The sequence below is a fragment of the Diadema antillarum genome, unplaced genomic scaffold, assembly GCF_040938485.1.
Source record: "Diadema antillarum isolate AM-2024a unplaced genomic scaffold, OU_Dant_1.0 seq00002075_RagTag, whole genome shotgun sequence".
Classification (NCBI taxonomy): domain Eukaryota; kingdom Metazoa; phylum Echinodermata; class Echinoidea; order Diadematoida; family Diadematidae; genus Diadema; species Diadema antillarum.
The window spans coordinates 6,981-151,159 of record NW_027272722.1 but is presented as its reverse complement, the minus strand read 5'-3'; the positions used below and the strand labels follow the sequence as shown (position 1 = coordinate 151,159).

The 144,179-nt window shown below is 39.1% G+C and overlaps 2 protein-coding genes and 1 pseudogene across 2 annotated transcripts; 1 reads left to right on the top strand and 2 right to left on the bottom strand.

Moving 5' to 3' along the window:
• Positions 1 to 32,068: 32,068 nt before the first annotated feature.
• Positions 32,069 to 37,297, bottom strand: LOC139713845 (uncharacterized). The gene is made up of 2 exons (XM_071625550.1): positions 35,699 to 37,297; positions 32,069 to 35,662 (listed from the first exon to the last, which is right to left on the bottom strand). Exons 1-2 carry the CDS (start codon positions 37,295 to 37,297, stop codon positions 32,069 to 32,071), a joined length of 5,193 nt encoding a protein of 1,730 aa, XP_071481651.1.
• A 15,544-nt stretch (positions 37,298 to 52,841) lies between these two features.
• Positions 52,842 to 54,091, bottom strand: LOC139713844 (uncharacterized; annotated as a pseudogene).
• Positions 54,092 to 59,531: 5,440 nt separating this feature from the next.
• On the top strand, positions 59,532 to 127,063 carry LOC139713843 (probable serine/threonine-protein kinase pats1; the record flags this gene model as incomplete). Its single annotated transcript, XM_071625549.1, has 10 exons — positions 59,532 to 59,633; positions 64,826 to 64,890; positions 65,818 to 65,881; positions 70,577 to 70,782; positions 76,396 to 76,497; positions 101,712 to 101,909; positions 106,363 to 106,476; positions 107,666 to 107,800; positions 108,764 to 109,033; positions 126,869 to 127,063. Coding segments are annotated over exons 2-10 (1,329 nt in total), but the record flags the coding sequence as incomplete, so codon positions are not given.
• Positions 127,064 to 144,179: the final 17,116 nt, after the last annotated feature.

Below are 144,179 nucleotides of genomic sequence, written 5' to 3'. Positions count from 1 at the left end.
CTTCTCAGGATGTCCACACAGTCTTCGCTAGTTTTCGCGTCTTCCTCATCCACCACGCTCACATTGTCGTTTCGGCGACTACGGCACTCTTGTGCGATGTGGCCTGTCTTCCCGCAATTAAAACATTTGTTGTTTCTGAACCTGCAAGTGTCAGGAGAGTGAGTAGCACCACATCGGTAACATGCCTTTCGGGGCTGTTGCGCCGGGGCACGCCCAGTACTGGACTTCGACGAGCTCGATGTCAATTGGAATTTGTGTACTTCCCCCTGCCCAGCTGCCGAAGACGCCTGCGCACGCTTCAAGTCTTTGACTTTGGCGTTGGCCGTTTCAATTCCCTGGGCGATGTCGATCGCTCCCTTGAGATCCAACTTCTGTTCGGAGAGGAGGCGACGCTGAATATTGTCATCATTTATGCTGCAAACGAGGCGATCCCTTAGCATCATGTCGAGCTGCTGGCCATAACTGCAGTGCTTGGCTAACGAACGGAGGATTGCCACGAACTCAGCCACAGACTCCCCCTCGCTCCAAATCGGCTGTTGAACTTACAGCGTTGAACAATTTCCATCGGGACCAGGTTATACTGTAGTGCCTTTTCATAAGGGCACATAGTTCGGGAAACTATTTATCTCCTGGTTTCGCGGGAGACACTAGATTCCTTAAAAGGCTGTAGGCCTTTGCGCCGATGACGGTAAGCAGGATGGCCCGCTGCTAACCGGAGTCTGTAATACCGTTCGCACCAAAATAGTGCTCAAGTCTCTCAGGATATTGGTCCCACCTCTCCTAGACGGGACGAAATTCATCCACTTTCCCGATCAAAGCCATAGTCACGCGTATTTCCGAATAACCCTCGTCGCCAGTGTAGAAAATACCGAAGAACTCAATAAACACTAATGTGGAGTGGAAACAACCTTCCTGTTTGGAATACAAACACAGACTGAATGTTCTTCTGACCTCATGAATGCCAGGAGTGCATGGTCCCTGGCAGAATGAAATATGGGTATAGGTGCTGTCTGGCAGTGGTCAGCCCCGTCCAGTCTTCCCAGGGTTATACACAGAGGCAATACACTACATCTATTACATAACATGCTTGAGATAAGAGCTCTCTATAAAAGCATAAACAGAGCTCATATTGCCAGAACGGGATCGAAAATTCAGTAAACAGGAATTTGGCAACTTGTTTCGCAGATGTTGACAACGTCACACCTACACATATCAAGAGACTGGCCCGTCTTGTAACGCCTGGAAAATACGCAGACCTATGCTCCATATTTGGGGTTGGATATAGCCAGGCACAGCAGATACTGGCGAGTTTAGCAATGATACGCCCAGGCCCTCTGCGATGTCTCCGATGGGTAGATGCAAAAGTGAGAAGCAAAACTAACCTCACGGTACCTATATAGGGGGCAGAACTGGGCAAATTGAACCATGCATAGGGTCTCCCTCAACTTACCCGTGCTTGACTTTTATGAGACGTCTCGCATGAATATACGAATCATTTATATCAATTGTGTAAAAGCTTTGGTAAGATTAAAGACAGGGACAAGGACTACCAATTGTCATCTAATGTCCACATTATCTATATGATGCGTAAGGAAAACGAGGGTACTTACCTGGTTTACACGTTTTTACTTTTATTGCTGAAAATCGCATTTTCCCCTCTGACCCACTAGCTTGTGTTTCAATTTGTGACCCTGCACCTCAAAACAAACAAGAAGTCGCCAGACATGAAATTTTAATTAAGAGCATATTCTGAAAGAGCAGACTTTAAGCTTTAAAATGATGTATAACTCAAATCAAATGGACTCTCCTAACCTATCTAAATATTGGAAAGAAATCACAAACTTAGGAAAAGTGTGAACTGAGAAAAGAGGCTCTGAAGTACAGTGTCTATTCAAGCGCTTAATCTTTACCAAACCATGCTGGCTGTGCGATGAACGGGACAAAAAACAGGAAGTAAACCACCAGAGTAACAACAATGAAGGGATTATCAGATTAAACTGAAATTAAGCGTGCCTCATTAACACATTCTGTCCATAATTAATGCCAACTTTCAAAGCAGTAACACTATCCTTTTAAAAGTTATTAGAGTTGAAAGTGAAGAGTGTGGACAAGGTTTTTCAGAAATGAAAAAAGGATTCTAAAGACACACCTAATCACACTATTCTACCAAAAATGTTTGAGATAAACTGCTAAAAAAACACACTTTCCTGCCCGTTTTATGATACCAAATTTTAGCACAATGTAAAAGAAGACCCGCTCTTTCAGAAAATATGAAAAAGTCAAGTTCGGCTAGGTTGACCCATTTCACTTATTTTCAGTCCTCACGCAAAATCATTGTGTGCGACTTTATGTTCGTTTTGAGGTGCACGGTCACATTTAGAAAGTAAAATGACTGGGTGAGGGGTTATGATACATGCCATCATTAGATGGGGCCAGTTTAATGTCTGACTCATTCATAATTTGCCTAGGGGCGGTGGCTCAACTTACCCATATGCTCAACTAACCCGCCCTCCCCTACAGATCTTATGGTGTAGACTGGTTGTATGCTAGTGACGTACTGGGGATTCCCCGTGTGATAAATCCGCCTTTTTTGTCAAACATGACATTAAAGATTGGTATAGATAGGACCGGCTCTTTCCCTCTTATATTGCGATCTTCGTTCTGCGTTTGAAGTAAGTTATACCCACTCGACATGTGAACCTTGTAACTCTGCACTGATTTGCAAATCAGTTACAGGTAAAGTACACTTATTGCTGTGCCATTTTGAACCCTCATTCGAGTGTTTAGATTGTGAAGTGCAGTCAGCCAATTAAGTACGAGACGCACTTATTCACAGTTATTGTTCATCATAATCGTGTCAACCCAAGTGCCCCCAGTGTTGTTTAGTGTACTCATTTGTTCCGTGTTGATTTTATTACCGTCAGATTATCGCAATGAGTGGCCCCGCGAATTTGCCTTTCTTTGTGTTATTTGAATAAACTATATTGTGGAGCATATCGGGAATTGAAACGTCCATTCAGAAAACCTTCAAGCTGTAACCTAAGCGAATCGGCGTTCTTATTGATACTCACACACGGGGTGAATAACTCGGAGAAACGGGTAAAATATCAACAACCTCAACAGTTATTGATGTCCCATGGAGGTGTTGGGTAGAGACCGTAGGCCTAAACTTATGATCTCTTACTCTTAGATCTGGCATTCCAGAGTGGTTGGTAAATGCATAACACAGAAAACACCACAAATAATAGGGCAAGACCAATCTCTTTGATGACGCATGGCTGAAAATTCAAAAAAACATTCAAATAAGACGAACCTGGTGTCATTGTAAAGCCAATTTATCAAAATACATGCGTTTTGATACAAAAAAAAAATTCTTGCGTGTGACCAGGAATTAATGAATACATTGAAAATCAAAAATTAGAAATTAAGGTAAAGCGTGGGTTATCAATTTTTTTTTGCATTTTTAAAGATATCTTAACAGTTCTCAACTTTTCTAGCCTAATACTAGTGGGAACACAAAGTCTGAATGGGAAGCTATGATGACTATTAATTCCAGTTTCTCAATGAATCAAATATGCAAATGAGGGACTTGCCAAAATTGGCATTCCCACGCGTTTCAATTTTAGGTCGTTATTTGTCATTTGCATAAAACTAATAATTGAATTTTCCTGAAACTTTCAAAAGAGGAAATCTACATTAATCTACATCATTACCAGGAGAAGAAAAGTTAGTCTGATCAACATAATTAGCGCGATTTTTAATCAGATTTGGTAACGCGTGAAACATGATAGGTAACGTGGCACAGCATGTGTATTACAATGGGAGTATATTGAAATTTTGACATAAATAAGTAGAATTTCCCCAAGAACCTTGTAGAACAATGAAAGCTCTATACAGTACTAAAAATATTAATTATTTTGACCTTGTATATTCCTTACATTCTTTTACTGGGCTGGAAGAAAATTATGAAAAGTTTTGTAAAAGCAAAAAACAAAAAACAAAAAGAAAACAGCAAACAAACAAACAAATCGAAATGAAACGAAACGAACAGAATTAACATACAGTTATGTGACCCTGCACCACAAAATCAACAAAGAGTCGCCAGACATGAATTTTTAGTTAAGAGCAGATTCTGAAAGATCAGTTTTTAAGCCTAAATCAATACAAATGGACTTTCCTAACCTATACTAATATTGAAAAAAGAAAACACACACTCTGGGAAATGTGAACTGAGAAAAGAGGCTCTGAAGTACAAGGTCTATTAAAGCGCTTAATCTTTACAAAGCAGTGCTATCTGTGCAGTGAATGGAGCAAAAACATAATGTTAACTACTTGAGCAGCAACAATGAAGGAATGATTAGATTAAGCTGAAGTTAAGCGTGCTTCATAAACACATTATGTAGATGATTAATGCCGACTTTCAAAGCGGTAGCATGATTGTTTACAAAGTTACACCTTTCAGAATGACATTATTCTACCAAAAAGTGTGCAAGAAAAACTGCTCAAAAATAAGTATTATGATTTCCTACTCGTTTCATTATCCCGAATTTGAGAATAATGTAGAAGAATACTTGTTCCTTCAGAAAATATAAAATGAAAACTCAAGATTGGGTTGTACCATTTCATCCATTTTCAGTCCTAACAGAAAATCAGTGTGTGCGACTTTTTGCTGGTTTTGTGAGCACGGTCACATGAATCCTGTCCGTCAGGAATTTGGTCCCCAAACATCTATTCCTGGCGGACTTGTGACATCGGACCCACCGTACAGTGCCGTAAATGCAGAGCTTTGTCTAACCATTGCACGCGTTTAACACGAAATACTTTAACACTCCCTCACTCACTCTTGATGACCAGTTAGAAGTGTTCTCGGTTTATTTTCATACTGTTGAAAGAATATCACATTTCTTAACGATTCAATATCGCAACTTTGCTGTTGTTCTGAGAAATGATTAGACATTATGGATTCAAATGATTAATCATTATGGATTCAAAATTGCAATTTTGCTGTTGTTCTGATAAATGATTAAACATTATGGATCACCTGCTTATACGTTTCTACTTTTCTAGATAAGATTTATTCAGAGCATGTCTAGACTTGCAAAATGATAGAATGTTTACACTGTCGGCAACTAGCATCACTATATGAACAACTGTTGCTGGTCTACCTTCCAATGTCCATGTTCAATTTTATGCTGCCAAATTAATCCAATGACGTGATTCGGTGCGGTCTTATCAGAACAAAATATTTACAAAGATATAAGTGTAATTTTCTGGGAGAGATATAAAGTAATTAATAATGTTCATGTCTGGACATGTAGTATTCAGTCGACAGAATTCAGCTGGGTGCAGGGAATTGTAGTCCATGTCAAAAATCAGTTTTACTCTCAGGGGCTGACGGATTAACTCCGAGCATTTCCGTATCAATATAGGAATATATCTTTCTTAAACAGGTGAGTTTATGGGATATCTGACGTTAGATTGCCTTTTTTTGAAATTTGATTTCGATCTTGCGCTTCACTATTCTTTTGCACGTGTTCCGATTATGAGCAAAAGAAGTGGACAATACAATTTGACGGTTGTGAAATCGCCTTTAAATTAAGCTTTATTCTTCACAGGTTTATTCGGCATGTGGAAATTTGAATGACAACAGATGTACTATATACGTGTCACAAAAACATCCCACTTTTGATCATAAATATTTCAAAAACTGTAAATGAGAAAGCACTGATATTTATATGAGCAATATCTGAATATTGTAGAATTTAGTTTGAAGTAATTTTCTACTGGTAGCATAAGTCGCTTTTATTAAATTCAAGTTTTTTTTTTAACTTAGGTTTCAAATTTTGCTCTGTTTGCAACCCTCTGTACTGGTACAAAACTTTGATTTTGCACAGGGGTCAACTGGGGTGCACACCCAGACAATGGTCCTGAACAAGGACAAGGATTGGACTGCTCTATTACATTTTCATAAGAAATTCCACTATCACAGCTAGTCTTTATTCATCCTGAAATGTGGCGTATGCAAATATACGAAACATGTGCTTATCTTTTTTTATGTGCATGTATCTTACCCTTTACTATGAATTCAGACTAGCAGTGGCCAGGGAAATACATCATGAATAATTAATAAAGCATTCATGTTCCTTGGAAAAAGAGTCCAGAAGCTATAGTCAGCAAGAGCTCTGAAAAGATGAAATTCGTGGTGATCATGTCTAAATGTTCAGGGTCATTGTAAGCATACACTCACATACACATCATTGGTTCTTTGGTAAAGGAGAGTCAAATTTGGCCAAAATCTGGAACTTAACTTTTAAATTAATAATGTATTTAACAAAACTGATGCATGTTTTCATATTCAAACTACCTTGAACTAAACTGAACACTATTCACCTATAACTCATGTCAATAACAGTGATGTATAGTTCTCGAAGTATAAAGGATCAAAAGTGTGATTTTTTGTAACAGCTAGTATATATATTCACAGAAAAGCATTCATAATATTCTTGCACTAACAAATATATTTGAGTGTCCAAGATGCTCAACGACGTTTGATTGACAAGATCTTGTATCTAAAATGTGCTGAAGATTACTATTTTTTTTTTTAAATCTATGGTTTGGTCCTGCCCAAATCGTAGCTGTATTATTTTACGATACCACCACGTCACGTCAAAGGAAAGAAAAATTCCATTTGCTATACTGCTTTGGCTGTTTTTTTTTCCCTCTCGCTCTTTCCTGATCATTGGACACTCTGCACGTCGCTTCAGTGACGATGTGCATCACCATCATACTAAAAACGCAATTACCCTGCCCATGCTCCATTAAAATGTTTACTGCAATGAATTGACGTACAATTGTTATCAAATTCCTTATGATTCATGATCAAATTAACGGAAAGAAGCTTTGGTGAGATGTATATCGATTATGTATGAAAATACGAATCGATTTCTTCCTTGTTATTTTGGATTGTAAACAACTTCAATACATTTAAGCTTACAAAATAATACTACCCTGTATGATTTACTTCATAGGTTTTTATGTAGTGTATGAGAACTCAGCATATTTTGCATAATTGTGATGTATTTTGCCACATTCACTGAAGAGATGACTTAATTTTTCCTTCAATATACAACTGACAGAGTCTTTTTTTTTTTTTTACAAATTAAACATCCGTTAAAGGGATCGTACAGTTTTGGTTGAGACCTGATTTCAGGTTTCTAACATTTTTTGGTAGGATAATGAGAAACCTTTTATGAAATATGAAAGAGCATGTACTGCTATGGGGAATTCAACGTTTATTTGATGAAAATTGGTTTTGAAATGGCTGAGATATCCAAAAAAGTGCGATTCTAATAAAGTGTGGGACCCATACTTTATTACGATCACTTGTTTTACTTTGTTTTTGGATGTGTCGGTCATTCCAAACCCGATTTTCATCAGATAAACTTTGAATTCCTCTTAAAACGGTATGCTCTGTACTACTAATTATATTAAGTGTTTTCTCGGTATCTCGCAAAAAGTTAAAAGCCCAATTCTCATCTCCACCAATACTGTACCATCCCTTTAATACTGCAATATTGCCCCAAGTTTGTTTTTAACGTCACAAAATAAAATAAATGTATTGTACGTGTTGTGTATGTTAAGTATGTGATTGATGTTGTATAACTACTCATGCAAGATTTATTGTCACAATATCTTGGTTGATAAAGAAGTTGTTCAAAGTTTGTGTTTGATCTTATCGTGCGACTATGAGTGTTGTGTCTTACACTAAACCAACGATCACGATCACTCAACAATGATAGATAGGTCACAATTTATCAAACAGACTTTCACCATAGTATATAATAAATGAACAACTTTGCATTAAGCCTGGGCATGATTCAACGCTATAGGCCTCCAAGTACAGTTATATTTGTAAATCTACAACACTGTTCTGTAAAATGTAAGTGCATTCTTAATCCCTTAGCAGCTGGAGATTTCCTGTTCAATGGCCCGTGGCTTCATAGAAGATGTAACAATGTTACCTTAATTTCGACAAGTTTCTAAATTATACAAAATAGTTTACTGCATGTTTGTTTTTGTCTGTTATATTAAAGTTATGTTTATTTGAAAGTCTATTATGATTTTACGAAGAGAAGGGTGTGTCAGAGAAATAACCATGGCAATCTTTTGTTGACTTTTACCTCTTTCAAAATATGTAATTACACATTTATATGAAAACAATAAAAATTAAAAAGCATTGAATTATTTAAAAAATACGGGACTGGCGGTTTCGGCCGTTTTAGGAAGAAATACGACAGGTAGTTTCAAGCAGTTGAATTACTAATGGTTAACAGCCTACTTGTAATGTATCCATTTTGATCAGACGATTTGCATAGTGTCCGTAAAATGATGTACTAAAATTAATGAATCACTTCAATTGTGACAATTAATTTATGAAGTGGTAAATAAAGCCTTTTTCCAAGCAAATGGAGTCAAGCATTATAAAATAAATACCAAACTAAGAACAATTATTCTCAAATAGATGTGCCATTTTAAAGATATTACCCATAGTGACAAAGATGTCCCACGCGTTACTTATCGCACGGGTTACTACCCATCTTTGTAAAATTAGCCGTAAGAGGAAACAGAAAGATGAATATTTATGAAACATGCTGTTTTATCTTAAGTAATAGATGTCTAACAAGTTGTTTACAAATTATTTTTTTCTTCAGTGTGACAAATATTTTTACAATATTTGGGTCACAAAGCAAAAGAAAAAAGGAGCCAGCTTTCTGGATCCACGCGTTAAGCAACGTACTGGAGAATAAATGAGTGTAGATTAGCCACTGAATGAGTAATTCTCATTATTTCTGTTGTTTTGTGCGTAGATACTGTCTACCAGAAACAACCAAATAATTAAGCTTTCATAACTAACTGTGAAATATAGGGCTTAGTTTGTTTGTGAACAATTTGACGTTTTCATTTTTCGTGTGTGAATTTGGTTCTTTGTTCTTGAAAACCTCAAGAAAACTAAATACTGTTGACACCGTCGAGTAAACACCAATGTATATACACACTCACGAAGACTGTTCCCTAAACTCATGCCTGTTATTTTACAATTGTACTTTTCCGTACATAATGTATGTGTATATGTTTATTGTTTAATTATACACTGTAGGTATATAGGTATATCATATGTATATATATATATATATATATATATATATATATCAGCATATACATGTATATATTATGCTTATATTGTAATTGTATTTATAAGCACAGGAAATCTTGCAAACATAGTAAATGAATGTCTTTTAGATGAGATAAAGAAGTAGACATATCTATTTGTATACAATGTATATATGATACTGACACAGAGTACATAATGTACTGCATAGTATGGAGCGTTTTCCCTAACAATTAGGTTTCCAAGGTGATGGAAAGAGATCATCTTCGCACTGTTAAATTCGAGCGTTTCCACATAGTCGACTATGTGGACATATTGTGAGCACACTGTGAGACACTGTTCTTTCCAGCACGGCGTTTAGGAATAAAGGAAAGGGATCAAGGAAGAAAAAAAAATCAATTACTGGCAATTTTAAAAAAAAAAAAAAAAGGTCACCTAATTCCTTTGAGAGTCCCTGCTATGTAAATGTTTGTTGACCTCATGCCTTTTGATCTGTATATGTGACCGTGCATCACAAAACGAACACAAAGTCGGAGCCCTTGATTTTGCATGAGGACCTCAAACAGGTGAAACAGGTCAACCAAGTCAATCCTGAGTTTTTCATACTTTCTGAAAGAGCTATTCTTTGTCTACATTATTGGAAAGTGTGTTGTTACCAGTTTTCATACAACCCTTTCATTTTAGAGTAGTGCGATTAGGTACGTCTTTAGAGGACCCTTTTCATTTCTTTAAAATCCTTTGCACACCCTTCACTTTCAACTCTAATAACTTTTGAATAGATAGTGCCACCACCTTGAAAGTTGGCATTTATTATGGACAGCATTTGTTAATTGAGCGTGCTTAATTTAAGCGTAATCTAATAATCCCTTCATTGTTGTTGCCGTTGTTTACACCCTGTTTTTTGTCCCATTCATAGCGCAGCCAGCACGGTTTCTAAAGATTAAGCACTTGAATAGACCCTTAACTTCAGAGCCTCTTTTTTCAGTTCACACCTTTCCAGAGTGTGTGCTTTCTTTCCAATATTAAGATAGGTTAAGAGAGTCCAATTGAATTGAATATACATCATTTTAAAGCTTAGAATCTGCTCTTTCAATATCTGCTCTTAACTAAAAATCCATATCTGGCGACTTTTTGTTGGTTTTGTGATGCAGGGTCACATAATATCCAGATCACCAAATAATTCATGGAAAGATTGATTAACATCTTTCATATTTTTTCTTAGGACTTTTTGTGCATCCTACTAGCGCTTCCTCTTAAACAAGTCCTGCAGATCATTTTTTTTTAAACCTCCGCCAGGGGTGGGGGGGGGGGGGGGGATTGTTCTCGTTACCATTGTTTGTCCGTGTGCAAAATAACTAAAAAAAGTAGTTAACGGATTTTGATGAAACTTACAGGATAGATTCAGAATGACACAAGCAACAAGTGAGAAATTGTAGCAGTGATCCGAGACTTTTTTTTTTTTTGGGGGGGGGATTATGATAGATTTTTGGTAATTTGACAGATCGGGTCATGAACTTGGGAGTTCAAGCTGCGCATTTTTGAGGTTTTTAAACGCGCACTAAAGTGCGTGCTCTAGATAGTTTCTGCTGGGGCGAAGCGCGCGCCGTGCAACTGAAGATGTATGACGTAACAACGGCTTCTATATTGGGAAATCGGGAGACTTTTCAGCATCTATTCATATGAGTGGAAATCACTAATCTGTATGGAAGAGCCCAAAGAGCTTTTCCCCAGTGATAGAGAGGAGAAACAACTCTTTGGGAAGAGCAAGATCATGGGTAGAAAGCAACTGCTTTGCGGAAGTCTGCGCTTGCAGAGTGCTTTTCTACTTTTTGACGTTTTAGATTAGACATCAATCTCCTGAAATACTCGACCCGCTGATTAATAGACACAGTTTTTTGTGCCTGCACTTGAATTACTCACCGCAATATTACATGTTCTTTTGTTATGCAAATTACTGTGTCAATAATATTTCAGATTATCAAAGTGTTACAGAATGATGATGTCACAGGTTGAATATGAATAAAGATGATTTTTTTTTTTTTAGAGAGAGGTGCGGCTTAACAGAGTGAATAAAATATTAAGAAAATGTTTAAAAAACATAATGCATATTATTTTCATGAATTTAAAAAGCATCAGCAGATGTCTACATATATTTGTAATACGGGAACCTTTGAACGATTTATTGCAGGATGGCTTCGGGACAATCAGGTGATGTGGATGATCTTCTGCAACGCGTTAGCAGAGATATCTCAGACATTGGCGACATCGAGAACCTTGGGAAACAGTTGGGATTCTCTCGGGGAGAAATCAACAACTTTACACAAACTAACAGTCGCTATCACGACATAACGAATAGAGGAACTCTCAACATGCTCCGTGAATGGAGTGAGCGGGTGAGCCCGTCGTCACTTCGACCGGACCTTAGAGGAGCTCTGATGAAAGCCAAGCTAGTCCGGATTGCTGAGACACATCTACCATTAGGTACGTAGGTGATGATTGCGCTGGGATCGTAAATAGACTGCTGAAGCGTTTTAAAGTGAAAAAAATGATTAAAGGCTTACGATTGTGTATTTATCTCTTACGGTTTAGAATAAATTCCAAAATACCATTTAGCCTTGCTTTGATATTTCACAACAAAAAATAGATTCCATTCTAACAATAGGATTTTATATAAGAAACAACGCATCAAATGAAAAAAAAAGTGTTTTTATGTTGTGAATAATGAGTTGTTTCCACAGTATTTTCGTAGCTCTACGCATAGACACTTGTTTTGATAAGCTTGTAGTGAGAACACATCCGATTTGGTTACAGTAAAAAAAAAAAATTGAAAAAAACGAATTACATTGTTAATACAAATTGTTATATATCTTAAAACGTCAAAGTAAAAATATCACATTAATGTAACTTGCTTGTATGTTTTCCACTCACAGCAAAATAGATTGGGGAATTCTTTCTTGCTGTTGTCTTGAGCTGATAAATTGGCCCGAAGCAGTTTATACGTTAAGATGTTATTTCTGATGTGTCAGTGCTGAGAAAGGTTTAAAGTACTAGAAAATAACAAATAGATAGAATGGTAGAAATTTCGTCAAACTTGAATATTCAAGGAAGTAGCAGCGCGTGAATTCTGCTCCATGAATATGGAACGCACCGCATGCATGACACACGGAGTCAATGAAATCACGAGTAGCGCGACTGCTGGCTTGCGTATCGATTCTGCCATGGATATTTGAAAACATTCTGCGTATGGTCAAAACAAAATGACGGGTTGAGTGAAGTCCTGTCCAAATCCCAATTGTCTTACCCAAAAAATGAAGCCACCACGGCATGCCAAAAGGAAAGGTTATCCCATTTCGCTATAGTGCTTTGGCCGCCATGTTTTTGGCTCTCCTGAACATTTGACATTTTGTAGATACGAGGTCATGTCGCCCCAGCGACAGTATTATTTATACAACACCTCAGAATGATGTCGAATTGTGATTGGCCAAGAACATGTCACATGACATTCAATAGAAAATACCTACCAAACTCATTGAGAGTGACAGCCATACAATAGGCCCCTGGCATGGGCCTATTGCACGGCTCGAAGGTACTATAGCACGGCTTCGTGGGGGGCTACTAATGCATGGCCGCTCACAGAGTTCTGTGGCTCACAGCAGCAAAGCGCCAGCAAACTACATTGTACGTGCTGGCCGGCTGCGCTACGATGCGCTGCCGGTAAACAGACCAGTCGCGGCGGAGTACTGCAACGTTAACGTGTACGCGCAGCTACTTTAGCTAGTTGCATGTATTGCGGCCTACCTACTGCTGTGTTTTTAGTTTTGACTCTGATCTGCTACGTGGACCACAGTGATCCCAAAATCAAGACTTCATTTCAAGTTGAGAACCCGTAATTTGATTATTTTTCTGTGTTTTTATACAAAATCATTTTCGGAAATAGAGAAAGTCTAGACCTACTACTAGATCTACCGACATCTCAGGTAGGCTTAACAGTCAGGCCTAACTCGATCTAACGTTAGCGTAGAATGGGTATAGACCCTGCGGAGTTTGTGATTCCTGTGACTGTGTGGTCGAATCATGACGAGTGTTTGAAAGCACTACACAGGGTGGTTTACAATTCTCGGCCTAATTGTTACATTTATTTTTGGGCCTTCCTGAGTTAGCGGTCACTAATCAAGTACTGTGATTGTGGACAAGGTGTTGTATAAAACGAATAATTTATGATTCTGTTCGTGCATTGGGGCACGTAATACCGCACTCGGCGCGAGATTCGCCACTGGTCTATTCAACGCGGCGCTACGCGCCTTGTTGAATAGACCAGTGGCTTATCTCGCGCCTCGTGCGATATTCGTGCCCTATGCACTCGCAACTCATAAATTATTCGTATAATATCTATATCTATATGAATAACAGCAATTAGTTTCTGCTCGGAGTCCTCAGAAAGTATAGATTCACAACAGTAGGTCAATATAAAAACTCCGTTAGAGACGTAGATTTGACGAATTTTCGCCCATAGGGCTTTGTCAAGACAATACATTTGACATTTTATTTTGAAGCAGATAATTATATAAATCAAAAGGGAGCACATACACAAATAGCGCACAAGGTAGGACGTCACAAAGAAAACTAGGAAGGTAAGTAAAATACAAGAAGCGTACAAAATAGGACGTCACAAAGAACAAAGAGAAAACACGTCACAAAGCAAGGAGGCAGAAAATTGCAGATGGGAGAGAGAGAGAGAGAGGGGGGGGGGGGAGAAGGAAACGAAGATAAAAAGGAAGGATTATTCCCTAACGGGGAAAGAACGGAAAGAAACATTCAGTCCATTGGGTTGAAGGCAGAAAAGGCGATGGATTAGTTGTTCTTCTCATAGTTTGCGGGCTTCGTCTGTCCCACCATGGCAGGTCGTCATAACACCTATCTTCAGGGGTGGTATTCTGAGGTCGTAATTAAGTCTGTAATTAACTTCGTGATTAAGTCGTGAAGTTAATAGGCCCTTAATCATGGGCAAAATCGGTATTCTGAGGACGTAATTAAGGTATGATTAAGTCCCCTGTAATTATCTTAGGTCCCTCCCATCTAATTGTTATTCCATCCAATCAGACGCGTTGTTAGAAGCCAAAATGATGATTACACGCGCAAATATGCCCTCAATGCGCGCTCCTCCACGCCCCCTGTAATTACAACCCAAATGCTCCGTGCGCACACTCCGGTATTTGATTACAACCCCTCATCTACGCACGCGAAGATCTCAACCTCTTTGCTCACATAAAATGACAAAATTCCTCGAAGATCGGCTACTAGTATATTTCTTTTTTTCTCTGAATTCTACGGATACCATGATAACAAGATTCAACTTGATAACAAGATTCAACTGCTCCTCGGTTACCGAAGACGGTAAGCATCCTTGTGGCAGAGAAAACACGATATAATGCGTGATATATCGGAGTAGTTAATGACACTCTTTGGTATCATTAAGTTTTCCATTAACTCTCATAACTTAATTACACTCTCAGAATACCGATTCGTAATTAACTCTGTGATTAAAGCCCAAACAAAGTTCTGGGGCCGTATTCTGAGAGCTTATTAAGTGTCTGATTAGCACTTAATTACCGAATTGGTATTCTGAGAGCATGATTAAGTAGGGGTTATATTAACTACCATAGCAACAAGCGTTTTGGCGGGAAGGACCTACGCGTTTGCGCGTATCAATGCGCGCGCACCTCTGAGAGGACTTAATCACAGAGTTAATTACGAATCGGTATTCTGAGGGTGTAATTAAGTAAGAAAGTTAATGAAAAACTTAATGATACCAAAGAGTGTCATTAACTACTCCGATATCAAGCATTACATCGCGTTTTCTCTGCCACAACGATGCTTACCGTCTTCGGTAACCGAGGAGCGGTTGAATCTTGTTATCATGGTATCCATAGAATTCAGAGAAAAAAAGAAATAAAGCCGATCTTCGAGGAATTTTGTCATTTTATGTGAGCAAAGAGGTTGAGATCTTCGCGTGCGTAGGTGAGGGGTTGTAATCAAATACCGGAGTGTGCGCACGGAGCTCTTGGTTGTAATTACAGGGGGCGTGGAGGAGCGCGCATTGAGGGCATATTTGCGCGTGTAATCATCATTTTGGCTTCTAACAACGCGTCTGATTGGATGGAATAACAATTAGATGGGAGGGACCTAAGATAATTACAGGGGACTTAATCATACCTTAATTACGTCCTCAGAATACCGATTTTGCCCATGATTAAGGGCCTATTAACTTCACGACTTAATCACGAAGTTAATTACAGACTTAATTACGACCTCAGAATACCACCCCTGGTACGCCTGCAAAAGTTGTCAAATTTCGCTCCCAAATGTGAACGTATGCTTAGTAAATGTGCAGGATAACGATGTTATTACAAGATATTCGATGGGTAACGACGAAAATGCGAAATATTAACCAAAAAGGTTCAGTCTCAGTACTTACCCGAACGGGGTCAGGCTAAACTCGGACTCGGGGATAACTCGCCTTCGCTTTGACGGCGGGATGAGTTGTAGTTGTCCCTCTGATTGTACAGTGTTGTCCTATGGGAGCGGCCTGTATAAACTATTGCTTCGTGTTCTGGCTACTCGCAGTTTGAAGTTTGAAGTTTGAAGTTTGAAGTTTGATTTATTACTCAACGACCCTCATGGGGTATGGGAGTACAATGTCAATTGAAAATACACAAAATAGAAAAATTTCAAATAAGAATTAACATACATGTATAATACAAATATATACAAGATATCAACATACTTTTCAAATATAATTTGCGTAAAAGTATGTTATAAATAATATACTATACAAATGTAAATCTATCACATGAATTACGAACGATGCAGGCACTGCCTGATGCAAATAATCATGCAAAGGGTATATAAAATAAACTAAATCAAACGAAATAATGAAGTGCAGTAACTAACTAAAAGAGGACATTATTACCTTACAAAACCTCGAAATGTTTGACAAAGTCTTTTTCTTAGTGGAATTGAACAATTGATCATATCTAAATGTGTTAGGATACTTCCTATAATATTTTTCGAGAAATCTTTTACGTTCTAACGTAAAGAAGGGACATACAAACAAATAATGAAATTCATCACCAATATCATTTTGAGAACAATAGGTACACAAACGTTCAATTCTTGGAATGTCTTTGTAACGCCCAGACACTATTGGAAGCTTATGATTAAGGCAACGAAAACGTGTTAAAGATTTCCTATCACTTTCATTAAGACGAATCAGATACTTTTCAAAGCATAATTGCTGCTTAAAAATTCTATGAACAGTGCATTGATTGTTTAACTCAACATCACTGTGCCACTCCTGTTGACTCATATCTTTAATTTTTGTATTTATTATTCTTTTGAATGAAGATAATGATAGATTACTTGCTTGCCTCTTCCACACGTCAGAAAGGCCTAAGCTATCAAGAGTATTCTTTACTTTGAAAATCCAACCCATCTGATTTTTCCCCTTCAAAAAGGAGAAAAATTCAAAGCTATAAATGATGCTTGATAATTTAGCTGATTTCCCATTTACAAGACGAAACCAGAACATTAGCATTCGACTAGTGACAATTTTTTTCTAATTTGTAGTGCCCAAGTTCACCGTAAGTCATGCAATTGGGAGTTCTCTTGTTCAGACCAAGCAATTCTTTACAGAACTTCAAATAAAACGTTTCAATTTGAATTATATTTTCAAAACCCCAAACCTCACATCCATATAACAGAATTGGTAATATCAATTGATTAAATAGCTCAAGTTGAATATCAACAGGTAGACAAAGAGATGCAATTTTGCTCTTCATGGAGTACATAGCTCTTTGTGCTTGAGTTACTTGTTTATTTATAGCTTTTTTGAAGCTATTGCTATAGTTGAAAATTGTTCCTAAATACACATACTCATCAATTACACTTAAAAGTTCATTGGCAAAATAAAACTTTGGAATATTTCTAACTTTTCCTCTAGAAAAAATAACAACCTTCGTCTTTGTGGTATTAACAGTAAGATGCCACAATTGGCAATATTCAGAAAGAGCGTTAAGAGCATCTTGTAAATCATTCGCACTTTCAGCAAGTACAATAGTATCGTCAGCGTACAAAAGAGTGAATAAGTTTATATAAACATCCATTTCATTCTCATAAAAGCAATCGTGAATTGATGTAGATAGAGAGCTCAGACCATTGTATCTCTCTTGTAAAAAAGATTCAAAATCATTCAGATACAGTGCAAATAAGATTGGAGACAAATTTTCACCTTGCCTTACTCCTACGTTACTCTGAAAAAAATCGGATTTCTTACCACCATATGAAATACAAGATTTAGCGTTGTCGTATATTTTGACTATTACACGCAATAATTTTCCATCAATCCCGTCCTTCAATAATTTAATCCAAAGCGAACTTCGATCAACTAAATCAAAAGCTTTTTTATAATCCACAAAAGCACAATACAATTTTTTCTTTTTTTGTAAATGCCAATCAATAATTGCGTGCAATGAAAAAATATGATCCATCGTAGAATAACCTGACCGGAAACCGGCTTGAACTTCACCAAGTAGATCATAAGAGTCAATGAACAAAGTAATGCGTTCATTTAGAATAGCAGTGGATAGCTTACCAACACAACTTAAGAGGGTGATACCCCTGTAGTTATCCGTAGCATCAGGTGAGCCTTTACCTTTGAACAAAGGTTTAATCAAGCCTACCACCCAGCTTGAGGGTATTATACCTGTGTCAAGCACTACATTAAACAGTTTGGTAACAAGTTTCAAAAGAGATTTAGAACTATTCTTTAACAATTCATTTAGAATCATATCATCCCCAGGAGCCTTGTCATTTTTAAGACTCTCAGAATACCGATTCGTAATTAACTCTGTGATTAAAGCCCAAACAAAGTTCTGGGGCCGTATTCTGAGAGCTTATTAAGTGTCTGATTAGCACTTAATTACCGAATTGGTATTCTGAGAGCATGATTAAGTAGGGGTTATATTAACTACCATAGCAACAAGCGTTTTGGCGGGAAGGACCTACGCGTTTGCGCGTATCAATGCGCGCGCACCTCTGAGAGGACTTAATCACAGAGTTAATTACGAATCGGTATTCTGAGGGTGTAATTAAGTAAGAAAGTTAATGAAAAACTTAATGATACCAAAGAGTGTCATTAACTACTCCGATATCAAGCATTACATCGCGTTTTCTCTGCCACAACGATGCTTACCGTCTTCGGTAACCGAGGAGCGGTTGAATCTTGTTATCATGGTATCCATAGAATTCAGAGAAAAAAAGAAATAAAGCCGATCTTCGAGGAATTTTGTCATTTTATGTGAGCAAAGAGGTTGAGATCTTCGCGTGCGTAGGTGAGGGGTTGTAATCAAATACCGGAGTGTGCGCACGGAGCTCTTGGTTGTAATTACAGGGGGCGTGGAGGAGCGCGCATTGAGGGCATATTTGCGCGTGTAATCATCATTTTGGCTTCTAACAACGCGTCTGATTGGATGGAATAACAATTAGATGGGAGGGACCTAAGATAATTACAGGGGACTTAATCATACCTTAATTACGTCCTCAGAATACCGATTTTGCCCATGATTAAGGGCCTATTAACTTCACGACTTAATCACGAAGTTAATTACAGACTTAATTACGACCTCAGAATACCACCCCTGGTACGCCTGCAAAAGTTGTCAAATTTCGCTCCCAAATGTGAACGTATGCTTAGTAAATGTGCAGGATAACGATGTTATTACAAGATATTCGATGGGTAACGACGAAAATGCGAAATATTAACCAAAAAGGTTCAGTCTCAGTACTTACCCGAACGGGGTCAGGCTAAACTCGGACTCGGGGATAACTCGCCTTCGCTTTGACGGCGGGATGAGTTGTAGTTGTCCCTCTGATTGTACAGTGTTGTCCTATGGGAGCGGCCTGTATAAACTATTGCTTCGTGTTCTGGCTACTCGCAGTTTGAAGTTTGAAGTTTGAAGTTTGAAGTTTGATTTATTACTCAACGACCCTCATGGGGTATGGGAGTACAATGTCAATTGAAAATACACAAAATAGAAAAATTTCAAATAAGAATTAACATACATGTATAATACAAATATATACAAGATATCAACATACTTTTCAAATATAATTTGCGTAAAAGTATGTTATAAATAATATACTATACAAATGTAAATCTATCACATGAATTACGAACGATGCAGGCACTGCCTGATGCAAATAATCATGCAAAGGGTATATAAAATAAACTAAATCAAACGAAATAATGAAGTGCAGTAACTAACTAAAAGAGGACATTATTACCTTACAAAACCTCGAAATGTTTGACAAAGTCTTTTTCTTAGTGGAATTGAACAATTGATCATATCTAAATGTGTTAGGATACTTCCTATAATATTTTTCGAGAAATCTTTTACGTTCTAACGTAAAGAAGGGACATACAAACAAATAATGAAATTCATCACCAATATCATTTTGAGAACAATAGGTACACAAACGTTCAATTCTTGGAATGTCTTTGTAACGCCCAGACACTATTGGAAGCTTATGATTAAGGCAACGAAAACGTGTTAAAGATTTCCTATCACTTTCATTAAGACGAATCAGATACTTTTCAAAGCATAATTGCTGCTTAAAAATTCTATGAACAGTGCATTGATTGTTTAACTCAACATCACTGTGCCACTCCTGTTGACTCATATCTTTAATTTTTGTATTTATTATTCTTTTGAATGAAGATAATGATAGATTACTTGCTTGCCTCTTCCACACGTCAGAAAGGCCTAAGCTATCAAGAGTATTCTTTACTTTGAAAATCCAACCCATCTGATTTTTCCCCTTCAAAAAGGAGAAAAATTCAAAGCTATAAATGATGCTTGATAATTTAGCTGATTTCCCATTTACAAGACGAAACCAGAACATTAGCATTCGACTAGTGACAATTTTTTCTAATTTGTAGTGCCCAAGTTCACCGTAAGTCATGCAATTGGGAGTTCTCTTGTTCAGACCAAGCAATTCTTTACAGAACTTCAAATAAAACGTTTCAATTTGAATTATATTTTCAAAACCCCAAACCTCACATCCATATAACAGAATTGGTAATATCAATTGATTAAATAGCTCAAGTTGAATATCAACAGGTAGACAAAGAGATGCAATTTTGCTCTTCATGGAGTACATAGCTCTTTGTGCTTGAGTTACTTGTTTATTTATAGCTTTTTTGAAGCTATTGCTATAGTTGAAAATTGTTCCTAAATACACATACTCATCAATTACACTTAAAAGTTCATTGGCAAAATAAAACTTTGGAATATTTCTAACTTTTCCTCTAGAAAAAATAACAACCTTCGTCTTTGTGGTATTAACAGTAAGATGCCACAATTGGCAATATTCAGAAAGAGCGTTAAGAGCATCTTGTAAATCATTCGCACTTTCAGCAAGTACAATAGTATCGTCAGCGTACAAAAGAGTGAATAAGTTTATATAAACATCCATTTCATTCTCATAAAAGCAATCGTGAATTGATGTAGATAGAGAGCTCAGACCATTGTATCTCTCTTGTAAAAAAGATTCAAAATCATTCAGATACAGTGCAAATAAGATTGGAGACAAATTTTCACCTTGCCTTACTCCTACGTTACTCTGAAAAAAATCGGATTTCTTACCACCATATGAAATACAAGATTTAGCGTTGTCGTATATTTTGACTATTACACGCAATAATTTTCCATCAATCCCGTCCTTCAATAATTTAATCCAAAGCGAACTTCGATCAACTAAATCAAAAGCTTTTTTATAATCCACAAAAGCACAATACAATTTTTTCTTTTTTTGTAAATGCCAATCAATAATTGCGTGCAATGAAAAAATATGATCCATCGTAGAATAACCTGACCGGAAACCGGCTTGAACTTCACCAAGTAGATCATAAGAGTCAATGAACAAAGTAATGCGTTCATTTAGAATAGCAGTGGATAGCTTACCAACACAACTTAAGAGGGTGATACCCCTGTAGTTATCCGTAGCATCAGGTGAGCCTTTACCTTTGAACAAAGGTTTAATCAAGCCTACCACCCAGCTTGAGGGTATTATACCTGTGTCAAGCACTACATTAAACAGTTTGGTAACAAGTTTCAAAAGAGATTTAGAACTATTCTTTAACAATTCATTTAGAATCATATCATCCCCAGGAGCCTTGTCATTTTTAAGACAATGAAAACCGACTGTTTTAAGTAATGGTCCGAGTTGTTACAACGCGCGCATCAAAAACCTCTTTTGCGCGCATGCAAAATTAGTGTGCGCCTCTCAAGCACCTCTAAAACAATCAAAGGCGCTTGATAAACAACAACAAAAACTCAAAAGACCGCGCGTCTCAGCAACTGAGGACCGCGCGCTGTCATTTTTGTTTGTTTTTTTTGTACAGGATTACGTTAGCACGCACTTTCCTGTCCATTCAGTTAGGCCTCATTTGGTATTATGCAGTGGCCAGTAGAATGTGGCGATCACTTACTGCGTGTGAATTGTCTGAAGTAGGGTCGAATTTTTCCCGAGACCGAGTTAGTCTGGGGCCTTCTGGAATAAAAGTCGGTTTTCCTACTATTATTATTTTTCTCAAAATACTCCAAACCGACTCATCATTCCGGCAAACCGCGTCAGCCAGGTAAGTTTCTTAGTGGACTCTTTCGATATATTGCCAGCAAAAATGAAATGGTGCTAGACGGGTTCTCAAGCACTTACCGAAACTTAGTTTTCACTTTAAGTCCTCTCAGAGGTGCACGCGCATTGATACGCGCAAACGCGTAGGTCCTTCCCGCCAAAACGCTTGTTGCTATGGTAGTTAATATACCCCTACTTAATCATGCTCTCAGAATACCAATTCGGTAATTAAAGGTGCATGGTCCCCGTGTTTTAGTCAAATGCGTACGCGGGCGCACGGCGCAAGTCTCCTATAGAGACCTACGCTATCGACTTCTTTTGGCGCTTACGCTTTGGCCCACTTTCCCGAGTCCGAAGAAGTCCGATTCACTGTAGTCAGTGGTCCGATCACAGTTCGGCTCATGATTCGGCTGAGGGGGATGACAGCTTTAGCAAACTTCTTTTGTGATGTCATAATAACAAGCACATATGCACGCACCCTGGCATTACTACAGACTGCGCGATGCGCAGAGAAGACAACAAAGGCAACGTTACTTAGCAACACGTACGCACTTTACTCTTGAAGACAGCTCTACTTCGGTAATCTTCGGCAGTATCATCAACAGCGCCATCTACACTACCGGGACTATGCCCCTTTAAGTGCTAATCAGACACTTAATTAGCTCTCAGAATACGGCCCCAGGAGATTAATGGTGTGCCCGGGCAGGTTGAAGTGCTGGGCCACTGGAAGTCCCGGTGTATTTAGCCTTTCACACTGATCGGAGGTGTTCGGTTGTGCGATCTGCTAGTCTCCGTTTCGTCTCCCCTATCAGTCAGACCGCAACGTCCTGAAAAGCCTTCGCATTTATCGTACGCGTATGCATGGACCTTGCGGACATGAATATGTAATGAGCTGGGAGACCACATTTTTAGAGTTTCTGTAAATCTAAACGACATAAGCAATCTACATGATTTATACATCGATAAAATGGTGAAGAGTTGTATTTTGATGCAATTCGACCACTTTAAAGTTTATGACATATGGAATATATTTAACGGGGTATTTATAAAACATAAAATTTGCATATTTTCACTTTTTTTGGTGGTATACTTGACCAATGAATCAAACGTGGACCAAAATGGAAGAGGTATGAAATGGAAGGGAATATATCATTCTACGAAAATAAAATAATTTCATGTGGACTGATTCTATGAACGGGTCAGGTTTGCGGATAAATCATTGTGTCGTACAGTTAATTTCTGACGAATATGGCAAGATTTCAGTTTGCCGCGAATGCGCGTACCTAATTGGTTAATTCCCCTGTGATGAGCGCGGAGAGTTGAACGAACTTTCGCGGAGGGAAAGTGAATGCGTCTGTAGGGCCTACTATGCAGTACTGTAAGTATAATTATTTAGGGCATACTTGTGTGTGTGTGTGTGTGTGTGTGTGTGCGTGCGTTGCGGTGTGTGTGTTTTGCACGTTAAGCAAACTTTCTAAGAATTCATTACTGGTATTAGATTTCCACTGATAGTTTTGTGAGTAGGAAAACTATCTCTAGAAGTATAGCACAATTGTCATGCTGAAATACAAGAGATAATCACTAGCTGCTCGGTTTTGAAAACAAACACACGTACACGTTTTATGCTCATTTTCCCTTTGTTTGCAACTGACATGATCTTGTGATTGCATGATGTGTCTGATTTCAGTTCTCTTGTTGCGTCTCAATTGTTGTGAATTGTGAATATGAAGTTGAAGGTAAATAGAATATCCTACCGAGAATTTTGAAGTGACCTGATACTGTAGACATTGTATACAGCCAGCCGGCAAACGTGCAACACCAACAGTTTATCAGAGAGCAAAACGTACATGTATCATCAGCAAATTAGATACAAACACACACTCGGAAACAGACTCATATCACTCAGGAGTCAGGACAAATAAGAAACGGTTTTGATCGGTAAATTTTCTACGTTGATTTATCAACCAACGGCGTAGCCAGGATTTCATCTTAGGGGGGGCGGTTAGTCTGCGAGGGAGCGAAGCGACCGAGCCCGAGCGAGCGGAGCGAGCGAGTGGGAGAGGGTGTGGGAGGGGGGTGTCCCCCCTCCCACGGTAAGAACTTTTTGCATTTTGATGTTGTAAATGGTGCAATTTGATGCATGTTTTTGCGCGTTTTATCGACGTGAAACAGTCCCACTTGTTTATGGTAGCAGTTTATTTTGATGTAGATTATTATTGAACAATTTGCCTATAAAATGGTATAATTTAGATACATTTCTTGTATAAATTCTTTTCACTGAATATCATGAACGCGACTAAACCCGAGCGAGCGGAGCGAGCGAGGGGGTAGGGGAGGGTGTGGGAGGGGGTGTCCCCCCTCCCACAGTAAGAACTTTTTGCATTTTGATCAACATTTTTGCATTTTGATGAACATTTAGGTTTATCGACGTGAAACAGTCCCACTTGTTTATGGTAGCAGTTTATTTTGATGTAGATTATTATTGAACAATTTGGCTATAATTTAGATACACTTCTTGTATTAATTCTTTTCACTGAATATTATGAACGCGACTGAACCCGAGCGAGCGGAACGAGCGAGGGGGTAGGGGAGGGTGTGGGAGGGGGGTGTCCCCCCTCCCACAGTAAGAACTTTTTGCATTTTGATGTTGCAAATGGTGCAATTTGATGCATGTTTTTGCGCGTTTTCTCGACGTGCAACAGTCCCACTTGTTTAAGGTAGCAGTATTATTTTAGTGTAGATTATTATTGAACAATTTGCCTATAAAATGGTATAATTTTAGATACACTTCTTGTATTAATTCTTTTCACTGAATATCATGAACGCGACTGAACCCGAGCGAGCAGAGCGAGCGAGGGGGTAGGGGAGGGTGTGGGAGGGGGGGGGGTGTTCCCCCTCCCACGGTAAGAACTTTTTGCATTTTGATGTTGTAAGTGGTGCAATTTGATGCATGTTTTTGCGCGTTTTCTCGACGTGAAACAGTCCCACTTGTTTATGGTAGCAGTTTATTTTGATGTAGATTATTATTGAACAATTTGGCTATAATTTAGATACACTTCTTGTATTAATTCTTTTCACTGAATATTATGAACGCGACTGAACCCGAGCGAGCGGAACGAGCGAGGGGGTAGGGGAGGGTGTGGGGGGGGGGTGTTCCCCCTCCCACGGTAAGAACTTTTTGCATTTTGATGTTGTAAATGGTGCAATTTGATGCATGTTTTTGCGCGTTTTATCGACGTGAAACAGTCCCACTTGTTTATGGTAGCAGTTTATTTTGATGTAGATTATTATTGAACAATTTGCCTATAAAAATTTATGGTATAATTTAGATACATTTCTTGTATTAATTCTTTTCACTGAATATCATGAACGCGACTGAACCCGAGCGAGCGGAGCGAGCGAGGGGGTAGGGGAGGGTGTGGGAGGGGGTGTCATCCCTCCCACAGTAAGAACTTTTTGCTTTTTGATGTTGCAAATGGTGCAATTTGATGCTTTTTTTTGGGCGTTTTATCGACGTGAAACAGTCCCACTTGTTTATGGTAGCAGTTTATTTTGATGTAGATTATTATTGAACAATTTGGCTATAATTTAGATACACTTCTTGTATTAATTCTTTTCACTGAATATTACGAACGCGACTGAACCCGAGCGAGCGGAACGAGCGAGGGGGTAGGGGAGGGTGTGGGAGGGGGGTGTCCCCCCTCCCACAGTAAGAACTTTTTGCATTTTGATGTTGCAAATGGTGCAATTTGATGCATGTTTTTACGCGTTTTCTCGACGTGAAACAGTCCCACTTGTTTAAGGTAGCAGTATTATTTTAGTGTAGATTATTATTGAACAATTTGCCTATAAAATGGTATAATTTTAGATACACTTCTTGTATTAATTCTTTTCACTGAATATCATGAACGCGACTGAACCCGAGCGAGCAGAGCGAGCGAGGGGGTAGGGGAGGGTGTGGGAGGGGGGGTGTTCCCCCTCCCACGGTAAGAACTTTTTGCATTTTGATGTTGTAAATGGTGCAATTTGATTCATGTTTTTGGGCGTTTTATCGACGTGAAACAGTCCCACTTGTTTATGGTAGCAGTTTATTTTTATGTAGATTATTGTTGAACAATTTGCCTATAAAATGGTATAATTTAGATACATTTCTTGTATTAATTCTTTTCACTGAATATCATGAACGCGACTGAACCCGAGCGAGCGGAGCGAGCGAGGGGGTAGGGGAGGGTGTGGGAAGGGGTGTCCCCCCTCCCACAGTAAGAACTTTTTGCATTTTAATGTTGCAAATGGTGCAATTTGATGCATGTTTTGGGCGTTTTATCGACGTAAAACATTCCCACTTGTTTATGGTAGCAGTTTATTTTTATGTAGATTATTGTTGAACAATTTGCCTATAAAATTGTATAATTTAGATACATATCTTGTATTAATTCTTTTCGACTGAACCCGAGCGAGCGGAGCGAGCGAGGGGGTAGGGGAGGGTGTGGGAGGGGGTGTCCCTCCTCCCACAGTAAGAACTTTTTGCATTTTGATGTTGCAAATGGTGCCATTTGATGCTTGTTTTTGGGCGTTTTATCGACGTGAAACAGTCCCAGTTGTTTATGGTAGCAGTTTATTTTGATGTAGATTATTATTGAACAATTTGCCTATAATTTAGATTCACTTCTTGCATTAATTCTTTTCACTGAATATTATGAACGCGACTGAACCCGAGCGAGCGGAACGAGCGAGGGGGTAGGGGAGGGTGTGGGAGGGGGGGGGGGGTGTCCCCCCTCCCACGGTAAGAACTTTTTGCATTTTGATGTTGTAAATGGTGCAATTTGATGCATGTTTTTTCGCGTTTTATCGACGTGAAACAGTCCCACTTGTTTATGGTAGCAGTTTATTTTGATGTAGATTATTGTTGAACAATTTGCCTATAAAATGGTATAATTTAGATACATTTCTTGTATTAATTCTTTTCACTGAATATCATGAACGCGACTGAACCCGAGCGAGCGGAGCGAGCGAGGGGGTAGGGGAGGGTGTGGGAGGGGGTGTCCCCCCTCCCACAGTAAGAACTCTTTGCATTTTGATGTTGCAAATGGTGCAATTTGATGCTTGTTTTTGGGCGTTTTATCGACGTGAACAGTCCCACTTGTTTATGGTAGCAGTTTATTTTGATGTAGATTATTATTGAACAATTTGCCTATAATTTAGATACACTTCTTGTATTAATTCTTTTCACTGAATATTATGAACGCGACTGAACCCGAGCGAGCGGAACGAGCGAGGGGGTAGGGGAGGGTGTGGGAGGGGCGGGGGGGGGGGGGGGGTGTTCCCCCTCCCACGGTAAGAACTTTTTGCATTTTGATGTTGTAAATGGTGCAATTTGATGCTTGTTTTTGGGCGTTTTATCGACGTGAAACAGTCCCACTTATATGGTAGCAGTTTATTTTGATGTACATTATTATTGAACAACTTGCCTATAATTTAGATACACTTCTTGTATTAATTCTTTTCACTGAATATTATGAACGCGACTGAACCCGGGCGAGCGGAGCGAGCGAGGGGGTAGGGGAGGGTGTGGGAGGGGGGGTCCCCCCTGCTACAGTAAGAACTTTTTGCATTTTGATGTTGCAAATGGTGCAATTTGATGCATGTTTTTGCGCGTTTTATCGACGTGAAACAGTCCCACTTGTTTAAGGTAGCAGTATATTTTAGTGTAGATTATTATTTAACAATTTGCCTATAAAATGGTATAATTTAGATACATTTGTTGTATTAATTCTTTTCACTGAATATCATGAACGCGACTGAACCCGAGCGAGCGGAACGAGCGAGGGGGTAGGGAAGGGTGTGGGAGGGGGTGTCCCTCCTCTCACAGTAAGAACTTTTTGCATTTTGATGTTGCAAATGGTGCAATTTGATGCATGTTTTTGGGCGTTTTATCGACGTGAAACAGTCCCACTTATATGGTAGCAGTTTATTTTGATGTACATTATTATTGAACAATTTGCCTATAATTTAGATACACTTCTTGTATTAATTCTTTTCACTGAATATTATGAACGCGACTGAACCCGGGCGAGCGGAGCGAGCGAGGGGGTAGGGGAGGGTGTGGGAGGGGGGGGGTCCCCCCTGCTACAGTAAGAACTTTTTGCATTTTGATGTTGCAAATGGTGCAATTTGATGCATGTTTTTGCGCGTTTTATCGACGTGAAACAGTCCCACTTGTTTAAGGTAGCAGTATATTTTAGTGTAGATTATTATTGAACAATTTGCCTATAAAATGGTATAATTTAGATACATTTGTTGTATTAATTCTTTTCACTGAATATCATGAACGCGACTGAACCTGAGCGAGCGAAACGAGCGAGGGGGTAGGGGAGGGTGTGGGAGGGGGGTGTCCCCCCTGCTACAGTAAGAACTTTTTGCATTTTGATGTTGCAAATGGTGCAATTTGATGCATGTTTTTGCGTGTTTTAACGAGTTGAAACAGTCCCACTTGTTTAAGGTTGCAGTATATTTTAGTGTAGATTATTATTGAAGAATTTGCCTATAAAATGGTATAATTTAAATACACTAGTCTTCTTGTATTAATTCTTACACTAAATATCATGAACGCTGTCTGTTCAGCAATCAAACAGAAAAAGCATGCACACGAGGGTGTAGATAGGGGCATATCCCCTCCCACACGAAGGTGATTTTGCGTTTTCAGACCTGAAATTCAGCGATCTGGTGCAAATTTTTGGTGCGATACTTTTTCGTCGAAGTGTTAAAATCACGGAATTTAGCTCTTATTCCGAATGTGCCACATCTGTGCGTATGTATAAAGTCTAGTGAGGTAGAGCTTAGGGGAAGGGGGATTCCCCCTCCCGCTCGCGGAGCTTTTGCGTTTTTAGACTTGAAATAAAGCGATCTGGGTATAGCCACAGTCTACTTCTTTGCATGGCGGGGGGGGGGGGGGGGGGCGCGAGCAGGGAGAAGGCGTGGGCGAGTGTTATCTCCACCTTTCCCGTCCGATGGAGCTTTTATCTTTTTAAGGTTGAAATTGAGGTATCTCGTATACGCATATTTGATGGAATCAACATTTGGGAAATCACCAACAAAAAAAAAAAAAAAAAACTGATGGGGGGGGGGGGGCTGAGGGAGGAAAGGGTCGATTAAAAGGGGAAATTTCCCTTAAGATACATAAGGGAACCTTCAGTTTTCGGAATATAAGTGATAAGTCTTGTGCACTCAGAATTATTCAGAATTTTTTGTAAATTAAAAAAGTGTACTTAGCTAGGGAAAGGGGCGCAGAGGGGGAGGGTTTGGGAGGGGGATACCCCCTCCCAAGCACGAGAGATTTTGCATATTTTGAATTGAAATTCAAAGATCTGGTGCACACTTTGAGTGAAATATTAAAAAATATGTATATCTTATTTGATGAAAGGTTGCAAAGGAGACCCGCTTCATGTGCATGCATACAGTATACACGCATTATTTTTTTCCGCCTTCCAAATCCCCGGTCCAAATCTTAGGGGGGGGGGGGGGGGGGGGGGGGGTGGGGGGGCGACCGCCCCCACGCCCCCCCCCCCCCCCCCCCCCCCCCCCCCCGGCTACGCCAGTGTTATCAACTAATATATTTTCGCAATTGTGCACTAGAAAGAACATGACATCATCATGATAATGTGTATGTATAATGTGTAAATTATCCATATAGCCATACACATTAAGACTCCAGTATAAAGACTAAAACTTAGCAAGGAATATAAAGAAATAAACAATCTTTTATAAGAACAGAAAAAGACAAGGTTTACATTGTGTATTGATAAGTTAATGCGGTTCTTTTTCTAGAATGTACATACACAGAAATTGCTTTATTATAGCTTGAAACTTTTTGTAGCTGATCCTGTTGATGAAATAATGTATCAGCAAAAATAAACATTTGTCATAAAGCGAGTTATTAAATCTAATTTCAGCTTTTGCTTTCTTCAATAAAAACAATACATCCATGAGTAAGATGACTGCAGCTAAAACATATATGGTGACAAGTTTTATTGATCGTAAAAGATAGATATTTATATAGAATATTAAGTACATAAATTCGAAATCGCGCATGCAGATTTCAGCAACTTCTATCGCCTCCTGGGGAAAATGCCACTATTCTAAAGCAGGAAATGTTTCAAAACATTCCGGAGGCGCAATATCTGATAAAGGAAGAAAAACTACTAGTAATACATTGTACACATCTTGTATACATACATGAAAATATCCATTAACCTCAATGTCGAGTGCAGTGCGACGCACAATGTCTAAGCGAGGTAAGTTTACTATATACGTATGCGATATGTTACAAGAATAATGTGAATGTGTAACTCATTTAATGAGGTTCGATTAATCCGCGTAAATACAATTTGTCTCATAAATTTTTGTTTTTACAATTCCAGCATTGCATGTCAAACAAAAAGTATTATACAAACACAACAATGGTTCATCTAAGACTATATTATGAATTCCATCATGTTCCAATTGCATATTAATCTGGTGGTGGGGTATCTGTGGGTATATATCATCAACGGACGACTTGATGTTTTCACAGAATAATATACCCCTTGATGTACATTTCTTTCGAGTACAAGAATATGTTTGTCTTTCATAACCAAGCTCGTCCCATTTGTTCTTTTGGATTTCTTGATCATCCATACCGCCCCCGCAAAGTCCATTTCGCAAGAAGCCTTTATATCGATTCTTAATTATCTCCACGTGTCCTCGCGGAGAGTTGTTTGGATGGAGATTTAATCTTCAATAGATACTGCACATAACCCTGAACTCTTGCTTCATTCATGGAGTTGCTGGATTTGTCTGATCTAGCAAAGACATGTCTGATCTAGCAAAGACATGTACGTCTCACATCTTTCAGTGCATCACAAACAATAATCTGCATGATATTGATAGCCCATTTCAATCTGCTTTTTGAATTATCAGTTTTGAAACAGAATTAACAAGAGTTCAATTTACAAAGTGTAATAGAAAGAAAAAAGTTTTTGCGTTCTGAGACTTTACTTGCAGCCTTGACCCTATTGATGAATACACATGGTAGAAATGTTTATTTAAAGCACCTCTATGCTCTGAATGACACTTTGAAATTGGATCACTTCTTTTTTGTTACATCGTTCAAATGTCTAGAAGGTTTACAAGATTTGTATAATCCAGACACTAACAATTTAGGAGTAACCCTTGGCCATTATTTACTAAACCGTGCAGCTCCTTGATATGTATCAAGAATTACTGCAGCAAACGAATTGGGCCCTATACATACTTTATGTTTATGACATCCAAATATTGTATAAAACGGACCTCGGCATCGATACGAATTCATAGTCTCATTGATTGTAATACGTGATGTTTCTGCTGTATAATGGGCTATGAACATGCTATAAATACCCGAAACACTGAGCTTCTGCACTTTTTATCAAGGTTCAATCCACCCACTTTGCAAAGTGCTGTAACTGCAGATGGTTTCGAGTCAGTCGAAATATACGTGGCACAAAACCTAGGTGTTTTCATGGATACTGCCTCGTATAGATCATAATTATTATTTTTTCATTCATATATTTTATCTTTAAAATGTGTTTAAATTCGCATTTTTCCTTTAAATACAAAACTAAAAAAAAAGAGAGTTCATATAACATACGTTTGTTTCATGTCGAATAGATTCCAGTAATGCTCTCCTTAATGATGTGGATGTAATCAATATCTCATTTCCCTATGATTTCAATTTTGCCTTTCGTCTATAAGTGCACATTCCTGCGCTGACTTTGCCAATGACTGTATTTATTCAATTAAAATTACATATCCCAGCCTCATTGCATACCAATAGACCTTGATAATACCACAACGCAATGCTTAAATCATGTTGCAGGGACAGTGCAACGTTTTCAAAGTGGAAATAGGGGGTTGCGGACCCGGTTTAGGGAAGGATGAATATTAGGTCTTATTTTTGTGGCAGTATGGTCAGGAAAGCATGCACTTAGTATACAAGTGAGTCATCATCTTGAAATCCTTTGAAATCAAAACAAACGCTTAGCAGCTTAAACAGTAATGATCTAAACGATAATAAACATGACGTTCAAGACCATTATTATGCATGACGCAACCAATAAGTCTTCGGTGAAATGACATTCTGTCGAATATATACAATTTTACACATAACGTTCTATAGACAAATCCCGATATTTAGAAGTCATCGTTATCTGAATCGTCAGACTCTGTTACACGTATGTCTTCTTCGATCTCTGATAGAACATCTTCGTCGTATGAATCACTCATCATCATAAAACGTTTTTCAGAATGAGCTGCTCTCTCGTTAACAGAAAACTCGATTTCACTCATCCCTGATAAAGAGTCAGCCAGAGTAACATCAGCCGTCGGCCTAGTAGCAACAGCAGCTTCCGTATTCTCACAATGTCTACATCTACAGCCTGGGCCACAGAAGTTGCTGTTCTTCCGGCATTTACACTGGCGAATTAGACATTTACTTTTGGCACATGAACAACCTCTGGTTAAGTACAGTACATTTTCTTTAATTTTGCGAACATTGTCCGCAGAATCCCATTCCATACTTACTACTGTTTCTCCTTCAACATTTGAAACTTTGAATCCATATTTCCTGACATCAGGATACATAAATTTTTCTTGTTTAACGCTATCCCACACTGAACTAACCCAACAAGATCTTAACCAATGTAGCCGCAAAGCTTCATCAGAAGGTAAAAGTTCATCTTCATAGCCCACTTTCCAAGAAGCCCTGCGTACAATGTCCAATGCCTCTGAATGTTGTTCTAAAACAGAATCAGCAACGACACTGTGAAAAAGTTCTACAGGGGAGTCATAGTCGTGCAAACAAACTCGGTTTGCCATAAAATAAACACACATGACAAGACGGTAAAACGCTAATAAACCATTATTTGAATTTTCGTTGAGAATAGTCTGAGAAAGCTGTCCTGGACTTTTAGGGGATTCTCCGCCAGTTATAAAAGTTATGTATTGGAAGAAAGTTTTGAAGAAAAGACTCTTTCCTTTGCGAACAAAGAATGACACGAAATCGCATCCAGAACAAACGTACACAACTTGTAGACACTTCTTGACATCAATGTTTTTTGCAATTAAACGTCCAAGATCAGCGTCTTTCAAACAAGCAGATTGAAAAGTACTCAGGTCGAGATATTTTTCGTCACAATTATTAGCTCTGTATTGTATAACAATTTTCTTTTTGCCAAAATCTAAGGGAAGGCCAATCATTCCAATATCTCTATCGACGGAATAAATCAAAATGTTGTAACAACTAGTATCGAAAACATGTAGCCAGATTTGAGTGTCGCTTTCTTCGTGATTATGTACAATATTGTGTTTAGAGACCCCTCGGTACGTTACCACAAACCCACTCCATTCCTGCTCTCCTGGATCACCCAGACCTACATGAAACCCTCCTGATGTTATGAAAATTTGGCTCTCATTCTGCAAATATGATCTAACACGATGTATGAATTGTTGCGACAAATATCTGCAAAGCTTATGCTTATTTGGACGATGCTTGAGAAATTTCTCCCAATTCTTAGGTAACGGTGCATTATCGTCTATTGATTCGTATGCTGGAGGTTCATTTGTATTTCCCTTTTCACGACGCATTCTCTCCAAGTATTTCGGAGAGATCCCTTGGGTATTGTATTGATCAAAAAGAACTCGTACTTCTTTGTACCCTCTACGAAAATAAAATCCAATGTATCTTCGGCATAAAAAGTCTACGTATTCTTTAAATATCTTAAACTGATGCAATGGGGAAGAATGAATGATGTTCATTCCTTCCAGGATTACACACACAGATGAATTGTCACTAAATGGTGCACAATTATCTATCAACTTGTAATCAGCTGCTGTGTACCGTTTTCCAAAGTAATCGTAAACTACAGACTTGGCACCTTTATATGGCAGACCATCGATCGTACAAATTGCACGTGGACTTTCGACACATTGACCCAACTCTGAAATAGGCCTCTTTTTTTCCAATGAAAATGCCATTGCGTGTTTGTAACACTTTGTTATCATGCGCTTTTCTTTTTCTAAGTCACTTATTTTTCTTGCCCGAACGTTTTCTTTAGCGAAGGTTTTTAATTTGAATTTGCGCATCACCGGTTTCTTTTGTGAAGTCTCTTGTAATATTTGTGCTTTATACAGTGACTCATATGCTTCTTGTCCCAACTCTCTGTAACAGAGGAGACCTCTTTGCTGGACTGGGTTTGCTTCTACCTTAGAAAATATATGATATAGTGACGAATGGCTGGGGGTGTCAGAGAAGATGGAGGTATCAAATAGAGCATTGAAATAACTTCTAACATTTAGAAATTCATTTTCGACAACTGACCGCTGTAGGTCCCTCTGATAAAGATGCTGTCTTTGAGTGTCTGTTTGCTGTTCAAAGTTAGATACTATTTTGGCTTGGAATTCAAGAGTTGCACATGTTTTTTCAACGTGTTGTGGTAAGTGTCCCGAGAAACTGTTTTTACAATCTTTGTTAATTAACATTTCGTGACCTTCATCCCATGCAACCATTGAGAAATTTGTTCCTGTCACGCTGGATACAAATGCTCCTTTTCTTAAGTGCTCAATAACATACTCTGGAAAACTGTATATTGTACTTAAATGTAATGGAATCAAAAATGAATAATTCTGTCTATCAAAGGCATGAAAAATTGGGGCCATAGATTTGAGGGCAGCAATTCTGAGATTCCAATTACCTGTTCTAATTGCTAAATGTAGATTAATGTAACATAAGCAGTCTCTCGTGAGAAATCGATGCCAAAATCGAAAAGTTTCGAGTTTAGCAGACATTTCTTTGCAGAACACTAGGAATTCATCATGAAGAGCATTTAGAATTTGTGCCTGAAAATTTCTTTGTTGTTTTAGAAATTCAGACACACCTCTATACACCCCATCTTCACGTCTTAGACACGAAACAACTTTTCCAACCTTTTGAATGAATTCTTCTTCACTGAAGCCATCACATCTCCTTCCTTTGTACGACAGAAAACAACTGAGTTGTACCATAAAAATGGCTTCAAATACTTGTAACAAAAATTGGTGTGTACGTTTGAAATTAGAACAATTCCCTAAGCTTGACAATGTAGACTGTTTGTGTGTTATCTTTGCAACATCTTTTAACCCAGCGTCCCAAAATACCTTCATTAAAACTTCCTGATAATTCTTGAGAACATGCCAATCACCCAAGTATGGGATAACCCAATCTAAAGATTCTCTAAATTCGTTCTTAAGATTAACAAGAAGTCGAATTGTTGCACCATCCCCAACTACAATTAGGTGATTAATGTCTTTTCCAACTTTAAACGAATCGTATAAAAGGCCAAGTGAACGTTTCATGGTTTCGGGAGAGTCTGCTTTTTCATTAAGTATGTACATGTAAGAAAACTTTGATTTCTCAACTTCCTTCAAATGTTGTAGGGCTAATTTACATTTAAAACTTGGAATTACACTAGAAATATTATTTCTTACGTAATAGAATCTTTCCACAACGTACGAAAATGCTTCCTTATAAACTGATAATTCAGCTTTAATTTCTGAATCAGTTAATAAAAAGTGCTGTTCATCAAGTTGTGCTTTGATAGAAGTTGAAAATACGGGAATATCAAATGTTTGATGATGTGGTGCAACGAGATCATCTAATTCGGCTAGCCTCCTTCGAACTTTTGGTTTTTTAACTGGAACGAAAGATTGTGTTTGACTCTTCTCTACGCTGGGTGTTGTAAAGGAGTTTTCCTCATCATGTGACCTGATAGAATCTTTGCACGACACACGTAGTTGCTCATGTTCGTGAAACCTTTCAGATTTGGGTTTTGGTTGCTGAGCCATTATGGACGTCCCGTGCCAACTTCGAGTTTTGTCAACCGTAACAGCAGCATATGGAGTGAGAACATCAATATTATCTATGGACACTATGGTAAATGCAGAAGGTTTAAGTTCATTTAGAGGTCCAGATTCAGTGCGCTTGTCATGAATATCCTGCAAGAATCTGTCTAAAGTGCTCTCTGAGCAAGCAAATCCGATGTGGTTTAAGATTCTCAATAATTTTGTTGAGTGGGACATTCTTTTAACGCAGTTTGCCACTATGATTTGCAAAGGATAGTTATTGTCATCATGCATGACTAACTGTAAAAGAAATATAGCTACAGCTCTCCTCTGTTTTTTTCTATGATAGGAATGTCCTTCTTCAGAAGGAAATTGGATATATTCTTTGCATATATCTATATCTGACTGCCTGAAAAATTTGGTCTCCTCCGTAGAAGCTGTTATCATACAAACAATGTTCCAAATAAGGGGGTTGAATAACTTATATGCAGTCTGAAATTCGAATTCAGCCAAGGACATTGGGTTAGAAACAAAAGCGCTGGTAATGCGCTTTCCTTGTTTGCGTAAAGAATCATTGCAGTGCGATGTTATGTTTCTAAACTGTGTGTTAACATCAGATTGTGTATCAGCGGACAACTGAAATTCTCCTTCTGTCATCTCGACATCGTCACTTCCTTCGCTTCTTTGGATCATGTGAAGTTTTGAGTGTGACAAATGCCAGGCGTTTAATATATCATCATGTGATAGATTCGAAGGATAATAAAACAGTCCGTGCTTTCGTGCAATTCGATTTGAATGCAACAGATCACCAAACTTATGAATTATTCTACCATTTACATACGATGGGCTTTTTTGTATATTGTGATGATTAACATTTTCCTTACATAGCTTCTTAATTTCAGACACATAGTAGTCGTATACTTTTACAAACAAGAAACATCCATCATCTTTGCATAATTTACATACATAAAGGAAAACAGCACACATAACTTTCAGTTGCACTGTTTCCTGGTCAGCTTCTGCATATTGTTCAGCCTCTTTTTGCAACATATCTTGCAGTTCATCAATTGAAGATGCCGGTTTATTCATGTGCTTTAAGCAGTATCTGTAACACGGGCTGCATAATATGCTATCTTCATTTAAGGTCAAATTGTCATTGATATTCAAGAGTCTGTCCATATCTATATCGATTATTGAAGAACATGAATATCTTTTGTCTTCTGATTTAAGGTTATTTTCACAAACTGAGCAGGAATCCCAGTTTCGAAAATGCGATAATTGGGATCTATGTTTCATACATAATGGTATTGCATCTGGAATGGAATTAGATTCTACAGAAAAACAAGTATTAAAAGTTTCAATGCTGCAGTGGCAGTCTCTCTGAGACGTGTTTGAACAAATGTCATAATATGACAAAAAACAATCTGTCCTTTCTTTCTTCCTATGCTTTTTTGGAGTGTAGGTGGGATTCTTAAGTTTTTTAGTGTATTTTGCCGTGCACTTTGAACAAATGTAGCCTTCTAGTTCAACAGCACATGAACGCATTATGAGTTCAACTAATTCTTTTGATTTAATAGCTGACAAACTATAATATCTAAAAGATTTACAGTTACATATCTTACACTGACCGCATTCCTGCTTTCCACAAGCAGGTATTGGTCTTTTCTTCACCCCAAGGATAGTACAGACGTCAAAGTGTGGCGGGTATGTAAATCAGGTAAAGTCTGACTGTTGCATGATTCTGGTGGTCTACCAGATGGATGTACATCGTCGCTGGACATCATGGTCGGCGGTGAAGAAGTTGTCAAGATGTAGGAGGATGATTCTGGTGGTCTACCAGATGGCTGTACATCGTCGCGGGACATCATGGTCGGCGATGGAGAAGTTGGCACTGTGTCGGAGGATGATTCTGGTGGTCTACCAGATGGATGTACATCGTCGCTGGACATCATGGTCGGCGGTGAAGAAGTTGTCAAGATGTAGGAGGATGATTCTGGTGGTTACATCGTCGCTGGACATCATGGTCGGCGATGGAGAAGTTAGCACTGTGTCGGGGGATGATTCTGGTGGTCTACCAGATGGATGTACATCGTCGCTGGACATCATGGTCGGCGATGGAGAAGTTGGCATTGTGTCGGAGGATGATTCTGGTGGTCTACCAGATGGATGTACATCGTCGCTGGACATCATGGTCGGCGATGGAGAAGTTGGCACTGTGTCGGAGGATGATTCTGGTGGTCTACCAGATGGATGTACATCGTCGCTGGACATCATGGTCGGCGATGGAGAAGTTGGCACTGTGTCGGAGGATGATTCTGGTGGTCTACCAGATGGATGTACATCGTCGCTGGACATGGTCGGCGATGGAGAAGTTGGCACTGTGTCGGAGGATGATTCTGGTGGTCTACAAGATGGATGTACATCGTCGCTGGACATCATGGTCGGCGATGGAGAAGTTGGCACTGTGTCGGAGGATGATTCTGGTGGTCTACCAGATGGATGTACATCGTCGCTGGACATCATGGTCGGCGATGAAGAAGTTGTCAAGATGTCGGAGGATGATTCTGGTGGTCTACCAGATGGATGTACATCGTCGCTGGACATCATGGTCGGCGATGGAGAAGTTAGCACTGTGTCGGAGGATGATTCTGGTGGTCTACCAGATGGCTGGACATCGTCACTAGACATCGTTGTCGGCGATGGAGAAGTTGTAAAGATGCTTGTGTCAACCAGCTGGATTTCTGAAGAATTACTGGAGTTGGGTGGATGCTATGCGCCATACACAAAGAACATAATGTACACGCATTAATTCTTCAGAATCTCTAAACACTCAGTAGTTCTTGAGAAGGCATGTATTTCAAATTAATTTGCATTGTGATGAGAATGATATCGTTCAAATACCGTGATGTAATATATTTCATTAAACTTTGTAGTCGATATTAATTGCAGAATGAATTGATGAATATTGATTGTCTATTGATTGTATGTGTTTACAGTATTTTTTTTTTGTTAAACAAAGACGTTTTTTGTAGAGTGATGTGAAGAAAAAAAAATTGGCTGTAAACTAAAAAATCTCCGTAGCATTGTCGTATCCGAACTTTTGGAGCTGGAGGAATCCATAAATGGGTCAGAAAATATTGAGTGATGGATTTGGAAATTACTCTGATTTGACATAAATGAAATATTTGCATGTAAGTCAGCAAAATAATGAACCTAAAAAATCTAAATACACTAATGTTTAAAAATTGTAACAGATGGTATAAAGTCATATTGGTGAAGGCCCTACTTATACCACCACCGTTCCTTTGAGTGTATAGGGGTTTCAAAATGTTAAAACAAGCTAACCCTACTTCTTCAGATCTGTAAGGAATAATATAATCTGGGATACATAATTTTGCTTTTATGTCAAATTTAAGAAGTCAAATGAGTCAATATCAGAAGTAGTAACGTTATTGAAAAATCAAATACCTTCCTTTTCCTGCGCCGACGTACAGTTTGCTTCCTTCGCATCGTCCGCTTTATTACCCCTTTTCTTTGGATGTAGGGAGAGCGTTTGCATGGTAGTGGTGTTTCTGAGATTTTCCTGTCATAACGTGTGACATTGATTTCACGGTAGGGGATGAAGGAAACTATCTTCCTGCCGATGTGCTGATGTGGGGGCAATGTCGGCGGATCTGGCATATTCGCATACCTGCGTGGATTGATAAATCCTGGAGATGACCATTTCTGTTGCAGTTTCTTCTTATTCCATTTTCTTTTTCTTTTTTGGCGTCTCTCAAACTGCTGCTTGCCGTATCTCTCTCTCCTCGTGTACATATACAAATCCAAATCCGTCTCTGTCCACGGCTCTTTCTTACTCTTTTGCTTCAAAGTTACACACTATTTTTTCAGTTCTTTCGGGATCCATTTCCGAAATTGAGTTTTAGCGGACGAACATACACGAAATTTATGGAAAAGGTGTAAATCTAAAGAAAACGCTAGAAACGCTTTTCCTAGTGGCAGGAGATGCAGTCCATCGTGAAAGAACATACAATCAGAATCGACAAAGTCATGAGAAAAGTCGACGTACTCACATCCTAATTTTTGACATAATATCTCAAGTCCAGAATTGAATATTAGTGAGCGTTCATACAATTCCTGGGAGTCCCAACGCGGAAGAATTCCAGAGAATACAATAGATGCAGATCTGAATAGTTCAGAAAGAGTGTGAAATAGATTGAGGTAATGCTTCTTATCTCTCTCCCATAAACCAAACTTTAAGTTGTTTGTTCCAACATGCACGTAGACGTAATCAAATTCTTCATCATATACAATATCATGGAATTTCTCTCTGATTAATGTACGAATGGTCTGTATAGTTGCTCCCGGAAAGCAGAGTAACACTGAAAATGTAGCCAACGTCAAGATGTAGGAGATATTCTTCTAAGTCTCGCAAAATAGAGTCCCCAATGATCAGAACTTTATTTGGTCTGCTGCAGGAGATGTTTGGACATCTCGCTGACAGGAGAAGCAGTCTGCCATTGTGGTCTGATGTGTCCTGTTAAAATGAAGGATAAATCAAAGAGGATAATTTATTGTGCACTTATGCATTTATCTTTGTATTAAGGCTAAAATCATTGTCATCATTATTAAAGTAGGGTCTTCTTCCAACAACAGCAACAACTAAATTGTTCATTTGACAATGTTATTTCAATAGCCCTGCAATATGCAAGCAGCACGTTTATAAATTAGCAAAGTAAAAATTCACCCATGCAATAGGCCATATTCCTTTTAAGTGTACATTGTCTAGGCCTAACATAGTGACTAACATGTACACAGTATAACCAATCAGAGAAAGATATCCATTGAGTAGAAGTTGTCTAGATCTAGAATAGTTATTAAGAAAAAAAGAGTCAAAAATGAAACGAATTTATCCACAGCAATGGATGGGCCCAGAATTATTCTCTCAAACATTGTGGCATGCATTCTCAAATCATTACGTCAACTACAAGTATGTGTAGATTATAGCGCTAAGCTACTGATTTTCAACTGAATCATCCTCACCGTAAGGGAAAAAAAAAAAACAGAACAAACATCCACCCTACGTTTGTTATGAATAGTGATGAATAGAACGATATAATCATGAGTCTTATAAAAAAAAACCCACAAGGAACTGTGAAAGGACGGAATTTGATATAGGCTCACAAAGAGAAATACCAGCCATTATATCCCTAATGGTCAAACGTTAATACACAAAAGTGCATGACACTGCATTGTAAAAAAAGACAGACATTTATATTGTTTCCATGGCAACAACAAATCTTAATCGTACGACGGGACGGATTAAAAGATCTCTATTTTTTTAAGTAAGGAGAATCATATCAGAGTTGATGAGCAAGACTTAGATGTCATGCACTATTTGCTTGCTACTGTTCCCTACATTGATTCACCAAAATGGCTATCGCTACACAATAAATACTGAATGGTCACGATGCTATGGTACAAGATTTCGCACGAGGTTCAAGATAGAGGTGCTCTATTCAATGAAGTGAAGCCGAGTTGAATAGTGCACCTCATCTTTCGTCGAGTGCGAAATCTTGTTCCATTGCACGATTAAGGACCATACACTATTTTGTTTTATGCAGCTCCTCGAACGTCAACAGATGTTTTCCTCACACAGCTAGATGATTTGGACTCCCTTCTAAGAGCAATTGCCAGAGATATCCCAGACGACGAAGCCATCGTGGACCTTGGGAAAGAGTTGGGCTTCACTGTGGGAAATATCAAGAACTTCATTCGAACTAACAGTCGGTACCATGCAGTAACTAGCGATGGAACTCTCAGCATGCTTCGTAAATGGAGTGAGAGGGTGAGCCCGTCGTCACTTCGACCGGACCTTAGAGGAGCTCTGATGAGAGCCCAGCTTGTCAGGATTGCTGAGACACATCTACCATTGGGTATGTGTAGATTATAGCGCTAAGCTACTGATTTTCAACTGAATCATCCTCACCGTAAGGAAAAAAAAAAACAGATCAAACATCCACCCTACGTTTGTTATGAATAGTGATGAATAGAACGATATAATCATGAGTCTTATAAAAAAAAACCCACAAGGAACTGTGAAAGGACGGAATTTGATATAGGCTCACAAAGAGAAATACCAGCCATTATATCCCTAATGGTCAAACGTTAATACACAAAAGTGCATGACACTGCATTGTAAAAAAAGACAGACATTTATATTGTTTCCATGGCAACAACAAATCTTAATCGTACGACGGGACGGATTAAAAGATCTCTATTTTTTTTAAGTAAGGAGAATCATATCAGAGTTGATGAGCAAGACTTAGATGTCATGCAGTATTTGCTTGCAACTGTTCCCTACATTGATTCACCAAAATGGCTATCGCTACACAATAAATACTGAATGGTCACGATGCTGTGGTACAAGATTTCGCACGAGGTTCAAGATAGAGGTGCTCTATTCAATGAAGTGAAGCCGAGTTGAATAGTGCACCTCATCTTTCGTCGAGTGCGAAATCTTGTTCCATTGCACGATTAAGGACCATACACTATTTTGTTTTATGCAGCTCCTCGAACGTCAACAGATGTTTTCCTCACACAGCTAGATGATTTGGACTCCCTTCTAAGAGCAATTGCCAGAGATATCCCAGACGACGAAGCCATCGTGGACCTTGGGAAAGAGTTGGGCTTCACTGTGGGAAATATCAAGAACTTCATTCGAACTAACAGTCGGTACCATGCAGTAACTAGCGATGGAACTCTCAGCATGCTTCGTATGTGGAGCCAATTGGTAAGCCCGTCGTCACTTCGATCAGACCTGAGAGGAGCTCTGATGAGAGCCAAGCTAGTCCGGATTGCTGAGACGTATCTACAATTGGGTATGTGTAAATTATTGCGCTAAGCAACTGATTTTTAACTGGATCATCCTCACTGTAGAGATAGTAAATCAAACATCTACCCTATTGTGATGAACAGTGACTAATTGAACGATATAATTATTGGTCTGATCCAAAAATCTACAACGGCGGGAGGACGGAATTTGATAGATTTTTTTGTTTGTTTGTTTACTTTTTGTTCGCAAAAAGAAATGTTAACATCATACCAGCCATTATATCCATACACATCAACGGCGTAAATCCGTACTAAGGAGTGGGGGGGGGGGGGGGGGGGGGATGATCGGCGATAGCCGCCATCACCACGATTCCAAGCCCATAACCGGACCGGCGCAGCCCTTGGGGGGAGGGGGGGGGGGGGAGAAGCTTGCCCCCCCCCCTCCCCACACACACACACACACTTTACAGGGATCAAAATGTCCCACTCTTTTCCATGCAAAGTGGGAGGGAAGTGGCAGCAAAAATATGAAGACTTTTTGTTCTTGTTTTGATTTTGTTTGTTTGTTTGTTTGTCAGCCGACTTTCGGTGGCAAATCAGACATTAAAAGTATGAAGACTTTTTTGTTGTTGTTTCTCTTGTCTTTTGATGTTCTTTCTTCTTGACTGACAGGCGATTTAGACACCCCCCCCCCTTTCAAAAACGTAGCGCAGCCCTGAATAATGCTCAGATAAATTCAATAAAATGCTAATATTTTATTATGGATATCCACTTTTTTTTGTATGTAATAACGTAGTAGATATTTTTCCTGTAGCTATTAATTGTGTTCTTCAATTTTCTTGATTTAAGTCAGTAAAGCAATCATCCCAGGGGCATCGTTCCGTTTTAATGATGGGGGGTAGGGGAGGGACTTGGAGTTTGAATATCTGTGCGAGGGAGCGGAGCGGCCTAGTGGGGGGAGGGTGTGGGAGGGGGGTATCCCCCTCCCACACAAGGAAAATTTGGCATTTTCAGACCTGAAATTCAGCGATCTGGTGCACACTTTTGGTGAAATTTGGGATTTTTCCTATAAAAAAGTAAGAAAAAAATATTCATAGATAAATGAATGATACATCGTGGTATTCAGCTCTTGCTCCGCCTGTGGGACATCACTGTGAAGGCCTACTAAATAGTGGGGCCTATCACCGGCGTGGCCAGGATTTGATCTTAGGGAGAGCGGTTAGATGCGAGGGAGCGATGCGAGGGAGGGGGAGGGTGTGAGAACTTTTTGCATATTGATGTTGTAAATGGTGCAATTTGATGCATTTTTTGCGTGTTTTATCGACTTGAAACAGTCCAACATGTTTAAAGGGGAAGGCTAGTAACTAATGAGTGGGAATCAGTGGAAATGCTGGGAGATGATTGTTCCAATCCTTATGGGATTCATTCAAGAGTTCATTGTATATCTATTGTTGTGTGAAAATGATTTGCTTCAGAACGGTCTTATATTCAAGTAATGTGCAGATTAATGCTCCGTCACTGACCAGGGACGCTAACCTGGAAGCATGAAACTGCACATTACTTGAATATGAGACCATTCTGAAGCAAATCATTTTCACACAACAATAGATATACAATGAACTCTTGAATGAATCCCATAAGGATTGGAACAATCATCTCCCAGCATTTCCACTGATTCCCACTGATCAGTTACTAGCCTTCCCCTTTAAGGTAGCAGTACATTTTATGTAGATTATTATTGAACAATTTTGCTTATAAAATGGTATCATTTCGAGAAACTTCTTGTATTAATTCTTACACTGAAGATCATGGACGCGATCATGAATTTTGACATTGTACAGTCCAAAAACGGCCGTTTATAGCTATATTTTTTCGCTTAGGAAATTAAGGGGGCCGCACCGGGCGCAACTGCTAGCAGTTACTGGCAGCAACATCGGGAGAATGACATAACGATTAAATGCGAGCGAGCGAAGCGAGCGAGCTTGAACATTTTGATATTGTACAGTTCAAAAATGGCCGCTTGTAGCTATATTTTTTCGCTTTGAAAATTACGGGGGGGGGGCGCACCGGGCGCAACTGCTGGCAATTGCCCGGCAGCAACATCAGGAGAATGGCATAGCGATTAAATGCGAGCGAGCGAAGCAAGCGAGCTTCAACATTTTGATATTGTATAGTCCAAAAACGGCCGCTTGTAGCTATATTTTTTCGCTTTGAAATTTAAGGGGGGGGGGGGTCGCACCGGGTACAAGATTTCGCACGAGGTTCAAGATAGAGGTGCTCTATTCAATGAAGTGAAGCCGAGTTGAATAGTGCACCTCATCTTTCGTCGAGTGCGAAATCTTGTTCCATTGCACGATTAAGGACCATACACTATTTTGTTTTATGCAGCTCCTCGAACGTCAACAGATGTTTTCCTCACACAGCTAGATGATTTGGACTCCCTTCTAAGAGCAATTGCCAGAGATATCCCAGACGACGAAGCCATCGTGGACCTTGGGAAAGAGTTGGGCTTCACTGTGGGAAATATCAAGAACTTCATTCGAACTAACAGTCGGTACCATGCAGTAACTAGCGATGGAACTCTCAGCATGCTTCGTATGTGGAGCCAATTGGTAAGCCCGTCGTCACTTCGATCAGACCTGAGAGGAGCTCTGATGAGAGCCAAGCTAGTCCGGATTGCTGAGACGTATCTACAATTGGGTATGTGTAAATTATTGCGCTAAGCAACTGATTTTTAACTGGATCATCCTCACTGTAGAGATAGTAAATCAAACATCTACCCTATTGTGATGAACAGTGACTAATTGAACGATATAATTATTGGTCTGATCCAAAAATCTACAACGGCGGGAGGACGGAATTTGATAGATTTTTTTGTTTGTTTGTTTACTTTTTGTTCGCAAAGAGAAATGTTAACATCATACCAGCCATTATATCCATACACATCAACGGCGTAAATCCGTACTAAGGAGTGGGGGGGGGGGGGGGGGGGGGGATGATCGGCGATAGCCGCCATCACCACGATTCCAAGCCCATAACCGGACCGGCGCAGCCCTTGGGGGGAGGGGGGGGGGGGGAGAAGCTTGCCCCCCCCCCTCCCCACACACACACACACACTTTACAGGGATCAAAATGTCCCACTCTTTTCCATGCAAAGTGGGAGGGAAGTGGCAGCAAAAATATGAAGACTTTTTGTTCTTGTTTTGATTTTGTTTGTTTGTTTGTTTGTCAGCCGACTTTCGGTGGCAAATCAGACATTAAAAGTATGAAGACTTTTTTGTTGTTGTTTCTCTTGTCTTTTGATGTTCTTTCTTCTTGACTGACAGGCGATTTAGACACCCCCCCCCCCTTTCAAAAACGTAGCGCAGCCCTGAATAATGCTCAGATAAATTCAATAAAATGCTAATATTTTATTATGGATATCCACTTTTTTTTGTATGTAATAACGTAGTAGATATTTTTCCTGTAGCTATTAATTGTGTTCTTCAATTTTCTTGATTTAAGTCAGTAAAGCAATCATCCCAGGGGCATCGTTCCGTTTTAATGATGGGGGGTAGGGGAGGGACTTGGAGTTTGAATATCTGTGCGAGGGAGCGGAGCGGCCTAGTGGGGGGAGGGTGTGGGAGGGGGGTATCCCCCTCCCACACAAGGAAAATTTGGCATTTTCAGACCTGAAATTCAGCGATCTGGTGCACACTTTTGGTGAAATTTGGGATTTTTCCTATAAAAAAGTAAGAAAAAAATATTCATAGATAAATGAATGATACATCGTGGTATTCAGCTCTTGCTCCGCCTGTGGGACATCACTGTGAAGGCCTACTAAATAGTGGGGCCTATCACCGGCGTGGCCAGGATTTGATCTTAGGGAGAGCGGTTAGATGCGAGGGAGCGATGCGAGGGAGGGGGAGGGTGTGAGAACTTTTTGCATATTGATGTTGTAAATGGTGCAATTTGATGCATTTTTTTGCGTGTTTTATCGACTTGAAACAGTCCAACATGTTTAAAGGGGAAGGCTAGTAACTAATGAGTGGGAATCAGTGGAAATGCTGGGAGATGATTGTTCCAATCCTTATGGGATTCATTCAAGAGTTCATTGTATATCTATTGTTGTGTGAAAATGATTTGCTTCAGAACGGTCTTATATTCAAGTAATGTGCAGATTAATGCTCCGTCACTGACCAGGGACGCTAACCTGGAAGCATGAAACTGCACATTACTTGAATATGAGACCATTCTGAAGCAAATCATTTTCACACAACAATAGATATACAATGAACTCTTGAATGAATCCCATAAGGATTGGAACAATCATCTCCAGCATTTCCACTGATTCCCACTGATCAGTTACTAGCCTTCCCCTTTAAGGTAGCAGTACATTTTATGTAGATTATTATTGAACAATTTTGCTTATAAAATGGTATCATTTCGAGAAACTTCTTGTATTAATTCTTACACTGAAGATCATGGACGCGATCATGAATTTTGACATTGTACAGTCCAAAAACGGCCGTTTATAGCTATATTTTTTCGCTTAGGAAATTAAGGGGGCCGCACCGGGCGCAACTGCTAGCAGTTACTGGCAGCAACATCGGGAGAATGACATAACGATTAAATGCGAGCGAGCGAAGCGAGCGAGCTTGAACATTTTGATATTGTACAGTTCAAAAATGGCCGCTTGTAGCTATATTTTTTCGCTTTGAAAATTACGGGGGGGGGGGGGGCGCACCGGGCGCAACTGCTGGCAATTACCCGGCAGCAACATCAGGAGAATGGCATAGCGATTAAATGCGAGCGAGCGAAGCAAGCGAGCTTCAACATTTTGATATTGTATAGTCCAAAAACGGCCGCTTGTAGCTATTTTTTTTCGCTTTGAAATTTAAGGGGGGGGGGGGGGTCGCACCGGGCGCAACTGCTGGCAATTACCCGGCAACAACATCAGGAGAATGGCATGACGATTAAATGCGAGCGAGCGAAGCGAGCGAGCTTGAAAATTTTGATATTGTACAGTTAAAAAATGGTCGCTTGTAGCTATATTTTTTCGCTTCGAAAATTACCGGGGGGGGGGGGGGCGCATCCGGCGCAACTGCTGGCAATTACCCGGCATCAACATCAGGAGAATAGCATAGCGATTAAATGCGAGCGAGCGAAGCAAGCGAGCTTGAAAATTTTGATTATTTTATATAGTCCAAAAACGGCCGCTTGTAGCTATATTTTTTCGCTTTGAAATTTAAGGGGGGGGGGGGTCGCACCGGGCGCAACTGCTGGCAATTACCCGGCAACAACATCAGGAGAATGGCATGACGATTAAATGCGAGCGAGCTTGAAAATTTTGATATTGTACAGTCCAAAAACGGCCGCTTGTAGCTATATTTTTCGCTTTGAAAATTAAGGGGGGGGGGGGTTCATACCGGGCGCAACTGCTGGCAATTACCCGACAGCAACATCAGGAGAATGGCGTGACGATTAAATGCTGGCGAGCGAAGCGAGCGAGCTTGAAAATTTTGATATTGTACAGTCCAAAAACGGCAGCTTGTAGCTATATTTTTTCGCTTTGAAAATTAAGGCGGGGGGGGGGGGGGGGTCGCACCGGGCGCAACTGCTGGCAATTACCCGGCAGCAACATCAGGAAAATGGCATAGCGATTAAATGCGAGCGAGCGAAGCAAGCGAGCTTGAAAATTTAGATATTTTACAGTCCAAAAACGGCCGCTTGTAGTTATATTTTTTTCGCTTAGGAAATCAAGTGGGTGGGGGCGCACCGGGAGCAACTGCTGGCAATTGCTGACAGCAACATCAGGAGAATGTCATAACGATTGAATGCGAGCGAGCGAGAAAATTTTGATATTTTACAGTCCAAAAACTGCCGTTTGTAGCTGTAATTTTTTCGCTTAGGAAATTAAGGGGGGTGGGCGCGCACCGGGCGCAACTGCTGGCAATTACTGGCAGAAACAAATATCTCGTAAACACATTTATGATGTAATCTGGGGAATTTTCAATCCCAGAAGTGTATACTATTTTTTTTAGGGGGGGGGGACCCTCCGTTAATTGAAAGTATCCTATATCTCCTCCCACCCAAGGAACATTTGCATTTCTTTAAACTGAAGTAACAGACCCGGTGCACACTTTTGATGAAACATTTTGAAATCTGTCGATCTAAAGTGCATTATGTAGAAATGACTGAACGGGGACGGTATGGGAGGGGTTAGGCCTATCCCCCTCTTACGCGAGGGAGATTTTGTATTTTCAAAATTGAAATTCAGCCATCTTTGGGTGAAATAGTTAGACAGTTTTCTATCAAAAAAGTAAGAGTATTTCCACATCTCGGGAGTTGCGAGCTGGAGCAAAATGATCTGATTGTCCCCAGTACTTTTATGGGGGAACCATCCCCCTCCATCGACGCCTCTGCATATGAGGGAGCTTTTGTAAGTGAAAGATCCGCTGCACACTCTTTGATAAATATAAGGAAATAAAACGTCAATCTCAAAAGTGTACAAAGTCTATCGAAAGGGACCCAGTAGCGGATCTTTTGCATATTCATGATTGCAATTCAGCGATCCGGTGCATAATTCTGGCGGTACTTGTCCAATTTTCCATAAAGAAAGTTCGAGATTTGTCCTCATCTCGGGAATTGCTTGGAGGACAAATGATATGTCTGCCCCCAACATTTCCGTAGGGGGCGGGGCAAATGCCCCTTTGCCCCTTTGCCCCTTTGCCCCCCCCCCCCCCCCCCCTCCGAGATAGATTCGACGCCCCTGATCATCCCTGGGTATGCCCATAGATGTATCAGAGTCATCATCGTTTTCAGGAATGATGCAGGAAATGGAGGGGGGGTTCAATTATGGCGGCAAATTTTTTGTTATTGTTGTTGTTTTTTCGTACATAATTTGCAGATGGTCCCGAGTTGCTCGCTTCATAGCATGTTTACATGTAAGCCTATGCTATTTGACGTTGTCAACGTCTGGACCATACCTTATGTCGATATTACTTTCTTAGCGAGCGAGCGAAGCGAGCGAGCGCTTGAGAAAATTATGTATACATTATCCTACAAGATAGAATACTGTTCAGCTCTGTTACCTGTCTGAAGGCGGGCGTACGAACGTCATGCAATATGACAGAAATGATACAATCATATTTCTGCTTCCTCCATTTTTTTCTCAAATTTCAGGGGGGGGGGGATGATTGTACAGGCCATCCCCCCTCCTCCATTTCAGGGGGGGGGATATATCCCCCCCATCCCCCCCCCCATCCCCCCCCCCGGGATTTACGCCCATGATACACATGTGTCAAACTTAGTCACACGAGAGCGCACGAAACTGCACTATAAACAGGGCAGTCATGTCTTTTGTTTCTATGGCAACAACAAATCCCATTTGTACGACGGGACGTAATGAAAAAAAAATAGCTGGGTTTTGAAAGTAAGGAGAATCATATCAGAGTAAATGAGCAAGACTTAAATGTCATGTGGTGTTTGTTTGCTACTGTTCCCTACATTACTTAAACAAAAAAGCTAGCATGCCGATCTAAAAGATCTCATTTTTTTTAGACGATAAAACTTTCTCGAAAGCTGTTGAATTCCGTCCCATATTCCTCGTGCGTTAGGCAGGAGCTTCACACAGGGTGGAAGATTCAAAGTCTATTGTCATGATAATGAGTTTGAGTCTTCGAGTGTACATAAAGGAGGTGGATATTCCTCGTCTCTCATCTTTTCGAAGTGTGAACAAAGGACATTTCCAACATCACGACTATGTGACAACAAAGACACCACAGTCATTCAATTCAACAGGCACATGCACACTGTGTATTATGTTCGGTAAACTGGCACCTCGTCTACAACCACACTGTCCGCTGTTCACCTAGTCTAATGCCATCTCGTCTAAACTCACTTCGTCTATATGTCCAACTCGTCTACCAACCATTTTGTCTAAATGCCAATTAGTCTAATTGCCATTTCGTCTACTAACCATTTAATCTAATCTCTAATTTGTCTAAGTCACATTTCGTCTAATACCCATTATGTCTATTGACCATTTCATCTATTAATCATTAGGTCTATGAATGAAATAGTCTACAACTTATTTTGTCTAATAGCCAATTGGTCTACATCCACCTTGTCTAATCTCAATTAGTCTAATAACCAGTTAGTCTACTCCCAACTGGTCTACAGCCAACTCGTCTACTCCCAACTCGTCTACTCCCAACTCGTCTACCCCCAACTGGTCTACACCCAACTCGTCTACTCCCAACTGGTCTACTCCCAACTCGTCTACCCCCAACTGGTCTACACCCAACTCGTCTACTCCCAACTGGTCTACTCCCAACTGGTCTACTCCCAACTGGTCTACTCCCAACTGGTGTACACCCAACTGGTCTACTCCCAACTGGTCTACTCCCAACTGGTCTACTTGTTATATAATATTATATATATATTTTTTTTTGTCTACTCCAAACTCCTTACCTAAGTCTACGTCATCCAGTTTCCTTTCCTATTGAAATAGGTTGAACACTCTTGGTGCCCCATTTGGTTGAAATTTTTGTTCTAATTAATTTATAACAATTTTATCACTTTTTATTAAAAAAAAATAATGTCACAGTGTGAAAAACTTGCTGTGTTACATTTGTGTACCAAACGCGATGAAATATTACTCGATAATTCCTCATTCGGGATCCCGCCAAGATCGCTGCATGCATGGACGGAGGTGAACGGGGTGGGCACTCGAAATGTAATTCTGTTTCGTATGACTGACAATTCGTTTGTGATGGAGGATTGTAACTGAGCTAGTTTATTATTATTTAGTTATTTTACGATCAGGATGTTGACTGTATAGTCGTGTCTCACCATTAATATGTCTTTATATTCAGCATGTGCTGAATAATTAACAACTTTAAAGAATAGACTATCATTGATTTTTGTACCAGGGCAGGGTTATGAATAGTTCGTGACAGTGCGACGGACTGGACACTAGACAAAGTGGTATATTCATTATTAGCATGACCAGATATGGGAATGATCAGTTTGGGTAAATTGTTGAGAGTATACCAGTTGGGAGTAGACCAATATTGGATATAGACGAGTTGGGAGTAGACCAGATGGGAGTAGATGAGTTGGGAGTAGACGAGTTGGGAGTAGACCAGATGGGAGTAGACCAGTTGGGAGTAGACCAATTGGGTATAGACCAGTTGGGTGTAGACCAGTTGGGAGTAGACCAGTTGGGTGTAGACCAGTTGGGTGTAGACCAGTTGGGTGTAGACCAGATGGGTATAGACCATGTTGGGTATAGACGAACTAAGGGTTGGACGATATAATAACTAGACAAAGTGAATGTAGACGAGATGACTTGTAGACGAGGTGGGAGTAGACAAAGTGGCAGTAGCGAAATGGATATTAGACAACATGACAAGTAGACATTGTGAGTATAGACGACTTGGCTATTAGATCAATTGCTCAGTAGATGAAGTGCTCCTTAGACGAGTTGGGTATTAGACAGTACGGGTAGTGGGCAAAGTGACTATTAGACAATATGTGTACTAGACAAAACAAGTTGTAGACCAAATGGGTATTAGACGAATCGGTACTAGACGATTTGCCAGGAGACCAATTGGAAAATAGACAGAGTGGCTGTAGACGAGGTCACTATAAACCTTATGTTCGCCCTAAAGGGGCCTTGCGTTTACCTATGCCATTATCACTCATCAATCGCAATCTCATCAGAATGATAAAATAGTTTCCGTGCGGAACAAGAGGAGGGGAGGGAATAAGACCTGTTGTTGTCAATGCTGTATGTATGCAGCGTGTGGGCGGGACCCTCCTTATCTTGTACGTCATTATTACCGATAGAATTCCAATTATACTTCAGTTATTCGCATAATTTAGGAATTCTATCACGTAATACTTCGTACAAGCTTCAGAGGGTTGCATAACAATTCAAAGATCATCACGGGAACTCTTTTGTATGTCATAATAGTACAGATGGCAACTATGAAAGAAAACACAGCTGGCAAAATAGCATTCTTGTGTATTTCTGAGCTGTTTTAATACTCGCACTTTGTTCAGTGAGAACCACGACCAAAAATAATAACATCAGCTGACAAGTTGAATGGCAAAGCGGCAATACAAGGCTGTTACGATAATCTTGGTAATAACATTAAGTCGCTGTATATATGTCAGAGGTTATACATGAAGGCACTGTTGTATACAATGTTAAACAAAACACATATCGTTACATTTAAGTTTATACACAAACATCATTCACGATTGTCTAGGTCCCAAGATTTAGAATAGTGGACGCAAAATTTTGTTCTGTAGAAGGCTTAAAGTAGAACTCTCTAAAGGTTCTGGAGTTTGACCAGTTTGTTCTAGCCATTATTTCATGGATCGAAACACCGTGGCAAAGGCAGCTAAACTGGCCGCACTACGACAGCTGTAGGCCGAGTTGATTGATGCATCTATTTTTGCTTTGACTAGAACATTCTTTAACCATCTTGCTATTGTGGCGTTCGACGCCTTATTGTGTGGCGTCCTCGTCGAAAGAAAAAGATTTGTCTCCTTATAAGCCTGACGAGCCACTTCCGCTCATTTGAGATATTCCTTTAGAGTAGACAAAACGCATTTTTTTTTTTCATTTGGAGTGTAAGCTGGTAATTCAACCGACTGGGAAGCGATATTCGCCTTGGGTGACGTTGTCTTTAGCAAACCCATAATTTGAAAACTTGCACATTCATCGTTTACAGTCATGTACGATGTATCAAGAAGACCTAACGTCTGAACTCTTTGAGCTGAAACAAGTGCAGTAAGAGAAATAAGCTTTTCACTCAACTGGAGTAAATTGAGATGTTCATTAACATCTAAGGAACGTAAATAGTCCAAAACCTTGGAAACTTCCCAAGTGCTCGTGTACCTCGGTTTCGGAGGTTTCTCATTAAATATTCCCTTCATCAATCGTATGATAAGTGGATGCTTTCCTACAGAATAACCATTGATAGGTGGTAGCGCAGATGATAGCGCTGATCGATAACAGTTCACTGTAGAATAGCTCTTCCCCAAACTTTGGGAAGACAAAAAATTAACAACATGAACTATAGTTGGGTTAAACGGATCAAACGATCGTCTATTACACCAATGTAGCCACTGGGACCAAGCAGACTCGTACTGTTTGTTGGTATTTTCCCTCCATGAGCGGGAGAGAAGACGTCTAGCGTCCTCCGAAAAGCCTTCTGCTTCCCACTGTTCGCCGAGATGGTCCAGGCGACTAGCCTGATGTCTGGCAACGTCGTGGGGAGGGGCTCTACACACCCCCGTGGGTAGTCTAGCTTCTGGACTCTTTTCACTCGTGAATGTGTGTATTGGTAGTTACATCGTAGAGCGCTTGGATTCCTCGATATACTGTGAGGAGTTCAAGCTCATTAATATGCAAAAGTGATTCGTCTTGCGACCACCTAGTTTGAACAAAGGAGCCGTCATTCTCACAAAAGGCTCCCCAGCCTTACTTTCATCAGTGCTCACTGCCATGGATATGTCGGGCAAAACTAAGCATGTCTGAAAACTTTCAATAGGCTGAGAAACCCACCAGGCTATCACCCGGAGCAGCTCCTTTTTCCCCAGCTGGACATGAGTGTTGAAATTTCCGTTTGATTTCTTAAGCTCCTTTGTCTTGAACCATTCTAATGTGCGAAAATGCAGCCGCCCCGTAGGGATCGCATCAAAAGTGGAAATAATCAAACCCATAAGCTTTGCCAGGTCCCTGATAGTAACTCGGTTTGACGATAACAGAATTTGACCGCAACTCTTTAATTTCACCACTTTTTCGAGAGGTAGACTAACTGTCATTTCAACCGAATTTAGCTGGAGACCCAAATAAATCAGAGCCGTCTTAGGTGTATATAGTACTTGATTTCTCGAAGTTGACTAGGAACCCTAAGTTTGTCAACAATTCGACGGCACATGAAGTATTTCGTGCACTCTCTTCTTAGGAACGTGCAAAAATGAGAATGTCATCCAAATAGATAACTGCACAAATTCCTTTACATCGAAGGGACGAAATGACAGGTTTCATGACTTTAGTAAAAAACTCGTGGGGCAGAGCATAGGCCGATAGGTAAACAATTAAAACAGTAGAATTTTCCATTCCACGAAAAACGTGGAAACTTTCGATGCTCATCAGCCATTGGAATTGTGAAATAAGCGTCTTTCAAATCAATTGTCGTTAAAAAATCGAATGGCGATAACAGTTGCTTAACATCTCTGAACGTTTGCATTTTAAAATGTTCATGTTCGCAAGTTTTACGGCCTCTTTTCATTTCATTAAAAAAGGAGCAATCTACATACTATTCACTTCCATCTCTAACTGATGGTCTCTGATATTACGCGGAGTAGGCCTACAGCTTGGCAAGGATTAAACACTTTGATAGACTCTTAACTGCAAAGGTTCTCCTCTGAGTACACACATTTTCCACAGTATGTTCTTTATATCCATTATCTAGATAGGTTCAATAGGTTAATTCATATGTATCGACTTATACAGCGTGTCCCAGAAAAAAACGAAACCGAGTTTCATTGGAAGTACTTGCGATCATAATCACATATTTGTTTTATGAGTTGTACATGGATTGAAAGATACACTTCTCTTCTTTCATTTGAGGCACAACTCATTGTTCAAACTTCGTGCATGACTGAGCTAGAACAATAGACAGTAGTGCTACTATATTTTTATTTGCACAAGCAAATGTCGACTTTGAATGAGTGTCTCAGACTTTTTCAGCAATCTTTTGCAAAAAAATAAAAATAAAATCATAGTCTTAATATCCATTCTCTGTCCTTTCATAATTATGATATCCCATGCGTCAGAAATGATCAACGCCTGCTCGAGAAAACTTAATTTGAAAATATGCTTCCACTTCCAGATAGATAGTAAATAGGGAGCCAGTTAGCTTTCCCGACATGCCCAACTTGGCAGATAACAATGGCCTTCATGCTTCAATGAATTTACACAAAAATTAAGGGAGGGGGTAAAAGAGATTGTTACCGACGGTTCGGTTGTGAATAGGGTCTTAAATTAGCACATGATCATGAGCCTGTCAGACCATGCAGCTAACTACAGAGCAAAGAGCGTTCATTAGCGGAATGTTTGGGACGGTGGGGCGGGAGAAAAAAAACCCTTCCAAGCCCCTGCCCTCCCCCCCCACCCCCCAAAAGAGGACTTTCTGCCCCTCACTTGCACCGTTGAAATGTTAGAAGCGCAACTTCAGTGATAGATAAAGTGATGTACGCTTTCTTTCTACTTCACCTCTCCCTTCAAAAACTTCAAACCCATGTCAGTAATAAAGAACTAACCACGCGTAAGGGAAATGAGATAGAGAGGAATGAAAACAGTGAAAATGGTTTGAGGTACAAAATCATCAAAATGTGTATCGTTGTTACAATTTTGATTTCCCAAAGCCATTGGACTGCGTGCAGCCTGAGCATACTCATGATATTAGTCTTTAATAATTTTGCTTATGTCTCATAGCTAATTCTAAATAAATGACGATAAAGGATTTTCCGTCTCATACAACATTTTCCGTAAATACCTCCCCCCCCCCGAACAACATTCACTGTAGCACTGCTGTTGTTTTGTGTGAGTTCAATGGTGCAGATGAGCCCACTGTCTTATGCTAAGTCGGAAGAGCTGAATGCTTGTTTTTCGACTTACCGTAGAATTGGTAGAAAACAAATGAAGCATGTTTTCATGCAAATTTTTCTCAAGCATGAGTTATTCGTATTTGACGCGTTAGGTCTCATACGAAAAAAAAAAATGAATATTTGGCTAATGAACTTTGTTTTTCGAAAAAGTAATAGTCTGAAAAATTTACTGAAAGTCAACATTTGCGAGTGCAAATGAAAATTTAGTAGCACCACTGTTCATTGTTCTAACTCAGTCATGCATGAACGATTATCATTAAGTTGTACATTAAATGAAAGAAGAAAAGTTTATCTTTTCATTGATGTATGTCCAATAAAGAAAATGTATAATTTCGATAGTAAAAAGTTGCATGGAAGTCGGGTTTCGTTTTTTGTGGGACACGCTGTACATCATTTTGAAGCTTAGTGTCTGCTCTTTCAAAATCTGTCCTTGACTGAAAATCCATGTATTGCGACCTTTTGTTGGTTTGGTGAGGCAGGGTCACATTTGCAAACTATCTGGATGGTATCTCATACAGAATTTTACTAATTATTACTACATGGTCTTTCAAGGAGACATAACACATTTTACAGTTTTCTAAACATGAATAAAACAACGACACATGACTTTGATTATCACGCTCAGTTTCATATAGTGCAAATAGTGCAACAAAAGTGATACCATACACTTTTAACCCGTTGAGGACGAGTCCCGAGTATACTCGGGCAGGTGTCTATGGGAAATGCGTGTTGTAGCAAAATCAAACCGTCCTCAACGGGTTAAAGCCCTCGAAACGAAATAAGTGCCCTAGTTTTGAATCTGTGATAATTTCACATCACCTTTTTCTCGCAGAATCTTCAAAAGACTATTTTGCTGTAGGTTATTCAACTATGGAATCGGATAGATCAATGAGTATATATAAATACGTTCAGGATACGTTCAATACAAGACGTTTCACATTAACTTTATGCTATATGTTATTTTACAGAATTCCGGTTTAAACAAGATCTTGTAAATGGAATAACCATTTTATTATTGCTGTTTCTATTTCTCTATATCCAACAATCTCTCTTTTTTTTCTTTTTTTCATTTTACTATTGCTGTTTCTATTTCTCTATATCCAACAATCTCTCTTTTTTCCCCTTTTTTTTTAGCAGAGTCCAGCAGCGAAACCTTTTTCACAAAATGAACTATATCGAGGAAGCCATATTTCTCGTGCGATATTGGCGTGATAACAATTATAATTTTGACATTACCAACCCCACCTCATAACAAGCGATGTGTTGGCTCAGTAGGTAGAGCGGCTGTCTCACAATCGGGAGGTCGTGGGTTCGAACCCCGGCCGCATCATACCAAAAGACGTTAAAAGATGGGAGTTGCTGCTACCTTACCTTGTTTGCCGTTCAACAGTTGTAAAGGTTAGAGCAACGTCGATCTGGCGGTGCTCAGTGGCTGCCGGGCCCACGATCAATTGGGCAAAAAGAATTTTCATTCTCGGAAAATAAGATTTGCAGTTTATGTCCAATTATTATTAACAGCTTATCGTCCCTCACTGTCGATGATTTTACTCCACAAGAAAGCGATCTCATGAATCTCATCCTTGCTCCCCTACATCACACCGAGGAAAATTAGTGTCTATACGTGAGCAATCAAAATAAATGAGGAGTCTGCAGGCAGAGATAAAGCTAACAGGCGTCTGTGTTTCTTGATTAAACCGGTACGACAGGGTAACGAGGTGAAGAAGCTAACTAACAGTACCATAAACACAGTAATATTTTCGATAGCATACACACTCGAGTCTATCCCTTGGTTCAGGGAAAACAATCATCGTTCTTACCGTTGACGATGTACTGATCATGAAAGTGCATGACGTATTCGTATTGTCTCAATCTTTAATCAACAACACCATAATAACGATGGAAGGAAAACAAAGCAAGAAATATCACTTACAAAAACAATGTATGTCTAAAAGGAAGATTCTTGAAGAGTATTTCTTCATTTCACATTTTTTACAAATGTCTTTTTTCATTTGAACTTGTCTTAAACAGTGATTATTCCCATCCGTTTCCAGATTGGAATGTGATGACCGGAAGAGGTTAATACCCGCCAAACAATTCTGAGCCTGTAATCCAATTTGTGCTCCGGAATGTCGTTAGAACACAATGTCAGAACGACTTTGTAATATAATGGACAAATATTGGAACTTATTACCCTCTCTCAACACTCTGTCAGAAAGCTAGAGTAAACATTCAAAAAAGAATCGAGAACAATATTAACGCATTTCTATTTTTTCTACGCCCTTCAACGATCGTTTGAATAAGAAATCAGTCATTATTAGGTACAGTAAAAAAGTGTCGCTATGCCACCCTAAAGGTGTAATTGCTTGCCATGCTTGACTTTTCACATTTTATTTCTTTTTGTGGTGTCGCATTCACAGATACTGGTGGAGAATGGAAGGACAACACTGAAAGGACAGACTCTGCCCGTCTAGCTGTGGAATTCTCCGAATACTATGTCGGTGTACCGCTGGAAATTCTTGCTCGTGGGCCGAGAGCACTAAAGGCCTACGCCAAAACAGCACGAGACAAAACACGCAAGGTTTACCACACGCGGTTAATGCTTGTCGGCCAAGAGCGAGTTGGGAAAACCAGCCTTAAGAAAGCGCTTACAGGCCAAGAGTAAGAAACCCTTCAATTTAGCGATGCTTTATGTGTTTATAGGTGGAAATGTTTTAGCCCGTCGAAGATGAGTCACGAAAATGCTCGGGCAGGTGTTTATGGGGAATGTGTGCTATAGCAAAATCAGTCAGTCCAAAATTCAACGAAGAACTTTTACAATAGATTCAGAAGGAAACTGACCTTTTTTTCCTCCCTCCCCCTTTCTCTCCCTCTCTCTCTCTCTCTCTCTCTTATCTTATCTCCATCCCTCTCCCTCTCTCTCATCGTCGATTAGAACAGGAGATTGGCGTTTATTAACTCTTCACTTCTGTCAGACATTTGGGGGCCGGGAGGTTATCACGTACGTCCACGTACGTCCACGTGTCATTTAGGAACCTTACATAAATTAGTATGAAATTAAATCACATAACAATCTACTTGAAATCTTCGGTAAAAAAAAATATATAATAATAAGTATGTGAGGTGACAAGATACTGATAACACATTAGTGTCATCCCCTTGAAAAGCTTTTGTTTGTCTTTGTTGACGAAATAACAAAATATAAGGTGATTTAATTTCCTTTTTGTTATTCCCTTCATCAGATTTAACAAAGATGAAAAAGTCACGGATGGAGTTGAGACCAGAAGTGGGTGTAAAATCAGTATTGACCTTGCCAAGGCTGGTGAGAAGTGGAGCATTAACCAGACAGACAAGGCGACGCGTATTAAGCCTAGTGGTGAGCAGCATTCACAGTAATTCCACTCTAGGACGGCGAAGTGGCTCAGTCGTAGCGTATATGCCTTGTAATCGAATGACTCGAATCCCAGCGAGTCTTGTTCAGCAATGTTGTGTGTTATCATGTCGTTCCCTCCAGAATAAAATGTCCTGTCCCTATAAGATAAGACGTTTCATGGAAGATCCATTTGTGAAAGAGTCAAGACATAATGTACATAGACGTGAAAGATCCTGCTGCTGCTCCATTCATTCATTCACTCTGTGTGTGCAAAGAGCAGGTTGCACAACCCAGTGGTCCGTCTATAATGCCCCAGTCACACAGTGCTTTACGATGGGTTACGTCCGCCGCGGATAGATACGGATGAGTGGACGCAGGGGGACGCAGCGTGGACGCAGGCATCCGCAGGGACGTATGTAGACGTAACTGTCCGTAACTCATCCGTAAAAAAACGCAAAACGACGGCGCCAAGTCTGCGAAATTTTGAAATGTTCAAATTTTCACAGAGGGACTCCACGGATGCGAACTAACGCAAGTAACCATGACCAAACATAACTATCCGTAACTGAACGTAACTATCCGTAGCTTGGACGCAGACCATCCGCACAAAAATTTACGTCCCGTCCGTTTGCGTTCGTTTACGTCCACCGTATAAGTATCCGAAATTGACCGCAAGTTAACGTATCACAACCCTTTCGTCCACTTACGGATATTTGCGGACAGTTACGGATGCTGCGGACGATTACGTCCTTCGACGTTTTCCGTTTTCCACTCGCATGGGAACACAGAGATGCGTGGCCGCCCTTACGAAAAAGTCCTGTGGTACTCCTGTGGTAATTACCACAGGACGGTACCACAGGACAGTACCACAGGACAGTACCACAGGACAGTACCACTGGAATTGTCCTGTGGTATTTTGGGACATACCACAGGACAGTACCACAGGAATTCCTGTGGTATTTTGGGACGTACCACAGGGCAGTACCACAGGAAATCCTGTGGTATTTTGGGACGTACCACAGGGCAGTACCACAGGACTAGTACCATTGAACAGTACCACAGGAACTGTCCTGTGGTATTTTGGGACAGTACCACAGGGCAGTACCACACAGCATTTCAATGGTTACCACAGGAGAGTACCACACAGGATAGATCGAAAAAAAAATCTGGGAGAATTTTAGTCACATATCAAGGATATCAAGATCATATCTAGTCCTATAATAGATCTATATAGTCATATTCTATTCCTAGGTAGCCATCGACTGTATCAGTACATATATATATGGCCGTCTATCCGTAAAGCATTAAGGCATGGTTACTAACTCGATTATACTTTATTATCAAGATATGAAATTACACTTTCATAACAATATCTATGATATTGGGAATAACGTAACATAATTAGACAATATTTCATAAAGTTCAAAGTAAGTTCCATCATTAATTATTTGACTTTTTAAGTCATATATGTATTTTCTAAAGTCTAGAGTGCTTTTTATGAATATTCATGAGCTATGTAAAAATTTGTACCACAGGAGTACCACAGGAGTACCACAGGAGTACCACAGGAGTAACGTACCACAGAAGTCCCTATGAAATTTCTCATGCTTTAGCACTTTCACTAAATAGGTAATACTGTAGGAGTATAGGACAGGATAAGTAATGGCAAATCAATTGCTATAACTCACAGCATAACTCATCTATCAATTAATTGAGGAATATTAATATGTGCTTTTCTGTTTGTATCTTTATAATAAATTTCAGTAGATTCTGCCTTACAATTTTCCTGTGTGGTACTGCTGTTTGATATTCTCCTGATGTGATAGTCCTCTGGTATAAAATGTTAAGAAAAAAAAAGAATATCCTGTAGCATTTTTCTGTGGTACTTACGAATTTAATATGCTGTGTGGTACTTCTGTGTGGAACAACACCATATTATGATTTTCCTGTGGGATTTTGGACAGTTCCTGTGGTACTATCCTGTGGTATACATCGAAAATTACCACAGGAATTCCTGTCGTACTGTCCTGTGGTACGTCCCAAAATTCCACAGGACAATTCGTGTGGTACTGTCCTGTGGTACGTTCCAAAATACCACAGGACAAGTCATGTGGTACTGTCCTGTGGTACTATCCTGTGGTACTTTCCTGTGGTACTGTCCTGTGGTACTGCCCTGTGGTATACTGTCCTGTGGTACGTCCCAAAATACCACAGGACAAGTCGTGTGGTACTGTCCTGTGGTACTATCCTGTGGTACTGTCCTGTGGTACTGCCCTGTGGTACTGTCCTGTGGTATGTCCCAAAATACCACAGGACAAGTCGTGTGGTACTGTCCTGTGGTACTATCCTGTGGTACTGTCCTGTGGTACTGCCCTGTGGTACGTCCCAAAATACCACAGGACAAGTCGTGTGGTACTGTCCTGTGGTACTATCCTGTGGTACTTTCCTGTGGTACTGTCCTGTGGTACTGCCCTGTGGTACTGTCCTGTGGTACTGCCCTGTGGTACTGTCCTGTGGTACGTCCCAAAATACCACAGGACAAGTCGTGAGGTACTGTCCTGTGGTAATATCCTGTGGTACTGTCCTGTGGTACTGTCCTGTGGTACGTCCCAAAATACCACAGGACAATTCCTGTGGTACTGTCCTGTGGTATGTCCCAAAATACCACAGGACAAGTCGTGTGGTACTGTCCTGTGGTACTATCCTGTGGTACTTTCCTGTGGTACTGCCCTGTGGTACTGTCCTGTGGTACGTCCCAAAATACCACAGGACAAGTCGTGTGGTACTGTCTTGTGGTACTATCCTGTGGTACTTTCCTGTGGTACTGTCCTGTGGTACTGCCCTGTGGTACGTCCCAAAATACCACAGGACAAGTCGTGTGGTACTGTCCTGTGGTACTATCCTGTGGTACTTTCCTGTGGTACTGTCCTGTGGTACTGCTCTGTGGTACTGTCCTGTGGTACGTCCCAAAATACCACAGGACAAGTCGTGAGGTACTGTCCTGTGGTACTATCCTGTGGTACTGTCCTGTGGTTTGTCCCAAAATACCACAGGACAATTCCTGTGGTACTGTCCTGTGGTACTATCCTGTGGTACTTTCCTGTGCTACTGTCCTGTGGAACTGCCCTGTGGTACTGCCCTGTGGTTCGTCCTAAAATACCACAGAACAAGTCGTGTGGTACTGTCCTGTGGTACTATCCTGTGGTACTTTCCTGTTGTACTCTCCTGTGGTACGTCCCAAAATACCACAGGACAATTCATGCAGTACTGTCCTGTGGTACTGTCGTGTGGTATACGTCCCAAAATACCACAGGACAATTTGTGTGTATACTGTCTTTTGGTACTGTCCTGTGGTACTTTCCTGTGGTAATGTCCTGTGGTACTGCCCTGTGGTACATCCCAGAGTACCACACGAGCCTGTGACACAGTACCACACAGTTCCTGTGTTAACATAATGTTTGTGTGGTACATTGTGTGGTACCAACCAGTACCACAGGGAGTACTACATGAGCCTGTAAAACAGTACCACACAGTTCCTGTGGTAACATTTATTTATGTGGTACATTGTGTGGTACTGACAAGTACTACAGGGAGTACCCTACAAGCCTGTGGTACAGTACCACACAGTTCCTGTGGTAACATTAAAAGTGTGTGGTACATTGTGTGGTACCGACAAGTACCACAGGGAGTACCACAGGACTTTTTTGTTAGGGAAAGCCACACAATCAGTGTTGCCAAGCTGCAGCACAGTCGGACCGGTGGAGAGGCATAACCGCATGATCAAATCATGAAATGTCTCCCACAATAGTAATGGTCGCATTTTAGGCGGCAGACATAATAATTATGTCTGAGTATACTCATGACATTGGTTGACCCTTGGTGCTGAACTTTTCTCCTTGCACTCTTTGAATGTATATTTTTCGAAAAAGGTGATATTTTGGGTAGGAGATGAAGTGCCAGCATTTTATTCACTTTTCTGGCCGGGGAAGGTGTGGCACAGCGATAACTATATCACTGTATATAAAATGAGAACGAATTTAGTATTTCTCTATAGTCTTACCCACTTTACGCTCCATGGAATGTGTATTACATTTTTATATAAATTTCTTGGGTGTTGGAGGGGTGTTTGAAAGTCTTGATGTATTTTTGTTTCTGGAAATAATATTTTGATAAGCATTGCTTTATCATAAAAATCTTAACATAACCCAATAAGTCATGACTATCGCTGGACAACGACAGCGTAACCACAGTTTGTCTATTCCATGACTGTAGGTAATATTTTCTTACTCTAAAGTTTAACTTACAGATCTATTGTATTTTATTTGTGGTATAATTACGTTATGTATTCTTAACATTAATGACGTTTATTCATATTTGAGTTGCACAAATAGAATTTCAACTTCAAGTTCAAAATTTCGTATATCTTTTACTATTGTAAAGCAAATTAAAGGATTGCGAATTTTTTTCACAGCTTGTACGTAATTCAATTGCAGTTTTCCCCAGTGTACAATGTAAGACAGTCCAATCTGTGATAACCTTGCTGTCATATACACTGACTTAGCAGGGATCGTCAAAGAAAACCATATTGTCCACAATTGTCTATAACAATCTGTAGCTATCCGTAACTATCCGAAAATATCCGAATCTCTCCGCAAGTGTTCAGAACTATTATGTGCCAATTCGTAAGAATATCCGCAAGTGGACGCAAGTATTCGCATCAGGTCGTATTTGTCCGTATCGCCCGCATTGTTCCCCGTATGTTTTGTACAAAATTGGTGACGGCAAAGGATCCGCGGGAGTCCGCAGAAAAAATGACGCTTTTGGACGTAATGCCGGACGCAGAGCATTATGTGACTGGGGCCTAACAGTTGGTTCCCGTGGAAAACAAGCAGCAGTCCTTGAACAGCAGTACGATCGTGCAAATAAATATGGGCTAACCAGCTTATCTTGTGTTGTAAAGACTGATGAAAATTCTTAAAAAGGCCAGCAAACCTATGTTTTCGCTACTGACGACAGTGTCAAGTGTTGGAATTTATTGCATTTTTTCAGTAATGACATCGGGCAAATCACACAAACACACACACACACACACACACACACACACACACATACACACACAAACGCACACATGAAACCCTAAACAAGATAAGTCTGCTGAGACTTTATTCAAGTGTTGCTTTTCATATCTATTACAGGGGATTCTTACTGGCAGGTCATGATTGACGATTATGTGGAACACCATCGTACTGGTACACAAGAGGTATTTTTTCCCGGAAATACTGTACTACCATTTCGTCCCCCTCACTTTTTAAGCAAAAATGATAATTCCGGTTGGAAGCTGATTGTCAAGCAAACTCCTAGAAAGCTCGGGAAGATTTATTCATTACACTGAGACCGCCTTGTATTCATTTGTGTGAACTTAACCGTAACACTACACCAGAGATGTTCCTTGATATCTAGAATATATATATATTTTTTTACAATTCTCAAGCAGTTTTCTTTTTTGTTCTTTATCAGCATAATACCCCTCTCGACAAAAATGTCCTGCACCGACCCTGTTTTCATCGTTGAAAACAAAGAACATCATCAATGTCTTACTTTTCCGCAACATTTAGGAAAACCTGGAATCAAATAAACCCTGTACATGTGCTGGTAGCGAGAAACTAATCGCTGTCTCTTGTATACAGCGTAACAAGTGGAGTATGTGTTTATCACTCACTCATATTAACACCTTAAAGAGTTTAGTCCACTCCAATATACGTGCTAAATACTTCTGATATAAGTCGAGCCAATTGGGAAATGGCACCTGTGAATCTTTGAGTTGTATTTTCATTTTTATGCAAGTTAAATGGCAAGCTGTGTTTGAAAGTAATTCTCTCTTTACTCTCTTGAAAAGGAAAGGCAAATGGTGTTGTTATAGATTGTCCTAAACTTCCACTAGGTCTACCTGCCTGAGCAGCAATTGACAAAAATAATTAATAGTTTGAACTCCAGATCTTATATTCCTTTCATTCTCTGCATGAATGCCAATAAATTCAAACATAAGTGTTTTGGTGATCGCATTGTACGATTCTCATTATTATGGTGAAACGCATGATTTATTCAGCAGTTGAAAATACTATAAGTATATCTTATCAATTAACAGTTACTGACAGGAACTTGTATGTGGATCTTTATCTCCATTCAGACGAACCAGCCGGACAGTGAAGGAAATGACAAGACTGACGTTATCGGCCTCAACCCGTCTGAGGGTGGGTGTATTCTTATGCCTCCTCCACGAAGTGTCCCGGGAGGCATAATATTATGTTTTCGGGTCGTCCGTCCGTCCTTCCGTCCGTCCGAAATCAATATTGTGGACAGCGTAACTATAAAGTACATGTACTGTTTGAGGAAACCAAATAAAATATGGCATATCATATGTGTACATGAGTGCACGAAGTTGTGCCTCTCCTATCACCTTTTGGGCGCACATGCTTAAATTCGTAAAATTTCATTATTCCCCCACATATCCGCAATGCCTGAAGGTATTTTCTTGAAACTCAGTGTATGAATATTTTACCAAAAACAGATTCTCCTTTAAAAGGAAAGTTTCGGATCATAATGTCCAAGGTCAATTGAAGATGCTAAAATCTAACTTTTTTTTCTCCATATCTCGGGAATGGCTCAAAATATGTATCTTTATGGATCGTAGTATATCTTTTTACGAAAATCAAGCTCAAAGGGGATGGCTCGTAACTGATTAATGGGAATCAGTGGGAATGCTGACTTATTGTTCCAATCCTTGCGGGATTCATTTAAAGATAATATAAAGTTTTGGTACCTCAAAAGTTACCCTGAGTTTCCTTGTCTTAGTTTGTGTTTCAGGTTAAAGTATCTTTCATATAACTTACACTGTGAGACTTACTCGCCCCAAAGTGCTCTCATGTCTTAGTAATCATGCAATAATGGTTTCGTACAATACGTGTATATTAATTGTCGCGGTACCGCGTCGAGACAAACTAACGGCTCGTTCGAATTTTTCAGAGCCCGCTCTGCTCTGGTACGAAACCATTATTGCATTATTACTAAGACATGAGAGCACTTTGGGGCGAGTAAGTCTCACAGTGTTAGTTATATGAAAGGTACTTTAACCTGAAACACAAACTAAGACAAGGAAACTCAGGGAAACGTTTGAGGTATCAAAACTATTATTATCTTTAAGAGTACATTACTGTATATATCTATTGTTGTGTGAAAATTATTTGCTTCAGAATGGGCTCATATTCAAGTAATGTGCAGTTCAATGTTTCCAGGTTAGCATGCCTGTACAGTGACGGGGCGATCATTAACAATCCTCGCCCGCAGAACTGACCAACTATGCGGATGTTTTTTTTTTTTTTCACTGTCGACCATTCCTTGCTATTAAACCACCCGTGTTATGCTCACAGGATGCCCGCAGATGACGAGCGGATCCGGTGCATAGGCACAGATAAACGGGCAACCTATGTACTTCAAGCGGGTTATTATTATTATTATTATTATTTCGTTTTATTTATACAGGGTGGCCTCGTCAGTAATCAAGTACTGTTTTCCAGGGGGCCCTGTAAACACATACATACAAGGTAACAATCACAACAAATAACATTTACATAACTCCGAATAGTACATCAAACAGAACAGAACTGATCATAACATTGGGAAAATGAAGAATGAGACTAAATGTAGCAGTTTGCAACCGGGATGGAAAAAAAATGCAACTTACTGTTTGAGTTTATAAAGAAAAATGCACCCCTATAATGAATATAAATATATCATATATATCAAAATATACATGCCTGAGAAAAAAAATTATACAACCATTAAATTTTTTTCTATCAACTTACCAAATCAAAAACTATTATCTACACTAAACTCTTCATTCACTTATACATTATACTATTCTGTACATCAAAATTCTGTTAACTGCCTTTGACCTGCGACACCTACGGGCCTCCTAGTCAGTGCTAGTGGTATTCTCCGTAGACCTCTGCCTGCAATACCCACGACTCACAAGGAGTAATTTTTGGGAATGCTTAAATATTTGCCGGTGCGTGCCATCTGCGGGTGGGGGGGGGGGGGGGGGGATAGGTCTACGCAGAACACCAGTAGGAGATTCGTAGCGGCCGCACCTCACAGGCAACTGCCGTAACACCGTAACTAGAATGCAAGTAGAACATAAGTAGCACGCGTCCAGCAGGTAAGAGAAAAGTGAAAATAGCCCAAATCTTTCTCTGCACGTAGATTTATCCTGCGTGCTGGAAAATCCCTACAGGCAACAAGCCCGCTTAGCTTGCCCGCAAAGGTGTGGCAGGGTCTTCAAACAGGCATATCAACCCTATAAAGCCCAAGGGGGGGGGGGGACATTGTGCCCCCCACGTTTTCTTTTGCCACTCCTACACAGGGGCCCGTTTCATAAAACTTGTCACAGTGACAAGTTGTCATAGATGTGACAAACTACTGAAATACACTACTTGCATCTGACTGACTGAGAGCAAATTTGTCATAGAAATGTGGCAGTTGTCACTGATGACAAGTTTTATGAAACGAGCCCCCTGATTTGAACCAAATTTGGTGACTTTTCCTATAATTGTATTGGAAACATTTTGATATGTAATTTAGCTATGTCAAGTATTGTTGGTTGTCATGGCAACCGTAAACTGACAACCATGTTCATCAGATTTTGCACGATTTTCTGTTCCAAGTCCAATTAACAACATAATATTAGATGAAATGGGAGTTTTCTTGGCTGTAATTTGCTGAAGGACCAAAATGTGAACTAATTATGGTTGTAAATTACGCTGAAATGGCATTCATATTATTTCCTTTATGTTTTATATGACATAGGCATCAAACAATAGATATATTTATTAGGAATAATAAAAAATACAGCATTTTCCAAAGACTACCCTTTTATTTTGTGTTATACTCACACAAGCTTTGCTGGTAATACAATTTGTTTATCATTTTATCAATATGCAAACTCAGAATTTCAATATTTTGGAAATATGAAATGTGATTCCAATATATGTACCCATTCCATGCGATAAATGATAGGTTTTTCTTTATATTGTAATGAATAGCGCCCCTACATGTTGACCTTGATAAATTTCAACCATAAGAAATAGTGGAGGTTGACTTGCTTCTCCCTTATGGAGGAATATGAACATGATAAAAAGATGATGACAAAATAAAAACATATACTGGAGATACAGAAATAAAAAGAAAGAACATAATTTTAGCGTATTTCCTATGTATTTCTCTATATTTTGGTGAATAGCGTCCTCAGTGGATGACCTTGAGAAATTTCAAATGTTGGGTCATAAAGAGTATGAGTTGGTCTACCCACGTGCAAAATATGACGGTCATACATCATATAATAAAGAACTTATATAGAGGGGATGCACTGCCCCCTTCCCCCCCCCCCCCCCCCCCCCCCCCCCCTTGGGCCTGGAAGGGGTCAAAATAGCTTGGGCTTTATAGGGTAAAGGCCGTGTCACACCTCTCCGGGCAAGCCTTGCGTGCGACTTGCAAAGAACAATTTTTACTACCTGGAGGTCCCCGTAGATGATCCGCATATGACAGTACCTAGCACGTATCTCACCCGTAGTCGCCCTGAAGTGCGCACGCAAATCTTTTTACCCGCAACCATGTTTAGCCCTGTCACACCTTTCCGGGCAAGCTACGCGGGCTTGTTGCGTGTAGGGATTTTCCAGCATACCGAACAATATTTTTTTTGAGGGCGCACAAGGATTTGGGCGAGTCACTGCATGTGTCTTTACTAGCTGGACACGTTCTACTTAAATTCTACTTGCGGGTATACTGTGTGACCTGTGTACTAGTCGTATGGGGGCTGACAACTCAGTGAAGAAATTCCTCTGAATGCATGGCAAAAGTCCCATGGAATGTCATTATCTTGGCTGCATACGGGGACTGCGAAGTACCTGCGTGGGAGTTGCCTGCGAAGTGCTGCCGCTTAGGGCCTCCTTCTGCGTGGACCTCTCCGAGCATCCCCGCGACCCGCCCGGAAAAAAGTTTTGGTCATGCTCAAAACTTGGCTGCGGTTAAATCGGACTTGCGTGCGCACCTCCGGGCAACTACACGCGAGATACGCGATAGGTACTGTCATGTGCGGACGAAGCGCGGTGAGCTCCGGATAGTAAATTTATTTCCCCGCAAGTCAAGCCGCAAAACTTCCCCAGATACGGTATGACAAGGCCTTGAGCATGCTCAAAATTTGTTCCGAGTAAATCATTGGGGTTCGCTCGCAGAGGTACACGCAAAACACCAGTAGGAAACCCTTACGGTCAGCACCTCGCAGGTAATTCAAATTCAGGTACTTCTCAGTACCCATAAGTTGCTTGTAACAGGAAACGGATCGGTTTCAAAGCACTCACGCAGGTCACACGGAATGCACGCAGTATGTAAGAAACCAGTGCGAAACCTGCAAACATTCTTGTTCGCCCGCGGAAATCTCTTGCGTGCTGTAAAATACCTCCTCGCCACAAGCCCGCGTAGCTTGCCCGGAAAGGTGTGATACGGCCTTTACGTATAGCTCTGGTTCTCTCAAACAACCAAACAAAATACATTACACCATGCACTCATGGCTATTTAACACCACAATAACGTTTGTATATAAATGACACTTGTATATTGTGCTTTAATATGAAGCACGGGTAGAATGGACTAGCACTTTGTACTTATTTCTATTATACTGTAGTTTAACAAGAAACTGTATAAGAAGTTGATTTTAATACATGTAGTTGCTAACTAGGCTCCTGACGAAACAGACTGTCCAGCTACTGTAAGGCACTTATCAAGCAACACTTTTTATCCTATAATATATTTTAGTATAATGTTCAGAGTATTCTATTAATATTTTATTCATACGGCATCCACATTAGACATGTACACTATTTTAACTTTAATAGCTACCTCAGAGCCTTCTGTGGGATCCTCTGCCTCGTCGGCCGTCTTGTTACCTTCCAATACTAGTGAGTCATCCATCAAAGAGGAGGTGCGCAAGTACGTGGAGAAAAAGCAGAAGGGAGACAGTCTTAACTCACCTCCAGCTGATGAGATGTCGTTGAGTATATGGGACTTTGCTGGGCATGATGTCTACTATACAACCCACCAGGTTGGTAATTCATAGTAGCCTACATTATAGATTAGGTGTCATGTTTTGTCACACGTAAGATGATGAATGATTCATGTTCACATTACCTTATTCTCCGTGTCATGTCAATATTCATGCCATTTGGGATTTTTTTCTGTTTTGTTTTGTTTTGTCGTTTTTTTTAGGAGAAGGGGAATGGGCAATTGCCATGGACAAGAAGGAAAAGAACGGGTTTGAAAAGGGGGTCGATTTGAACTTGCTTTTTCTGTGTTGTTTTTAGGGTGTTTGTTAAGTGACGCAAGTCATAGTATTTATCATAAAACCAACAGCCAAAGAAAAAGTGAATTCATAATGAGGCCGATAAGTTTTGGTTCAGTCAGAGCAAAATTTCAAATTTTCACATTATTGTACTTTCATGCTTACACTTGGGAACATATCTGTGCTCTTATGGGGAGAACTTTAATGTGTCAGTCCCGCTTAATTCATGAGGTTATCATGATACAGAGGGAAATTGAACCGCTTGGATTAGAGTCGGGCGATCGTCTCCCCTAACGGTGCGTTATTATACTAATGATGCACAGGATAGAGTGCGTTAGTGTAGGCGTAGTGCACTCGAGGGTATTTACAATTGTGAAACATGCACGAGGCGAAGCCGAGTGCATGTTGCACTACATTGTAAATACCCGAGAGTGAGCTACGCCTACACTAACGCCACGAAATAATCCTGTGCATCATTTGTTTTATAAAATGGGTCGAAAATTCGAAAACTAACATCATTTTTCAGCGTTTTTCACGTACCTTTGTGGGTCAAGACGTCCGAAGATGTTCGTCCCAAACTTTTACGCACGTCGCACTCGCGGAAGTCCCGCACATACAGTACAGTGTGTATAAGTATAATGGGGGGTTGGGTTTCCGGACACCCGCATGAAAACTTACTTATTTTACATAGAATATGCACCCTTTACCTTAAAGACTTGATATAGACTCCTCATATAGGCCTACTAGACAACATACTCTGAAAACGGCGTGAGAATTAACCTGCTAAATCGTTGGATTTGCTCTTCAAAGTGACTCCATGTACGCGTCCGGTCCCATAACGCTTGGTCTACTGTACTGTACAAAGTGTACGTATAGTACAGTATACGTACGTACGCCACATATGTTATGCACAAGGTTAAGGGAAGACAGGCCGGCCGGCCGGCAGCCCGAACTAGAAGTTGTTTACAGGAGGATTGACAGCGCGTACGCGTATGCATGCAATTCATCAAAGGAGCCGCCGCGCGCACAGACGATCGGCAATCTACCATAGGATTACAGGCAGTGCAGTTGTACTGAAGTAAAGGAAGGAGGTGTGTCTCATTTCAGCGCTTCCTATTGGCTACATTCTTGAACCCATTTTATAATTCGTAATCTCCCGAGCGACCGAGCAATTGGGCGATGCCAGACTCGGTGCTATAGCCATAAACGTGTGGGACATTGCTGCCACTGAGACACGTGTGTGTGTGTGTGTGCGTGTGCGTGTACACATCATACGCAAACATTGTTAACCGCGAGCTGCGGTGATTGGAGGAGAGAGGCCAGAAGACGCGTGGCTCTTTTGGCCTCTCTTCATGCGCATGCGCACTGAGAGTGTGCTTCCATTCGGAAGCTCTCGTGGCTCGGACAGCCATTTTGTGTTAGGAGATTTTTAGTCTAATGTGTTGTTCGCTGACCCATTGAGCCAGTGCTATTCTCATTCGGTGTCACTACATTTGGTACAGAATGGCATTTCTTTCCATTATAAACCCACACAGACAGCATACCTCAAGACAAAAATGTGCATGTATAATCAAGAAGTTGAACAAAATTTATTCTTTGTCATGTATCTCTCAGCTGTGATTACATCAAGAATGTTGAGCGCCAAATAAAACATCACTTGGATATCAAAAAAAAAAAAAAAATCTTTGTAAACACGTCTAAATGTGACCATGCATCACAAAACCAACGAGAAGTCTTATCCTTTGATTTTAGGTGACGGCTCAAAAATAGTGAAATGGGTCAACCAATTAAATCTTGAGATTTTCAAGTCTCCTGAAAGTCCTAATCTTCTGCAGCATTATTTGGTGATCCGAGTATCCTCTCGGATCACCTTCTGTATCTGTACGGATTCTTTCTTCTTCTTCTTCTTCTTCTTCTTCTTTCTTTATTTCTGGACAAAAGTTGTGCATCTACTAACTCAGAAAGTTCTCAGAGTATCAATTTCAAACTTATAGTATATATGTATCATGTCCCAAAGACGACAAATCTAATGTATCAGAGTGATTGGTCAACCGTGACGTCACTATGACGTCATTATATGAAAACACATTTTTATTCATATATCATTAATAGAATGGAATTTTTCAATGAAATTTATGTCACATATATTTCAAGTCAAGCGCATTCTACTCATATTATCAAAATTCATATTCATTGTTAAAAAGTGCGCGTACGCGCGCGTTGAAATATTTGTATGCTCAAATCGAGCTTAATTTTTTTTTGCACACGTTTCAGACCATCTGGAGCATTTTACCTTATGAAAAATTGAAAAAAAATGGACGGACGCGTACGCGCGCGCACATATACACACGCACAGCTCATATGCAATAGAAATTTCCCGTTTTTTCACATTTATCAGATGCCTGAAATGTCAAGGAATATTTCTACCAAGTTTCAAGTCAATCTGACTCAATATGACGTCATACGGGCCCGTCAAAGTTGAAATTCCGCGCGCGCGTCAATGGCGATATACAGTGCAACAATGCCAAAAAACCGCCAATTTTTAATCCGATCTTACTCGTCAGGATGGACAGTGACTCCCCATTTTCTTTACATATTTTGAAAGTTGATGAGTTGTACATGTCATTTCATGGGTTGGCGATACTGAAAAAAATGATTAAAAGATATCAAATTTCTTAATAAAGTAAAAAAAGTAAATTTTCAAAATGACGTCATCAAATTTCAAGTTCACTCGAGCGTAATTCACTTATCCTTTGCCGATTTTCACCCTAATTTCAGTATGTTGTAGCTTATTAAATGCTCTTTCATAAATGTCATAACACAATATTGATTGGATGATGGTATTACCTCGTAAAAATGGATTGAAGGTAACCTTGTCAAATTTGAAACAGTTTACGTGTTATCTCAATGGGAGTGCAGTTTTTATGGAAATGAAAATTGACATGACTATCTTTATCGAGCACTGGCTCACTTATGCTTCGGTGAATTTCTCCCAGATTTTAAAAGGCTGTAGCTGAGACTTTGGGCTATCGTGAATGTGCCCTTTGTTTTTTCATGCGATGTCGGGATTGCGTCAAAAAACTTGGTTGAAATTAAAGCTTATCTTCGATGTATTGAAATATTTCTTTCTGCAACTGTCTTTGCAATACTTCAAGAAAAACATACCCTATCACCACCATATTTTGCACATGTTTAGTTCATGTCACGTACATTATTTCATGAAATAACAACTACTTGATCAGACGCCATCTTGGGTATGTAGATTAGGGTCAAAGGTCATAAATGTATTATCCTGTATCTTGGTGAACACATGTCCTATCTTTCCCATATTTTGCACACGTAAAGACCATGTTACAAGGATCATTTCACAAGTAATCACTTTTTGCTCAGATGCCATCTTGTCTGTGCAAAGTGGGGTCAAAGGTCATATGTACTTCTTTCTGTATCTTCGTTATGACGTGTTATCTCTATGGGAGGGAATTTTTCTAGATGTGAAAATTGACATGATTGTCTTTATCGAGCACTAGCTCACTTACCCTTCGGTGAATTTCTCCCAGATTTTAATATGTTGGAGTTGAGACTTTGCGCTATGTTGTTGTGCCTTTTGCTTTTTCATACAATGTCGGGATCATGCTAAAAAAAACTTGGTTGAAATTAAAGCTTATCTTTGCTGTATTGAGATATTTCTTTCTTTTTGCAACTTTCTTTGCAATAACTCAAGAAAAACAGCCCTTATCACCCCCATATTTTGCACATGTTTAGTTCATGTCACGTACATTTTTTCATAAAATAACAACTGCTTGAACGGACACCATCTTGGGTATGTAAATTAGGGTCAAAGGTCGTAAATGTTTCATCCTGTATCTTGGTGAATACTTGTCCTATCTTTCCCATATTTTGCACACGCAAAGACCATGTTACAAGAATCATTTCACAAAATAACCACTTTTTGGTCAGATGCCATATTTGGTGTGCAAAATGGGGTCAAAGGTCAAATATACTTCATTATGTATCTTCGTTAGTGCATACGGAATTCGGTACCAAATATGGCAGGTCTGACTCCCTTTTCTAAATGAGACTCCAAACATCACATGGCCAATGTCCCCTCAACACAGATGAAACCTGTATGGTCATGCCTATTGGGATCAGGACTCAAATAATTGATTTCCCAATAGATCGGATCACCTAATTTGTCAGTGTTGACAAATTCCGAGTCTAGTTTAGTTTGGGATTCTAACATGAATGGGAAAGTGCGTTTTCAGCAGTTTCTCTACATCCCTTTTTTGTGGGGGGGGGGGGGGGAGGGGTGGGGGAGTAGAATGTTAAGTATGTCTTAGAGACCCTCTTCCATTTCTTGAAATTCTGTGCACACTCTTCAATTTTAAGTCGACTAACTTTTGAAAAGATAATGCTACTGCTTTGAAAGTTAGCATTGATCACGGACAGGTGCAATGCTCTATTTCAGCATAATCTCTACATTGTTATTGATCCGGTGGTTTACATCCGGTGTTTTGTCACTTTCATCACATTGCTAGCACGGCTAAGGAAAGACTCTGTACTTCAGAGCCTCTTTTCTCAGGTCACACTTTTGCAGAGTGTGTGCTTTCTTTCCGGTATTTAGATAGGGGGTTGGGGGAATTCATTTGAATTGGGTTATACACCATTTTAAAGCTTATTATTCTGCTCTTTCAGAATCTACCCTACTTTAAAAAAATACATGTCTAGCGACTTTTTGTTGGTTTTGTGATGCATGGTCACAATAGTGTCAGTGCCATGAAATTGTTATTTTACAATGTTTTTTATTTACATTCTGAAACAAATATTGTTGATAGTATGGTTGTATTATCAACATCATAAATAGCAAAGATTAAATGTACAATGTTGATGAATGTAATGTAAATACATTTTATTGGTATATTGGTGTTGCTGTTGTTTTCATGTCAGTGTTCCACGTCCTGCAAAATTGGCTTTTTAATGGAACACTCCTTTCCATCGTTATGATCACTTCTTCTTCTTTTTGCATCATGGCAAAGTGTGCATTCTTGAATATTGTGTTTTATGAACTCTCCTTTCCAGCTAAATAATATTGACACATGCTCTGCTTTGTATCATATTTTTCTTCAGTTTTGTTTTTTAATGGAAATAAACTATTGATTTGAATGTCGTTCTGTGATGAAAACGTTCATGCCTGGAAACCAGATTTCATTGAAAGTTGGTAGACACTAACTGGAACATTATTGTGGCATTCTGTTAATTCTTGACTAGTATTAAACCACGGTCATGGTACTCTCTTTCACCACGCGTCCTACTCACGGCTTGAAGAATAGTCACTCATAATATGTTGATTTGTTTTCTGTCCCTGTTTCTGTTATGCAGGTGTTTTTAACGTGGAGGGCTATATACATCGTTGTCTTTGATCTGAGTCGAGACCTTCACTCAGTGGTCCCACCGGATTCTCGAGACGAATGCTATAAAACGGTTGGTGAACAATGATTAAAATTTTGCCTTCTTAAACATCTCTTCGATTAAAACAATAACAAAATACCAAATTAGAGCACGCCTCTACGGTATTAGTGTGTATTGCATGATAATCTACAATTTTATCGAAATTTGACGGGAAGTTTTATGACTACAAATATATATATTTTTGTACCATTTTCGAGCAAAGAAGACATGCTACACGAGTGGATGCAAACTCGCGACTGACAGAAGTACTGCATGAACTAATAGTGGATATTCTTGTCACTCTTTCTCCCTCTCCCTCTCTCTGTCTCTCCTCCGTCTTTATTTCTCTCTTCCCCTCTCCCTCTTGTGTAACATTATTTTAATCATCAAGAATTCACAATCATTCATTGGGTATTCTCTGCACTCAAACATGTTACACTTCCACACTTTTTGCTCTGAGACACTGGGCCTGTTCTTCATGCGCTACAAGACTGTCTTTGCTCTTACTCTTCAGAGGTTTTTTCAAGAATCAGGATTTTACGAAAACAGAAACGAAAACTTTTTTTCGCTAGTATTTGTAAGAATCCCCGTCTATTCTTCAACCTGTATTTGACATTCACTTGATAGAAAATATGTTTTGACAAATGTTCTTCCAGCTGTATCTGTCCTGCGGTAATCTCAGTAATGGCGAGAGGTAGCTGCACCTGTTCATTGATGCTATCGTACCAGCATAATGGTCTTTGTAAGTCCTGTTGTTCGTGTAGCGTGACCGCACCATCTCAATATCCTGATCTTGACGATGTAGAGGACGTCATGAAGTGGTCCAATCGCTTCTCTGACCCAATTTCACATTGATTTTGACTTCTTTGTTTGTTATTCTATCCCTGAATGTGATGTTTAAGATTTTCTTGTGGCATCTCATTTCACAAGTTTGATTTTTTTTTCGCTCCAGTTCAGCTGTAAGGGTCCATGTTTCACATACGTATATGTTGCTGTGACTACAGACCGAACTGATTGAGTATTCTGTTTTGGTGACCATACTGTCCTTTTTAGTTTGGTCAGTGCTGATTCTACTTGCGTATTGTATCAACTATATCCCCTTTGACCCATTATTTATCACGAGATGTTTGGAGTTAGTCACTTCCTTAAGGTTGTGGTCTTTCATCTTGAGTCCATAATTATAGTCGTCAGCAAAATGTAGGTTAGCAATTAGTCTGCCACTAATGCTTACTATGTGTTCGTGTTTCTCAAGCGCATCTGCCATGATTCTTTCAAGGAAAATGTTGAATAATGTTCGTGAAAGTAATATTCCTGTCAGCTCTTGATTGTCTGCTCATAATATACTTTTTTTCTAGAATGTAGAACTGGTATGTAGCAATCTCTGGGCTTGGGCTGACATTCAATAACGATTTTTTGAAGAAAAAAAAATCCAAAATGCCTTTTAACTTCCAGTGGGCTTACCTTTTTTTTTTTTTTTTTTTTTGGTCGATTTACTATAGGATCCCAAGCTGTAGACAAGAGTGGCTGTGTTCTTAACCTATGTATTTTATGCTGACGAGAAAAATGACTTTGATTGAATGCTTGCGGTTTTTCCTTCAGTATCTCTTTATTTTTCTGTATGAAAATTGCATGTTTCTTTGGGTGGTATGAGGTTTCACGGTGCACCACGTATTTTTTTTTTCTTTTCTGGAGTATGTGAATGACCCTGAAAAGGGCCTACCCAATCCCGACGTTTCGGCAAGCATGTTCTCGCCATTTTCAAGGGAATGAGCAAGAGGGAGGAAAATCCGGGTTAAATACCCTCAGGAAGGATCAAAGGGACTTTGATTGGCTGAACGGGCGAACGGGTCACAGTAGGTAGGAGGTCAAGGTTGAGTGCACAGAGTCACTTCCTGTGTGTGTGGGTTGTTACGGTTGGCTGCACACAGGATAATGGCCTCCTCCTGAGCAATATCTGGCTAACTCTACTTGACAAGCAGGCTGATTATTAAACACCCCTCAGACCCCCACACTATAGTGGCCCTAATTGATACTTACAGTTAGACAACCATTACAATGTGTGAAGCTAACCGTGACAACCCCACACACAGGAAGTGATTCTGCGCACTAAACCTTGACCTCCCTACCTACCGTGACCTATTCAGCCAATCGTTGACTTTCCCTCCAGGAAGCCAAAGTCCCTTTGATCCTTCCCGATGGTATTTAAGCCGGATTTTCCTCTCACTTGCTACGAATTTTCTACGAATTGTTACGAATGTGCTACGAATTTGCTACGAATTTTCAATCTTATCTGGAAAACATCTGTGCTGCCACAAGCATGGACCCATTCAGTCATTGCCCGATTCTGAAACGAAATTCAGACCCATCAAAACCCTCGTCAAACAGACCAATATCTGTGACATCGGTGATGTGTAAATTGATGGAAAGTATGATTGATAACAGATTGTTGTGGATAATAGAGAAATGTCAGATATTATCCTGTAATCAATTTGCTTTTAGAGGACATAGAAGCACAATGGACGTGATCGTTAGCTTAGAAAATGATGTACATAAAGGTTTGGTAAGTAAGGAATATGTTATATCTTGTTTTTTGGAATTTGAAAAAGCTTTTGATGTGTTGTACAGAGAAGCAATTATTTATAAGACGCAAAAGATAGGTTTCCGTGGAAGAATCATTACATGGATACACAGGGTTTTTTTTTTAATAATAGAACAATTCAAGTTGAGCTTAACAATGTTTTGTCTGATACATTTGTGTCTGATTATGGTCTACATCAAGGCAGTGTTATCAGCCAGACATTATTCAACATAATGCTGAGTGATTGGAATGATGGATTAAATAAGGTTAGTGTCTCCTTGTATGCTAATGATGTAGTGATATGGTGTGTAAATAAAAATTTTGATTTTTGTGTGAAGGAAGTTCAAACAGGTCTTGATTTTATATCTGAATGGTGCCATAATTGGGGCATAATATTATCTAGGAGGAAATCATGCGCTGTTGCATACATTAGCAACAGAAGAATACCAAAGGTATGTATTCGATTATGTGATGAGCCCATGGAAGTTAAAAAGGAGGTTTGATATCTCGGGGTGTGGTTTGATTTTAAGTTAACTTGGAAGCGTAGTATAGAATCAATTATAACAAAATGTAGGAAAAGAATGAATTTGCTGTGGATTTTAGCTGGCACTGACTGGGGTGCTGATACAGCAACACTACTTTAGTTAACATAGCACTTATTCGATCTATTTTGGATTATGGGTGTATGATTCAGCCTCTAAATGTCAAAAGGATAGATTGCAATCAATTCAATATCAATGTTTGAAGACTATCACAGGAGCCGCTATAGCTACCTCAACTGATGCACTCCAAATAGAGTGTGGGGAGATGCCCTTGGATTTACGAAGACAGTATCTTACTTATTCATTTAACCCGTTGAGGACGAGTCCCGAGTATACTCGGGCAGGTGTCTATGGGAAATGTGTGTTGTAGCAAAATCAGTCCGTCCTCAACGGGTTAAATTCCACATTCAAGCGCAAAATGCAGATTAGCCTTTGAAATCACTCCTGTTATTTTGCTGGCAATATGAAACATTTCACTGGAAAGCTGGCAGAGAACCAGTTGCAATGAGAATCACTACCTTAGATGAAACCATCGAAAATTTTGACGGTTGTATCAGAGGTATTCCTTTTTGGCACTTGGTTGTACCACATACTTCTTATAACATTCAGAAAAGGATAGCCAATAAGAAAGATGTTAATGAGTACGAATTGAGGGCGATGATGTTAGAGTATATTGATAATGAAAGGATTTTTTTAAATGATTTATACGGATGTATTTCTTCCAAACAAGAGAACAAAGTATCTTCTTCTGCTTTTTATGAACCGGAATATAAATATGGTAAAGCGTTCCGGATCCCTCCCGTTTCAGTACACAGATCGGAACTTATAGCCATCCTAATGGCCCTGGAATGGTTAGAAGTGAACCATATAATGCAAACACCTGTGTTGATATTAACTGATTCTAAATCTGCACTACAGGCAATAGAACATCGAGATTCTTCTCCTCTTGTTTTTGCAATTCTGTGCAAAATTACACATCTACATAAAAAAGGAACTTATTTCTTTGTTGTTGTTTTAGAGGGTCCCCTCTTATTGTGGAATATCAGGTAATGGGAGAGCTGATACTCTTGCGAATTCAGGACTCGCACACCAAGAAGTTGATTTGCAAGTCTCTTATACGGTGACAGAATTACGTATTTATAATTCTGCTGAATTTTAACACCAGGATATGGTGTACGAGATAGGAAAATTCACAGCATGGAAGGCATCTTTATACTATTCAGCCTACACCATACGAATTTAAACCATTCTGTAAAAGTAGAAAAGATGAATGTTTATTACATACTTGTAAGCTTACTTATCATTTGTGTAAAGTAGGAAAACATGGCAATGTACAATGTGATATTTGTAAAGAACAAGAGACCATCTCTCACGTTCTGTATTGTAAAAGATACTGCTCCAAAGAGTAACATTACCGAGTAGGACTGACCAGATTTTGCGAGTCTTATACGAGGTGCTCTTCTCTATCTCAACTTTTATGCGTACAGATTGCTCCCCGCGCCAAATTGTTATCACGATTATTATTTTAGTTACATAACAATGGAATTATTGTTTTTTTCCGTTGTCGAAAAAAATGAGTGAGAATTTCTTTTTATATATGAGATAAAAGGCGTAAATATTCAATATTGAATGAGGCGCCTTTAGGCACTACCACCGCCAACAACACTTGCTCATTCCCTTGAGAACGGCGAGAACATGCTTGCCGAAACGTCAGGATAGGGTATTCCCTTTTCAGGCCCACTCACATACTCCAGACAGAATACGTGAAGCACCGTGAGACCTCATACCATCCACCGTTCTACCACCAAGGAAGCCTTCAAAGATTGCAGGTTTCTGTCTAATAAAACAAGTAGTACGTTTGTTTTGCTATAAAAAATAGAAACGTCTGCAGACGTACGTATCAATCAAGGCTGAGCACACTAGATTTGACTTTCACTGACACTATTCAGAGTTTGCAAAGCTAGTGTATGCTCTATTCACATCTCACATTCGGTCGATATTTTGCATTATGCGATATGCCACATGCAGTTGATCGTGGAAAGGGGATACATGCACTGCTTGATTGCTCTCGGGCAGGCGGAATAACAAAATTGAAACAAAAACATACACATTCCTCACGGGGGCCCCGGGGACACAATACCCAGGGAATTGGGGGGGGGGGGGGTCACATCGGGTCCCAATATTTACCTTTTCAAATTTTCAGACAGGACGTGAAACGAACTTGACAGATACTGCTTCTGAAATGTAGAATCAATACCTTTGTAGATTTGGAAATTATTTCTTACCTACCGGCACCAAGGGGCACAATGCCAAGAGAATGAAGGTTAAGAAGACAACGCCACAAAATCAAGGAATCTTTACAAATTATCTCCTGAAAAACCCGATAATGGTAAGTTTTATAATAAGTTTAATAGTAGGTGAGTGTACTTGCAAGGGACCAAATTTTTTATCTTCTTCTTGAAAACACTTAGGTCAAATTCACCAAACCTGGCAAGCATCCCCTCACTAGGGTCGGAGAATACTATGTTTTTACCCCCCCCCCCCCAAAAAAAAGGGGGAAGATCACCATAACCTTACCCCTGGGGACCCCGTGCAACCTAGCATCACCATATTAGAGTTTAACTCTTTATGTGCCATGTTCGCACGTCCGACTCAGTCGACGGCGTGCCAACTTCGCATATTCTGCTCATAGTTGGGGGCCTAAGGGCTCAAAATGGGTTGTTTGGTTCAGATTTTTCCAAAAGCACCAAATTTGGCTCATAGGTCCCTTGTACCATGCTCTTTGGATTTTTGATGGGCGCCAAGACTAAAAACCCTTGGGCCGCCATATTGGTGGAATCCAATATGGCCGCCATCCGGGTTAAAGGTTAACTGCAGTTACAAATTGAAAAGGTTGATTAATGTTATGAATCCCATGTGGAAGATTTGACGGGGCTAGAGAATGTCATTCTAAATATCATTTCTGCAATTCAAGGTCACTAATCACCTCTCAAGGTCACTTTCAAGGTCAAATAATGGTCAAATCAGGCATTTTGTGCATTTTTCGAAACGGCATCTGTGAGCATTCAACTACAATTCACTGGTACCCCTATTTTGTCCCATTTGTCATCTCTTCCATACTCCTTCAATGGTCAATTAGGGCCAAGAGCGGTTCCATCCTCCTACATATCAATAATGATTATGACAAATAAATGAAAAAATTGTATTTAAGATATATATACATATATATATATATATATATATATATATATATAGATATCTATATTCATATATATTGAAATTTTGAGCACATAAAACGGGCTTCCATCGGTTTCGTTTTCTTTTCTCATTTTCTTTGCTCAAAGTTGTCACTATTGTTTCTGGTCAGTTTTTCCTTTCTTTGTTTCAATGTATATATGTATATAATTATATAATATATATATATATATATATATATATATATATACGGCCGCCATCCTATTCCAAGGTGCCGAATCAGCGTGCAATGGCAAAGAGGGTAATAAACACGCCTAATCTTAGTTTGTCTTCGTTTTTTTTCCCTTCTGACGAGATAGCTGGATAGCCCGTATGCAACTAGCTGGTCAGTTGTATGTACTAGGGGTGGACCACTTTACCGGTTTATGCACCTTGAGTTTTCCGATAACGGAATGCCGATTCGGGATCTTTTCATGTGTCTGGGTTTGTGATTCTTTCACACAAGGGACTTCCACTTTTTATATCCAAGTGATGAGGCGCAAAGTGTTGTTCCTCTACTAGAGGGGACGATATGACAACACACACCATTGCTCAGCTAGACTTGAGATAAGTGGGATTCGAACCCGCGCCGGAACACAAGTCTGTAGATCGCAAGTCATACGCTACCGACTGAGCCACCTCGTCACCTTTCATGGTCAATTATATAACTTTCCAGCTGGCAAGCGATATGATTCTCCTCCTGCTGAAATTGGTGTATGCCTTCTAAGTTCTCTCCCTTGCTTCCGGGGAATCGAGCTCCTCGATCCAGGTCAGACCAGTATTTAGGGGCAGTTAACTAAATTCGATCATTAAAGTCCTTTAATGGCAGTATCGTATCAGAGTAGGTGAAGACAATTCAACTGAAGGTTTTTTCTTATCTTTTTTTATTCTCTTTTTATCAAACGAAACCGTTTCTTTACTGAAAGCGCAAATGACTAGGGAAACTGAACACCTATTGATGTTGTATTGGATACTGATCCCGAAGAAAATAATCTTAACATTTTTGCTCAGCAACACTGTGCAGTCCTCTGACAAGAGATGGTGATGGCACCACTCAAATCTCAAATCATGATTGGAAGAGCGTAGCGGCTTCCTGAAAATTGAGATTGAAAAATAAAGAACTGCCCTCATTTATCAGCGCACAGATATCCAAGAATAAATGGGACGGACAACTCATCCTGAACACCTGATTCGAGACGGAAATATCCAACAGGAATTGGATCTCACAACCCTTCAGCTTTCCAACAACTTAGATGCGGTCTACGCAAAGATATCCTTACAAAGGATGACATAATGTTTTCTGAAAGCATTTTCTGAAAACAGTATACAATCGCACGGATGAGCATAACATCACATTTTTGGTAGCGTGCTTTTTTTAATCCCTTTGATTTGAGGGAGTTACGGGTGGGGCGTGGTTTTGAAAAGATAAAGGCCTTTTCAGCTCTTTCCTGTACAGCATACCTCTCTTCCAGAGCCCAACATCAGGCACTGACAGGGTGCGACATTACTTGAGACTTGCTTTGATGTGGCATGCAAAATGCAGTAGTAGTATGGGTCAGCAAACCAGAGCTCATTGACGCATTAACTACTTTAATAATCGTGCTCATGTCCAGCAAGGACTGATGAGCAACAAGGTTTGGGGCAGCCTGCGTCAACGAGGGTAGGCATCATCTCGTCATAACGTGGGAGCAGATCATCAGAAACCACCCTATTTGATGTGATCCCTGACTTCAGGGACTGGAGTTGGAGGAAAGATGGCACAGGTACATGGCAATTAATAGTACTATCAGCCACTCTCCGCAATGCTTTAGTACCAAATTTCATTCTTCTGCACCACAGCTGTTTTAAGGCATGCATTGGGAGGTGGAAAACATGGAAATGAAAAAAAAAATAATGAAATGAATGAATGAATGAATGAATGAATGAATGAATGAATGAATGAAGGTGAAAATGCACAATGTAGAGCAGGTGTCAGACGAGCCATGGTCAGTAGTTTGATATTGCTGCAAAATTAAAGTGGGGGGGGGGATTGAGGGCCTATCTGGCGGGAGGAGACATTGTCGCAATGCCAGCGTCTCGAAGAAATTATTTTCGCTGTCACAACTAACGCGATTTCCAGGGCGACGTCCAAGACGTCTTTAAACAAAGGAACAACTTATTTGCTTGGAAGTCACGGGGATGTTGGCACGGCTTTTGCAGTCGCAGGGACTTATCAGAGACGTCTTTTCTCAGCGACTTCTCACTTTCGTCGCCATTATGTTATTACGGTCTCCACAAGATGCGGGACATCTCGAAGATGTTGCAGACAACTAGTCCCCATGACATGGCCACAGTGATGGAGACTTCGCAGAGACGTCTCGGAGACAAGCTGGAAGACGGAAATAGTCTCAGCAAAAAACGGAAATGTTTGATTCTCCTGCGAATCCTGGAGATTGGGCTCATCTCCAGGAGACGTGCGTCGTAGAGATGTTGCGGAGAGTAGAGTTGCAACCTATAGTCTTCAGACCAACGAGATACCAACTTATAAAGTCTTGTGATATCATACCAATTTGCGTACAAGCAGTTTGGATAGAATGTTAATAGACCATAGAAGGTGTCATGAAAGTTGTACTATAGCATATCTAATCTGTACCCTGTTAATGGTGTCACTGTGGCGCCTGTGAAATATGCTTGTTCCCTAGATGACGTCACCAGGACCGTCATGTTCTCTGAACGGCATATTTAGCTGTGGAGGCACATACATTTCCTATAAGGACTTTTGAATCGAACTTTCTTACTCAAGTTCGAAAATAGCAAATTGATGCCAATCTGATGTACTAAAAACTCTCTTAAACACGACAGATTCTTTTCTTTTTCATCCAGATTAGGAGTGATCTTCATAATTATTATTCCATTGAATTTAGATCTGAATCATGAACATCTATTGTGATTGAGGATCCCTGAACTGCAACAGAGAAATAAAAACACTTCTCTTTTCAGTGGCAACGTCAAGGACGTTGGTAATATAGAGAGTAGCCCCCCCCCCCCTTGTTGCTAAACTATTAATATATTAGGTAGCAATACGATTCTATTTCTCATATATGTATGTTTTTATTGCATTCCTTGCAGATGAAGATGAAAATAATAATCCAATAATCAAATCTTGAAACCTCTTTTAGAGGGCATTGCCCATCATTCTAACTAGCTCTTTTGGCTGTCATTAAAGCAAATGCAAATATCTTGAATTCCGCACATATGACCAGTCGGTGAGGACATTTCCTCTTAGCGCTTGTAATGTAAAAATAATTAATGGAATGATTGTGACATGAATTATGATATTCCATAGCTTTGGACAGAACCTCATTTAAATCTTGTGTAGCCATATCATAACAGGCCATAATTGAAATGATGCAGAAAAAAATTACCGTAAGTAATTATAAAAAATGAAATTGAAGGGTTACCAAGTCTTCAAATTTGATTGTGAAATAAGGATCTGAGTAAGATCCCTTAGACCTAATTACTCGCAGACAGGAGTTCGTATTATAATTCACGAGTGTATACCTAGGCCCGTATTCTGCTAAAAACTTAGACCCGAGTTTAAACCCACGCCTGGGTCTAAAATGGGTTTTGGGGTTGAAACCTGGGTTTAAAACACCAGTTTAGACCCAGGTTTAAACCCAGGTTTAATTTGTATGCTACTAAATCCAGCTATGGTCTAAATTGGTTTTAAATTAAACCTACCCAGGAGGAGGTTTATGTCGAGTTTAAATCGAGTCTAACGATGACTAGTAAGGGTACCAGCACACAGATGAATGCCAATGGCACAAAACGAGTGGCTGGCTGGATACAGCAGCTAGCTTGCTGGCCACACGCGTGTACACACGAGATACGCCTATGTCGTTGAGAAGCAAAGAGTATCTGCAAGCTAGACAAGCACTAGAGACTTCTACTCTTCGCTTAGAAGAGACTCGACATCTAGAAATACTAGTTACTACTACCTAGTAGTACTGCCTGTACTAATATAGCGTTAGTCTCGTCCTTACGATGAAAATAACAGTCCTCGACTGCGTCGCCTGAAACATCGGGATGGGCAGCAGCCAGCAATGGGGGTACAAAATCTGGTAGCCCTGCTGGTCAATCACCCGAAGACCCACAAAGAGATTCCCGCCAAACATCGGATCTAGAATCACTTGACCCGGTTCTAATGCATACCATCCGAGAACAAGTCGACACAGCGCTGAATAAGACCGACACGCGTGACCGACTGGTGGAATCTATTGTCGCAGCAATCACGGAGCAGGTGACACAGGATGTCTACAAAGCCATTGAACTTGACCTTCATCAACAAAAACAGCAGGTTGCGTCACTGACCGAGACTGTCAACCGGCTTCAGGGAAAGGTCGATCGTCTGGAACAAATCTGTGAAGAACAGGAACAATACACTCGCCGGAACTGTCTACGTTTCCATGGCATCACGGAGCTGAAGGACGAAAACACCGATCAGCAGATTGTTGACAAAGTGCGAGAAAAGCTCCACATCGACATCACCCCCCTTCACATCGACCGCAGTCATCGAGTCACGCCAAGAGACTGGGATGGAGCGAAAACGCGCCCGATCATCATGAAGTTCACGAGTTACAACAAGAGGATGGCCATCTACAGCAAACGAGCGGACTTCAAAGGATCGAACATCTACGTCCATGAAGACCTGACATCGAAGCGCCAACGTACCGTTGCTGAACTCCGCGAGCACGAGAGAGTCAAGAAAGTGTGGACATCGGACGGTCGCATAACAGTTCTCACACACGACAACAAGAAAGTGCCAATCGCGTCCTTTGCTGACATCGACAAACTGGACCAAACCGAAGGAGTGAGAAGCAAGCGTAAGTGAGAAATCAAACCAAGTTAAACTACACCTCGTCTCATCATACAATATGACTGCTGAACCTTTGAATTCGAACCTTCGTTCTAGTCACATATATCCATGTATCATATGTAAAAAATCGGTTACAAATAATCAAAATAGTATTCTTTGCGTTAAATGTTTGCACTGGTGTCATGTGAAGTGTGGAGTATCACTCAAAACCTTTCAAAGTGAGAAGGATTGGATTTGTTCACTTTGTATTTTTCAGGAATTACCTTTTTTTAATGTATCTCATGAGAAACAGACTGAGTCAATTCGGGCCACAGTAAACTCGTCCCCACCTCACAATTATCATACTGAAGAAAACATATTTGGATGTAATAATGGTCTCAATATTTCTCATCTTAATGTTCGAAGTTTAAGGGGTAAAGTCGACGACATTTGTCAGTATCTCATGTCAAATCCATTTGATGTATTTACAATTTCTGAAACGTAGTTAGATAATGATGTATGTATTGATCTGTCTGTTGATGGCTATGAATTAGAGAGGAGAGATAGAAATTCCCAAGGTGGAGGTGTTTGTTGCTACATCAAATCCTCCCTGTCATATATACGCAGATTAGACTTTGAAAGTGACGGACTTGAACTTCTTTGGATAGCATTACAAATAAAAAATGCAAGTTCTTTATTTATCTGTGTGCTTTACCGGGCTCCGAATTCTCCAGCTGACTTTTTTGCAAAATTGGAGAGGAATATTGATGAAGTGAATTTGATATCAATTAGTGATTTTGGGAGATTTTAATTGCAATATGTTGGTGAAAAGTAGACTGAGTCAGAATATTAATGATTTATGTACATTATTTCAATTGGATCAAGTAATCAATGTACCCACTAGAATTAAACCTAATAGCAGAACATGTATTGATTTGATTATATTACCTAAATGTAAACGTTTTATTAGAAAAGGTGTTATATCGATTGGAATAAGTGATCATTCTCTTGTATATGTAAATCTGAAAGATTCAACAGTTCGTAAAAAGCCATTTGTTAGTAAGTGTCGATCATTTCGAAATTTTTGTACAGATAATTTTTTGAGAGATTGTGAAGATACGTGCTGGGAAAATGTTTACGAAAATGATGATATAGAATCCGCTTGGAGTTATTTTTTGCAAAAATTTACCGCATTGTGTGATAAACATGCACCTGTTGTTTCTGTTATGAAAAGGTCGGGAAGAGCACCCTGGATAAATGAGGAGTACATTGCATTAGCACGTCAACGTGATTATATGAAGAAGAAGTTTGATGAAACACACCTTGATTCTTATTGGACTGAATATCAGAAAGTACGAAATAAAGTCAATAATTTGAATAAATATTTGAAAAGAAATTATTTCACTAAAGAATTTACTGATCATGCCAACAATCCCCGTAACACATGGAAGAATTTGAAAAGGTTGACCGGTAACAAAAAGAGTCACTGCGTCGAATTACGTAACGGTGGAGTTGTTACTACTGATGCTTCTGAAATCGCTAACGAATTCAATTGCTTTTTTACCCACGGGGTTAAAAGTGCTCGGATAGACTCGTCTCACCAAACCCCTTTTATTAATAAGTCTTTTATTTTCTCGGATGTTACATGTGAATTTGTACAGAGGGAATTGATTAAACTTGACAGTGGTAAATCATGTGGTCTTAACAACCTACACCCGTATCTTTTAAAGATTGCTTCGTCCTTTATCTCCGAACCGCTTACTTATTTGTTTAATTTGTCACTTCATTCAGCAATTATACCTTGTGATTGAAAAAAGGCTAAAGTTACACCTGTATTCAAGAGTGGAAATAAGGACAATGTTAGCAATTATCGACCCATTTCTGTTATATGTCACGTCATGAAAATTTTTGAGAAAGCTGTATATGAGCAAGTGTATGATTACTTCATTTCAAATAACTTATTAAGTGATTGTCAATCTGGATTTCGCCCAATGCATTCAACAACAACTGTATTACTGGATTTAAATGAATATATTCTAAGGAATATTGACGAAGGTTATGTTACAGGATGTTTGTTTTTAGATTTCAAACGAGCTTTTGACTCAGTTTCACATATTATTTTACTCAATAAGTTATTAAGATATGGTTTTCATGACGTTGAACTGAATTGGTTTAGAAATTATTTCCTTGATCGCCAACAATGTGTATTTTTTCAGGGAATATTGTCAGAATCTCGAAATATTGAAGTAGGAATCCCACAAGGGTCAATATTGGGACCTCTGCTTTTTTCTATATTCATAAATGACATGTGCAAGTTGTCATTTTTACATAGTACAAAATTGTGTTTATATGCGGATGATGCTGCAGTTTTTTGTAAAGACAGAAATATTAATGTTGTTTCTAAATTGTTGCAAAAGGAGTTTAAGAAGATATGCAGATGGGTGGAATTTAACGATTTAGAATTGAATGTTAAGAAATGTAAATGTATGTTGATTGGTACAAAACGGAGAGTCAATAGTGCTGTTTTAGTTATCAAATATAATAAGGACATAATTGACCAAGTTTATGAATTTAGATATTTGGGTGTCGTATTGGATGAGTGTTTCACATGGAATAAACAAATTGAGAAGGTATATGTGAAGGTTTCTAAAATCATAGGGTATATCCGACAGTTAAGAAAGAACATTCCACGAAATATTTTAATTATGTTATATAATGCATTAATCTTGCCGCATATTGACTATGGTCTTGTAATCTGGGGCAGAAGTTCAAAGTGCAATATCAAGAAATTACAAAAATTGCAAAATAGATATGCTCGTTTGGTTTTAAATGCTGATTTTTCAATATCCAGTACTACTCTTTTAAGACAATTAAACTGGCAAAAGATTATACAAAGGAGGCAATACCAAACGTATCTTATTATGTATAAATTGATCAATGATATGGTGCCAGTGTATTTAAAAGAAATAGTTGTTTTTCGTCAAGTCAATTTGCGAACTCGATATGCACTCTCTTGCCCACTAAAAATCAATACACCCCGTACGGAATATTATAAGAGATCTCTGCATTATCAAGGATCAAACCTTTGGAACGACTTACCTCGTTTTATGCAAGTTTTGTCATCTTTTTCTATATTTAAAAAGCAGAGTAGAATCTTATCTCTCAAGTTTTAACCCTATTGTGATATTTTACGAGGAAGAACAGAGTGCAATACATATCATGTTTATTTCTATGACACCGGTAACTGAGATATCATTTGTTTTGTTGTTGTTGTTATAGTTGTTTGTTAACTCGCGTTATATTCTCTCGGTTTCTTTCATTCTTATTCATGTTGTATTTTTATCATAGTATAATTTTGTAACACACCCTTTTTTTTCTATCTGGTTGATATGTTTACGTTTGTTTTGATTGATTGTAACGTTGTGCATTTGAATATATGTTTTGTATCTTTTTATTGTGCAGGGCCCCTTGGTAGAGCAGTTTTTTAAATGAAAGGGCTACCCTGTTGAAATAAAACGGAAATAAATAAATAAATAAACCTGAAGACTAGACCAAGAACCTTGTAACAGTTTAAGGGGGTCTGGAGAGTAGAGCCCGAGGTCGATCTAGATCTAGGCATAGACTAGAGAACCTCGTAAATTACCTAGACCTATTCGAATAGCTAGACTACAATTGTAACGTTAGGACTAACGTTAGATCTTAAAGTTAGGTTATGTGGTAGGTAAAATCTACTTCTGTTGTTCTAATAATAATATCGAGACAGGTTGATGTCTAACCGTTAGGCCCCTAATAACAGTTAACGTTAGGCCTCGCCTATTTCTAAATTTATTTTTAGAATGGTTTCCATTTTATTAACTGACAATCTTTCTGGTGCTTAAGTGCACGCCTTCGGAGAAAAGCTTTTATTCAATTTCCTACCTCAATCAAGGTCCTGGTTTGATCAATCTCCTATCCATTCCGAATTCACGATTCGATCGACATACGGTAAACAGCCATGTCCAATCCAGCGCACACAGCAACCGTGCCGCCGGCCGGCGCGGCGCGATGGCTCTGCTGGCGGCGACTGAGCATTCAAAGCCGTATCCGGGCACTTACCCCCTGGGCAACTACCCTCCGGATAACTACCACCCGGATAATTACCCCCCAGGTCTATTCCCCCTTAGGGCAACTACCCCCCGGACAATTACCCTCCTATATATAGGGTAATCACCCTCCAGGGCCATAACCCCCTAGGACAACTACCACCCGGTCATCTACCCTCCTAGGGCAACTACCCCCAAGGGCAATTACCCCTAGGACATCTACCCCCTGGATATCTACCCCCTGGGTAACTACCACCCGGATAACTACCCCCTGGCTAACTACCCCCCGGATAACTACCCCCTGGATAACTACCCCCCGGAGAACTACCCCCCAGATAACTACCACCTGGATAACTACCCCCAGGATAACTACCACCCGGATAACTACCCCCCGGATAACTACCCCCAGGATAACTACCACCCGGATAATTACTCCCCGGATAACTACCCCAGGATAACTACCACCCGGATTACTACCCCCCCCCCCGCCCCCTCCTGATACTTACCTACTGGACAACTCTCCCTCCCCGCCCCCCGAAAGTTACCACCCGTTGTAATTTTTCCATAAGTTCATAACACCGTATCAGAAGATGCACCTTTCTCTTACACTGTCATCATTTGTGACCCTGCACCTCAAAACAAACAAAAGTCGCCAGATATGAATTTTTATAGTGAAGACCATATACTGAAAGAGCAGACTTTAAGCTTTAAAATGATGTATAACTCAAATCAAATGGACTCTCCTAACCTATCTAAATATTGGAAAGAAAGCACAAACTCAGGAAAAATGGGAACTGAGAAAAGAGGCTCTGAAGTACAGTGTCTATTCAAGCGCTTAATCTTTACCAAACCGTGCTGGCTGTGCGATGAATGGGACAAAAAACAGGAAGTAAACCACCAGATTTACAACAATGAAGGGATTATCAGATTAAACTGAAATTAAGCAAGCCTCATTAACACATTCTGTCCATAATCAATGCCATTTTTCAAAGCAGTATAGCGCTATCCTTTCAAAAGTTATTAGAGTTGAAAGTGAAGAGTGTGGACAAGGTTTTTCAGAAATGAAAAAGGGATTCTAAAGACACGCCTAATCACACTATTCTACCAAAAATGTTCGAGATAAACTGCTAAGAAAACACACTTTCCTGCCCGTTTTATGATACCAAATATTAGCATAATGTAAAAGAAGACCCGCTCTTTCAGAAAATATGAAAAAGTCAAGTTCAGCTAGGTTGACCCATTTCACTTATTTTCAATCCTCACGCAAAATCAGTGTGTGAGACTTTATGTTCGTTTTGAGGTGCACGGTCACATTTACTATTTTGGCTTGTCATTTTCTACCGTTATAACACATTAGACGATAAACATAAGAAAAGGAGAGTTGATTTCACTGCAATTCATATTCCGTTAACATTAGCGAGGGACCCTTCGATATAAAGCCATAATTTCTAATAGGATCCGGGCACGGTTTTATGAAAGTTATCAGTCCTGACAATCTGTCAGTTCCACACAATTACCAATCGTTGGAGGTCGATCAAAGCAGGTCCATGGTAACAAGTCAGTGACTCAAGCTTATCAATCAAGCAGAACCCATGGTTTTATTGAAATTATTAGAGACTAACAAGATGTCATAACTGGCAACTTAATCTGTCAAAAGAGTAAAATTACACCTTGTTTTACATACACGTAGAATTGTGCTAGTTTTCAAATTAAATGTTCTCGACACTATAAGAGGAAATCCAGTTCAAATATAAGTTAGTCTCATTAGAAAGAGTAAAATATTACGAGTTTAACGGTATTTCTTTTTTTTTTTACAAAACACCCCTAGTTGTAAACGAAGTGTTTTGTCCTGCACCCTCTTTTTGAATAGATCTATAGAGAGTTGTAGTTGACAGAATCCTTTTTACATTATAGGGCTGCTCTGTTTTATCCCGGCCATTTCAAGAGTATTTTTTTTCACACAAAAACTTGAATCCTTCTTGGAATAACATGCTCTTTAATATTTCGTAAGGGATTTCTAATTATCTCACCCAAAAGATGTTTAAAACCTGAAGTTAGGTCTCGACCAAAACCAGATGATATGAATTTTTTTTTTTTTCAATTCAAATAGCAAACGTTGTTCGAAATAACAATGAGAGACGTACTTTTCTGGGGGAGAGTTATTGTAAGAGGGGTGATTGTTTGGAGCCTAATTTTAATAAGGATGTACTTGTCAAGGGAGGTAATGCTCTGCGGTGATCATACCAAGGAGGTGACAATCTCTTCCCACATCCTTGATATACTAGTTGTTGTGCCCAATAATGCAGTAGGGCAATTCTGAAATGAGCGTTAACGGTATAACACTAAAATAGTTCCAAAATTGATGAAACAATACAAAGAAAGCACATTAAGACAGAGACGAAATACACAAATAATGATACAGTGCACCCCCGTTACAACGAACACGGTTATAACGAAATTTCGTTATAACGAAGCAAAACTTCTGGTCCCAATATTATCGCCATTAAAGTCTATGTACAAAATTCGCTTATAACGAAGACGGTTATCACAAAATTTTCGTTATCACGAAGTCTTTTCTGAGCGCCACTGACAAAGAAAAACAAAAGAAATGTGCTCCGTTGTAACGAAATGCGGATCGCATTCGAAAATGCATAGCGGAACAAGCATTTTTAAAGCGTCTCTGCATGAGCGAACGCATCATTGAATGTTCACTCCCGTGTATCACGCACAGTTTCCGAGGGGAACTTGCGTTATTGTAATACAATAATCTGAATTCAGATAAGGTTTGTTTCATGTTCCGAAGTCCTTTAATACAAAACACACAGATTCTGATACAACTAAATGTCCGTTAGTTCGGAAATGAAAGAGGGTTTGTTATTAAGCACATTTTGGCGTTATTCCAAAGGTTCGTTAATCCGATAATAAAATATGGTCCTTATTTTTATTCTTATACGGTTCGTTAGTCCGAAAATGACAGGAATTCAAAACGTTCGTTAATCGGAACATTACAAAAAGTATCGTTAATCCATGGTGGAAAAAGGAGAGTACATTAACAAAGCTTAAGAATTGCAATTCTTATAATCGTCTTAAGATAAATAAATCTTCGAAATAACAAACCTTTCTCATTTTTTTTTCATTAACAAAATTTCTTCGGAATAACAAACCTTATTTAATTTTCGGATGAAAAAGCCTTCGGAACAACGGACTTTCTGAATAGTGAACCTTTCTCTTTTTTTTGATTTATAAACCTTCAGAATGACGAACCTCATTTCATTTTCAGATCAACGAACCTTCGGAAAATGAACAATATATTATTTTGATCTACTCTCTAAAAAAAAAAAATCGAGTGAAAATATTCACTCTTAAAGGAGTGAATACAAAAAAGAATGAATTTAGAGTGAAATTGGAGTGAATTTTGAGTGAAAATGTTCATTTTCACTCGTTTTGGAGTGACTTCAGGGATCACTCCTAAATCTTCGAGTGATCCCTGAGGTCACTCCAAAATGAGAGAAAATGAACATTTTCACTCAAAATTCCCTCCATTTTCACTCAAATTCACTCTTTTTTTTATTCACTCGATTTTTTTTTTTAGAGAGTAAATTATGAACTCTCGGAATAATGATTCTGCGGAAATGCGAACCTTCACATAAACAAACCATCAGAATCCCGGGGATGGCGAAACTTTGGAATAAGGAGCCTTCGGAGTAACGTACTTTAGTAAGAAAAAAACCTTTGGAATAGCGAACTGTAACCAAATCGTACACCGTCATTTCTACACATATGTGACAACCCAAACAACTTTATGCTCTTTTTAAAATGTAATATTTAAATGAAATTAAAAAGGTAATCTCCCATTTCACATAGCTTTCCAGCGTATTATGAGGATTCAACAAACATAATTTTTTTATGCGTGGTTTCCTTCTTTTCGTTATACATTGCATATTACATTTGTTCGGTTATAACGAAATTTCGTTAAAACGAAAAAAAAAACTGCCGGTCTTGAGCATTTCGTTTTAACGGGAGTGCACTGCACATGAACACACACGAGATAAATCCCTTGTAATGAAAGAAAGAGGAAAGGTGAGTTATGAATGACAGGAATAGACTACTTTCACGGTGGACAGAGAAAAGCGAGAGGGAAGAGGAAGATGATGGGTCAAAACCAGGGCACGTGAGGCATGAGATAATATAAGCGCCTCAAAATAAAGAAGTGTTACATGGAGTTGTGGTAAACGATAGACGAGTGTGGTTAAAAAAATATTGCAAAAATTTTCACTCATTCTGAAGTGTAACATTGTGTTATGAGTGGTTCACAATCTACAAGCTTTGCTTTTTAGTGGACCTCTCTATTCTTTCTTCCTTTTTTTTTCAACTGAAGCATGACTTTGTATTATTTTTTTTGCCAGTATGCGCTCCTATGTTTATTGATATCATTTATTAATTAAGACAAATGTTCTTTGTTTATGATGTATAAAACCTGATCTATCTTGTGTTATTTTTTGTTGAAATAGAAAAAAAGAAGAAGAATGAAAATAAATGAATTGAATTGAATTGAAAATATTTCTTCAAAATGTCTTTAGTTCAATGGTAAAGGCATTCAAACTTAAAACTTTTTTTTTTATACTATACTATCAAGAGAAATCCAAAATTTCGGAACAGTAAAAGAAAATACAGATTTAGCGAAAATAGTTTTGGTTAAAGGCATTGACATTTACTGGATTACCGGGTAGGATATGAAGGGACAGCTTCGTTTTTTATGAACATAGAGTCAAAATACAGAGGGAGAAATTAAGCTTGTACATAAATCGTCCTAAATGCAAACGATACAAATCGTAAATCCTTAAGATGTTGTTTTCATAAGATGATGTATCAGTATGGCATCTCCGTGATTCCTGGCAAATAATACTTTAAAGAACTTCGTTTCCTGTAGTAATGATATGCTTTTTATTAAAAGTAAGATTGGGGGTGGGGGTGGGATGGGGGCAATGACCCGGGAGGTAGCTACCCAGGGGGTAATTGGCGTGGTGCACTGTCCTGGGGGTAATTTTCCTCTTGATAGTTATAGGGGAGGGGGAGTTGTAGGCCTACTTATCCGGGGTAATCATCCATGGGAAGTTATCGGGGGAGGTAGTTATCGGGTGGAAGTTATCTGGGTCTAGTTTTTGGAGGAGGGTGTAATTAACCTGGGGATAATTATCCTGGTGGTAATTATCTAGTGGGGGGGGGGGGGTAGTTATCCGGGGGGTGATTATCCGGGGGGTAATCATCCGGGGTAATTTTTATCGGGTGGGGGGGGGGGGTAATTATCCGGGGGGTAATTATCCGAGGGGTAATTATCCGGGGGGTAGTTATCCGGGGGTAGTTATCCTGGGGGTAGTTACCCAGGGGGTAGTTCTCCGGGGGGTATTTACCCAGGGGATAGTTCTCCGGGGGGTAGTTATCCAGGGGGTAGTTCTCCGGGGGTAGTTACCCAGGGGTAGTTTTCCGGGGGGTAGTTAACCAGGGGGTAGTTATCCGAGGGGGTAGTTATCCAGGGGTAGTTATCCGAGGGGTAGTTATCCAGGGGGTAGTTTTCCTAAGGGGGAATTGCCCAAGGGGGTGATTGCCCTAGGAGGGTAGTTGTCCGGGGGGTAGTTGTCCTAGGAGGTAATTACCCTGGAGGGTAATTGCCATTGGAGGGTAGTTGTCCGGGGGGTAGTTGCCCTAGGGGGGAATTGCCCTGGGGGGTAATTATCCGGGTGGTAGTTATCCGGAGGGTGGTTTTCCAGGGGGTGGTGTTCCTAGAACCAAAAGCAGATATATTGATGTTACGCGTGAAAAAGCCAACCTCTCCCTCTCCAACAGCCCTCAACAACTGCAATTCTATTAGCAGGGCTGGCATTCCTCCTATATTGACTATAGGCAAGGCATTTTCTAAATTAGCTATTGTGAATATAATGGTTTGACCCCAAATGACCTTTAGGGAGACCTTATAAGGAAAAGTTGACATCAGACCATAAAAACAACTTCAGAATCGAATTCCTTGACCCATAAAACCTCTAAAGCTGACTTTTCAAATTAGTGTAACACTTTTAAAGGTTTTTTGTTACGGACTGGCCTTTAAACGTAGGTGGCAGCCATATTGGATTTTGCAAATAATATGCCGCCCCGGAGGGCGCCCTTCACAAGAAAGACGCCTTTTTTTCAGCCGTCGACAAATGCAATTCTATAACTAAGGCTGGCATTCCGGGAATATTGACCATGGGCAAGCCATGTTTTTCAATAAACTGTTATGAATACAATGGCTTGACCCCTAAATGACCTTAAGGTGACCTTATAAGGAAAAAAAATGACTTTAGACCATAAAAAACAACCTCAGATTTGAATTCCTTGGCCCAGAAAACCTCTTAACCTGACTTGTAAAATGAGTTTGACCCTTTTATGATTTCAAATGCAAGTGACCTTTAAACCTATATGGCGGCCATATTGGAGTTTGCCAATCGATGGGCGCCCTTCTTGGCGCCCATCAAAACTCGAAATAGTATGGTTTGGGCTACATGTGTGCCAAATTTAGGTGCTTTTGGAAAAATTTGAACCAAAAATATCTTGCGCCCCCCACTATCAACAAACAAAGCCGCCAAGACCGATCGATAAACCGCCTTTTACTGCTAATCCCGTGGCACAATAAAAGCGTTTCTCGTGCTTTTGTTCCTCTCATATACGGCTTGCATTATATGGGCCAGCTGGCTATCAAGCGATGTTCCGAACTAGATTTGCTCGTACATTCCAAGTTTCTGTCACGGTTTTATGTGCAAAAGTCATGCCTTTACAGTAATGTAGCAACTGGCCATTCAAAGGAAAAATTGAAAATAGACTCGTCATACAATTTATATCGAAACGAAGTTTGATATTCCACTTTAACTTTGCCTACTATTATGCCCATCTTAACAGAAATTTGTAGAAGTTATACAAATTGGAAAAACAGAATTCTTTCTCAAAGCATGACTACCTTCTTGCCTCAGAATAACGTGGCACACAGGGGGTTTCCACCGTGGCATATAAAGAGTTAAATGAGTGCAATGATTGAAATCAACAAACTTTTTCCTACCAGAGGTAGTCGGAGTAAACACACACACACACACACGTATAGTATATAGATCCCGGGTTGGCGCCGTTGTTACGAGGATTGGATTTTTTTTTTATTTTTTTTTTTTTGGGGGGGGGGCAGTTTTCACATTTAATTTTCTTTTTTGACAATGCCTGCCCAAATCTTCCATACATTTGGGAGCTAATTCTGTGATATAATTATAATACTAGACCGATGAATAGATTGTATATCACAAATTTCAAATATTGCATTTCAAGATACACTTTCACATTTACGGGACCTACTCTATGGAACGATTTGCCAAATGAAATAAAGTTGTCGAACGGACTTTCAATATTTAAAAGATGTTACAAATAATTTCTTCTTCATAAAGATATATTGTAAATTTCAATTTGTATTCGTTGTACAAACACCATACTTTGATGACCTTTGCCTTCTTATATGCATTTTGTACTTTCTGTAGTATAGTTTTCTTGTGTGTATTTCATTAATGTAACTATTCTTTGATGTAATATTGGAATCACCCATAGAAACACCAACGGTCTATGTTGATCCCAAAAAAACTGAAATAACTGCTTTTATGTTGTGAAATAGCTGTAAGTTGGTCTTTTTTTTTGGGGGGGGGATTGATTGATTGATTTTATTTCTGCCTTTTTCCAAACCACACATAACAAAAGAATACGCATATTTGGAAATCAACGTTACACGACATTTAAGCAAGCATATGTGACCGTGCACCTCAAAACGAACATAAAGTCGCACACCCTGATTTTGCGAGAGGACTGAAAATAAGTGAAATGGGTCAACCTAGCCGAACTTGGACTTTTTCACATTTTCTGAAAGAGCGGGTCTTCTTTTACATTATGCTAAAATTTGGTATCATAGAACGGGCAGGAAAGTGTGTCTTTTTATCAGTTTATCTCGAACATTTTTGGTAGAATAGTGTGATTAGGTGTGTCTTTAGAATCCCTTTTTCATTTCTGAAAAACCTTGTCCGCACTTTTCACTTTCAACTCTAATAACTTTTGAAAGGATAGTGCTACTGCTTTGAAAGTTGGCATTAATTATGGACACAATAAGTTAATGAGGCTTGCTTAATTTCAGTTTAATCTGATAATCCCTTCATTGTTGTTACTCTGGTGGTTTACTTCCTGTTTTTTTGTCCCATTCATCGCACAGCCAGCACGGTTTGGTAAAGATGAAGCGCTTGAATAGACACTGTACTTCACAGCCTCTTTTCTCAGTTCAGACTTTTCCTGAGTTTGTTCTTTCATTCCAATATTTAGATAGGTTAGGAGAGCCCATTTGATTTGAATTATACATCATTTCAAAGCTTAGAGTCTGCTCTTTCAGAATATGGTCTTAACTAAAAATTCATGTCTGGCGACTTTTTGTTTGTTTTGAGGTGCAGAGTCACATATAATGTCTTGCAAATTAAATTCAAGGTACATATACACACACACACTATGAACATGACAGTATTCGATGTATAAGACGTGTAGCATATCATTCACACACAAAAATCGGAGGCGAATCGTTAAATCAACACTTGTAGATTATGTAAATAATAATTAGATATTCATTCAGAGCATATCACGTCGTTTCATTGAACGAATTTTAGAAAAAAAGAATATAACAGAGGGAATTTAAATAAATTGATATTTGAAATTAAACATCAGAAAAGCAGGAGACCGCGATCATAAGCAGCAGCTTGACATGGATCGAGGCCTCGGGGTAAAATTCGAGGCTTAAAATCGATTTACTTATTTGTATAACGGACTTCTCTACAAAAACAGAATCAATGGTCAAATCGAAAATATTGTAATAATTTATGAACTCAAAATGTAAAGGGGAAATTCGAAATAGTTTTCGTTTATTTGTTATCAATAAGCATTTTTCACCTGTATCGTTCCTGTATCGTTCCAATTTTTTTTTTGTGTGTGTGTGTATGTATCGTTCCTGTATTTCTTTTTTGTAAATGCTTTTTATCACGATGTGGGAAATCAATTAAATGATACAAAAAATAATGCAAATGGACATCCTGCACCGTTAGGGCCCTAAACGTACCATTATTCTTTGAGCATTCGTGGGACAAGTCAAAAAGAATGCATGAAAGGTGAATTTGCAATACTCAATTGAGCGCAAGACCCCTGGTCTCTATTTGTGACCCTGCACCTCAAAACAAACAAAAAGTCACCAGACATGAATTTTTAGTTAAGACCATATTCTGAAAGAGCAGACTTTAAGCTTTAAAATGATGTATAACTTAAATCAAATGGACTCTCCTAACCTATCTAAATATTGGAAAGAAAGCACAAACTCAGGAAAAGTGTGAACTGAGAAAAGAGGCTCTGAAGTACAGTGTCTATTCAAGCGCTTAATCTTTACCAAACCGTGCTGGCTGTGCGATGAATGGGAAAAAAACCAGGAAGTAAGCCACCAGAGTAACAACAATGAAGGGATTATCAAATTAAACTGAAATTAAGCATGCCTCATTAACACATTCTGTCCATAATCAATGTCAACTTTCAAAGCAGTAGCACTATCCTTTCAAAAGTTATTAGAGTTGAAAGTGAAGAGTGTGGACTAGGTTTTTCAGAAATGAAAAAGGGATTCTAAAGACACACCTAATCACACTATTCTACCATAAATGTTCGAGATAAACTGCTTAAAAAAAAACACACTTTCCTGCCCGTTTTATGATACCAAATTTTAGCATAATGTAAAAGAAGACCCGCTCTTTCAGAAAATATGAAAAAGTCAAGTTCGGCTAGGTTGACCCATTTCACTTATTTTCAGTCCTCACGCAAAATCAGTGTGTGCAACTTTATGTTCGTTTTGAGGTGCACGGTCACATTTTGTCTGTTTGTTTGTTTGTTTTATTCTGCAGGCCAGAATGAACTCAAAGTCTGAGCTGACATGTCTCGAATTCATCATCTTTTGGCTGAATTCCATCTTTGCTTACGCCGTACCACCTTCAACACCCGACAGCAGCAATGAAAAAGAGCCCCAGTTCTCACCTCCAATATTCATAGTAGGGACGCATCGAGAAAGTGTGGACAAAGACTCAGAGAAGAGAGATAACAAGGTTTGATGGATTAAAATGAATAATTACGTCTAAAAGCCGTTGTTTTTAAAGATAAATACTTCGATAGGAGTTGTCTCTACTTCATTTAACAAACTGCTTAAGAGGTCTCCAAGTTCTCACAGGCCTAGCATAATACGCACTGGGGAGCATCAAGTGCAGTCCTTTACATATTTATGGTTAAAAAAAATGTTTACAGTATCTAGGACACTCTTGGCATTTTCATGCTATAATATTTCGGTTGTTTACCTAATCTGCAGGGCAGAGTTAGCTCAACGGGTATGAATATTGTAAGACTTTATGCTGATCTGGCATGCCTTTAACTCTGAAAGGGAGGGTGGGGGGGGGGGGGGAGGGGCAACGCCAGACGGTTCCGTCATGAGGCTTCTTGACATTTTCCTCAAGTCTCGGGCAACTTTTGAGACCAAAACTAAATTTGCAGTATTAGCCCGTACCGCTACAAACGCACACCCATTTTTGATACTTCATGTCTCGCAAAATGGGCACAATTGTGTGATTTTATGTAGATTTAGTATGTGGGATCAATGTTCTTTCATGGGAGTCACAAACCTGTCTATTCTTACTATTTATCACTTTGATTGATTTTTGCTAACTATGGTAAAAAGTGGTCAATGACAGATTGTGATAAGCAAGATCGTTTGGAAACAGAGAAATACATAACAAATTGTTAAAAAAAACCGAAATACATGCGAATCTAAACGATTTCGGAAATTTGTATGATATACGAAAGTTATTGTGTTAAAACAATTAAACAAGGTGACAAAAAGGTCACTGTGCCCATACATGTACCTCGCTCTGACTGGCTGATACACAGGCTTAGTCCATGTTAGTGGAAAGGACGCCGTTTGGAATAAAACATAAATTTGCCATTCTTTTTTGTACTTTTCCTGAGCGAATGACAATTAGCTCTTAAGCATGGCTCATCATATACTACAACCAGTAAAAATGGATGAATCGTCTTTTGGAACAGAGGTCTTCATAAGTATATATAGATATGTGACCCTGCATCACAAAACGAACAAAAAGTCGTCAGGCATAGATTTTACGTTTAGATATTGAGAGAGCAGATTCTAAGCGTTTAAATGATGTATAACTCAATTAAATGATCTTTCTTAACCTATCTAAATAATTGAAAGAAAGCACGCACTCTGGAAAGGTGTGAACTGAGAAAAGAGGCTCTGAAATAAAAGGTCTATTCAAGCGCTTAATCTTCAGAAACCGTGCTGGCTGTGCAATGAATGGGACAAAAACAGGATGTCAACCACAGCAGCAAAAACAATGAAGGGATTACTAGTTTAAGCTGAAATTGAAATGCTCAATTAACAAATTCTTTCCATTATAAATTGCAACTTTCAAGATGGTAGAACTATCTATTCAAAAGTTATGAGAATTGAAACTGAAGGGTGTGTGAAGGATTTTAAAGACATGAAAAGGGACCTCTGAAGACGTACCTAATCGCACTAGTCTACGAAGAACGAGTTGTAGAAAATCTGTTTAAAACATACTTTCCTGTTCGTTTTATGACCCCATACTTATGAATACTGTTGAGGAAGAAAAGCTCTTACAGAAAGTATGAAAAACTAGAAATTGACTCAATTGGCCTCTTTCATCCCTTTGAGGTCCTCACACAAAATCAAGTTCTGCGACTTTGTGTTCGTTTTGTGATGCCTGGTCACGTATAAGGCCTATATGTATATAAATAAATTATGTATATACAGATATATATATATATATATATATATATATATATATATATAAATATATATATATAATCATAATAACTATGTATTTAATCGAGACAATGGATGAGAGAAGATGTTGCAGGATGCCAACTGGTGGAAGCTTTCGACCTTCGATCTTCTTCAGCTTTATTGTCTTCTAAGCAGACGTGCATGTGTTTCTTGGGCTGTTTTGAGACCGGGGGTGGTGGGAGTGAATGAGAGATGAATTTAAGGAGGGAGGAAGAGATATTGAGGAGATAAGAGAGAAAGGAAATGGTGGCGAGAACAAAATGACAGCCACAAGATCATGTAACATCCTGCAACATCTTCTGTCATTTATTGTGTCGATTATAATTCTTCCCTAGATGACAGAGGCGTACGGTACGAGTATCAGCATCATCCCACTGTATTTATATAATATATATATATGAAGAGCTCAGTTGCAAAAGGTACTACAGCCATTTTCCCTCAAAATCCACCTTTTGGTCTTGATGTACTCATTTTTAGGGCCTCTTTACACCACTACTAACGAAAAGCTGAATTTCCAACCAGAAAGTGTTTTAATAAAAATTACATTTCAAAGTCAGTTCGGTTTCAAAAGGTAATACATACATTTCAGTTGGGTTTCAAAAGGTACTACATCCACTCCAATGACACCATCGGCAAAATTGACCAATTACAGAGCAGCATTGACTTGACACTTTACCATTGCCTACTGACTTAATCTGTTTTTGCTTTTTGGCTTTCTGTTAAAATCACCACGCAAATCTGACAAACATCTTGAAAAAACTCATCACATTTTGATCAAGGAATTGAGGAAAATGAAGGAAAATTCTTTGACAAGACAAACCATCCCAATGAAAAAGGATCAGGGATAAAAAGCAGTAGACAAGAGCAATTAAGGAGAAGCGGCGGAGAGACTGGAGAAAGTACGCGACTTTCATGTATTCCCACGAACTGCATTTACTGTTAATTACCGGTACTGTTCGTTATTGCTTGGGTGTTGAGTTTGAGCCATAAATAATTGTCGCCAGAATTAAGTACAAACACTTTGCAGGTATGGACAATGCCTTATATAAATGGCTTCACAGTTAACAATTGTTTGACAACTAGTGTGAAAGCAAAGTTACTTTGTCAAATGTATACAATGGCATGAAATTCTGACATCCCTACCAACAGTGCTTTGCCTGTGGTATGGGTACGCTGTGCTATTCTGTACGTGCATAATGTATAGTAGCAGTGCTGGAAAGTACGCAGTGACATAAAGCTTTGAACACTAGATTCATATTCATTCCTGTAAATGACACCTTTTTAATTATACAATGTCACAAAGGTAATACCAAACGTGTGTTTAGAATAGGTGGTCATATTACTCATCAATGGTCTTGATTTTATCAGCTTTTAGATTACCTCGTAAAGAACATACCACAATGAAATTCATGTAATAAATATAATTACAGCGTTGAAAATATACAGGACATTCATATACTGCTCTTCCACCTTTTCCCTTTGAAGTTCCATTGAAAAGAAAATAAAGAAAAACAAGATAATGAATACAGTATTCTTGAGACTTGTGAAAGGGGAATTCACAGAGAGAAAAATAGCCAAAAAATAAAACAAAGAAGAAAAAAAAAGAAATCAAGGGATAAAGCTCGTGGAGAAAAGTGACGCGTCCGTCGATTTTTTACCAAATGTTCCGAATGACCTGAAACATTTTGGTATTTATTGGAGCATGTTAAGATGTCAACGCGCACGTACGCGTACGTAAACCATCTACAGATGAATAAAAAAAAGAACCTGAATGGCAAGAGATTAACCAAAACTTTATGACATGGAAATTTCATTGAGAATTTTCATTCCATTGATGAAATAAGATTAAGAATGGAATTTGAGATAATGACGTCATACTGACGACACGGTGGACTGATCACACTTATTCATTAGATCTGTCGTCCTTACGACATGATACATAGATGACTTAAGTTTCAAGTTGCCATTTTGGATTGACTTGAAGCTTGGTAAAATCCTTTCCTGACGGGATCCTCCGCTAGTTACATAAAAAAGACGATCGTTTTCAATCAAACCACATCTCAATGTAAGGGGATCATTAATTGTTCGCTAAAGTTCTGTCTTCAATTTTGCATTGCTTTCGTTAAATCATAACCTACATAGAAATCAAAGGTGATGCGAGTATCTATTGTCAAACATGTTTATTTCGAGATTTATCTAAAGTACTATTTAATCATAATTTCATGTTTTCTTCTTAGCCATTTCATTTCTTTTACTATTATTTCGTGCTTTATTTGTTTGTTTTCCCTCCAATCCATGTACAATTAATCCTTTGTTTTATTGTGTTATCATCTTTATTTTTTCTAATTATGCTTTTGTTAAACTTGGGTTTCGGCTTTGTTGTACCCTTTTTTACGAATACAGGAACTTTTTTTATTATACATGTCCTTGGCCTTTGAGAGAAATTAAATGACGAAATAGATAGATTGAAAAAAGTAAACATGGGCTGTCGTTTACATGCAAAAAAATGTCGCCATAAAACAAAGCAACTATGTGATGATTGGTTAGCTTGTCCCTTGGTCATCAATGGAAAAAGTAGTGAAATCTTCATCTTGCTGACCATCTTCATGGCCATTCCTTTTTCTGCACGGAAGAGGTGATCCCCTTAATCGTCATTTTATTTTTCACTATTCTTGAGTTAATAGGTGGATTCCATCTTCACGGAGATTCGGAATGCAATAAAAAAGAGGCCGTTTGAGAATCATGTGAGAACTAAGATCTACGCTGTAGAAAACAGTCTCGGTGATATTGATGAGGAGGTACGTTTCAATTCAGCATTGTCAGACTATTTCGCTTTCTCGTGGTTCGGTGAATTATGATAAATAACTGATTAGTTCTGGCAATGAAGTCTTTGTATAAAAGAATATCAGACTGTGTTATCATCGAGCGGCTGTAAGGGGAGAGTTCCGTGAAAACAAAAGTGAGCTTTTCTTTTAATTTTTGATAATGACATATCCATAGGCTGAAACTCGTCACAGTATATTCCTTGAACGGTATGTTCCACGAGTTCGATGAAGGGGATGATGTACGTATAGTATTGGTAAAGATGAGGATTTGGTTTGTAACTTTTTGCGAGATACAAAGAAACCGCTTATGAAATATACTGCAGTGCATGCCATTCTGAGATGAATTCAAAGTAGTTTATAAAAATCGGTTTTGAAATGGCTGAAACATTTAAAAAAATGTAAAAACAAAGCTATTGTAATAAAAGATGGGTCCCACCTTATTTAAAGATCACTCCTTTTTTCATATCTCGGCAATTTCAAAACTAATTTTCATCTAATAAACGTTGAATTCCTCATAGAATTACATAATCTGTAATATTTCTTAAGAGTTTTCTTATGATTATTACCAGAAAATGTTAGAAACCTGAAGTTAGGTCTCAATTAAAAGTGTATGGTCCCCATAGATCATTTGCTTGGTTTGATGGTTGCCATCACGCAGTCATAACGAATGTTGTATTTCCTACAACATTTGAACGAGTATAGCATGGTGCAACGGACAAACTGATACTGCTACCAAATTGGTTTATGATCGTCGAATTGAATATACCGTATTTGGAACAACGCAAGAAATGTCTCACTTCGGAAGAAAAAAACATTTCTTAAAAACACAATCCATTTAATGAAAGTTTCATTATTCTAGGTCAAGCATGAAACCGGGAAAGTTTTTTTTGTGTGTGTGTGACACTTGCAAACCGCTCTTTTAGTGTTTAGGTGCGTTTGACGAAAATTCAATGATCTTTGTCAAAGAAACAATAAGTCGATCTTTATTTGCCCACTTTTTAGGTAGAAAAATAACACTTGTACAAACTCGACATTTTCTCGAAACAGCTGGACAACTTGTGGTGGTTGCTAGTAGTACTTGGAATAATTAGCAAATGTATTCTACTACTGTGGTTCTCATGCAGACATAATTAGTTTTATGCTTCCCCCCCCCCCCCCTAAGATCGTTGCCCTCCGCAAAGACATTGAAATCGAGGTAAAGAAGCAGTCCTACATGGGCGAGGAAATACCGATTAAATATCTCCAATTCGAAGATGCTGTGGTGAAAGACAAAGAAGACTTCAAAGAATTCAAGAAGGTATGCTCATAAGTCATTAAGCATCAGCAGCTCTTGGTTATGTATAATCCCTTGGCCATTATCATGTAATGTTTGTAGTTTCGAACCGTCCATAATCCTGTATGGTTTATTACCACTATAATCCCGCAATAACTGTAACTTGCACTTTTTACAAAGTACAGTATCCGTAATTTACCCCACTTGATCCATTATCTCATGAAGCAGACTCTAAGCATTACTGATGTATACACTGAACTCAAGGCAACCGGAACTTCTCAGTCTTTCTAAATGATGAAAAAGGTAGAGTGTCATGCTAAAAAAAGAGACTTTGACAGTGAATTTATGGTGTATTCAAGTACTCTGTCCTCACATTGCCGTGCTTCTCGAATTGAATGGGACAAAATAGGATGTACAACTTCACAGCCACCACAATGACTGGATTATCAGAGTAAGTTGAAATTCTGCACATTCTATTAACACATTCTTTTAATTATTTTTTTAAAGAAGAACTGCAAAATTTACAGTAGCCGATCCATGTCGTGATGCGAACTCAAGAACTAGGTAGAAGAAGGAATTTCTCTCTCAGAAATAGAAATTCAAAAGGAATACTAAACATTGACTATAGCTTGACCCGATGCACCTATCTTGTGCCCCCACATGCGACTTTTTTTTTCTTTTTGTTTTGTGATGCATTTACAACAAAGGTTCGTTTTCTCCATAGAACACGAAACCAATTATTAGCTCCTAACTGACTTGTGTTGGGTGTAAAATATAATGCTATTCGAGTTATCAAAATGGCAAAAAACATGAAATATATGAAAAAAAAATAACGCTTATGCAAACACAAAGTTTACTGCTTCCCCTTGGTACTGTCAAAGAGAGCTAGAGACCAATGTAAATCGTCATGCACTATCCCCTTTCCCCTCCCCCATTTGATTATTTTTAGTAATATGACAATAGAAGTCTCCATCCTATCTTCTAAAGGTTGCAGAGATGGTTGAGATGGGCAGTGACGAGGAGATCGTCACCATGCTCCATTTCTACCACGACCTCGGCTTTATTGTCTACTTCGGAGAGGAGCAGGAGCAGGAGAAGGAGGAGGAGGAAATGGAGGAAGAGATGGCGAGGGAAACGGACAAGGTGAAGCTGAAGGACAAGGAAGCGAGTAACCTAGGAGACTACGTAATCCTTAATCCACAGGGGCTAATCGACGTCTTCAAAAAAGTCATCACTGTGTTGGAGCCCTTAGAGAGAGTAAGTCCTTCCGGTGAAAGGTCAAAGATCAAAACGAACGCAACATTGCACTGCAATGTGGATAACCCAGAAGAGCAAACTCTACCGCGCGCATGCCCGCAGTAGAATTTGACCTATCGTCAGTAATGACCAGAATTTCAGATTCGTTTACTGAGATAAATCTTGACCTTTTGATGCAAATGGCGAATCCCTTTTTCAGGTGCTTTTCCCATTTTAACGGCTGTATTAGTCACCTTGGATTCTGTGTTTACCAATTGAATAGCAAGTATTTTTATTATTTATTCGTGTTATTATGACAGGCTAGCCCTTTAAGCTAGAAAAAAAAAAACACAAAACACACCCACACACAAACTAATTTACTAAGGAACCCTGTATAAAAACAACATGCAATACTAACAAAGTTAAGTGCAAAGATTAAAAAAAAACACGGTACATATTACTAAGAAACTGAATATAGAAATTCAGATGAAACAAAAATAGTTTTCAGGCGAAACTTAATTCACTGAACGGTCCGTCTCCCTGGCCACAGGTCGTGTGCGGAGAATCGAACGCCCCATCTCAATCGGGTTTGGGGGGGGGGGGGAAGGGGCACACACACACACAGTACACGGCAGCCACGATCGGACATTGATTATTTTGAAATTACAGTTGCACTACATTATTATACATTGTACAAGTGTACCCCGGCCTCTGGCCCTTGGCTGACGTTTCAAATTACATTCAGGTATTCTTCTAGCGGCAGGTATAGGGGTGATAACACACTTACTATCGGTGTATTTTAAGGCGAAATTATCTAGTTTTATTCCATGATTGATTGCAAAATTCGATGAAACTATCAGATATGTCGTCTGTATGCACAACGTAGATTCGTTCACTGCATGTTTGCATGCATGCTCATGCACTGCACCCTGTTGCGACACGGATTGTCGCCCCCGTCACAGATTGTCGTCTAGCGACAATCCGTGACGCTTGTGCAGTTCCCAGTTTTTGACCTCGAAGGCGACAATCCATGATGGCAAAAAATTTGTTGCGACACGGATTGTCGCCCCGTCAAGGTTTGTCGCCCCGGGCTCGGGGTGGTTCCTCCGGTGTTAAGCTTTGGTGGGATGGGTATGACTGGTAAGTTATGCGCATGATAATATTATGTGATGTGTATGATTTGTAGGTGCGTACAATAAGTGACTTGTGTATGGGTTTCCGTATTGTTGTGTGTGTGTGTGTGTGTGTGTGTGTGTTTGGAGTATAATAATACAATAATGTAGAAACTGTGCATTGTGGTGGTTGTATAGTGGTAGTGGTTTGTTTGTCTTTGTGTATTAGTGTGCCTGTATGCTTACGTGTGTATGTGGTATATAGTGGCGTATGTGTATATCAAAGGGTATGTGATGGTGCGTGTTTGTGGGCGCAGTTTTGTGCCTGCATGAGTATCTGAGGGGTTTGGTGTTCGTGGGCTACGTAGGCCCTACGTATGTGTGTTGTGTGTGAGCGTTCGTGTGTCTACGTAAAGGCCCCAGTCACGTAATGCTCTGCGTCCGGCGTTACGTCCAAATAAGTCTTTTTTTTTCTGCGGACACCCGGGGATCTCTTGCTTTCACCAGAGCATTTTTATAAAACATACGGGAAAAAATATGCGGGCGATACGGAGAGATACGACCAAATGCGGATACCTGCGTCCACTTGCGGATATTCTTACGAATTGGCACGTAATTTTGTTCTTTCAACTTGCATAACTTGAATGAATGAACTTATGTATCTTAATTGATGACGTTTATGTTCTTTTTTTTTTCTTACGCGAACTCCCTCTTTCCCTTTCTCTCCCACCCTCATTTATGCCTCTATAATCCCTATCAATGCCTCTGTCTTTCTTCCCTTCCTCACTTCCTCTCGAGTCCATATCCTGGCTAAATATGATGCTTTTATGATTTAAATGTTGGTGTTTTTTTTTGTAATTTTGTAATCATTTTATCTATATTGTGTATGTGTTATACTTTTTGTAACATCGCTCTATTCGGTCTCTGACTGCAATGCGATTGTAATAAAACAATTATTGAATTGATTTGAATAAACTTCCGAATAGTTCGGAACACTTGCGGAGAGTTGCGACTATTTACGGAGAGTTGCGGATATTTTCGGATCGTGATGACGATCCCTGCCAAGTCAATGTATTATGACAGCAAATGTATCACATAATAGACTGTCTTACATTGTACACTGGGGAAAACTGAAATTGAATTTACGTACGATTTGTGAAAAGTTTTCGCATTTCTTTTATTTGCTTTACAGTAATGAAAGATATATGAAATTTTGAACGTGAGGTTTGAATCTTATTTGAGCAGCTCAAATATGGATAAACATCATAAATGTAATGACTACATAACATTATTATACCACAAATAGAATACTATCTAGATCGATAAGATAAACAGAGTAAGAAAATATTACTTACAGTCATGGAATAGAGAAACTGTGGTTACGCTGTCATTGTGCAGCGATATTCATGACTTTCTGGGTTATGTTAGGGAGCTTGTTATAATAAAGCAAAGCCTATTACATTTCCAGAAAAAAAATCATTAGGACATTCGGACACCCCTCCCACACCCAAATACAATATCAACAAAAAATGTAATATCCATGGAGCGTAAAAGTGGGTACGACTAGAGGGAAATACTAAATTCGTTCTCATTTTATATCGTTTATCGCTGTCCCACACCTTCCCGGCCAGAAAAGTGAAAAAATGCTGTCACCTCATCCCCAACCCAAAAATTTCGTTCCAAGTTTCGAAAAATATACATTCAAATAGTACAAGGAAAAAATGTTCAGCACCAATGGTCAAGCGATGTCATGCGTATATGGGTGCCACCTAAAATGACCATATGTGGGAGAAATTTAGTAACTTGACTTTGCAGTTCTGCCACTCTACCGCTTCGAGTGTGTTGTAGCATTCCTTCAGGTAAATGCGCTGCAGCTTGGCAGCACGAGTTGTGTGGCTTCCCACGCGTCTCTGTGCTCCCATGCGAGTGGAAAACAGAAAACTACGTAATCGTGTACAGCATCCGTAACTCTCCGGAAATATCCGTAAGCGGACGAAAGTGTTGTGATACGTTAACTTGAGGTTGATTTCGAATACTTACGGTGGACGTAAACGAACGCAAACGGAAGGGAGGTAAAATGTTTTGCGGATGGTCTGCGTTCAAGCTATGGAGAGTTACGTTCAGTTACGGGTAGTTACGTTTGGTTACGGTTACCATACGTAAGTCTGCGTCCTTGGAGTCCCTCTGCGAAATTTGAACATTTCAAAATTTCGCAGGCTTGCCGCCTTCATTTTACGTTGCTGTACAGACGAGTTACGGACAGTTACGTCTACATACGTCCCTGCGGATGCCTGCGTCCACGCTGCGTCCCCCTGCGTCCACTCATCCTCATCTATCCGCGACGTACGTAACCCATCGTAAAGCACTGCGTGACTGTTGCATTAGCACGCAGGAGATAATAGGAACGAAACATTCAAGCGACACAATTCCCACAACACGCGCAGCGCTCCATCACACACACACACACACACACACACACACACACACAAACGGACACTAAATTATCATGTGCACGCGCACATACACACTTCCTTGAAACCTCACCATGACTTTTTACATGGCATGTTTGCATGGATGTAGCCATGTAAGTTATGTGTTAGTATTTCAATGACTATGTCCAGAACGATATTACCCAGCAAAATGTGCTTTGAGGGCGGGCGACAACCCGTGCCGCCAGCCCTCGTCACGGATTGTCGCCAGACGACAATCCGTGACGGGGGCGACAATCCGTGTCGCAACACACCCACAGCGATTCACACTCGTACTCCAGCTTCACATGCATGTAATGTAAACAGGCGAGCTGTTTCTTTTCACTTTACTTGCTATTCTGCAAGTGACGTATACCCAACCACGAAGACACTTCAACAACAACTGTAGTTTAATTGCACACCATAGTGTTACTGCAACAAGAATGTATAATAGCAACCGGTGAATAAAGGAGAGGAATTTTTCATTCCTTCTTGAATGATGATAATGACACGTATTTGTGACTTGTGGGCTAGTATTCCATAAGGTTGGACTATAATAATGGACATATTTTTTTTTTTTTATATTTTGGATCAAAAATGTGTCACCCATTAATTGGTTAAAAGAGCTTCACGTGATTATAGGTATTTTGAACTATTTTAGAGTGTTGGTGTGTTTTGACACTCCATGAGGTACTATTTGCAAAATGACGTCACTTTTATGACGACATTTTGCAAATAGTATACTATTTGCAAAATGATGTCACAATCACCCTTCTTTTCAATCAAGTGTACCCGTCCGCGTCCGGTGTAGTAGGCGATTATGTCCCCCCTGGAGAAACACTCCGGAGGACCAAATCTCCGTGTCAGGTTTCAGGATTTAATGTCTGAGGATGTGGTATCCTAATTTCAACCGGCGATATGGTCCTAGGTCTTTTCAACACTGACGGAAATAGTGTCCCTACTCTCACACACAGTAACTCTGCCAGCAGCGATAGCGCCAGTGGCCGATGTGTACTGCGACAGTACAGGACACTGGGTCGAAATTTAATCATTTTAAATCTACATTTCAAGTGGTGTCTGTTTGGTACCATGACCGTATCTATTAATAGTTGAGTGGAAGTTCTGATGTGATTTGGATAACAAAATTACACTTCATATCCGAATATTAGTGTTTGATTCCAGACCGTGTCACGGTCCTTGAATTCTCTGTCTGTACGTGTTTTAAAACACAACACCTTTATACTGAGTGGTCCGGCTATCCCCTGGTGATCTGTTGTAATTGCGTACTAGTAATTATTGTAAGTGTGACCAAGATGGGTCTAATTGTACCAAATTTTGTATTGTATATTGAAACCCCACACACATTTGCACTTTGTACACACACCTGCACAGTAGTATGCACTTGCAAAATGCACATTAGCACCTATGCAGTTGTTGTCTCTCAAATCTCCGGTAATTTACATTTCTGTATTACAGAATGGCGTCACATGTGAATACCCCCGATATTCCTGCTGACGTTATGCCTATGCGCGACAGTAAATATTACACACCCCTTGAATTCAATGATATTGTATCGTATAGTTCAGAAAATATTTCACTTCTTCATATAAACTCTAGGAGTTTAAATAAAAATTTTGAATATTTGGAAAATCTTTTGCACTCTTTAAACAATTTTGAATTTTCTGTTATTGGAATCAGTGAAACTTGGTTACATCAAAACTCCCCAGATATCTTTAATTTACCCAATCATAAATTAGTTAGGGCTGATCGTCAAGGAAAAAGGGGTGGCGGTGTTGCGTTTAATATTGCGCAAAATTTACCGTTCAAAATCCGTTCTGAAATCACGTTAAGATATGCAGAAACGTTATTTATTGAAATTGAGAACCCAATCTCTAAAAATGTTATTATAGGTTTAATTTATCGACCTCCTGATCTGAATTGTGAATTATTTTGTGATGAATTGGATTTATATCTCCATCAGATAGGTAATGAAAGTAAACATGTTTTTATTTTTGGTGATTTCAACATTAACTTTTCCCCCACATCCGATAACAATAATTCCCTTAATTTTATGCATTTAATGTATTCATGTGGTTTTATGTCGATTATCAATAAACCCACCAGGATAAATCCACACTCATCAACTCAGATTGATAATATATTTTCGAATGTGTATAATAATACAATTTTGGGGGGTATATTATGTTCTGAAGTTTCTGATCATTTACCAATATTTTCAATTTGTGAATGTAATGTGGGTCGTAATAAATTACATGATAAAATATGGTATTATAAAGAGTCAAAACGTAATGTGGAATTATTGAAACAGAATTTATTTTTAGAGGAATGGACAGATATTTATAGTATTAACAATGTTAATTTGGCATATCAATGTTTTAATGATAAATTATTATATCATTATGAAAATAATATTCCTTTATGCAGAACAAAAAGTAACCGAAATAAACCAAAAAATCCTTGGATTACAAAAGGTATTTTGAAATCCATAAACACTCGTAATTTTTTGAATAAGTTACATATTTGTAACCCAACTGAATTTAATTTGAATATGTATAAAGTTTATCGAAATAAATTGACAAAATTGATTCGTTTATCCCGCAGATTATATTTTTCTGATAGAATGAAAAAGGTTTCTTCGAATATTAATGCAACATGGAAAATTATTAAAGAGGTCCTAGGTAAGAAGCCTGATTCTCCGCCAACGGATGATATCACATTAAACGGTATTAAAATAAATGATCCCAATATGTATGCTAATTCATTTAACTCATTTTTCGTTAATATCGGTCCGGAACTTGCTACTAAAATTAGCAATACTTCTGCTCATTTTACAGATTATCTTTTTGACCAAAATCAAGAGTCTATTTATTTTAATCCAACAAGTCCCAGTGAAATCATTAGTATCACTAAATCTTTAAATAGCTCTAAATCTTGTGGTTCTGATAAAATAAGTATGATGTTATTGAAAGAAATAGTTTATCCACTCGCAGAATCGTTAAGTTATATATTTGTGACACTGCACCTCAAAACAAACAAAAAGTCGCCAGACATAAATTTTTAGTTAAGACCAAATTCTGAAAGAGCAGACTTTAAGCATTCCAATGATGTATAACTCAAATCAAATGGACTCTCCTAACCTATCTAAATATTGGAAAGAAAGCACAAACTCAGGAAAAGTGTGAACTGAGAAAAGAGGCTCTGAAGTGCAGTGTCTATTCAAGCGCTTAATCTTTACCAAACTGTGCTGGCTGTGCGATGAATGGGACAAAAACAGGAAGTAAACCACCAGAGTAACAACAATGAAGGGATTATCACATTAAAGTGAAATTAAGCATGCCTCATTAACACATTCTGTCCATAATTAATGTCAACTTTCAAAGCAGTAGCACTATCCTTTCAAAAGTTATTAGAGTTGAAAGTGAAGAGTGTGGACAAGGTTTTTCAGAAATGAAAAATGGGTTCTAAAGACACACATAATCACACTATTCTACCAAAATGTTTGAGATAAACTGCTAAAAAACACACTTTCCTGCCCGTTTTATGATACCAAATTTTAGCATAATGTAAAAGAAGACCCTCTCTTTCAGATAATATGAAAAAGTCAAGTTCGGCTAGGTTGACCCATTTCACTTATTTTCAGTCCTCACGCAAAACCAGTGTGTGCGACTTTATGTTCGTTTTGAGGTGCACAGTCACATTTAATCTTTCTTTATCACAAGGTATTTTCCCTGATCTGCTGAAAATAGCGAAAGTTAATCCTGTACATAAAAAATATGATCCTCATGAAATTAGCAATTATCGTCCTATTTCTTTATTGCCTAGTATATCCAAAATCTTAGAAAAAATTGTTTATAATAGACTTCTTAAATTTATTAATAAGTATGATTTACTTATTCCCAATCAATATGGTTTCAGAAAAAATTATTCAACTGATTTAGCACTAATACAAATTTATGACAAAATTACGAGTGCTTTTGCAAACAAAGAACATGTTGCAGGTATATTTTGTGATTTGAGTAAAGCATTCGATACTCTTGATCATTCTATTTTACTCACCAAACTTAGTCATTATGGTATTCGAGGACAAGCACTTTTATGGCTTAAAGATTATCTAACTAATAGAAGACAATATGTTATTTTTAATGGTTGTGAATCTGACCCCCTTTTAATTAAATGTGGTGTTCCTCAAGGCTTAATTCTAGGCCCATTACCATTCCTTCTTTATGTTAATGATATCATAAATACATCCTCTCTTCTCTCTTTTGTTCTATTTGCTGATGATACGAATATATTTTATTCTCATAAAGATCTTAAGATTTTAAATGACACTTTAAGTATTGAAATTAGTAAAGTATCAAATTGGTTTAAGTCTAATAAACTTTCTTTGAATATAAAAAAGACTCATTTTATTCATTTCAAACTTTATTCTCATAATGAAGATACGTTGATACATATTAATATTGATGATATCCCATTAGAAAAGAAAATGAATTCAAAATATTTAGGAGTATATATAGATGAAAGTTTGACTTGGAATGAGCATTTACATCATGTTACAACGTGTCTTTCTAGAAATATAGGGATAATTTCCAAGCTGAAGTTCTTTCTTCCTCGTTCAACTTTATTTCTATTATATAATTCCTTAATTCTCCCATATATAAGTTATTGCAATGTTGTATGGGGTACTTGCGGCTCTACCAAAATAAATTCTATATTTAAATTACAAAAGAAAGTTATACGTATTTGTACAGGATCGCATTTTCTGGCTCATACTGATTCTTTATTTCATGAGCTTAAAACATTGAAGGTTTTTGATTTGAATATTATTCAAGTAGCAGTAATTATGTTCAAATATATACATCATCAACTTCCATCATCGTTTGATAACATGTTTAGGTTCAATACTTCTGTCCATTCGTACCCTACTCGTATATGTAGAAATTTCCACCTTTTGAATCCCAAATTATTAGTGACACATAAATCTATAAGACATTCGGGTCCGGATATTTGGAATAATCTCCCGGATAATATAAAGTCTTGTTCAAGTATTTATTCTTTGAAAGCTTCACTTAAACGATATTTGATACAATTATATTCTCCAAACCAATTGAGCTAACAAATATTTATAGTATAGATTGTCATCTTATTGTCAATCTCTATTTTCTTCCTTCAACTGCATCTTGCACTCTCACCTGCAACTGCACTGCACTCACCTGATCACCTTCCTCCAAGAGAGTTATGTCGTTGGATAGTCATTTTATGAGGCCTCCATCCATTTCAAGCTTAATCGCTTATGATGGTGGTCTCCTGCATTCAATTATCTCTGTTGTTTACTGAAAAATACTGTATATTTTATTTTATGTTACTGTGTATCTACATTGCTCAATGCAATCACCTATGTGAATCTATTTATGTACTGTTATCGATTTATTTCACTGCACTTGTTATTCTTTGTCTTTGTACTTTTTGAAGTTTGCATTCAAATTGCATCTGATTGAATGCAGAAATAAAAGCAAACAAACAAACAAACAAACAAACTTACTTGGTGACTTAAGTCGCTGCGTTCTACATAACACTCAGTCCCACACATTCCTATTTTTGCTGGGCAAGAAAATCGTCCTATTATTGGTATGTACACGTTGTATCACTTGAGTATGTTTCTGTTTTATTTAGTGGTGCTTACACTGTGGTGGTGGTGGTGGTGGGGGGGGGGGGGGGTTCAAAGTTAACCCCATCCCCATTACCATGCAACGTTTCACAAGTTCTACGTCTGCATTCTGAATGCCACCATGGGTACGACTTTCGTGAAATTCATTTTGGAAAAAATAATAATGATAATACACCTGCAGTCACTACGTGTATTCTGTATGGCGCACATATTCAATGTTGGTGCCAAAGGCGCTTTGAAAAGGAAGGAAGAAAGAAAAATATACACACATTACCTAGGCCTACATGTACAAAACATGACAACAGGGAAGTAAATGACAAAAAAAAGGAAACATAATCCCTGACAAGAATTTTTTTTAAATATATATATCATGGATTGCAGTTATATGTAATCCTCAACACGTAATACGTCCCTAGTTTAGATTTGAATGTTCCTGTAGATGGAAGTTGGCGCAGTGGAATATGTTACAGTTTGCATGATCCTATGACCGAGAGAGAGAGAGCGATCCCCATCCATGTTAATTTCTTGGTATTAGAATGGACAGTGCATCTCACATGAAGAACGTATAGGCTTCGTCTCCGCTTCAATGTGTATTTGGGAATCGTACAGAGACTTGCAAGTATGCGGGGAAAGAGAGTGAACTGAATGATGTACTAATAACAGAATCTTAAAAATGTTTTTTTTTTTTTCAACGTAAAGAACGGAAGATTGGTGATATGTTATCAAACTTTTTTTGTGACAGGCGGGAGGAATAATTTTGGTATTGTTGAGGTTTTATAACATCTCCCTGTGGAGATTACATAGCAGCAAATTCGAAAAAAAAATCCAAATGAGAAAATATAAAAAGAAAAAAAAAAGAAAAAGCATTCATTTTGCGGATTTAGAGAATATCTTTTTTATGAAACTTAAATTATGCAACTGCATGATATTTAATACTCCGCTGAACTTGAATAATATGATTTGGAAAAGACATTTCCTGGACCCCTATAACAGCTATAACGGACTGTTTTTGATGGAATGATGTAAAATTGCTAGCAATGTGAACATAAGGCGCTCTCGTGATAGTCGTTCTTACTTAGCATGTCATTTGAATCTAATAGTAAATAAGAAAAATTAAGCTTTACCATTAGTCAGTTTAAGGTCATTGGATGCAAACTAGATTTTCAGGTCTGGGAAACATTCTTCAAGACAGTTTTGCATTGGCGGATGACACGGTAAAGGTAGTATAGGTTTTAAGACACAAAGAGTTTTATATCATCTGCATAACAATGATAACTACTACAATGTTAGCGAAATACACTTCACTGATTTACTGTGCACAAGTAAAAAAGATAGCGGGCTTCCAACAATACCCTTTCCTGGCTTTGGTACATCAAACATTGCCAAACTTGTGCAGTAGCTTTATGACCAGGGGAAAAATAACAAATGTGATTCTGACGTACCACTGGGATTGTTCAGAGAAATGGGACTAATCAAGTACGGTTTCCTCGATACCCAAATATTTCAACCTTTGAGTCTGCATAGCGTGATTTACTGTGCCACGAGCTGAGCTCATATCAAGCATGATAACAACAGTGATATTCCCATAATTCTCTGAGCACAATAATGTATGTTAAATTGACCAACAGTGTTTCCACATCATTCGACCAGGCTAAATAGCAGATCTAAATGGATAAAAGAAAACCAATCTTGCAGATAACAACAACTTTCAAGCAGTTTACTCAAAAAGAATAAAAGTGAGATTAGACGGTAGTCTCAGAGAAACTCCAAACCTATTGTTGTTTCTTAAATTTTGATAAATAGCAACTCTTTTACAATCCTGTGGGAATACACCTTATCTCAGGCTGGCATGTTTGTGATTCTTATAATAACGGGTATAATACCAAAACTGTGCTACAATTCTTAACCAAATCAGTTGTCAGTGGCGTATCTAGGGAAAACGGCGCCCTGGGCAAGCGCGAAAATCTGCGCTCCTAATTTCTGAAAAAGTGTTAAACCTAAACCCCATCCCGATAGAGACTTTATGCTTTTTCATATCATATGCTTTTGAGGTCTTTTGAGGGTGATTTAAATGTAATAAATTTTGGATATTGAGCGCAACGAGCGAGCCGAAAATGTTTGTATTTCAGCTTATAAAACATGGAATTCTTGTCATTTCAGCTTATTTAATCTTACAATAGACCAGTTCGTAATCACACTCTGCGCATGAGCAGAAAAAGATCATTTTTACCAACAGGCATTTTGGTTTGTAAATTCATTGAGATAAGCGTCCGTGATGCAATAATTATTCATGTGATCCTTATATAAATGAGGCTTGCCAGCACATCCACCTGACAACAAGACTGTTATTTCGCAATCATCGCTATAAGGAAATAGGCTGTTATTGCATTCAAATACAAAACATGAATTCCATAAATTGTTACGTCGGGCACGCTTATGCATTATGCCCCCTTTGAAAACGAGTGAAGTGCCTAACCAGCAGAGAAAAAAGAAAGGTCATTTGTACCAATGTGTAAATGAGGTAATTACGAACTGGCTTATTCTAATCAAGATATAGTGACGGCCTTATAGATAACGATTTATACCAATAAACTGAGGACTTGAAAAAATACTCCATCTTAGTACGCGCGAGTGAGCTGCAATTTGCATAGGCCCTATTTCCGCGTCATCATCACGTTTTGTTCTTATATTTTTTATGACAGATATTAGGCGAGCGAGCCGAAAATTTTTGTTTTCCAGCTTACAAAACATGGAATTCTTGTCTTTTTTGCTTATTAAATCTTACAATTCTAGTCAAAATAATAATAGTGACGGCGTTATAGATAACGATTTATACCAACAAACAGAGGACTTGAAAAAATCCTCTGAATTAGTACAAGCGAGTGAGCCGAAATTTGTATATTTCTGCGTCATCATTACGTTTTGTTCTTATTTTGTTTTGTTTTTTTGCCCCTCCCCCACCCCCCATGTTCGAAACAGTTGGCGCCCTCCTTTGATCCAATCGGCGATCTCTTCAGAATAAAAGAAATTGCAGCCGCTGCTACGTGAAACATTTTGCCTGTTTAATATAAAATGACATGTGTGAACACAATATACATTGTCATTTTATCCGCGTCATCATCATGTTTTGTTTTTATCTTATTTGATTTGGTTTACTGCCCCTCCCCCCCCCCCCGGTCGGGTCGAGGGTGTTTTTTTTTCTTCTTCTTCTTCTTCTTCTTCTTCTTCGTTTTTTTTTTTTTTTTTTCGTTTTTTGTCGCCCCGAAGAAGTGGCGTCCGGGACAAGTGCCCCCCTTGCCCACACCGATACGCCACTGTCTGTTGGGATTGTATTTAGTTCACGTGATTTGTTTGGTGAGTTCTTGATTAATAAGTTAATGTTCTATACCATCTATAGTGACATACTGTAACTCACTCAATTCTTACTTGGCCTCACAGACAATGCCATCTGACTGTACGATGGAAGTTTGGAAAGACTGTTGAATTGCCAGGATTCTACCAACAAAATTCTGATTAAAACAATTTTCAAGCTCAGTCTGATCATCATGAGTGAGGTATTTTGGTAAAAGTTAAACCAATAACAGCTTTATACAGTTTCTTTGTGTCTTTCCCACAATCCGTAATACTTTTGAATGGTAATTTGATGAAGACTTAATGAAGGCATTTACATATTGCTTTTGAGTACAATATCTGCTTGTGAAATTCCCGTTTTGTGGACCTTAAATTTCGTTTTATTTGTCAGCGAAGATTTGCTCGAGCTATTTCTTGGGTATGGTACCATAAAGCGTTGGGGTGAATAAACCTTGAGCCGTTTCTCATGTGCTAATATTTATCAACCTTCCGCTGCCCGCCTTGTTACACTTGCCAAGAAACGTGAACACATAATCCTTCAAGATCTGCACTGGCTTCCTATAAGATATCGTATTCAATACAAGATCCTCCTCATTACTTTCAAGGCACTACACGGAACAGCCCCGCACTACATTACAGAACTCATAACCCCATATCAAAATAAGCCTACTAGATGTCTCCGATCCTCTGCTCGAAACTTATTTGTTGTACCTTTTTGTTTGTAAAGCGCATTGAAATTCTTTTCAAGTCTGAAATGCGTTATATAAGAGATTATCATTATTAGTATTATTATTATTATTATTATTATTATTATTATTATTATTATTATTATCAAGGGCAGAAGTGAAAAAGATGCATGTTGTAAATACATGTATTCACTTATTGAATTCTTCATCAACACTATAATAGTTAGGTCAGGGAGGTGAGACACCTCCCTGGTTAAGTTCATTATCTTAGGGTCTTAGGTTCATAATATTTACAAGAACAATGAATTTTCTTAACAAATTCTCAATTTGGGTTTCGTCAGAAACACAGCACCGTTCATGTCCATTTGAAGTTTATTGACCACACACCGCGCATACTATTTATAATCATTCTCATCTTATTGGTATCTTCCTGAACTTCTCCAAGGCCTTCGATACAATTAATCATGACATTTTACTTCACAAAATGTTGTCTTATTATTGAATACGGGGGAAGGCCTTGGAGTAATTCAGGAATTACCTACAAAATCGAAAACAATACATAACTCTAAATGAGAACAACTCAAGTCTATTATAGGATCCACAGGGTAGCTTGTTAGAGGACCTTTACTTTTTGTTATTTACATTAATGGCTTTTGCAGATCATGTGACATACTCTCATTTATACTCTTTGCTGATGACTCAAATATTTTCTTTTCTCGCAAAAATCCAGATACTCTCGTTCGAATCGGTAATTCCGAATTGAAGAGAAAGTGTTTCAGTGGATAAGAGCTACTGAATTATCACTTAATCTCCAGAAAACCGAGCAATATGCTTTTTAGCAATTCCAGAAGCTTTACGCATAGGTTATTTCTGATGACTCTGCACGTATCACGATGGACGATAAACTTTCGTGGAGGCCGCATAATTTCGACTAATATTGATATCATTGATAGACTCAAGTTTCATATCAAATTACCCTGTTTGTTGCGGTTGTATTTTCTCTAATTTTACCTTATCTTGATTACGGACTCCTAGCATGGGGTAGTGCCCATCAAACTATACTAGATAAACTACTGTTACAAAAGAAAAAAAACGAGCACTTCGTATTATTTGTGGCATCCCGCCACGTTCTTATTCAGATCTATTATTCACTAAATATAAGATTTTGAAAATCAAAGATTTGTACCTTTATTTTTTCATCTTGGCAAGTTTTGTGTTTAATTACAATACAAATGCACTTCCCAATATTTTCAATTCAATGTTCCCACGGAACCAGTTTTTTCATAAATATCCCACTAGGCAATCGATGAGTTTCAATTACCCCTCCTGAGAACTTTATTGGCTCAGAATACATTTTATTTACACCGGTGCCAGATTTTGGAATTCATTAAGCTGTGAAGCAAAAAAAAATATATATATATTCATCTTTGTATTATTTTAAGTGTAAGTTGAAATTCTTTCTGTTAAGTCCTCTCTGATATCTTTTTTCTTTAATAGCTAGGTCTCATCAACCTCAGGGTTCAATACACCATCAATCAGTCAGTCACTAAATTCATTATTTCGCAATGATTTAGCTATAATGATACTTCCACAGCTGTGAGCTGTGAGCTCTGAAGCACCCCAATTCCCTGTTCCATTTCCCTTGTTCAGCGTGTATAGGCATTCTCTTTTTTCTTTTTTTCCTTCCGGTCTTTCCATCTATTCTGTCAAGACGTCTTGTGTTTCTCCTGTTTTGTTCCGTCCTGTCGTAAATTATATTTGTGATAAGTATGTGTAAATAAGTAATTCATAAGATTCTTTGAGTGGTTAACAGTATACAAGCTTGTTAGTGGACCTCTCAATTTGTTTTCTTAACTAAAACATAACTTTGCATTTTTGCCAGTATGCATTCTTATGTTAAACTGTATTATTTCATCTCTTGCAGAGGCGAATGTTTATGTTCATGATGTAATTCCTGATTTATTCTGTTTTATGTTTGTTGGAAAACGAAGAATGAAAATAGATGAATTGAATCAAATTGAATTGAATAATCCTTTGGTCATGATCTGATTCGTCCAGATTATGCGGTAAAAGATATCATACCGTATATATGATCAGGAGCATGCAGAGAAGGGAAACCTATTTGCAAATACTTTACAAATTTCCTACTTCGTTGACTTCTACACCTGAAGTGCAAAAAAAATAATAAAAATAGTGAAAACATTCATGGACAATATGATATTTATATTGCCCTTAGAAGTAGGTCCCTACATGGCAGCTCCTTCTTTGCATATTTTTTGCCCATAATTTGTATGTCAAAAAATGGATTTAATTCATTCAAAGTTTATTTCGTCTTTCGACAAAAACATAGTATGTACATTTCAATTTCTCAGGCAACAGAGAATGAGGTGAATATAACATTGTATATAGAATATAAGACAATATGATAACAGGCCTATATTGTGAGATAATTTCGACAAAGGATTGAATAGCATCAACTTCTTTTCTGCGGCCCCTGGTATTACCTTCTTGTTAGTGCAGGATGTTACTAGTGTTATTGGATTTGTCATTTCTGTCGAGAAACAGCTGATAGATTGCATGTATGGAGAAAAGGTGATGATTTCCCTTTTTTATGCCAATAATTGGTCTTGCACTGAGAATCATACTAGTTTGTGGGGGGGGGGGGGGGGTTGTTATTAAGCGTACCTAACCCTATGCCAAAAGAGCCCAATTCCCAACATTAACTCTGAAGTAGCCTACTGCTAGGAATCACATTTGTCAATAACCCCACCATGAAGGGACTATTATGGAACAGTTATATTATTATTTCTTGAATCCACTAAACCAATCAAATAACAACACCTCAGCGGCAAATCATCCTTCTGACCTGCTGATTTAAGTCCCTTGCACTTTGACGTTAGCGAATACTACAGTATAATAGTAGGCTTGTTCTTCTAAGGAACTATTACTATAGCTCCTTGGTTCTTCTAAACCCACCGATCAAGTCCTTTCTCGGCGGCGATTTGGTCCCCCCGAATTTGCGTATAAATCCGCCCATTCGACCTCCTCAGCGGCGATTTGGTCCCCCGAATAGGCTTCTTCGTACAAACCCGGCGATTCGATCCCCCTCGGCGGCGATTAGGTCCTTGCGAAACGGATATTTGGTCCTAGGATACTATTTCCTAAATTCGAACCCGGAAATAAGTTCCCCCGGAGTCTATTTCCGGACGGACATTACTTCCTACCACACCGGTCCCGAATTCTAGTGTTCAGGTTTGCAGCGGCCACACAAGCGCTTGTATACATGCGACGTGCAACTCTGGCGGTGCCACGGCTACTACGTTTTTTCAATTTCCGATCTCTCGCACTGTTGCGTATTGCAGGCGCTGCGCTGCCGCCGCAGTGCGGCTACGCCTATACTTCATTATAATGATTTTCACTTTTTATTCAAATTTTTGATCCAAAATATAAAACAAATATACTTTGCCTAGTTTCCAGTTTCTTGTTGAAACTATGGGCCTCGGTGACTCCAAACTAGTGCTATTCACTTTGTGGCTGGGCCCCTCAGTGAATAGTACTAGTTTGGAGTCACATCCAGTCTGCCCATAGTTTTAACAAGAAACTCTCAAGGCCAAGTATATTTGTATACTACACTCAGTTTTGGGTTTAGGGGATATACAATGGACAAATAAAATCGTGTATTGTAGATATGAAGAGTTTGTTCTCAAAAACCGATAAGTCCATTTCTGAACTTTTTGAATTACGGTCTCTGTCATAAAGTACAAAATAATATCTTTTAATCGGGATATTGGTCACTACATAATAAAGGTACATTTTTGAAGTTATGGTCAAAAGAAGCAAACATTTTCTTATTATTCTTTTTATTTTTCTTGACCTTTAATCGCAATATATCTCCATTTGACAAATATGGACTTTATTATTATTATCATTATTTATTCGGCAATTCAATATACAATGTACAATACAAGCTGACATAAAATACAAACAGAAAATCGTAAATACATGATATAAAAATTGTGGTGGTTCCAGGTGCATGCTGCTGGTTGCCAGGGGAGGAAAAGGCAAACTTAATCACCGAGGCTCGAGACCTTCCTCCCCGACCAGTGCATGCACCCAGAATCAGCTATATCAATGTAAAACAGATACAATCATTATCAAATAATACATCATTACACAAAATCGGTTTTTGCGAACAAACTCTTCATATCTAGAGCGTTCTTTAATACTAGTGAATCTACTGGAGTGAGGTCATTCAAGGCTTTATACATGACAAGTACAGACACACTCTTTGAAACACTGACGACGAGTTTGATTTGCATCTACCACACCGGCGAACCCATTTTGAAGGCGTTGTAATTTAGCAATGAGGTGCTGAGAAGATAATAGTCAATATGTGGGAGTATGACTCCATTATGCAGCATAATGAGTAACGATCTTGGTATATACCCGCCCTATGTGACTAATCGATGTGTTAGTCTCATTAATTACGTTTAAGTGAAGATTGACACAAGTGAAATTTCGCTTTTCTTATGTCGTTTTGCCGCTGGAAGGACCGCACTGTCAGCGATGCTTGGACCAGGCTAGAGGATAAAGGGATACTTGAACAGCGCCTTATCAATTCCATGTGGGAGGACTTCTCGGTGAAGGAGAGGGACTTCTTGGTCAAACTCATGGAAATGTTTGACCTCATCTGCGAAGCTCCGCCCGGGAAACACGAGAGAACCAGGAGCCATGGTGAATCGCTGGTAAGTCTTTCCATAAACATCTCGCCTGCTGGTGGCAGACTAATGACGCGGAAATTCCAGTGCAGTTGCAAGGTGGTCTGGAAGGAAGGAGTATATGCGACCGTGCACCTCAAAACGAACATAAAGTCGCACACACTGATTTAGCGTGAGGACTGAAAATAAGTGAAATAGGTCAACCTAGCCGAACTTGACTTTTTCATATTTTCTGAAAGAGCGGGTCTTCTTTTACATTAAGCTAAAATTTGGTATCATAAAACGGACAGGAAAGTGTGTTTTTTAGCAGTTTATCTCGAACATTTTTGGTAGAATAGTGTGATTAGGTGTGTCTTTAGAATCCCTTTTTCATTTCTGAAGAACCTTATCCACACTCTTCACTTTCAACTCTAATAACTTTTGAAAGGATAGTCCTACTGCTTTGAAAGTTGGCATTAATTATGGACAGAACGTTTTAATGAGGCATATTTAATGTCACTTTAATTTGATAATCCCTTCATTGTTGTTACTCTGGTGGTTTACTTCCTGTTTTTTGTCCCATTCATCGCACAGCCAGCACGGTTTGTAAAGATTAAGCGCTTGAATAGACACTATACTTCAGAGCCTCTTTTCTCAGTTCACATTTTTCCTGAGTGTGGGCTTTCTTTCTAATATTTAGATAGGTTAGGAGAGTTCATTTGATTTGAGTTTTACATCATTTCAAAGCTTAAAGTCTGGTTCTTTCAGAATATGGTCTTAACTAAGAATTCATGTCTGGCGACTTTTTGTTTGTTGTGAGGTGCAGTGTCACATATAATTTTCAGTTAATACCATATTCTGAAAGAGCAGACTTTAAGCTTCAAAATGATGTATAACTCAAATCAAATGGACTCTCCTAGCCTATCTAAATATTGGAAAGAAAGCACAAACTCAGGAAAAGTGTGAACTGAGAAAAGAGGTTCTGAAGTACAGCGTCTATTCAAGCGCTTAACCTTTACCTAACCGTGTTGGCTGTGCGATGAATGGGACAAAAAAGAGGAAGTAAACCACCAGAGTAACAACAATGAAGGGATTATCAGATTAAACTGAAATTAGATATGCCTCATTAACACATTCTGTCCATAATTTATGCCAACTTTTAAAGCTGTAGCACTATCCTTTCAAAAGTTATTAGAGTTGAAAGTGAAGAGTGTGGACAAGGTTTTTTTCAGAAATGATCAAGGGATTGTAAAGACACACCTAATCACACTATTCTACCCAAAATGTTCGAGATAAACTGCTAAAAACACACTTTCCTGCCCGTTTCGTGATACCAAATTTTAGCATGATGTAAAAGAAGACCCGCTCTTTCAGAAAATATGAAAAAGTCAAGTTCGGCTAGGTTGACCCATTTCACTTATTTTCAGTCCTCACGCAAAATCAGTGTGTGCGACTTTATGTTCGTTTTGAGGTGCACAGTCACATATATGAGCACAACAATAAGAAATAATAATTGATCAAAATTGGATGAAAACAAGGGACTCAGGACATTTTGAAGTTTCGTTAATGTTTTCGGGGAACCTTTCCTAAACAGCCAACATAATTTTTGATTTTCTAGTTTGTCATTCAAACGCAATCTCGTCACAGTACTGTCTCATATTCTGATGTATCCAACCGGTCATTAAATATAAAGTTATTCCAGAATAATATCTTGTTTTACTCTTTGATAACAGAAACATTTAATTTTGGTAATTTTTGTGTACACAATTAATCGAAGTTGTTACCACATTCCTGTTTACCCTTTCCACGGGTTTCCTATTTCTCAAATGTTCTGAAGTTAAGTGAAATAAATAGCCGTGGCTGGAGCGATGTTACCGGATACACTAGAAATTAATGACGGCACGCAAATATAAGGCATTCAAAGACTGCTATGATGAATAATTTAGGAAAACATGATCCAAACTCTATTTAATCTGCAGGGATGAGCAAGCACTTCTTCAGGTGCACAATATCGTCCGGTTATCAAAAGCGCAAATAAAAAATACAAACACGAAAAGAAATGTTTCAAGGCAGATGTCTAAAACTTGATGGAACTCTTGATATCCGCATGACCATCAGATACCGAAATATACGTTTCACGCATGGAGCACAAACAAATGACGGTTGCTTGAATTTCTTTAAAAAATCGATCTTGATCCGAGATTATGAGTAGTTTGTGATAGATATGTCTCTGTATACCCTTATGCAATAAAAAGGTTTTGTTTATGAAGACAATTTAAGAAAAAAAAAAGAGTGTATACAGACGATAATGTGGTACATAATTGTATTACGGTATCTACAGTATCTCTTGCAATATCTTGAATTATCGTGGGTCTTCGTTAAAACGAATCGGCCACACTTACTTTTTAAATAGAATTTCATCCCTGTTGGGTTTTTTTTTTCATGTAGAAAGTGGTTCTCATTCATATTCGTAGTAGATACATTTTGTCAACAGTCCGGCAGCGCATGTCCCTGGTGTCGGCCTTTTGATTCCTTTCTAAATGCTTAACCCTATTAAGCCCAAGCTATTTTGACCCCTCGCAGGCCCAAGGGGGGGGGGGGGGGGGCACATTGTGCCCCCCCATATAACTTTTTTTTATTATTTGATGTATCATCATCATATTTGGCACATGGGTAGAGTAACTCATGCTCTACATGACCGTACATTTGAATTTTCTCAAGGTCACCCATGGAGGGCGCTGTTTACCATTATATAAAGAAATACATAGGAAATATGCTAAAAACATGATTTTTCTGTATAATTTCTTTATCCCCATTATATATGCCTTATTATAGACCAATCATCTTCATATTTGTCACAAATGAAGTAGAATCTAATTATTTGTTATGGTTGAAATTTCTCAAGGTCACCACATGGGGGCGCTATTCATGTCAACATAATGATACATTATGAGACCTTAGATGAAATGTTTGGGATGGGTACATGTATAATTATGACATTTCATGTTTGCATAATAGTGGAATTTTGAGATTTCAAATCGATAATGTGATAAACTAATGATATTAGAAGCATAACTTGGGTGAGGGAATCAAAATAACACAAAATAGAAGGGCAATCTTTAGAAATATCATTGTTTCAATTATCTCTTTTATATTTGTGACCCTGCACCTCAAAACAAACACAAAGTCGCCAGACATGAATTTTTAGTTAAGACCATATTCTGAAAGAACAGACTTTAAGCTTTAAAATGATGTATAACTCAAATCAAATGGAATCTCCTAATCTATCTAAATATTGGAAAGAAAGCACAAACTCAGGAAAAGTGTGAACTGAGAAAAGAGGCTCTGAAGTACAGTGTCTATTCAAGCACTTAATCTTTACCAAACCGTGCTGGCTGTGCGATGAATGGGACAAAAAACAGGAAGTAAACCGCCAGAGTAACAACAATGAAGGGATTATAAGATTAAACTGAAATTAAGCATGCCTCATTAACACATTTTGTCCATAATCAATCCCAACTTTCAAAGCAGTAGCACTATCCTTTCAAAAGTTATTAGAGTTGAAAGTGAAGAGTGTGGACAAGGTTTTTCAGAAATGAAAAAGGGATTCTAAAGACACACCTAATCACACTATTTTACCAAAAATGTTCGAGATAAACTGCTAAAAAAACACACTTTCCTGCCCGTTTTATGATACCAAATTTTAGCATAATGTAAAAGAAGACCCGCTCTTTTAGAAAATATGAAAAAGTCAAGTTCGGCTAAGTTGACCCATTTCACTTATTTTCAGTCCTCACGCAAAATCAGTGTGTGCGACTTTATGTTTGTTTTGAGGTGCACGGTCACATTTATTGTTTTATGCCTTTGTCACATAAAAACAAAAGAAATAATAAGAAAAAACTTTCCAGGACCACAATAATTTTGCTCCTTCAACAAATTTCAGCCAAGAAACACCCATTTCATACACTGTAATGCTGTTAAATGAAATGGGAACAGAAAAAATATGCAAAATTTGACCGACCTGGTTGTCAGTTTATGGTTGCCACGGCTTAACAACTTTCTTGGCCAGAACACGCACACACGCAATAAAAAAAGGAACAAAATTACATAAATAGGAATAAACTTTGAGGGAGTCAAGTAAATGTGCAATTACCAAGCCTATACCTATTGTCCACGTCAGAACGCAGAAGGACCACGTTTTGAGGTAACTTGAGCCAAAGGCTTAGGCGAACTATTGCGATCCCTCATCGTCCGGCGTGCGTATTTTTTTTTTTAAGCTTCCGCCGCGAAGTGTCGCCGGAGGCATTATGTTTTTGGATTGTCCGTAGTCCGTCCATTCGTCTGTAATTAGTTATGTGGAGAGCGTTAAAAAAAGTTTAAAGTATACATTTCACTTACAACGCGTTTCCTTCTTTCATTTTCCCATCTCCCCTGCCACTCTTTTTTTTTTCTCCATGAATGACGAACAATAACAACGACATCATCATCATTGTAAGTTGTTGTTGTTTTGTTTTGTTTTTTTTTTGGGGGGGATACATTATGTGGTGTGTCGTTGTATATTATACTTTTGAGTAGCTACATACTCATAGGCAATAGACATTGATAAACAGGAACTTTACTCGGTTGTACTTCGGAGGGTAAGTTATCTTTATCCGAGAAACCTTGAATATATTACATGTGTGTACTATCAGCTGCATAGAGGTACAATTGTGTTAATGTTGTGATGAGAGGCGAGGTGCAGTGGTTATAGTCTACTTGGAAATTGGTCAGTGTGTGAGATCTTTGATCAAGACGCAGTGGTTAGACAGTCATAACAGTGGAATGTGTGCTGACACGTGATTGATGAGGAGTGTTATGAGAGGGGAAACCGGACATACAATGTGGATGGGGTGATAATGACAGAATCATAACATTCAGTGGTTAGTGGATGTTATAATCATCACCACCACCACCGCTAGCAACGACAACAACAAACACCGTAATACTGTCACAAGCCAGGACTTAGTACTATAGCAACCAATATAACCCATGTCTCTCAAGGAAACGATGTATTCATTGTGACGACTTTATTAGACGAAAATTTGTCATAGTAATCATTAACTTGGGAATCATTTAAGTTCACGAAATACGAAGTGCCAGGTTTTGGACTTGAGGGAAGGATGTTGATGCGCATTCCTCTCCTTCCAAGTGGAGCAGTGGAGCAATTGTCGCCAGAAGAATTGACAACAGATCAGTATTTGTCAAATGCATGCCTTTTTTCCGTCGAGATGTTTTCATTGCATCTGTAGATTGCCCTACATCAACGTAATTAGCACTGAATGGATTAGTGTTTTAATAATACGTTTTCCCGGTCAAATTCGTACTTTTGTCATTCCAATTCAAATTTTCGCTACCGCCAATGACGCAAAAATTACCTGGATGCGTGATTTAAGCGTCATTTACGGTGCATTATGGGATAGTTTGGGAACCAAGTCACTTCCGCTTGTACGCGCGTGATACGCGAATGCTCTTTACATACAGCTAACAGCTATAGAACAGCCGGCCGACAGTATCCTGTCGTGTACTTACTGTTTCCTCGACTTGAATTTTAGCGTTTATTATTACTATATGATTTTTTTCCATTCTAAAGAAATTGCTGTAAATACGACTATTTGTAGTTACTACGAAGCTGCCATGTGTTGACCTGACGTGGGTTGAGTTTCCGGGTGACTCCACTGCGTGTGTGATTCGAGATCAGGCTTGCGTAATTTTCCATGACAAGGCTTTCCATCAAAAACAATACCAAAAAAAAAAACCGCTTTCAGCTGGGGAACAGTAATTCTCTTGAAGTTTTGAAAAGGATCTTCCATGACGATATCCAGGTGGGTGCAGCATTTTCAACGTTATCCGGGGGTATGCATAGATGACTAATGTACAAGTCGATCGTTATGATCAAGCAGTACCGGTGTCTAGCTTGTATGCATGCAAGGCCTAGTAGGGAAAATGCGGGGGCTAGCTATCATAATTATTATCAAAGGCCTGCTGGATCGGGTACTGGCGCCTATCCGTGGCCGGCACGGCGGTAATTATGTAGGTACACGTACACGCACGCTACGGCTGTGCAAAATAAGCCCCGCAGGGGAAGTGGCCGAGTCCCGGAAGTGCACTACATCTTGACGTAAAGACTACATCCGCGAACTTCTTTTTTTTTGCGTATTGGCTATCACATAGCGAGAATTCACACAGCGAACGCACGCGAAAATGTTCCAAGCGGTCAATTTCATTTATGGGAGTTCTGTTTCGTTTTCGTCAAGTCAAATTCACGATTGGGCGTTCAATTTCCAAATGCGAGCATTCCATTTCCTACCCGTGCATTAAATTTCACGCGACAGTCATGTGATAGTAGCAATGCGCTTTGTTTGGAATATTCAATTTCATTTTCAGGCGATCAGGTTCCAACTTCGTGCAATCAATTTACAGAGGAAAATGGAGTAGACTTTTTAAAGAAAGGAGAAAGGGCATACACGACCAATGAAGGCTTGGATACAGTGTATTTATGATTGTGTAAAGGTTTTACATTGTTCCCTGTGTATGTATTCTTTGATTTTGATCTCAGTAAATTCTGAACTGTAAGGTCCAATCTGCAGTGCATCCAAACAACACATCGAAAATCTAATCATATTTCTTGATGATACTGCATGTTGACAACGCCCCAATACTAACCACATAATGACAAAGCATAAATTCAGAGACAAACTGACACGCAATGATCTCACAAAGTCCTGCAAAAGTAAACCAATATGATAGCAATAAACAACAAACAAGATGCATACAATGTTAATGTTGTCATTTTTCAACGTATTATGCTCATCTGCAGGCCTATGTTATGCCTAATGTTTGTTTGTTTCGTTTTCCATGTAAGAAGATGGCTGGATAGCCCATCTATAGCTGCAATAGCTGATCTTCTATGGCGTCCACTTAGATATTTTAGATGGGACCACTTCACCGGGTTAAACATCCTGCTTTTTGCGATGAATAAATGAAGTGGGATCTTTTACGCGCGTGAGTTGTGACTCACTTGCACACGGAACCTCCATTTCATGTGCTATCCGAGTGACATGTGCCTGTATATTCCTTTTAGTGAAGCCCTAGTTCAAATTTTCAATGAACAGATGAACCTCTACTGCGAACTAAACAATCTAAATTATAAATCCCGATATATTCGAAACTAAATGAGAAAAGCTGCGTTCAGACAGAGGCGGTCTTGGTCGGAGGAAACGTCGGAGTAGTGCCCGTCAGAACAAGGTCGTGGTAACTTCCTGCGGTCGGGGAAACTTACAACGACCTCTTCTTCCGACCAAGACACTCCTGAGGTGTTTTTTGTTTTTTGTTTTTTGTTTTGTTTTGTTTTGTTTTTTCAGGAGTATCTCGCTACCACGACTAGCCGTTCGGAGTAAATTGCCCGTGCGGACAAGCCCGCGGAGTATCTATGACCTCACACACCTTACGACCTAGGTAAAACTTCCGGGGTCAAATCCCAATGTTGACATTTTGTGAGTACACGTGCGCTCGTGTGCGTGCAGAACCATTCTATACTAGGCGATCGCGACAAAGAAGATAGCGCTCAGAAATTCTCATCAACAAGAGTGGAGAAGACAAATGCAGCTGGTAAAACAAACAAACAAACAAACAAACAAACAAACATTCGTATGGTCGCGCGCGCCACTTCCGGAAATTACGCGGACCCTCCACGGTGATCCACGCGAAGGCTATGTTAGAGTTTCTTCCCACGACCGTCGTGTGGACACATGATCGTGGTAAGATAAGTATATTAATTGGAACTTTAATTGCTGTGCCATAAGTTTTACTCCGACCAGAAATACGTCTGCACATGGCTATAGACACACATACACGGCCCCAAACTTAACTTCATTCTGGATTTCTTCTAAATTGAATGCAGTTATTTGAAACATGGTTGCCTATTCACGAATTGGAAAGACCGACGATATTCCGTCGCCAGCTTGACCTGAATTTGAATGCTCATTGCTGAAATGCGTGCTCCTTTCTTAAATCTAAATGCTCCGAAAATGAATTGGAATGCTCAGACAGTGAATTTGAATGTTCCGACAGTGAATTTTAATGTTCCGACAGTGAATTTGAATGCTCCGATAATAGCTGTGTTCAGACGAAGGCAGTTTTATTCTGAGTAACTTATATAGGAGGAAGGGTCGGAGGAAAGGTGGGAGTAGTGCCAGACTGAACAAAGTCGTGGTATCTTTCTACGGTCGAGGGAACTTACCACGACTTTTTTCTCCGACCAAGACATCCTGAGTTTTCTCAGGAGTATCTCGCTACCACAACTAGCCGGTCGGAGTAAACAGGTAAATGCCCGTGTGGACAAGCCCTCGGAGTATATCTATGACCTTACATGCCTTGCGACCTTTGTAATACTTCCGGGGTCAAATTGCAATGACATTTTTCGAGTACACGTGCGCACGTGTACGTGAAGTACAATTCTAACCTAGCCGATCGCGACGAAGAAGCTATGGAAGTATGGCGCTCAGAAATTCTTATCAACAAGAATGGGGAAGACAAATGCCGCTTGTAAAAAAAAAAATAACCGTATGGTCTACGTGCGCGGCGCTATCACTTCCGGAAGCTACTCTGACCCTCCACGGTGATCTTCGCGAAGGAGTTTCTTTCACGACCGTCGTGTGGACACAGGGTCGTGATAAGATTATCATCAATTAGAATTTTAATTGCTGTGCCATAAAATGTTACTTCAACTAGAAATACGTCTAAACATGGCTATAGAATTCGAATGACTGGATTGCTGATTCAGTGCTGCGAGCGTGAGATGCGTGAAATCGAACGCTCGGAATAGGAGCTGAATGACAAAAGCATGAAATTGACCGGGAAAACCTATGGTAGCCATGATAACAAATCATGGGCGAACATACTCGAGCAGGATTCGAACAGGATTCATGATGGTCATATTTATTGTTGACGTGGAAAATCACACGAAAGTATTTCTACTTTAGTGATCATCTACTACGCTATCAGTGGTTGATATCAAGAGTAACTTGTTTATGTAACATATTTGCAATCAATTTACTTAATGCAGAGGATTTACGTTTGATTAGGGAAGTTAAAAATGTTTTTGTTGAAACCATGGCAGAGTGCTCCTCATTATGTTTTGGTAATTAAGTTCTACGTTCTTTGCTTGTAGAAGCAGTACTATGTCCCGTCCAGGTTCAAACTGACTATCTCTCCGAAAGACATGGAAGCTATCAAGAAGAAGATAACGTTAAAATGTTTCGTGGATTTTCAAGGTTTCTTGCCAGGTAAGCTCCGTAAATTTCCTGACAGAAGTAATATGTCAAAACTTTTTTGACTATTTCATTGGTTCTACCTAATTTCCCATGTTGCAGGCACTTCAGGGGAGGGAGAAAAAAAAATAAAGTAAATTTGCTCAAACATATCGGTGTGGTTCATTGACGTCGGACAGATTATCTTTCAAATCTCTCTGTATAGAAAATGATTGAAGGAGAAAATAGTGCACCCAAAAATAATGTTTAGTGATTTTGTTTGTTTGTTTGTTTGTCTGTTTGTTTGTTTGTTTTTATTTTGTACGATGGAAATGGTGGTAAAGTCAAACTATTTTCAAGAACGCAAAATCAACACCATGATATTGTCCTTGTCTTACGTTTTACATTAAGATGGCTTATTTCACCGCCTGATGGTTCATACTGTGCGATGGCAACCGGGGGAACAACCGGTTTCCCTGTACTACCGCCAGATTAGCCTTATGCCAGCAAATGGACACCTGGCATTAATTGAAATGCTGCCACCAACTGAAGCTGCCATCAAGGTGATAATCAGAAATAGAAGATTAGCATTGCAATCGTTCGGCTGATTTCACAGTTCTTTCCTATTGCTGTTAAACACTTCATTTTGTTCGTTGTATTTGGTTTCATGTTTTGCTATAGGTACACATGTAACCTTAATAATTTGCATATCGATGTACAGATTAAAAACATTCATACAATAAACACGAGGCAATTACTTCTTTCAAACTGAACTTGTGAAATTCATGAAGAGAACAGCTGACTGACTCATCTGAGTTGATGGTTGAGTCGATGTCCCCGTTCTTTGACATCATTATGGAGTGCGTGGGAAGGCCTTAGAATGGTTCAGGAGCTACCTCATGAACAGGAAACAAAATGTCTCTCTAAATGGTTGTAATTCACAAATGTTAAATGTTAAATGTGGGGTGCCACAGGGAAGTTTATTGGGTCCACTGTTGTTTGATGTTTACATAAATGATTTTTTGTAGATCATCAGATGTTCTTTCTTTCATTCTCTTTGCAGATGATTCAAATTTATTTTTTTTTCGCACAATAATCTTCTTACCCTTGCTAATACAATGAATTTAGAATTAAACAATGTTGCCAAGTGGATAAAAGCAAATAAGTTATCTCTTAATCTTGAAAAAACAAAATATATGCTTTTTAGTAATTCTACTGAAGCATTACCTGTTGACATTGTTTAAGATGGTACTCCACTCGAAAATGTTTCCCATGTAATATTTCTTGGAATAACAGTTGACAAGCTTCTGACCACCCGAGCATTGAGAATTAAGGGTTTCTGGGACGAACACTGTACTAGGGCTTTCTATAGCTCAGTCGGTAGAGCACCGGTCTAGCAATCCGGAGGTCTCGGGTTCGAATCCCGATGGAATCCCATTTTCTTTGCTCACTTTTCCACTAATAATTTATATTCTTTCTGGTCAGTTTATTCTGTCCTTATTTGTTACAAACTCAAAAAGCTGTATAACTTCGGTGATCCCTCGCATTTATCCCCAAGTTGAATTATCCTTCGGGTTTATGCCAGGTTCAAGTGTGTGCGTGTGTGTCACACACAAACACACTGCTATAGCTTCTGACCACCCGAGCATTGAGAATTAAGGGTTTCTGGGACGAACACTGTACTAGGGCTTTCTATAGCTCAGTCGGTAGAGCACCGGTCTAGCAATCCGGAGGTCTCGGGTTCGAATCCCGATGGAATCCCATTTTCTTTGCTCACTTTTCCACTAAAAATTTCATATTGACAGTATATGTAAAATTATTTCACGTAATATTGGTATGATTAATAAGCTTAAGTTTTGTTTTCCTTTGTCGTCCCTGCTTGTATTATATTCATCCTTAATATTGTCAGATCTAAATTACGGTATTCTCGCGTGGGGAAGTAATAATAATAGTAATAATAAGTACAGCATTTGTAATGCGCCTTCGATCTGATATCCTATTCTGAGGCGCAGAGGGACGTAAAAAAGAATAGCATACATCGTAGTCATAATTGTAGATAAGAAGGTTGAAAAAGAAGAAGAGATCGATAGAGATACACACCCAATGAACAATTCGTTGAAAATTCAATCAAAACAAGATGCCAGCATATGTGATTTCAGAAGCTTTTTAAATGTTTCGATGATCTCTGCTGATCGGATCCTCAGTGGAAGAGCGTTCCAGAGAGATGGGGCTGCAGAAACAAAGGCTTTTTCTCCGAGAGTCGAGATTGTTCTTTTAACTGTTAATTGTTTACTATTACATGAACGGAGATTTCTGCCAGGGACGTATTCTGAAACAAGGTTTTGCAAATAGTTTGGAGCTGAAGATGTACTGCTTTCCATGTATCAAGAAGAATTTTAAACTCTATTCTTTTGGATACTGGTAGCCAGTGAAGATTTTTTAGAACTGGGGTAATGCTGGAGAAGCGAGATGTTCCACTGAGGACCCGAGCAGCAGAGTTCTGAACACGCTGTTGTTTGGCCAGTTGGTAAGATGAAGCCTTGAACAATAATGCATTTCCATAATCAATACGAGACATAACATACGAATGAATAACAGAGGCTGCAGCTTTGTTTGATAAGGATTTTCTGATACTGTGAATATTGCGTAGTTGCAAATATACAGATCGACATGTGTTTGTAATGTGTGTCTCCATTGACATTTCGGGGTCAAAATAAACTCCCAGATTCCTACAATTTCACACAGATTGTACATTGACACATCCAATTCGTAATGATTGACTACGGACCTTTGCTGCCAGATGTTTTGATGCAATTATCATAAATTCACTTTTGTCATCATTTATTTTGAGTTTGTTCCGTATCATCCAAGCCCTCATATCATCAATACATGCTTCAAGTCTATGTCTGGTAGAGGCCTCACTTAAAGGATCGGATGGATCGAATGAGGTGTACAGCTGGGTGTCATCAGCGTAAAGATGTATATGGATGCCATGGGTCCTTGCGATCTCTGCGAGGGGACTTGCATAAATGCTGAAGAATGACGGGCCCAAAACAGATCCTTGGGGGACACCATACAGAAGTTCAGCGGAGGATGACATGCACTCATTGATCCTGACTGCCTGCGAACGGTTACACAAATAGGAAGATATCCATGCAAGAGCAGATCCTTTCACACCTATTGAACGAAACCTTGTGATAAGAATGTCCTTGTCAATGGTGTCGAAAGCCGCTGACAGATCAAGGAGCACCAAGAAAACAGCTTGCCTCTTGTCAAGTGCTTGATGTATATCATTATGGACTTTAATCAGGGCAGACTCGGCGCTGTGATGCCTCTTATAAGCAGATTGAAATGGTTCACTTAAATCATTCAGTTCCAAATATTCTTGAAGACGCTGGGCTACGACTCTTTCCAAAACTTTTGAAATAAACTTGAGATTGCACACTGGTCTGTAGCTATTGAGGGTATCGGGGTCTAAACTGGGCTTCTTTAGGAGAGGTCGAACGACAGCTTGTTTGAATGAGCTGGGGAAGATGCCTGTTTCAAGCGATCTATTCACCATCAGTGTAATGCTTGGGAGACGAAGATGTAAGTGTCTTTTCAAAATCCATGGAGGAACTGGATCTTGTGAGCTAGAAGAAGACGGGGAACCAGCTATAATCTTTCTCACTTCTTCCTCCGATGCCAAGTCAAAGCTGTTGAGCGTGTGGTCTTTCTCAGTAGAATGAGCTGTAGTAAGATTTCCACCAGTCAGCACTTCAGCATCAAGTGTTGCTCGAATGTCTTGTATCTTTGTTGAAAAATACCTGATAAACTTCTCTGCCAGCTCTTGGTCACTACGATGTGTTGGAAGGATAGATTTATTGCGATAATGAAGCATCTTGTCTATTACTTTATAGACATCTCTCTGACTGACACAGTCAGAGATCTGCTTCTCGTAGAATGATGCTTTTGCCTTCTTTATCATGTCCAAGACAATCAGACGTTGATCTCTGAAACACTGTCTATCTACTTCAAGTCTTGTCTTTCTCCATTTCCTTTCTAGTCTCCTCCTCAGCTTCTTTGCTTCTGTGATCGCTTCTGAATACCATGGGTTTGGTGGACGTGTGGCAACAACACATCGTTTAATGGGTGCGTGTATATCCAGAATAGTTGATAATGTTCTGTCATACTGATCAGCGAGCTTGTCGATGTCAGTTTCGGGTTTACGAATAAGGTCAGATGACTCCAAGTCTTCAGCAAGGGCCTCATGGTGTATTGTCTTCAATTTGCAATATACTATCTCCTTACGACCAACTGCAGGTTTAGACATATGAAGATCACAGTGCACGGCTGCATGATCACTGAGAAAAGAGGAGACCTCTACTGACCTGATAGCATCCTCATCCGTTCTGGATAAGACATAGTCTAAAATATGTCCGCTGATGTGTGTGGACTCACATACATGTTGAAGAAGATCATGAGATTTAATGATTTCTGCAAATTTCTTGGTATCTGCATTGGATTGATTGTCCCAGTGAAAATTGAAGTCGCCGACAATCACAAGCTTTGAAGGGGATGCAGATAACACAGACAAGTAATCAGCAAAGTCCTGAAGAAACATTGATGATGTTGTTTTATTTTTTCGACTGTATGGTGGCTTTTAAATCACAATCAACTTAATGGAGACTGAAGAATTGTGGTGAGGTGTAAAGTCGCAACACATACTCTCAAAGCTGGGGAAAGCGTGAGTCGACAAAGTCACCAAGTCTACTGACTCTCGATGGATAACAGCTACTCCTCCTCCAGCACGATGTAGACGGGGAGCATGTCGGAATTTGAAACCCGGAATTGTAAGATCAGCTATAGTTTTCCTGTGTTTTTCTTCATGGACAACCAAGTCTCTGTCAAACACAAAATATCAAAATCACGTTCAGTGAAGTAGTCGGCCAGAAAATCAGCCTTGTTACTGACAGACTGTGCGTTAATGAGGCACAGTGTGTAGTTTCTCTTCCTGTCATCTTTACCGATGGGTCTTTTACACGTTGTTGAGAAGCAAGGACGGCTTGGTGGAGTATTCACTTTCTTCTTCCTTTTGACACCGCATCTGGTGCCTCTAATTGTAGGCTTCTTGACACTGTTACCAAGTGACTTCACAGTAGCCCAAACATGCGAGGAGACATAGCCATTATGGTTGAGATCAAGAAGAGCTGCTCTGCTGTACTGTCTCCTGTGCAATGTGTCTGACTCATTGTTGCCGTTTTCACACTCCTTTCTGTCTATTCGATCTGGGCCAGGGTTTGCCTCAATATCTCCGGCAACCAGTAATGATATATTGAAAGTTGCAGTAGCATTACTGTAGTAGCAGATTCTCTTTCCGTTGTACTTTATGACCGGCTTTGATCTATTGTTCCCAGAATTGCCATGTGAAGAGGTTAAGGTTGTTTTGTAGGGATCCGCCTCAGTGGACAGGCTACACAACAGGAGTAGTTCCAGCAACCAGCTAAGGAATCCCATTGTCAAATGCAGTGAATGAACAGACGATAATCACAGCACCACAGAAGACAGTCAAAGCACCACTTTCACTGGCGAAGGTCCAGCTTCATAGAAAAATGTACCGACGATGAATAGAGTTTGTGTGCATGACTGACCAACAGCTAGTATGGCTGCTTCAGGTAATTGACAGTCCAAGCCAGCAAGTGAGAAACAAGTTGAAGGGCAATTCCACTCTACTACAGCGAAACAGACTCCATATTTTGTCTACCAGATTCCAGGATACATAACCAAAATACTGGTTATGTTTTGCACACTCCCAAAATTATGGGTATACCTCAAAGAGAGAAGTAGAGAGAGAGAGAGAGCTCCCAAAGCTGCTCCTCCCTCAGAGAGCGCTATGGGGATCAACATGTACATATAAAACATCTTTAGATAAATTACTTTTGGTGTATTGCAAAAGAAATCACTCCGTATCATATGTCATACTGCATTTTTGTCCCATACTGACCCACTATTTTTATGAGCATAAAATATTGAAAAATAACAATTTGTATTTGTTTAATGTAGGACAATTTATGCATAATTATAACGAAAATAATCTTCCAAATATACTCGAAATAATGTTTCAAAAAAATCAATCCGTTCGCGATTACCCAACAAGGCGAACAAATTACTTCCATTTGCCATTTCTGAGAACTTTGTTGGCTCAAAGCACATTCAAAGTATTGGAATTCACTTCACAACAATATTACAACAGTTCAATCTCTGAACTCCTTCAAAAATAAATTAAAAATATTTTGATTGAAATCTTACATCATCCAACCGAGTTAGTTTCGTTTTATTATCTCAGTCAAGTCATCATTCTGTTTTTACATAAGTCCTCCTTGTAATTATGTTCCTGTCAGTGTTCTGCATATATCGATGTGTCTATTCTCTCTTTCTCCTGCATTCTTACCAACATAGTTATGTATAAAAAACATGTTTTGCATTATATTCAATCCAGGTTGTATTTCATCACTTATTTTACATTATGGAATCCAGATTGCTTGCGTCCATGATGGCACGTGCTGTAGTTTTCCCCCTTTTCTTCCTGTTTACTCTCTTTTTTTTTTTCCTTTTCTGTCTTTTCCCCTTCCCAATCATCTTGATGTCAGTTGACATTGATTCGTTTTATTCTGTTTTATATTGCTGTCTTGTGTATTTTCTGAGGGTCCTGTATCGTACAAGCTTTGCTTCTTAGTCGGACCCTCCACTTCCATCCTCATCCTTAGTTGACTTGTATTATACGCTTTATGTATATAATCAACAAGGATATAATTGCTTTTTTTCCATCTACTTCTCATTTTCATAATTATGTCCTTTGTCAAATTACATTCTGCAAGTATTACAAATATCCAGTACATATGCAATGTATTATAATTTCTTTGTTTATTTGTTGGAAGTGAAAATAAATTTGAATCTTGAATCTTGAATTATGAGACGTGGTCTTTAGCGTTCACATAAAATGCAGCTTCTCAGACTCCTCTTTAAACCATTTAGCTCCCTTTTCACTCATCAATGTTGGATGCTCTGTAGACAGTCAACATGGTCAGAGGTGTTAAGTGACACGGATGAGTCACGAAACTGCACTCCCTGTGATTTTCACAAGTCCAGTTGAACAAATCAGTTGAAGGTGTCAGCAATGTCTTACTTGTAATTTAAATACTTCATTAGTGAAGTCATGTTTTCTTTTCATGAGGCTCTCAGTCCATAATAAATTTGCTTAATAGCTTATATTGCTATGTCACCCTTTCTTGGTATTCATAAGTGATGTTTGCAATGCTCTAAATTTGTTTTTTATTATATTAATATTACCACATGACTGACATTAATGATAATATGATAATAATGATTTTTTTTTACACTGATCACATCAAAAATAACAATATCTGCTCTGCAGGAGTTACTGATATGCTTGAAAATAATGACCACTTAATAGTTAAATGAAAAGAGGTGTTTTGAGTCTTGTTTTAAAAAGACTGCTACAGTTGGGGATTTCTTGATTTCTAACGGTAAATTGTTTCAGTGTTTGGGAGCTGCACAAGCAGAGTATTAGTAATTTGATCTTCATTATTATCAATAGAATAATGTGATTGATATTGGCCCCAACTCTCGGTTCCGCAGCCCATACCCCATTCTGAGAAATTTCTGTGGCCTCTGGTGACGAGGACATTGTGACGCATGACGTGGTAATCTAACGATTAAAAAAAGGGGGACGGCTTAAGAATCACTCCCGGGGTTAATCGAGTGACAAAACAGAAAACTTATCAGATTGTGTGTGTGTGTGTGTGTGTGCCACTTCCAAGGTTAAAAAAAGGGGGGTAAGGGCTGGTTGTGAAACGCTGCGTATTTTCACGTCTAAT

Excerpts from the sequence above, each read along its gene's own strand:
- LOC139713845 (XM_071625550.1), bottom strand. The coding sequence starts at position 37,297 with ATGCGTTCATGTGCTGTTGAACTAGAAGGCTACATTTGTTCAAAGTGC. Across the intron at positions 35,663-35,698 it reads ACGAACATGAGCAACTACGT|GAAAACTCCTTTACAACACC; the intron begins GTGTCGTGCAAA and ends TCACATGATGAG.